We start from the raw sequence: 144,179 nt of genomic DNA on the forward strand, positions 1-144,179 counted from the left end.
CTTTCGCCCAGCTTCTCCTAGCCGCGTGCCCCTTGCCTTAGCTTCTGTCCGGCTTCCTCAGCCATTTCACTTCCTCATCAGCCGCTGACATCAGCTCTACTCAGCTACTGTCTCTCTGTTGACATCATTACAGCCACAGTGTTGACATCAGCCCTACCTGTCCTTAAGGTTTTCCAGCCTTCTGATTCTATTGGTGACCTCCGTTTTTAAAATTATGGATCGTACTGAGAACATCCAATCTGTTTCTGTTATCCTTGATGGGTCCAATTATGTTAGTTGGACCCAAGCTCTCTCTAGCTTCATCAAAGGCAAACGCCTTTGGCGGATCATTACCGGTGCTGTTCTTAGACCCAACCAGAAGGAGGATGAGCCTGACTCTGCATTTGATGACCGTCTTGACGAATGGGAAAGTAAGAATTATCAAATTATCATATGGTTCCGGGCTACCTTAGTTCCTTCCATCCACCTTCAGTTTGGACGCTTTTAGGAAGATGATTCCCTTGCCTCTCCTGCCAAAGCAATTTAGGATTTCTTGAAGGAACGTTATCAGACCACTGGACATGCTCATCAGTATCAACTGTTGCAGACTTTTCATCACATGCGCCAGGCACCCGGTCAATCTCTCAATGACTTCTTATCCCAGATGTCATCTATTTGGGACCAGCTCGCTCTTTCTAAACCTCCATGGGCTCATTTTGATGATGCACAATTATTTATTACTTATTGGAATCATCAGTGACTATTGCAGTTTCTTATGGCTTTTCATAGCACTTTTGAGCCCGTGCGTGTTTCTTTGCTCCATCGTTTGCCCTTGCCCACTTTAGAGCAAGCCATTACTGAGCTACTATCAGAGAAGACTCGTTTTGGGGTTCTCAAATCTCCAACCATGGATTCTGTTCTTGCGACGCCATTATCTCAGCGTTCTTCATCTCCTCAGCCATCTAGTCTATGCAGCTATTGTCACAACCGCGGCTTGCCAGCCACTCATTCTCTTGTTCAGTGCCAGGTTCGCGAATGCTTGACGTGTCACAAGACTACTGCAGGTCATCTCCAAAGCAGTTGTCCTCGAGCTCCTTCTACTGCTTCATCTAAGACCAGGTCTTCTCGTTCTCGGTATCAGTCCAATTCTGGCCAAGGTTCTCGCTCTGCTGCTGTTGCCTCTGAGGGTTCTTCTACTCACCACTCCATTGATTCCACTACTCCTTCCTTCTCTATTGATGATGTTGAGTCCATTATCAACCAGGTGCTCGCCAAATCTGGTACTCCCCCATCTACTGCTCTTTCAGTGACCTCAGGTAACTTTTCATAGTATTTTGATTTCGCATGCTGTAATCATATGACTTCTGACTCCACTATTGTAATGACCCTCATCTTCATCTTAGTCATGTTCATGTGCATCTACATGATTTTGTTTTGTTAAGCTTGCATTTGTAGATTTTGACTTGTTTTGCCTAAAGTAAAGGTCCCTGTCTTGTTTTGTGTTTATGTGATTTGCTTGAGTATTGCTTGTATGCTTTGTTCCTTGCTTGGTGTGCATAGCCTAGGTCACACCCTTGAACCTCTTATACCTAGGACCATCTTGGAACCACCTTGGTTGACCTCTACCTTCACTCTGGCATATTGGCCGAGATGTCATCATCTAGGCCGAGGTGTGCATCACCTAGGCCGAGCTGTGTATCATCTAGGCCAAGATGTTATCATCTAGGCATCCAACATCCTTAATCCTTGCACCTAGTGATCTTGTTTCTGGACTGGTATGACCTAGATCGAGGTGTGGCACATCTAGGCCGAGGTGTGGCGCAGCTAGGTCAAGTGTCATTCTTCCTAACCGAGATCATTGAGACCTTACTTGCCAAAGCCTATGTCTTGATCCGAGGTCATTGCCTTGTTAGAGTGCCCTTGTCACCTTGCTTATTATACACACTTTGTCATAACTCTTGTCTTGTCATTCTGTCACCTTTTTGAGGAGATTCAATCCGGCGTTGCCACGTGTCCTAGCAGAGGGTTAAGTCAGGTACTAGCTGAGAACCCATATCATTTGTGTCATACCTTTTGCATTGTAGAGAGAGAAGCTTTAGGAGGAGGAAGAGAAGTTTAGAGTGAGAGAGCTAGATCCCAAGCTTGATCTTTAGAGTTTGAGCCGTTAGATCCGTGTTTTGAGGTAAGATTTTTGATTTACTCTTGTTGTTCTTTTTGTTTATTTGATCACATTGCATGATTTGGCATGATTCATGAGCCATGCATTGATTTAAAGTTTGGTTTTAGAAAGAGAAAATGATGTTCTTGTGTTCTTGAAGGAAAACCATGTTTTGATCCGAAAGTTTATAACAAGTTTCGTGTTTTTATGTTTGTTTTCAAGAAGATCTTCAACTACGGGTACCCAGGTCCATGTTTTTGAACTCATCTCATGAAATCTCAGATTTTGGAATAAAAGTTATGATTTTAGCATTCATGTTCTTCATGTTCATGTGTCTTTATGTTTTTCAAGAGGAAACCCAGATTTTCCAGACTTCATTTCCCTAAGTGTGGTCACCGAGACCCACTCTTGCTTAGATCTCACACCTAGGCCAAGCATCATATTTCATCTTGGCCTACCTTGCCTGATCGCCTGCACTTTAGTCTATCTTGCATGCGCACCTAGGCCTAGGAGACCATACCTCGGCCAAGAGGTATGGGACCTCACCCAAAACCTGGTTAGTACCCAGCATGTTTTCCCGAGATGAGAAACAATGTTTTAACTCCCCAGCACATGTTTTGCTTTATCTTGACTTAGTTTTGAAAGAAATGTCGAGATCATTTACACTCATGTAAGGCTTGTTTTAAGGATGCATTGCATAGCCATCTTTTGAGCATTCCTTCTTGTCTTCTTGAAATACATTCGGTGGACCTTGCTATGTTTTTGTAGGTCTTGGATTCTTGCCTTAATCCCTGCACCCGAAGAGCTATGTGAGTGGTATTTTTAATAAAGCTATGTTATAATGTTTTGATAAAAGCTTTGCTTTGCTTTGTTTTGGAAAAGTGTTGTTCAAGTATGAATGATTATTCCTAGTTTTGTATCAAGTACTATCTTGTTTTGATGACATTCTTGGAAAGTCCTTAGTGCTAGGGGACTATAATGCAACTAGTACCTTTGTTTGAGATATCTCCCTTGCCACCGACGGTCTTGTACGGGTGGGTTTGTCTAATCGATTCCGGGTCGATTATTCCCTTGTTTTGTCAAGAATGTCATCCCTTGTATTATATTGATACTAGTAAGCATCCCTTGAAGCTTTGAAAGACTTGATAGATGAACTTGGTTCATCCTTTGATTTGTACAAGATATGTTATGTAATGTTTTGATAAAGATCTCGAATATCATTCATTCAAACCTTTATTACTAATATCATTCACTGAGTATCCAAGCTCACCCTCTCCTTATATATATGTAGGTGACGAGCAAGAGGGCGGTGACGCCTAGATGTCATGTGCAAGTTGTTTTGGATTCATGTTTTGCTAGCATCTTGAAGATTATGCTTCTTAGTTTGTAATTCATGTCTTTTGTATATTTCGGCTTGAGAAGCCTTTTGATCAAGATGTAATATGTACTTTATTTCATTTGTATCCAAGTTGTAAACCATGTCATAATGTATATCATTTCATTTGATTTATGCACAGCTCTTATGGACTATTTAAATTTAAATTTATTGCTTCCGCACATGTATGCCCCATATATATATACTCTGATTATGTGAATCTTTGTAAGTTGGCCTTTGGTAATCTCGGATTACTGGCCATCATGGCACCATTCTACTAGGGGCGGAATGGGGTCATGACAGCTATGTTTTCTTCTTTCTCATTATCATCTTCTGTTCCCCTCATACACACTACTGATGGTTCTCATATGTCTGTTAGTCACATTGGCCCAATCGTTACTTCCACTGTGTCTCTTTCTGATACTTATCACATTCCTGCTCTTCAATTGAACCTTATCTCTATTGGTCAGTTATTTGAACTTGGTCTAATTGTTACATTTTCTGCTAATGGTTGTTTGGTGCAGGACCCTCAGACTATACAGATCATTGGGATAGGCCGTAAGCATGGACGTCTGTCGAGCTTCTGCATCTTCGCATTCCACACAAAGCATCTACTGTTGCTTCCATTGCTTCCTCTGCTGCTGCATCTACTATGTCTTCTTTTCATCTCTGGCATTGTCGCTTAGGACATGTCTCTTTTAGTCGTTTGAAACCTTTGGTTTCTAGTGGCCAGTTAGGTCGTGTCCGTCTTGAAGATGTCGATTGTTTATCTTGTCAAATTGCTAAACAACCTGCTTTACCTTTTAATCAAAGTACTTCTATTTCTACTGCTCTTTTTGATCTTGTACATTCTGATATTTGGGGACCTTCCCCCACACTAACCATGGGGGGGTCAAGATACTTTGTGATTTTTGTTGATGATTTTTCTCGCTATACTTGGCTTTTTTTTCTCAAAAATCGCTCCAAATTTAAGCAGATTTATTATGATTTCTTTGCCATGGTCCACACTCAGTTTTCTCGTACTATTAAGATTTTTCGTTCTGATAATGCTAAGGAGTACTTGGATTCTAATTTTCTTTCTTTTCTTCGAGCTCATGGTACACTATCTCATCGATCTTGTGCAGGCACATCCCAACAAAATGGCCGAGCTGAACGGAAGCACCGTCATATTCTCGACACTACTCGGGCTCTTCTCATCTCCTCTTCTTGTTCTGAAAAATTTTGAGGGGAAGCTGCCCTCACTGCCATTCACACCATAAATCGTGTCCCTACACCTGTCATTGCTAACACTTCTCCTTACGAGCGCTTATATGGTTCTCCTCCTGACTATACCACTCTTAAAGTTTTTGGTTCTGCTTGTTTTGTTCTACTCCAGCCTCATGAACACACTAAACTAGAACCTCGTTCTCATCTTTGCTGTTTTCTGGGATATGGTATAGAACATAAAGGGTATCATTGTTGGGATCCTATCTCCAAGCGCCTTCGTATTTCCCGTCATGTGGTCTTCTGGGAACACAAAATGTTCTTCAATCTTTCCAAGTTTCAATTATCACAGTCCACTCACTCACCAGCCTTTACCGACATTTCCCTAAACTTGTTTTCTACTGAATTTGATGCAGATTCTAGCTCCATGCTTCCACAGTCGCCTACGCCTATCGTCCATCTTGAGGATCCTGTGTCTGCTGACGGTCCTACGCCTTTTCCAGCTCTTGTGGAGGTTTCTCCATCTCCACCTCCCATTGAGGTTCCTCCTCCACCAGAGCGTCACCCTACACGGGTAAGGCAACGTTCTGTTCTTCTCCGTGATTATATTGTTGGTTTCACTGCCTTTTCCTCCCATGAACCTACTTCATCATATCGAGAAGCTTGTTCTAACCCTCTTTGGCAACAAGCTATGACTGATGAACTGCAAGCTTTTGATAAAACTCATAGCTAGGATGTGGTTGATCTTCCTCTTGGAAAGAGTACTGTTAGTTGCAAATGGGTTTACAAGCTCAAAACTCATTCTGATGGTTCCATTGAGCGTTACAAAGCTCGCCTTGTAGCCCGGGGATTTACTCAAGAATATGGGATTGACTATGAGGAAACATTTGCTCTTGTTGCTCATCTTACTTCAATTCGTAGCTTACTTGCAGTTGCTGCTGCTCGCCACTAGAGTCTTTTTCAGATGGATGTCAAGAACATTTCTCAATGGTGACCTCACTGAGGAAGTTTATATGCACCATCCTCCTGCTTCTTCTGTTCCATCAAACAAAGTTTGCAAACTTCACCGTGCTTTGTATGGTTTGAAACAAGCTCCGCGTGCCTGGTTTGCCAAGTTCAGCTCCACTATTCGTGACTTTGGTTTTTCCTCCAGTGACCATGATTCTGCCTTGTTTATACGTAAGACGGAGCGTGGTACTATTCTCCTTCTAATCTATGTGGATGATATGATTATCACTGGAGATGACACAGTGGGTCTTTCTAGTCTCAAACAGTTTCTCAATCGCCAATTTGAGATGAAAGATTTGGGTTTGCTTAGTTACTTCCTTGGCTTGGAAATTTCCTAAGATTCCTCTGGTTATTTTCTTACCCAGACCAAGTATACTTATGATCTCTTGGCTCGGGCTGGTCTTACCGATTGCAAGACTGCCACTACTCCGGTTGATCCTCAGACTCATTTTACCCCCTTGACGATTCCCTACTGACTAATGCCACTTTATATCGTCAACTAGTTGGCAGTCTTGTCTATCTCATGGTTACTCGTCTAGATATTGCTTATGTTATTCACATTGTCAGTCAGTTCATGGCTGCTCCTCGTTCTCCACACTATGATGCTCTGGTTCGCATTTTACGCTATCTCAAAGGAACTCTGTTTCATGGTCTTCACTATTCCTCCCACTCTTCTCTACAACTACATGCATTTTCTGATGCCGATTGGGCCGGGGATTCTACTGACCGTCATTCCACTACTGGGTTCTGTTTTTTTTAGGCAACTCTCTTATTTCCTGGCGTAGCAAGAAGCAAACTCTCATTGCTGGTTCTAGGATCGAGGTTGAGTATTGTGCTCTTGCTGACACTACTCAAGAGCTTGTATGGCTTCGTTGGCTTCTTTCTGACATGGAAGTTTCTCATTCTACTGCCACCAATCTTTATTGTGACAATCAGAATGCTATTCAGATTGCACATAATGATGTCTTCCATGATCGCACCAAGCATATTGAGATTGATTGCTATTTCATATGCCAGCATATTACTAGTGGCCTTGTTCGCCTTCTCTTTGTTACCTCTGTTGATCAGATTGCCGACCTCTTCACCAAAACTCATCTTCTAAGCCGCTTCTCTGATCTCCTCTCCACGCTCAAGTTGATATCTGCCTTACCACCTTGAGCTTGAGGGAGGTGTTAGCTGTATATTATTATACTTATCTATTGTATTGTAAATATATCTCTATCTATACTTATCTCAATCTCATTGTTTCTCTATCTTCTTATGTACATATCTAAGTTTCTTACCAACCTATATATACAGACTTCTACTATTATATTATTTATTCAATTCAATATATTAGAATTACTCTTATGACACTCACTAAGTCAACCATATTGGTATTGAGAGAAACAAAATTAAGAGAATGGAATATCATTTTCAAAAAATAAAAAATGAAAAATGAAAGGAGATGGGGATGAGTACGTGGCAATTCCAGCTTCAGTCTAGGTTGTTTCGTTCGAGACCGCAAGTTCTACTGTTGCCATCTGGTTTGGTAGAATAGACGATATCGTGAGGGAAGAAATTATTCAATGCTGCTGGAATAATTTCTGTCGTGAGGGACGGATCCACATTCTTCGAAAAAAACAAAAAAAAGCAGTTGGTTTTGGTTTGGTTGTATGGCTGGCTGTCTGTTTAAAGTGGAGGTAGAAAACTGATGGTCATTAGCTAAAACATGACTAGTGCCGCTGCCCGGACTCCTACACCTACTACTGCCGCATTCAACAGTACTTGTAAATGGCGACCAAACTCCTCCGCCGAATATTTCTTCGCTACTATCTCTCTCCGGAATCCTCCCACCACCACCGCTGTAAGTGCCCGTTGCCGGAGGGCTACTGATCGTGGTCACAGACGTTTCGCTCTATCCGTTGTTCCAAGGGCTACTTCTCCATCATCATCATCTTCTTCTTCTGCCCCCAAGACCCGCAAGGATCATAATCAGAATCGCAAGGATGATGATGATGATGATGATGATGACATTGACACTACCAAACAACAACAGCAATCGCAGCCGTCAGTGTCGATGATAAGACTGGACGACGTGAACCCGGTAGGACTGGGCCGGCGTTCAAGGCAAATATTCGATGAGGTGTGGCGCAAGTTCTCTGGATTGGGACAGATCTCCAGGACCACTCGCACCGACGATGAGACTAGCCTTCTCATCAACGAGGGCGGTCCCATGTGTGAATTCGCCATCCCTGGTGCTCAGAACACCACCGTCCTCGTCGTCGGTGCCACCAGCCGTGTAGGCCGCATCGTTGTCCGCAAGCTCATGCTCAGGGGTTACACCGTCAAGGTTTCAATTTCTCTCTCTCTCTCTCTCTCTCTCTCTCTCTCTCTCTGTGTGCTTTCTTCTCTAGTAAATGATGGATATCCCCATACCTGGCACTGTATGGAGGATGGCTTGCCTTTCCTCAATCCAGACCAGAGATATTGGTTTTTATTTTTTATTTTTATATTTTTGTAAGAGAAAAATACTTGGATATAATATGCACAAGATAATTAATTTGTCTCGATTTTATTTTATTTAAAAATAAATAATAAAATAAAATCCATTTCCTTTTCAGGCTCTAGTTAGGAAGGCAGATGAACAAGCGGTGGACATGCTTCCAACCTCTGTGGAGATAGTAATTGGGGATGTTGGTGACCCCTCCAGTCTCAGGTCTGCTGTCAAAGGTTGCAACAAAATCATCTATTGTGCCACAGCTCGTTCGTCTATCACTGGAGATCTCAATAGAGTTGACCATCAGGGAGTTTACAACCTTACGAAAGCATTTCAGGTTTCTGATCTTCCTGAATGTAGTGTCTTGCATTAGTTAGTCTTAAAAGGGCCGCATCTATCAATCGTGTGTTTGCCTGCTCAAACATGCTTCAAAAGTTGACTTCTTTTTAGCAGATATGACTTCCATTAATAGGTTTTGAACCTGGTCTTTCTAACATTGCTGCATAGCATAGGTTTTGAATGTGCCAGACATGGTTTATATAGGATGGAGTTCATTTGGTGCTTCTCAGTTTTGTTTGTTAAAAAAAAAATTAAAAGAACTCGTTTCTTTAGCATCTTAGCTTGTTGTGGTGTTGTCTTTGCATTACATGACTATGTTGTTACATTGATTCTTCATATTTCCGAGGTGTGTCCAAATGCCCACTTCGGAGTTTTCTTGGGTGAATCTGAGGTCCAGCACAATTGCAGGACTACAACAATAAACTGGCACAATTACGAGCAGGAAAAAGCAGCAAAAGTAAGCTTTTACTTGCAAAGTTCAAGTCTGCAGATTCGTTGAACGGGTGGGATGTTCGTCAAGGAACTTATTTCCAGGATGTTGTTGCTGCTAAGTACGATGGAGGAATGGATGCTACATTTGAATTCGCTGAGAGTGGAAATGCAATTTTCTCAGGTAAAGTGGTGGACCCTGGGTGAATTGAACCGCATTCCAGTTTGCACATTAGATTTACAGATGGCATATACAGGTGAAGATTCTAAAGTTTTAAAATATTGTCTCACCCATCTAGTGATGACTCCTTGATTTGTACTGTGATGGATGAATTTAAACATATTTTAGAAGGGGGAGGCAACTGAGAGTTTAGGCCATTTATGGCATATTAGAGACTCTGATGCTGTCTGACGCCTCTTTATATTTAGCTTTGATGTATGGAATGCCTCTAATATGCCAAATATGTCTTGTCTGCTCCTGTCTTGGATGGCTCACATCTTTTCAAGATGATCTCCATCCTTCATGGCCTAGTGAATGCCCCTTGTATATTGTTTTATTATCTATATCTTTATAATATTTCTCTTACCCCAAAAAAAAAAAAAAAACCTGGAAGTTTAGGCTTCTTCTTCGGACTTATAGTTATTAGGATTTTATTTTTTAAATTTTAGATTTTAATTTTCTATTTAGTTCCTTTCTTGGAACAGCCTATAAATGCAGCCACTTTGTGCAAATTCTGCCAAGTTTAGTTTTGTACCCAATCTATCCATCCAAATCCATATCTAATCGGGACTAAACTGAGCATAATTTTTTTCTTGGAACAGCCTATAAATATTAGGGCTGAATAGAATTGGATTGATTCTCTTCCTCTTAATTTGGTTGAACAGTATTTTTTCTTACCTATCTCTATTGGCAGTCTCTTCTCCTCCCTCTATTTCTCGCCCCTTATACCCTTTCTTTCTTTTTATTTCTTTCCCCTTAACTTCCTTTTCTCCTTCTCTCCCATGTCTTCCTACGGTGCTACACCACTTCCTTCATGGATGAAATTGAGAAAATAATCTATGAATAAATTGTGGCCTAAAAAAATGGAGGGTTTGTGAACTGCAGACAAGCCCAATGATTTTTGCTGAAGAAGATGCAACTACGACAAAGCTGTAGAAAGATTTTCATGTTTTCTTCTTTGTTGAACTCAATTTTATTTTTTTGGCAGGTTATGTTTTCACCAGAGGAGGGTATGTGGAACTGTCAAAAAAGCTTTCACTTCCTTTGGGTTCCACTCTTGACAGGCATGTAATTTAATACACATATTACCCATTGGGTACTGAGAGATTCTGTTTGAGTGCTTACTTTCTCTAATTCAATTTTTCATGCTCAGGTATGAAGGTCTAGTACTCTCTGTTGGTGGGAATGGAAGATCTTATGTGTTAATTCTTGAAGCTGGTCCTTCTGCGGATACAACTCAAATCAAAATGTATTTTGCTCGATTCAGCACAAAAGTAGGATTTTGCAGGGTAAACTCTCTCTTTCCAATAAGCAAAGGACCAGTGGCTCAGTTTGGTGCAACCAATCTGATCTCAATTAGTTTCTCTTACCTGCATTTTACTAGTGTAAATCTTTACAACTTTTTCTATTTGTTTTAATAGGTGAGAATACCATTTTCATCCTTTCGACCAGTGAAACCAGATGATCCTTCATTAGATCCATTCCTTGTACACACCCTGACCATACGTTTTGAGCCAAGAAGACAGGTCTTTCTTCTACATAAAACATTTTCCATTTCCTCTTGTTTTTGTATTTGTTTCAAATGAATTTCCTATTGCTGGAGAGTTTTGGGTCTTCATACATGTTCCCTAGCTCTCTCATTTTTTTTCTTGGTTTTACCATTGCTTCTTGAAAATCAAAATAATATATTTACCTTAAATTTTTTTTTTCTTACTAGCTGCCCAGCTGGTGATATTAGTGGTAAAGTCCAAAGCTGGACTTAATAAACATGAACCCTAAGTTGGTTCAAACATATAACGTAATGATAACGCTATTGGATGTTAGTTTTTATGTGGTAGTGCAGATGTATGACATGCTGAGAGGATGCTAACAGGGAGCAGAACCCCAATTACATCCAATATATTCAAAATTGAAGAAAGTCTATACAGGACCTGGAGCATTAAAGAGGGAAGATTTTAAAAGAGATTGGTGGGGTGGAAGAGGGGGGTGTCTTTCTGAAACAGGAACACTTATTTGAGAGCACTTTTTTTAGCATACATGCATACAAAAAAGTTACAAAGAGATTTTGTGGGGCAAAATTGGTGAGGAGTTAAATTGAATTCATCAAATTTGATCAATCCTTAACGAGTAATCCTAATGTGGCGGATTTCGTCAAGGAGATGCAGAAATAGTACTTCAAGATCCATTACGTATTCAAGGCCTTTTGTGCTTCTTAGCATATGTTGTTTTTGCACAAATGTTTTTGGTTCTTAGAAAGAAACAGTTCGAGAAGGTTCAATTGTCCAAAATGAATTTCAAGACTCGTGGGTTTATCAATATCAAGTTTGTAAAAATCATTTAATTGATTGGGTTTCAGTCTGCACTCCTATTAGGGAAAGGTGGATTGGGCTTTAGAAAGTTGGAAATCTATAACCTTGGTTTGCGTGGCAGAGAGGCTGGAGGTGGATTTTGCTCCAATTTCTCATTTTGCAGAGAATAATCATGCTGCAGTGGCTGATTGTTTGCATAGTAGGTCATCTAGTTTTTTGGGATATATTGTTGTGTTGGGATTTACAGGACTGGGATACATCAACTATTGGGTTATAGGAAGACACTACGAGATAGAGTTTATCTAGATTAGGTTGCTTTAAGGTAAAATCTTTCTATAAATCTCTGATTGGATATTACACTTCGTCTTTTCCTTTGAAAGAAATTTGAGGTCCTGATGCTCCTTCCAAGGTGGCATTTTTTGTGTGATCTGAAACTAATGGAACTCACCATTGATAATTTCACATGCAGAAAATGTGTGATTTTGAATTGGTGTTGTTTGCGTAAAACAGGCAATGAATCGTCTTCTTATCCACTACCAAGTGGTAAGATAGTTTTGAGCTATGGTTCTTTGTTTACACATTTGTGGTGGATTGGATGTTCCCTTTTGATGTAGAAAATTTGCTCCACAGTTGGTGAGAGATAAAGGAGGAAGAATTTGGCTACCTATGTTTCAGAAGAGAGCAGGAATGTAAATCTTTTGACAGTCGAGGGGTTACAGGGGGTAATTTGATAGAGATTAAAGACCGTTTTGAGTCAATATATAGTTGGTGGCTGAGGGTTTGTGTACCCAACTCTTAACCAGTTTTTGGATGTTGTAGAGCTTTTTTATACAACTGAATGTGTGTAGGTGGTCTCTTGTATTTTATTTACTTTCATTTTGTATCTAGCTGGCATCATCTCTGGTGATGCATTTATGATAAATTATTACTTAATTAAAAAAAGAAGTTGTCATATTGAAAGGAGCATTGGTGAACAAATCCCTTTTCCTAGATAAAGACGAAACAAAGCCACTCGTGAACTCTTTGTAGGAAGATTTGATGTTGAACTTTATAGATTTGAAAGGCAACCATTGTGTGACATCCTTACATTACCCATTCAACCTCACCATACAAGGTCCTAAAAAACTCCATCACCTTCTCCAAATCCATTTTCATCAATGCTTGGTTATAAGTTTCAAGTCTTCTAATCTCAAAACCTCTTGTAACAACAGAGTGCAAACCATATACCAAACAACCGAATGATACTTGAAATCTTCTTTTACATGCCTCCCTAAATAGAACTCATTCATCTATCTGATTTTTTGCCACTGCTGGTGGAATGGTGAAGGTTAATAAGAAATAGGATGACTAGACAACGTGTTCATAATTAATGTCACTTGTCTGTCCTTGGACAAACAATGCCATTTCTACCTTGCCAAATCTCTCCATCACTTGATCTGAGACCAACCAACTAGGGTTTCAAGGATGACCGAAAGAGTAGGCCCAAATACATCGAAGGAAAGGATGCTAATGTAGAGTCCAAAATAGATGCTAAAGCATCAACCTCTGCTATCTTATATGCTAGAATAAACTCTTCTCCAAATTCACTCTCACCTCGAAAACTACCTCAAAAGATAAAAAGCAGACACAGTAAGCACACAAGATGCTGACTTCGTACAACAAGTGGGACACCAAGCCTGTACCCTGCCTTTCTGAGCAGCTTCAAAGCCAAGCACACAAGCTGCTAACGTTGTACAACAAATGGGAAACCAGTAGCTTTATTAAATCCTTTATAAGCTCAAGCACTCCATAGCCTATTAATTGCCATACAACCTAACCTTTCAATATGAAACCTGTAGAATTATTGGAAGATTTAATTAGTTTGATGATCTGTCAGCATTATTAGTGGCTAAGATTGAGGAAATCTATAGCTAATAGATCATTATTTGGTCCCACGATTTTAGGGGATTCTAGTAGTCTGTTATCAAATTTGTAGATAAGAGTTTCCTGTTTTATTGCTTTCTGTTTTAGATAAGTTTGATTCCATTCTAGGTAAGTTGTAAATATCCCTATAAATTAGATGAGTATTATCATCTATAAAAGGGTGAATGTAATCCTTTATTTGATACAGTGGAATATGTAGAAATATAATGTAAAGAGAAATAGAGAATTGTATTATTGATTGATTATATGTTGATCTCTATTACAATGATTCATGATTCCTATATATAGAAGAGGGTGAGTGTGTAGTAGGTAAGGAGTAGGTGAAATGGAGGTGGTAGTGGTGTAGTGGGTTAGGTTTAGTGGAGTAGGTGAGGTGGTAGTGGTGTAGTGGGTTAGGTTTAGTGGAGTAGGTTTAAGTGGGTGAAGTAGGTGGAGAGTAGGTGGATTTTAACAGCCCCCCGCAAACTCAAGGGGGATAGGAACTAACCAACTTGAGTTTGGAGAGAGTAACAAAACAAGAAAATACATAAAAATAAAAGAGGATAAGAGACACTGTATGGTCGTGTCAGACCATTGGTGAAGACACTGGATGGTGGTGTCATAACGTTGTAGAGGACACTGTATGGGGGTGTCATAACCATGTAGAGGACACTGTATGGTGGTGTCATAACGGTGTAGAGGACACTGGATGGCGGTGTCAGACCGATGTAGAAGACAGTTTATGGGGTCATGTCGGACCGTTGTAGCAGACAATGTTGTGATAGTTGTGGTGACAGTTTACGGAGTCTTGCTGGACCCTTGTAGAAACTAACCGGAATCAATGTCGGGACAGTTTACAGAGTCTTGTCGGACCCATGAAGGAGCTAACCGGAATCAATGTCGGGACAGTTTACAGAGTCTTGTCGGACCCATGAAGGAGCTAACCGGAATCAATGTCGGGACAGTTTACAGAGTCTTGTCGGACCCTTAAAAAGTCGCACCCTCAAAAGGTGTGCCCAATCTTTCAAAAGGCGTGCCATCAAAAGGCGTGCCCAATCCATAAAAAGGCGTGCCAGATATGATGGCGAGGCACATGAGTGCCTTGGCTGGCGCGCCCGTTTGTCGTCTGGCGTCAAGTGGCGCGCGATACGCGTGACTGCCTCTTCGTCAGGGTCTTTATAAACTGAGGCGGAGGCTGTGCTTGAGGCAGAAGCGAAGACAAAAAACCTGGGAAAAAACTTCTGAAAAACTCTTCATTTTCTGAGAGAGATATTCGTTTTCTGAGAGATTGCCTCTAAGAGCTGCAAATCTTGAAACACTCTGTAACCAACCCTTCCGAACATTATCAGTCTGAAATTGCTATTTCGCTGAAACACTCAGCAACCCAAAAAACATGGCCTCTTCTTCTCGTTCAGCTACCCAGAATATGGCCTCTTCATCCCGTGGTCTACTCACTCTCTTTCCCGACCTCAACGAGTTAACAAGAGAGATAACTGGTGCGGTGGCCCGTGAACCTCAACAAAACACCTCTGGTTTTGCTCCGTTGAACTTTCCGATGCGGTCGGTGGAGCAAAAAATGGCGGTGCAAACTGATATTGAGGCCAATCAGTATACTTTGAAGTCATGTGTGGAAACCATGACTGCGGTCACAAACTTGTCGCACCGGCTGCAGAGCAGGACAAATGAGGTGCAGCAGTTAAATGCCCAACTGGCTCTGCTCCAGCGCATGTATAAGGATGCGCGAGCAGAGATAAGTGTGCTAAAGGCGGAAAACAAGGAGCTGAAGCGGAAGGCCACCGTGATGTTCCGATTTGGAGATACGCCATATGCTGCAGTGGAGGAGTATGGGGGAGTGAACGTGCTCGGCGGCGTAGGAAACACGGAGGCAGCACCGGCAAGGGCCGCCCAGGACGGAGGCAAGAAGAAGAGACCAGCGGCAGAGTAGAGAAGAAAAATCCCACTGTTCCGATTTGTGTTGGTTTGGTTTTTTTTTTTTTTTTTTTTTTTTTGTTGTGTGGTGTAAAATGGGGATCGGGGTGAGCCCCGATATGAATAAAATGAGTTTGGTGTGCAGTTCGTCTTCTTCCTCTTTTTTTTTTTTTTTTTTTTTTAATGAAAAAATAAATAAATAAATAAATAAATAAAATAAAATAAAATAAAATAAAGAAAGTGGAGCAACGTGGGTGAGGTGCAAAAGGTGAAGATTGATTGTGCAAAAGTGGACATGGTGAGAGCTTGAGGTAATATATTATAATAAACATATATATATTAAAAGAAAAGAAAGTTGAGTGGGATTGGTGTTGGTGAAAGCAAGATCAAGATTTGTGAGTGGGGTATTAAAAAAAGATTAAAGGTGAGTGTCCTGTAAAGTGATTAAAAACAATGTATTTATCTGAGAAAGTTGTGTTTGGAACCTGCGAGGTCCACCGCCAACATCAGTACAACAGCTGCGAGCATCTTGAACACCTTTAAGCCATTGAACAATAAACAAATGCCATAAAGAAAATGACAGGTCCACCTCCCTTCAGAAAACGAGGAGGTGAGATAGGTGTGCATAAAGACAATTTGAAAGAGGAGCATGCTGCACTGCAAATTCACGAATATCCAAAAGCACTGCACTACTTTCCCAAGGAGGAACGGTCTCAGAAACGCAAAGATTAATAGCCATCTGACTATCACTCTCAATCTCAACATATGAAAGACTGTAAAAGTGCCACAACACAAGCTATACGAATTGATTTCGAACCACAGCTTTATGTGATGGAGAGAAAACTGCTGGAGGTGCAATCTGATCGGAAAATCGAGGAGATGAGACCTCTGTGGAAACTTTCTGAGATGTGTCGGCGAGAAGCACGACATGTCATTTAGGAGCTGCTGTTGCTGAACTTCAAAATCTAGCAGCATATTGAGCTCCTCGGTGGGAATGCCCCTGGCATTAAAAGATGATCTCAGACGACTTGGCTGGAGATTGCTTCCAGGAAGATGTAAAGTAGGGATGTTTGGTTGTGGCCAAGCAACAGACGGGTGCGAAATAGCATTTCCAGAAGGAGATATGGGTGCTGAGGGAGAACCAGGCAAAAAGGCTCAATGCCACAGCCATATCCATGACAGTAGCAGCAGAAGTGGACTAGGTTGAGGTCCGGCGGGCGGCTAAGGTGAGGTTGCCGCCCGCCGGGGAAGCGAAAATACTAGGTTCTAAACCTGCTCTGATACCATGTAGAAATATAATGTAAAGAGAAATAGAGAATTGTATTATTGATTGATTGTATGTTGATCTCTATTACAATGATTCATGATTCCTATATATAGAAGAGGGTGAGTGTGTAGTAGGTAAGGAGTAGGTGAAGTGGAGGTGGTAATGGTGTAGTGGGTTAGGTTTAGTGGAGTAGGTGAGGGGGTAGTGGTGTAGTGGGTTAGGTTTAGTGGAGTAGGTTTAAGTGGGTGAAGTAGGTGGAGAGTAGGTGGATTTTAACAGAATATTAAGTTTTTCTTCCACAGCAACATGGTATCAGAGCATTCTCTGAACCCTAATTCCCTCATATGACCAAATACGGCAGAAGTGACTCTTCCGTTTCCCAAATCACCTCCAATCAAGAAGCCATGGCTTCCAGCAACAGTAGTGCAGATAGTAACCTCATGCCCATTACAGGACACAAACTGAATGGGAACAACTATCTCCAATGGTCCCATTCCGTAATGATGTTCATATGCGGAAAGGGAAAAGACGATTATCTCAATGGAGTTGTTGCCAAACCAAACAAGGATGATGAGAAGTTCAATATCTGGAATTCTGAAAATAACATGGTCATGTCATGGCTCATTAATTCCATGACAAATGACATTGGAGAAAATTTTCTTCTCTACGGAACAGCAAAGGAGATTTGGGAAGCTGCTAAGGAAACGTATTCTAACAATGAGAATACATCTGAATTGTTCGAGGTGGAAAGTGTTCTCCATGACTTCCGCCAAGGATATTTAATGGTGACTCAGTACTTCAACACCATGATCCAAACACAATTCCAAGCAAAAATCCAGATTTTGAAAACTGACGATGCCAAAGAATATTTCAAATCCATCCTTAATGATTATCTCTTGAGTCACGGTATAGTTCACCAAAGTTCCTGTGTGAACACTCCTCAACAAAATGGAATTGCCGAAAGAAAAAACAGGCATCTTCTAGATGTTGCATGCTCCCTTATGTTCTCTACCCATGTACCAAAATTTTTCTGGGGTGAAGACATTCTCATTGCAGCATATCTCATAAATAGGATGCCATCTCGTATTCTCAACTTCCAAACTCCCTGTCAACTCCTACTTCAGTCCTTTCCCAATACTCGTCTCATCTCCACTATCCCCTTCAAAGTTTTCGGGTGCTCAACTTTTGTTCATGTCCATCAACAACACAGGGATAAACTTGATCCTAGAGCCCTTAAGTGTATTTTTCTTGGGTACTCTCCAACTCAAAAGGGATATAAGTGCTACTCTCCAGTCACTAAACAGTACTATTACTCCATGGATGTCACCTTTTTTGAGTACCAGCCTTATTATCCCAAATCTGATATTCAGGGGGAGCCTAATTTTGTCCAGGAATACCAGCTTTGGGATATTGAAGAATCATCTCACCTTTCTCCTAATTCTGACCAATTTTGCCCATCACTGAATCCTAAATCCATTCCTCTTCAACATCTCTTCCTAGAAACTCCTTCTCAAGCTCAAACCAACAATCTGCCTGTTCCTATTAATCCACCTCAAAATCTGGACACTATTCAATTAACAAAGAATGATGAGTTGATTACCTACTCACGGAGGAGAAGGAACCAAAAGGAGATGGAACTACAAAGCATCCCAACCCTTTTCAATGATTCACAGTGATGTATGAGGTCCATCTAGAATCAAGAATGTTACTGGTTCTAGCTGGTTTATTTCCTTTATTGATGATCACACTAGACTTACATGGGTCTTCCTCATGAAAGAAAAATCAGAGGCAGGTCAGATTTTCAAAAACTTCAATCAATCCTGAGCAAGCCCAAGAATCTGATCCAAGTCCTAGATCAAGTGAAGATCCATCAGGTAACTCTAATCCCGAGACTTCACATAGTGAGTTAACTAATGATGATAGTGATATTCCTATTGCTGTGAGAAAAGGTGTAAGATCATGCACAAAACACCCTATATACACATTTGTGTCACATGAAAGACTGTCACCAAAGTTCAAATTATTTGTTGCCAACCTCAACAACATCCAGGTTTCCAATAACATACAAGAAGCCCTTGGCTCACCTGAGTGGAAATCAGCCGTGTATGAAGAAATACATGCGCTTGAAAAGAATGGAACCTAGGAAATCTCAGAATTACCAACTGGAAAACGTCCAGTAGGCTGCAAATGGATATTCACAGTCAAATATAATGAAGATGGGAGTATTAATCGATTCAAGGCACGGCTGGTTGCAAAGGGATTCACCCAATCATATGGAATCGACTATGAGGAGACATTTGCCCCTGTAGCCAAGTTAAACACAGTTCGGGTTCTACTATCTTTGGCTACAAATCTTGATTGGCCTCTTTATCAACTAGACGTCAAGAATGCCTTCCTAAATGGAGACCTAGCTGAAGAAGTTTACATGGAAATTCCTCCAGGATTTGAGACACAAACTACATGCAACAAAGTTTGTAAACTTAGAAGATCTCTATATGGGCTCAAGCAATCTCCAAGAGCCTGGTTTGAGAGATTCACAAAGGTAGTTAAGAGGCATGGCTATTCTCAATGTCAGACGGATCATACTCTATTTGTTAAACACTCTCCTGTAGGAAAACTTGCTGTCCTCATTGTATACGTGGGTGACATAATTCTAACAGGAGATTATGAGGAGGAAATCTGCACTATCCAAAGTCTTCTAGCTACAGAATTTGAAATCAAGGACCTTGGAAATCTCAAATACTTCCTAGGCATGGAAATCGCAAGGTCAAGAAAGGGAATCTCTGTCTCCCAAAGAAAATATGTCCTAGATCTCTTAAAAGAGACTGGAATGCTCAGATGCAAGCCGGCTGATACTCCTATGGATTCAACAACCAAACTAGGAACTAAGGAAAATTGTGCACCAGTGGATAAAGGCAGATATCAAAGACTAGTTGGTAAACTTATATACCTGTCTCACACCCGACCAGATATCGGTTTTTCTGTTAGCATGGTAAGTCAATTCATGAATAATCCAAATGAAGAACACATGGAGGCAGTGTATAGAATCCTAAGATACCTGAAACTAACACCAGGTAAAGGATTATTTTTTGAGAAGAATCAAAGAAGAGATATTGAAGTATTCAGTGATGCAGATTGGGCAGGATCAGTACGAGACCGAAGATCTACTTCAGGGTATTGCACATATGTGTGGGGTAACCTTGTTACATGGCGAAGTAAGAAGCAATCGATGGTGTCAAGGAGCAGTGCAGAAGCTGAATTCAGGGCAATGGCGCATGGCATTTGTGAGGGAATATGGTTACGAAGGTTGCTAAAGGAATTAAAAATTTCAGATGAAGAAACTATGAAAATTTTTTGTGATAATCAGTCAGCAATCAGCATTGTCAAGAACCCAGTACAGCATGATAGAACAAAACACGTGGAGATTGATCGACATTTCATAAAGGAGAAGATAGAGGAAGGGACAATCAAGATGATGTACGTGACCACATGTCTGCAAACAGCTGACATTCTTACTAAGGCCCTACCGAGAAAGACGTTTGATGATCTGAGTTCCAAGCTGGGGTTAATAAATATTTACCGTCCAGCTTGAGGGGGAGTGTAGAATTATTGGAAGATTTAATTAGTTTGATGATCTGTCAGCATTATTAGTGGCTAAGATTGAGAAAATCTATAGCTAATAGATCATTATTTGGTCCCACGATTTTAGGGGATTCTAGTAGTCTGTTATCAAATTTGTAGATAAGAGTTTCCTGTTTTATTGCTTTCTGTTTTAGATAAGTTTGATTCCATTCTAGGTAAGTTGTAAATATCCTTATAAATTAGATGAGTATTATCATCTATAAAAGGGTGAATGTAATCCTTTATTTGATACAGTGGAATATTAAGTTTTTCTTCCACAGCAACACCAAACCACGTAAATCTACCCGTAATACACCTCACGTGCTCGGGATGACAGGCTCGATACTTTAGCTCAACTAGCAACCTTATACCAGACTCTATCCCTTGTATGCCTCGGTCCCTTATTTCCACAGTTATCTCCAAAAGGCTCATTGATGCTCTCACACCAACACAAGCTGGAAGCAGGGCCTAGGAACGCTGTCGGGATTGGGTGCTTGAGCAATACCGACCTAGTGGGCAAAACTTGGGGCTTGAGAGAGGTGTGCTCCCTCTAGGTCTCAAGTTCAATACCCACTAGCAACATTAAGCTCCTTGGAGCCATGTCCATAAGGGGCATTTGGCTTTAAATGGAGCCGCCACAAGTGGAAGGTGAGATTGGTCTCCCGGGATTAGTCGATGTTAAAATCCACCTACTCTCCACCTACTTCACCCACTTAAACCTACTCCACTAAACCTAACCCACTACACCACTACCACCTCACCTACTCCACTAAACCTAACCCACTACACCACTACCACCTCCACTTCACCTACTCCTTACCTACTACACACTCACCCTCTTCTATATATAGGAATCATGAATCATTGTAATTGAGATCAATACAACAATCAATAATACAATCATTTCTCTTTATACATTAAATTTCTACATGGTATTAGAGCAAGGTTAAGAAGCTAGTAATTCTGCTTCACCGGCGGGCGGCAGCCTCGCCTTGGCCGCCCGCCGGACCTCCACACATTCCTTCACTCCGCTGCCACAAATTCCACATCTCTCTCTCAATTTCTTTTACACTCTCCTGGCATCAAACCAAGGAGACCCACGGCTCTCTCTCCCTCTCTCTAGATTTAGTATATACAGAGAGCTATGGAGTCTAAGCCAAGCTTACTGAGGAACATTCTGGTTCGACTCTTTGTCTTCGGTGTTCTCATCATCACCGTCCGATTCGCCTACGTCGCCACCATCAGAGGCGAATCCTGCGATCTCGGAAGCTTCTGCTTCTTTTCCTCGCCGGAAAATCTCAACCTCGTGATCGGCGTCCAAAATCGCAGGTCATCGGCGATCATTTCAAACGACGCTGCCCTGATTGCATCGTCAGCGACATGTTCCATCCCTGGACTGCCGACCTTGGTGCTCGCCTCGGCATTCCCAGGTTCTTGTTCTATGTTACAGAGACATTTGCTTTGCCGGGTCTCCCCGATGATAACATCATATTTACCAAGAGAAAAATCCCATACTGGTTTAAGGAGAAAGGAACTAGTTATGGACAAATAATTGACGAGGTCATGTTACTTTCTAACCCATGTGCACTTTTGTTTTTATTCTACTTTTTGACATACTAACTCATGTGCACCTTTTTTTTTTTTTTTCTTTTATTCTACTTTTTGACCCATCATTCCACCACCTTCCTCTTTTTTTCTAAATCATATTTTTATCACCGCCCACTCCATGATACCTATTTATTATTATTATTATTATTATTATTCTTATTAAAACAAAAAAAAAAAAAAAATACCAAACACCATTGCAAACCATTTACAAATTTGCACAACCAATCATATTTTATTTATCTCAGGGAACAACCCCGATCACACTTTTACACACACACAAAAAAAAAAAAAAAAAAAAAAAAAAACCAAACAAACAAAACAACCACATCCACCAGCGGGATTTTTTTTTCTTCTCTACTCTGCCGCTGGTCTCTTTTTCTTGCCTCCGTCCTGGACGGCCCTTGACGGTGTTGCCTCCGTGTTTCCCACTCCACTGGGCACGATCACTACTCCTTGCTCCTCCACTGCAGCATATGGCGGACCTCCAAATCGAAACATCACGGTGGCCTTCCGCTTCAGTTCCTTGTTTTCTGCCTTTAGCACACTTATCTCTGTTCGCGCATCCTTATACATGCGTTGGAGCAGAGCCAGCTGGGAATTTAACTGCTGCACCTCATTTGTCCTACTCTGCAGCCGGTGCGACAAGTTTGTGACCGCCGTCATGCTTTCCACACATGACTTCAAAGTATACTGATTGGCCTCCACATCCGACTGCACTGCCATTCTTTGCTCCACAGACCGCATCGGAAAGTTCAACGGAGTAAACTCCGGGGCGCTTGGTTGAGGTTCCAGTGCCACCGCACCAGTTGTCTCTCTTGTTGACTCGTTGAGGTCGGGAAAGAGAGTGAGCAGCCCACGGGACGACGAAGCCATTTTCTGGGCAAGTGTTACAGAGTCTCTCTCTCTCAGAAACGGAAGAGTTTTTTCAAAGGATTTTCGCAGTTTTTTTGTCTCAGCCTTTTGCCTCGGCCTCAGCCTCCGTCTTGGTTAAATAGCCGAGGCAGCCACGCGCATCGCGCGCCTCTTGCCACCAGACGACAAAACGGGCACGCAAGCCAAGGCGCCCACGTGCCTCGTCATCATGTCCGGCACACCTTTTTATGACTTGGGCTCGCCTTTTGATGGCACGCCTTTTTATGGATTGGGCACGCCTTTTGATGGCACGCCTTTTGATAGATTGGGCACACCTTTTGAGGGTGCGACTTTTTAAGGATCCGACAAGACTCTGTAAACTGTCCCGACATTGATTCCGGTTAGCTCCTTCAAGGGTCCGACAAGACTTTGTAAACTGTCCCGACATTGATTCCGGTTAGTTTCTACAAGGGTCCAGCAAGACTCCGTAAACTGTCACAACAACTGTCACAACAGTGTCTGTTACAACGGTCCGACATGACCCCGTAAACTGTCTTCTACATCGGTCCGACATGACCCCATAAACTGTCTTCTACATCGGTCTGACACGACCACACAGTGTCTGCTACAACGGTCCGACATGACCCCATAAACTGTCTTCTACATCGGTCTGACACCGCCATCCAGTGTCCTCTACACCGTTATGACACCACCATACAGTGTCCTCTACATGGTTATGACACCCCCATACAGTGTCCTCTACAACGTTATGACACCACCATCCAGTGTGTTCACCAATGGTCTGACACGACCATACAGTGTCTCTTATCCTCTTTTATTTTTATGTATTTTCTTGTTTTGTTACTCTCTCCAAACTCAAGTTGGTTAGTTCCTATCCCCCTTGAGTTTGCGGGGGGCTGTTAAAATCCACCTACTCTCCACCTACTTCACCCACTTAAACCTACTCCACTAAACCTAACCCACTACACCACTACCACCTCACCTACTCCACTAAACCTAACCCACTACACCACTACTACCTCCACTTCACCTACTCCTTACCTACTACACACTCACCCTCTTCTATATATAGGAATCATGAATCATTGTAATTGAGATCAATACAACAATCAATAATACAATCATTTCTCTTTATACATTAAATTTCTACAGTCGAGGTATGCATAAATTAGCCTAACACGTAGTTAGAGTGAAGAGATGCGATATAGTGACAGTTGAAGGAAGTATTAGGAGAAGGGGAACGCCTAGATTGACATGTGCTAGTATAGTAAATAGAGATATGAATCTCCTTAATTTGACTAACCAAATGGCCTTTGATAGAGCCTAGTGGAAAAGAAGGATTCATGTAGCCGACCCCATTTAATGACACTTAAGGCTTGGTTTGGTTTGGTTTATACCCCTCACATGGAACTTCCGGAGATATGTAGCTAGGTAACTAGAGTTGAGGATGTGTCAAGGCACTTCTACCACTCTCTCAAGGGATTTGCATCTTAACTGGCCATTCAGAGAGACATCCCCAAAAGACACTCACCAAATGAGGACAAAACGCATGGCATGCTCTGCACCTCATAAGGCACCTGGGTATTTTGGTTTGTAGTAGTAGTGGTGTTTACCTCCATATTGTCAGGCCATGAAGATGAAGCCACTAGTCTTCTTTTCTCCACTTGAGGAAAAAGTAGATTTTAGAGATAAAGTGTTTTTAGCAGCTGGAAAAGTGGTAAAATATGGCCCTTCGTAGTGTTTCCAAGGTGCAGCATATTTGAGAATGATAAGACAAGATTTTAGGGGTTGTTCTAAGTGCTCTGAGCAGTACCCAAGAACAATACCTGGGCTGATTTTTGTAGTTTTTTATGTTAGGTTTGAATGTTTAAGGGTGGAATGGGCTTATAATGTTAAAAAAGTGTTTTACCAATTTGGAAGGTCTAAGTATGACTTCTAGATTTCCATTGGCATCATACCTGTGGTTATAATTGCGTCACACAATTCCTGAAGAGTTTCAAAACTTTTAGCAAGTTCTCTAAACATGTTCTCTACTAAATTAGATTTTTACTCCTAATTCTATTAGGGTTTGGTCTCCCCGAACAGAAGTTTTGTCTGTTGACTTATACGACCTATTTGAACCAACTAAAATAAGTTTGTAAAGGCCCAATAAACAACTTGGCCCATGCTACAACCGCTGGGCCATCCATACAAGCCATGCCTAGTAAAATTTTAAATTACCGAAACACCTTGTTGAATAGTTAACCACCAACTCATTTAAAAGCTTAAGCTGTTAGTGAGGGGGCAATTTTATTATTTATTGTCTTCAACACATTTCTTCATGTGTGACTTATAAGTGGGCCAAACACGTGTACAATATTATATTTCTTGTAGGTGGTGAGGTTTTGAACACAAGATCTATTGTCTGATACCATGTTGAAAACTCATCAAAAAGCTTAAGGTGTTAGTGAGAGGGACAACTTTATTATTTATTATCTTCAACACACCCAACCCATAAAACTTTAAATGTACATTGAAAACTGACAAAACATAATATTTGACCAAGAAATGGATATATAGTTAGACTCTATAGAACTAAAAACTTGATAATGTAAAACTCCAACTGGTCCTGCGGTGAAATAATGCAAAATTTTAAGTTTGTTTTCTATTTGATTTTCACATTATTTAATGATTCTTCTGGAAACCATATACTACAGTGTCTATGTCAAGATGAAGAATAAGGAGCAACAGGAAGTTAGGGAGGCAGCTGCATTTGATACTAGGGAAATTAATGAAAATGTGCTTCAATACAGCTGCATCATGACTGGTTCTGGCCTCTCTTAATTCCAAACAAGAAGAATGGACATGATGAAGACACTAGGACTAGCTATTAAGTTCGCATGCCGACTTCCCTTTCTGCTTGCCTTATGTACTATGTAATTATCTAATTGCAACATCAGTAGAAGTAGGTTAACTTCACTCTCAATTAATTGTAGGAAATGCAATTCTAACGAGATTTGTAGTGGATCACCTTTCTAATATATGTGGTGTGGCCTCATTACACAACATTGGCACATACAGTTTAGCATATGCATTCAACTACTTCTGACATTGTTGTGTTCTATTTCCTACAACTATAAACATATCTGGTGTTTAGGTTTTAAGAACATGTTGTTTACAATGGCATTTTAAATTAGTCTACTATGTCACAAGAGGATAATTATTAGGATTTTCAAGAAATAACGTTAATTAAATTTTGAGTGCCATTTTGGTGTTTAATCCGAATTTCATAGTGGATCTATGAGCTTTTATCCTTTTTGTAAGGATTAAGAACAAAGAACCAATTTATGTTTTCCCTTTTTTTCTGTTTTCTTTTTTGTTTTTTGATTTCTTTTTCTTTTTTTCAATGTTGGTAACTTGATTTCATTATCTTGTGATGCCTCGATGCCCCTTTAATCAACCTATTATTTAGAATCTAGCCTCCAGCTTATGTAAGAGATGCTGGCTGTAGCTGCAACTTAAGTTACACAACTCAGGTTGATATCTTATCATCATATGAAGAACGTTGAAAGCTAATACTTGATCTCTGCTGATTCTGTGCATCATTTTTTTTTTTTTTTGTGCTGCAGAAGCCTATTGAAGGACCTGCTGGAACTAAACAAGACTTGAGAAGTTTTAAACTCATAATGGAATATATAAAGGCATTGCCTGTAAGTTATTATATTTTTTCATCGTAGTTCATTGCATAAATTAACCATAGGTTGTTCTACAAATAGATACTTAGAAAATATGAAGAAGAAGAACTCCGAAAATATGAGGAAGAAGGAATATATTTCTGTTATATTCAAAACTTCTTATCTTACAAGACCAAATGACACTCCTTATATAGGAGATATTACAAACATCATCATAACCCATTATATGCCACTTACATATTATATATTACCACTATCTACCACTATCATATTATATACATGCCACTATCTACCACCAACACCACTATCATATTCTATACATGCCACTATCTACCACCAACACCACTATCATATTCTATACATACCACTATCTACCACCAACACCACTATCATATTCTATACATGCCACTATCTACCACCAACACCACTATCATATTATATACATGAACACAATTTTCAGCACTCCCCCTCAAGCTGGTTTGAAGATATCTTCCATAGCCAGCTTGCTAGTCAGCTTATCAAATTGCTTCTTGTGTAGTCCCTTCGTTAGCACATCAGCTAATTGTTCACCTGTTGGAAGGTAGGTCATACAGATTATGTCAGCATTGATTTTCTCCTTGATGAAATGTTTATCCACTTCTATATGTTTTGTGCGATCATGTAGAACTGGATTATGAGCTATAGATATAGCTGCTTTGTTGTCACAATAGACCTTCGTAGGTGTCGGGTGAGAAAGCTTTAATTCTTCAAGAATTCTTTTAATCCACATTACTTCACAGATTCCATGGGCAACAGCTCTGAACTCTGCTTCTGCACTACTTCTAGCTACCACATTCTGTTTTTTACTCCGCCATGTAACTAGGTTCTCACCTACAAAGGAGCAGTATCCGGATGTTGATCTCCTGTCTGTAACACTTCCTGCCCAGTCTGCATCTGTGTATACTTCAACTTGAAGATGTCCATGTTTCTTGAACAGTAAGCCTCTCCCTGGAGTTCCTTTCAAATATCTTAAGATTTTATAAACGGCCTCAAAGTGCTCTGCCCCTGGTGAGTGCATGAACTGACTTACCATGCTGACTGCAAAGGCAATATCAGGCCGCATATGAGACAAGTAAATCAATTTCCCTACAAGTCGCTGATATTGTTCTCTCTCTTTGACTTCTTCAGCCTTAGCAGCTTGTAACTTCAAGTTAGGCTCGATCGGAGTCTCCGCCATCTTACAACCAAGCATACCTGTTTCTCCAAGGAGATCAAGAACATATTTTCTCTGATTAACGAATATACCTTCCTTGGATCTTGCAAATTCCATTCCGAGGAAATACTTGAGGGCTCCCAGATCCTTAATGTGAAATTCTTTTGCGAGTTTCTCTTTGAGGGCTGCTAACTCTGCTTCATCATTACCAGTTAAAATGATGTCATCAACATAAACAATCAAAATTGCAATTTTACTGTTTTTTGAATGTTTATAAAATATTGTGTGATCTGCTTGACTCTGCGAGAAGTCACAACTGATAATTGCCTTCCCAAAGCGTTCAAACCACGCTCTTGGTGATTGTTTGAGTCCGTATAATGACTTGTTCAATCTGCATACTCTGTCACTTCCAAATCTCTGCTCAAATCCCGGCGGTAGGCTCATAAACACCTCCTCTTCAAGATCACCATTGAGAAATGCATTTTTAATGTCAAGTTAATGTAGAGGCCAATCTGAATTTACTGCAAGAGATAACAGTACTCTGATGGAATTTATTTTAGCAACAGGAGCAAACGTCTCCTGATAGTCGATCACATAAATTTGAGTGAAGCCTTTAGCCACCAGTCTCGCCTTGTATCTCTCAACGCTTCCATCTGCGTTACATTTTATCGTAAACACCCATTTACACCCAACTGTTTTCTTGTCTTTGGGTAGATCAACTATCTCCCAAGTACCACTTCTCCTTAAAGCATTCATCTCCTCCATGACTGCTAATTTCCAATTCGGATCATCCAATGCTTCCTGTATATTCCTTGGAACAAACAAGTGTGAAATCCTAGATGTGAAAGCTCTATGGTTTTTAGACAGTCTTTGATAGGAGAGGTAATTTGCAATAGGATGTTTAATGCAATTTCGGACACCTTTCCTAATTGCTATAGGTACATCAAGGTCGGAAATAGAAGGAATAGGATTACCTAAAATTTCGATGCCAGAACTCGGGTGGACATTCGGGTCATTAGGATGGACATTCGGGTCATTATTCCTCAGATGAAATCGCTTCCTAGTATAAACCTGAAGCTCAGGATTTAGATCATTTTGTAGTACTTCTCCCCCTAAACAAGAATCTTCTTGACTAGGCACCATAGAACTTGGTTCTCCTAAGTGATCATTATCAGACAGATGTGGTTTTTGTGTAGGATAAATGACATTGGGGAGCGGGATAGAAATATCCCAAAAACGGTCTTCTACTCCACTTGTCTCCCCCTGAAGAGAAGTGTTGGGGAAATAGGATTTTGTTTCCACAAATGACACATCCATACTCACATGAAATTTCTTGTTTTGAGGATCGAAGCACTTATACCCCTTTTTGTTTGAGGAATAACCCAAAAAAACACATTTTATAGCACGGGGGTCAAGTTTTGAACGAAATTGACTGGGAACATGAACATAGGCAGTACATCCAAAAACTTTGGCGGGTAAATCAGAAAACAACCTCGTGTCAGGAAAAAAAGTTTTGAGACAATCAAAAGGTGTTTTGTATGTTAACACCTTTGTAGGCATCTTGTTTATCAAATAAGAGGCTGTTAAAATTGCTTCACCCCATAAATATTTAGGAACATGCATGTAAAACATTATAGCACGTGCTACTTCAAGTAGATGTTTATTTTTTCGTTCTGCAATGCCATTTTGTTGAGGGGTATCCCGACATGTAGATTGATGAAAAATTCCCTTTTTTTCCAAAAACTCACCCAACTGCTCATTGAAATATTCTGTTCCATTATCAGAATGTAAAATACCAATTTTGGTTTGAAATTGGTTTTCAATCATATTGTAAAAATTTGTGAATAAATTTTTCACGTCAGATTTTTTATTCATCAAATAAATCCAACATAAGCGGGTATGGTCATCAATAAATGTAACAAACCATCTTTTACCAGAAAGAGTAGTGATTTTAGAAGGGCCCCAAACATCACTATGAATCAAATAAAAAGGTTTTGAAGCCTGGTAAGGTTTTGGCAAATAAGTAGAGCGATAAAATTTTGCAAAAATGCAACTTTCACAATGAAAAGAAGAACAATCAATCCCTTTAAATAATTCTGGAAATAAATGTTTCAGATAAAGAAAACTAGGATGTCCTAGCCTATAGTGCCATAGCATTATTTTTTCTCGAACAGAGTTTGAACTAGTACTATTAAAGCTCTGAGCTTTTTTATTACTAACAGGTACTTCATCAAAGTAGTAAAGACCTTCAAGCATCCTAGCACGCCCAATCATCATCCCCGAGTTCTGGTCCTGAAATTCACAATGGGATTCAAAAAATGTAACACGACAATTAGAATCCTTAGATAGTTTACTGACAGACAAAAGGTTACAGGCTAAGTTGGGGACGTGAAGAACAACATTGAGATTAATTTTCTCAGTTAGTTTAATAAATCATTTTCCTGCAATAGGTGAAAAACTACCATCGGCTATTCTGATTTTGTCATGACCAGAACAAGGGAAATAGGTACTAAATAAATGGGAAAAACTAGTCATGTGATCGGAGGCACCGGAATCTATGATCCACGGAGAGAAGTTTAGGCAAGAGAAGGCTTTTGGATTTCTACCTGTTTGTGCCAACAAAACACTAGGAGTACTGGTTGAGGAGTTGGATTTTATCAGCTTTAAGAGTTGATCAATCTGCTCTTAATCTGCTCTTTGTTGAAGGGACCTGAATCGGCTTCATTAGCGGTAGGAAAGCCACGATTCTTCTCTCCTTGTTTGCTGCTTTTCCAGTTGACAGGTTTGCCATGGATCTTCCAACACGTTTCGCGTGTATGGCGAGGCTTGTTGCAAAAATCACACCAGACCCGTGGCTTATCATCAAACCTGCGCTGGTAATTTGCAGCCTTGTTGGCCGCAGCATCGCTAATTAAAGCAGAAATTTCAATTGATTCACCATTACCTTTTTTCTTAAGCATGACGCTCCTTCGGCTCTCTTCCCTTCTGACTTCGGCAAATACTTCGCCAATGGATGGGAGAGGAGGTCTGCCAATAATTCTTCCTCGCACTTCATCGAACTCAATGTTGAGGCCGGCAAGAAACTTGTAAATACGGCTGTCTTCCACAGTTTTCTTGTGGTGGTTGCAGTCGTCAACCGATTTCCATTCGTATGTGTTGAAGATGCCAAGATCCTGCCACAACCTTTTCAACGAATTGAAATATTTGGTGACGGAATCATCTCCTTGACGAATCTCTCCCAACTTCAAAGTTAATTCGAAAACTTGAGATTGATTTCCTAGGTCAGAACACATCTGACTAACATTATCCCACAATTCTTGTGCAGTAGTATAGCACATGTAATTAGAGCTTATATCCTCCTCCATGGAATTGACCAACCATGTTATAACCATGGAGTTTTCAGCGTCCCAACTGTCGAACAGCGGATCATTAACAGCAGGAGCCTTCTTGTCACCAGTGATGTAACCGATCTTTCCTTGCCCACGGATATACATCCGGACAGATTGTGACCAGCGGAGAAAATTATCACCATTTAGGCGGATGGTGGTGATTTGGACAGAGTGAGAGTTGGATGTTTTCACCGGAATGGCAGCGGCAGGGGTTGAAGTGGTTTCGGACGTGACTTCCGACATGGCTATGACGGTTTTAGGGCTGCTGTGTTTTTTGTTGCTCTGATACCAACTTAGAAAATATGAAGAAGAACTCCGAAAATATGAGGAAGAAGGAATATATTTCTGTTATATTCAAAACTTCTTATCTTACAAGACCAAATGACACTCCTTATATAGGAGATATTACAAACATCATCATAACCCATTATATGCCACTTACATATTATATATTACCACTATCTACCACTATCATATTATATACATGCCACTATCTACCACCAACACCACTATCATATTCTATACATGCCACTATCTACCACCAACACCACTATCATATTCTATACATACCACTATCTACCACCAACACCACTATCATATTCTATACATGCCACTATCTACCACCAACACCACTATCATATTATATACATGAACACAATTTCCAGCATAGATCATGCTCATCATATGTAATACTGTGTTCTGTACATATTGCCTGTTTGTCAGTACAAAAGAGCCTCCAATACTAAAGCATGAAATAGAGTAGTACTTCTATATTTTTCCTTTTAAGGTCTAAAGCAGTACTCTGTCATGGTGAGCTAAATACATCTTGTCATTGTAGCTCTAGGGCTTTTCATTGTAGACTTGTAGTTGATGTGAAAAAGGTAATTGCATGTGTCGATCATATTTCTGGCCTATTGTTATTTTGTTTCTTATCTGTTTAATTTTCTATTGTTTGTCTTTCTGAGCAGGCATGTCACAATCTAAACTTTTATGGGTCTCAGCTTCATTGGTTCTAGGAAGATCCTACTACACTTTAATAATCTAGTGATTATCCAAATCCAACTAGTTACGATCATATACGTTCTGTTTTATCTAGTATATGGGTTCCTGTAACCTTCATAAACTGCCTTCCATTTGATTTGCCATGGCAGTTCAACATTTCCTGCACTGTTCAGTTTTTTTTTTTTTTGGAACCATGTATATCTGTTCGTGTTGGTGATGTATCCACCTTATCCAGGCATCATTGCTTTCTAACTGAATTCAATCAGGATTGTTTATTTAAGTCTTCTATCTACCTATGCTTGTTCACAATAGTACCTTAATGGGGAATGCAAAGGAGTTTGGATAAGGAGGTAAAAAAAGTTTTTTTATTTTTATTTTTTAGGAGTTTTAATTTAATTTATAATTTTCTTTTATGTAGGAATTTTAGTTATTTACGGAATTATATTTACATTAGGATTTTGTTTTTCTTATGGGATTGCTCTGTAATTTCGTTGCCTGCCTATAAGTACATTGATACGTAATCATTATTTGAGACTAGAGTATGATTATGGATATTGATTTGGGATCGTGATTCCCAGTTTTTTTCTTCTTCTTCTTCTATTCTTTTGGTGCTGCATCAATTTTGGTATTAGAGCCAAAATAGCCCCACTATTTCTGTTTGAAACGTGGTTTCCTTCTTGATAGAGCCATAATCAGTTCAACATCGGCAATTCTGAAATTACGTGTTGATATATTTATGCTCATCCTTAAATGAAATTTGATAATCAATGGTTTGCAGACTGGACAAGAAACGGACTTCATCTTAGTTTCATGCACAGGATTAGGAATAGAACCTACCCGAAGGGATCAGGTTTTGAGGGCCAAGAAGGTTAGCCATTTCTTGCTTTTATTCCCCTTTTCCATGGACTTTCTCGCATCAGTACTGACTCAGTTGTTGAGATTTCTTTAGGCTGGGGAAGATTCGTTAAGAAGATCAGGCCTTGGGTACACAATCATTCGCCCCGGTCCCCTAAAGGTAAATCTATTAGACAACGTGTTGATTGATCTCAGAAGTAACTCAAATTGAGAAATTGAATTATCAAGTTTCTGTTGTGTTTATCTTGTGACAATTGTTCAATTCAATGAAAGATTTGACTGCCGCATTTGTCCAATCATTATCAGTGATGATCTTTGCAAGTCTTGATTTACGAGGGGTATGTTGGTATGGTATTATAACCAAATGATTTGTCTTTGTTATGAATTAGTGGTTGTGTAGCATGTGAGGTTGCAGGGTCAACTTCAACTCCAATGGAGAGGAGTTTGAATTCTTTGTATTGTTTATTTCTCCTCTATTACGGGGTTGTATGTAACTAGTAGTGATTGGTTGAGCTTGGGCTTGGTGATTAGTTGTTAGGCTTTCTTGACTTTCTAGTTATTGTTGGGATAGTGGTCTGTTTGATGTAACATTTCTCATAGTTGTAATTACTCCTATCGATTAACAAAAAATAAATAAGTAAATATTTATTGCTTTGATCCCTAAGGTGGGAGGGGCTGAGGATATTCGACAGTTTCGGCTGATTAGTTTATTGGGAAGTGTGTACAAGGTTTTAGTGAAAGTTTTGGCCGATAGGCTTCGGTTGCAAGTGGGGGATGTGGTGTCAGAATCACAGAACGCTTTTGGGGTGGCCGTCAGATTCTGGATGCAGTGTTAGTGGCTAATGAGTGTGTTAATTCTCGTTTGCGAGGAGGGCAGTCAGGCGTGATTTGTAAGTTGGATATTGAGAAGACCTATGATAATGTCAGTTGGGATTTTTTGATGTTTGTCATGGAGTGGATGGGTTTTAGGGAAAAGTGGCAGAGGTGGATTTGGTTTTGCAGTTCAACGGCACGAATGTCTGTTTTGGTGAATGGGTCACCGGCGGATTACTTCCAGACGTTTCGGGGTTTGCGGTAAGGAGATCCATTGCCCCCTTTGTTGCTCATTCTTGTCATGGAGGCAGTGAGTCAGTTGTTGTCTCAGGCGGTACAAGGCGGTTTGTTAGCAGGTTTTTCAATGGGAGATGGGGTTCGTGTTTCTCATCTTTTGTATGCTGATGATGCTTTGATTTTCTATGGGGCTAATTCAGAGCAAATAGGGCATTGACGCTGTGTTTTGCTATGTTTTTAGGCGTTCTCGGGTTTGAAGGTGAATTGGGCCAAGTTGGAATTAATTCCGGTAGGGGAGGTCAGCCATCTTTCAATTTTGGTGGAAGAGGCAATATTTGTCTAAAGGTGGAAAGCTAACTTTAGTGAAAAGTGTATTGAATAGTATTACGACTTATTTTATATCAGTCCATCTCATTCCTGTGTCAGTGGCTCGCCGCTTGGAGAAGTTGCAGCAGGATTTTCTGTGGGGAAGTGATGGTAGGGATCGGTATCATCTCCTTAATTGGGAGCAGATTTGTTGTCCTAAGAAGGATGGGGGATTGGGGGTGAGGAGGTTGTGTAAGTTTAATTTGGCTTTGTTGGGGAAGTGGTTGTGGAGGTTTTCCAATGAACGAGATCACTTATGGCGGAGGGTGGTGGCATCTAAGTATGGGTTAGGGAGAGGTGAATGGTGTACCAAGGAGGTGGGTGTGCGGTTTTGGAAGGATCAGTGATATGGGGAATTGTCTGGTTTCTCAGGGGAGTGCTTAGTCTATTGTTTAGTTAGAGTCTCGGATTTGTGGTGTTTTGTACAGTTGGGTGTCGGGAAGAGTGGATCCTAATTTATTTGATGTTTTAGACTTTGTTGATGATTTAGTTGGTTAGGTCCCTGTTTGAGGGGTTGGTTTTGTATTCTTTTGGCATCTCCTTGATGCTTTCTTAATAAATCTTTATTTATAAAAAGAAAAAAATTAAACCTGTAATCACATTTAGTTATCACTAATACCAATTAAGTTTTCAAATTATACATTATGAGAATGTCAAGTGAATTAGATTAAGGCTATTAAGCACCTTGATTAGAAAGATATAAACATGTATAAACATATCATATGGAAAGGAACATCTTTCAAATTCATATATCTAAATTTCCTTCCAAAGAGACATAAGAAATCAAGGCTGTAAAATTTTATGTATTATTGATTGATATATTGATACAAGATTGATTATATTCTGTATATTACAATTCCTATATATAGAGGAGAAGATGGTAGTGGAGTGTGTGATAGTGGAGGTGGATGGTAGTGGAGTGTGTGATAGTGGAGGTGGATGGTAGTGGAGTGTGTGATAGTGGAGGTGGTAGGTGTGGAGAAAGATAGTGGAGGTAGTAGGTGAGTGGTAAATTCTAACAGCCCCCCGCAAACTCAAGGAGGATAGAAACTAACCAACTTGAGTTTGAAGAGAGTAACAAAACAAGAAAATACATAAAAATAAAAAAGGATAGGAGACACTGTATGGTCGTGTCAGACTGTTGGTGAAGACACTGAATGGTGGTGCCATAACGTTGGAGAGGACACGGTATGGTGGTGTCATAATGGTGTAGAGGACACTGGATGGCGGTGTCAGACCGCTGTAGAAGACAGGTTATGGAGTCATGTCGGACCGTTGTAGAAGACAGTTTATGGGGTCATGTCGGACCGTTGTAGAAAAACAGTTTATGGGGTCATGTCGGACCGTTTGTAGAAGACAGTTTATGGGGTCATGTCGGACCGTTGTAGAAGACAGTTTATGGGGTCATGTCGGACCGTTGTAGAAACTAACCGGAATCAATGTCGGGACAGTTTACAGAGTCTTGTCGGACCCATAAAGGAGCTAACCGGAATCAATGTCGGGACAGTTTACAGAGTCGTGTCGGACCCATGAAAAAGCTAACCGGTATCAAATGCCGGGACAGGTTATAGAGTCTTGTCGGACCCTTGGAAAAGTGGCACCCTCAAAAGGTGTGCCCAATTTTGTCAAAAGGCGTGCCATCAAAAGGCGTGCCCAATTCATCAAAAGATGTGCCATGAAAAGGCGTGCCAGTTTGTCGGGCGGCAAGAGGCGCGCGATGCGCGTGGCTGGCCCTGGCTATTTAAAACAAGGTTGAGGCGAAGGCTGTGCATACGAGTCTGAAACCTCTGAACGCTCGGAGAGCTTGTCTCTGCAAATCTTGAAACACCCGGAAACCAACCCGTCTCTGAAACACTGAGTAACTCAAAAACATGGCCTCTTCTTCCCGTCCAGTTACCCAGAACCTGCTCACGCTCTTTCCAGAACTGAACGAGCCCACAAGAGAAATAACTGGTGCGGTGGCCAGTGAACCGCAACCAAACACCTCTGGTTTTGCTCCATTAAACTTTCCGATGCGGTCGGTGGAGCAAAAAATGGCGATGCAAACTGATATTGAGGCTAATCAGTATACTCTGAAGTCATGCGTGGAAACCATGACGGCGGTCACAAATTTGTCGAACCGGCTGCAGAGTAGGACAAATGAGGTGCAGCATTTAAACTCCCAGCTGGCTCTGCTCCAACGCATGTATAAGGATGCGCGAGCAGAGATAAGCGTGCTAAGGGCAGAAAACAAGGAGCTGAAGCGGAAGGCCACCGTGATGTTCCGATTTGGAGGGCCGCCATATGCTGCAGTGGAGGAGCAGGGAGGAGTGAACGTGCTCGGCGGCGTGGGAAGTATGGAGGCAGCGCCGGTAAGGGACACCCAAGAGAAAAACAAGAAGAAGAGACCTGCAGTAGAGTAGAGAAGAAAAAAAACCCGCTGTGGGTGTGGTTGATGGGTTTGTGTTTTAATTTTTTTTTTTTTTTTTTTTTTATTTTTTATTTTTTTTTTGGTGTAAAATGGTGAGCGGGTTTTAATAAATAAAAAAAATGGGAGATTCAAATGTGGTGGGGTGGGCCGACCACTAATGGAAAAGGAAAATGATGGGTTTGCTTTGTGGGGCTTGGGCTTGTCAAAAGATGGAGTAAAGTAAATATATAAAAAAAAAAAAAAAAAAAAGGAAGGAAATAGGAAAGTATATATATATATATATATATAGATAAAAGAAAATTGATGAGAATGTAGGAACTCGGAGTAATAAGAATAATAATAAAAAAATTGAAATCATAGAGTGGGCGGTGATAAAAAAATATTGATTAGAAAAAAGAAGGAGGTGGAGAACAAGCACTGTCAGGGCCCCAATAATGTAGAAAAAAAAGGAGGTGGAGAACAAGCACTGTCAGGGAATAATTTAGAAAAAAAGAGGGAGGTGGAGAACAAGGGTCTGTGTTTGTCAGTGTGTTTATTCCAGTGCCTCACCGCCAACCTGCTTATTTTATTCACTCATTTACCCTTTCATACTCTCCATCAAACCTAGCAGCCCAAAACTTTTCCTCATGTGTGTCGTGCGTCTCTCGTGAACGCCAACCCAACTCCATGTGAGACGAAAAGCTTTTTGACAGCAGCAATATCCATGGCGAGAGAAGTTGGTGAAGTACAAGGATGAGCTCTCTAAGGGTGTTTGGGGTTATTGGGAGCTTGGGGCATGGAAGTCGCTTGGCATTAGCGCCCGCCACCGAGCTCGTCTCCGCAAAGAAGTTCTTCTTGCTGGTGAAGATTGGCCCTATGACCCGGCAAGGAAAGAGATGAGGACTAAGAGGAACGGGCATAAATGTGATAGGATATCAGCGGAAAAGCGGGCCAATACTGCTGAATTAATGCAGAAAATGCCTCAAATGTTGGCAGATTACAGGAAGAGAAGGTGAGCGATGAACCGACGATCGGAGGAGAGAGGATAGCAGCCTCCTTGACGTCATGGTTTTCTAGAGAGAGAAAGAAGAGAGAGAGAGACTGCTTCCGGCCTCCGAGATGCTATGCAGTGAAGGTATGTGTTGAAAAACTCCAGCGGGCAGCGAAGGCAAGGTTGCCGGCCGGCTGCCCGCCGGAAAGAAAGGAGTATAGGCCTAAATCTTATAGCTCTGATACCATGTAAAATTTTATGTATTATTGATTGATATATTGATACAAGATTGATTATATTCTGTATATTACAATTCCTATATATAGAGGAGAAGATGGTAGTGGAGTGTGTGATAGTGGAGGTGGATGGTAGTGGAGTGTGTGATAGTGGAGGTGGTAGGTGTGGAGAAAGATAGTGGAGGTAGTAGGTGAGTGGTAAATTCTAACAAAGGCTATAAATATAACTTAGCAAAGCATACAAGTGTATTTTATTCAAATAACAGATACCTTTAAGCCATGCATTCAAGTGTTTCATATATCAAAGAAAGCAAATTTAACTCTAGGCATTCCAAGTATTAAAATGAGAGATATGACACCTAAGGTGTTACAGAGAGAAAGATATTGATTTGAGGTTTGTATTAATTTGGGATTTTGCAGAGAAAGAGAAAAGGAGATGGTATATTCAGAGTAAATGGACATTTTATCAAAAAATAAAATTGCTGACATCAGCCAAATCAGTTAGTTGACCTAATGGTTGACCAACGCAGGGGGATAAAATATCAGGGTGCGTGATGCATTTTTCAAACTTGAGCAAGTCAAATGTATTTTCATAAACCTCATGGGTATTTATATAATTTGCCCTATTAAAAAAGGGTTAGTTAAGAACCGTAGCTGAACACAAAAAATAGACCTGATTTGAAACTATGTTACTAGAAAACCCTAATACCCCAACGAATTATGTTTTGGTACACATGTTTCGAAACATGGTACACTTTCGTTCCAAAACGGTAAATTTAGTGATCCGAAATGATTCCAAAAGTTTTTTCAAATATATTTCTTTAAATCTTACCTTAGGAGGAGGGGGGGGGGGGGGAATCAAATATATGAACTAAAATCTAAGGTAAATTAAGTTTTGACAAGACATAAACATCAAAAATGGGTCATAGTTTTCATAAAAATAATTTGCTACATGAAAAAAAATATATAATAAAAAAATTATTGGATACCTAATAGTTAAAAGGAAATTAATCTAGAAGTGCCTTAAATTCTTAAATGTAAAATATATAAATCTACTCCTATTGTTCCACATTTTAGAGCATGTGGTGTATCCCGTTCCCGTTCCATGTACCGGAACGATCCATGCTCCAAGTAACATAGATTTCTCATGAGTGCTTTGTGGTGGTTTTCCACAGCAAAACTGATACAATGACGATGGTTTCTTTCAGGAAGAACCTGGTGGGCAACGTGCCCTCATTTTTGATCAAGGAAACAGGATTTCTCAGGTGAGAATTATAAGATATTCCCATTGGATGAATAGGGCATTACTGAACTAACCACTGAGCCCACAACCATCGATCAATACAGGGCATCAGCTGTGCCGATGTGGCTGATATATGTGTGAAGGCATTGCACGATTCAACTGCAAGGAACAAGAGCTTCGATGTGGGTAACATTATATATTTGGTAGAAGGTCAATTTTAATTGCATGGAGCTAAGGTATACTGGTTTCTGAGCAGGTATGTTACGAATACGTGGCAGAGCCAGGGAAGGAGCTATATGAGCTGGTAAGGGACATCAATTATTACCTTTTGTATGTAGAGAAACTCTAATCTTTGGTTGAGAATTTTCTCTGGGCTTGTTGAGTCTTGCGTTTAAACTCTATCTATCTTCTGTATCATCCATGCAGGTAGCACACTTACCTGACAAAGCAAATAACTATTTGACACCAGCCCTGTCGGTTTTAGAGAAGAACACTTGATATTTCCTCAGTCTATCAACCCTGTTGTCTTCCAGGATATGTAAATGATGTGGGAGGATCGCACAATGCGGTCCTCCCTGTTGTCTTCAAGGATATGTAAATGATGTGGGGGGGATCAATTTATTTAATTTTATTTCATTCTCTTCAGGTCTAATAAAATTTTACTGCTTCATTGCTGCTTATAGTGCTCACCTTGGGAAAATCAATGTTAAAAAAAAAATCACATACAAGTTATCCCAGATTACGAGGGACTAACCAAATGGTTGCAATACTTATCCACTCCTTGCATCCTGTTAGTACAGATGTTCTGTAATGGAGAAATAAGATGACATATTACTACCCTGTTAAAGATATTCTGTATGGAAGAGGACGACAGATTATTTCAAGATGCGTTACAACATTGCTTTTTCTAAGATAATATTTGTCTCCGTCAGTCTGTAAATCTTGTGTGCACCAGGTTAATCTTATCGCTTTGCTATATAATATTATTCGTTAGGTTATAGTGCACTCCTCTCCTCTTACATGTATATAGGTGACGAAGAACAAAATTAAAAAAGGCTTTGTTTTGTATAAGATTTATCCATATGTAATATAGTTTGGAAGTTGTGTTTTGAAGGAGTTTTGGAAATATACAACTTTTTAAAATAAAATAGATTCTGTATTTATGTTTTGTACTCTTTGTAAGGTCATGTACACTTTGCAATACTATGTACTTTTTCAGATATTTTGATAAGTTAAAAGAAGAAAATGCACGATTCATCTTATGTTCTTATACACCTGTTTTGAATGGATCTATAAGTGAATAATTGTATTGCTTTCGATAATTCTACTCCAATTATCACTAGTGTACACTTTTGGCAATGAAGGACTATTAGCCAGTCACAACACTATTTCAATTGGGGCGGAAGAGAATCGTGACACCAAAGGTGAAAGGTAGGGGTGGTGATGGGTGATTGTGGGCAACCAATGGAAAAGGGATGAAGGTGGTCAAAAAAAAGTGAGAAGTGGCCAGTGATAGTGGGGAAAGGGTGTAGATTGGAAGAAAATGATAAGAAGTAGCAAGAGAGGGTGGTCGATGGAGATGGGTTTAAACATTGAAAAAATTGAGAACTTAAAAAGATAAGAAAATTAAGTTTTTACAAATTGATCAAAAGAATAGTAGGTTGACTGTTGTAAATAAAAAATTGAGACCTAAATTGAGATTTCATGTAAAGTGCAAAATGTTAAGTATAATTTAGCTTCAATTATTGTCAGCAAATTCAACACCCGACTAACGGAATGAACAAATTGAAATTTGATTTAAAATGTAAAGAATTAATTGTTACAATTGAAAAATGACAGACTAAAGTAGAATTTAATAAAATAATGGGTGTAAAGTATAATTTACTCACAATCTCATCTAAAACTTACATCATCTTGCCAAACAAAGGTTAAGGAGAAAAAAAAAAAATGACGGCCATAATATCTACAATCGCATTATAAAATGCGTAATATTGGATTAAAAAATTGATTGGCCTCAAGTAATTTGAAGAAGAGTAAACTACTTGCATAAATGACAAAATTAATATAAATACATATCAAACTAACGATATTAAATATAAGAAACATGTATTTATTTGTAGTCTTATAGAGATAATTACATTTTGATAGAGTTACTGGTAGGGTGCGATTTGGACGGGCTCAATCAGAGTAACTTGAATTCATCCTGAATTTTTTTAGGATTGGGACAAGATATTTTCTAATTCGGTATGGGTTTAGACAAAAATTCAAAAGTTCGAATTACATTTGGATGGGCTTAAGCAAAGACATCAAATAACCCGATCAACCCGAAACCCGAATTATACATATAAAAATATTAAATATACATATAAATTATTAGTCATTACATGATATTAAAGTAATTTAGATTATTAAATCATGTTGAATATATATTATATATATAAATAACATAAAATCTTACTTTTTTTTATTCACTCATAAATTGTAAAGACTATTATAGCGGCATTTCTCTTACATTATATAAATTATTTGTTTTGATAGTATTAATGAATTTTTATATAAAAAATAATTTTAAAAAATTGTAAATAGAGTCTAATTTTAATAATTTAATAATGTAACAGTAAAAAAATAAACATAAATAAATAAATAAAACTGAAATTCATTTACAATTCAGACAATTCAAACAATTCGGATTTAACTCGGGTTTGGCTTGAGCAAGCAACTTCGGGTTATAATTCGAGCCTAGCACAACTTGAACTGGATTTGGACAACCTCCTAAGCCGACCAAACCTGCCCAAGTATCATAAGTGAACTCTTGGGTCTTACCATTATGATATTTTTTCGGATAAGAGATGAGTGAAATCTGATCTCAGGTGTTTCCTGGTAGCATCTAAGACCGGATGTCCACCTCCACCTCCAATACGATTTAAATTTTGATAATAATAATAGTAGTTGTAGTAGTAACAAACGCTTCGTGACTGACATTGCACCAGATCGGGAGGAGAGAATGTTAGTTTACCGGGCAACTTCAAATCTTTGCAAGTATGGATGCTCAGTAGTATACCCACAACAAAATCAAAATCAAAATCAAGTAGGAGTAGGAGCAAGAATAAGAGTAGGAGGAGTAAACGGCAGCGGCATGAACAACAACAGCAACATAATTATGGGTAGTGGCGGAGGCGGAAGAATAAGGCCCAGGTGCTTTACGAGAGCCGTCAGCAGCAGCGGCAGCAGCCGGGTTAAAATTGGTTTGGTAACAACAGCAACAGGTGCAGCTGCAGCAGTAGCAATAATGTTTTGGGTGGTGGTGGGCGGTACAAATACAAATGCAGTTGAACAAATACAAGCAGCGGAGACTCTATCAGACATACCGCAGATGCTATCAGGGGATTGCTCTTCTTCTCCGCAGGACTGCAAGAAGGCTAAGATTCAACGACCCAAGTCAAGGAAAGCAGAGTCCTGCACCATCAAGTGCGTCACCACTTGCATCCGAGGGGGGGTTGGCTCCCCTGGTGAAGGCCCTCTTAACGTCAGAAGGTACCGATGCATACATACATAAATACATACATACATACATACAAATTCTCCATCATCGCTAACACATGCCTGCCTGCGTGCCTGCCTTCCAACACTAATTGAGATGAGGCAGTGTGTTTCTGGTAAAAAAAACACTCACACACACACATCTGGACCATTTCTTAAATAATTACAAGAAGAATTGATGGCACATATTCTATATATTTTGTGTAAACTCTGTCCAATTTGGTATTAAATTAAGACATAATCTAATACTAGTCTTATAAGAAATCTTTACAAGACAGAATTCTCTATATTGTTAAGCCATATTAAGTCTCTCCCTATTGGTCTGCATTTTCATAATTCAATATATTTTATGGTGTGTGAATTTAAACATATTTGGACCTGGCTAGTATTTTGCTAACTCCTCGATCAATGTCAATTTACGTATATGTGCATCACAGTAGCCACTATTCTATTGTGTCTCATGATATATGGCATGTTAAGAATGTTTCTTTTGGTGTCAAACAGATAAACATGTGTATATGGCACATAGAAGATAAGGAAAGAAAAGAAAGAGGAGGACTAGATCTTCTTTAACTTTTTTTCTGTCAAGCAAGTAATCTGATTATTTTATCTTCTCGTATCTGCAGACCTCTAGTGGTTTTCAAGCAGGGGTTCCGAAGTCGTCAATACTGGTATATAGTTTTTCCAACGTAATTATTACTAGCATCATCATCACCACTAACATTTTTTTTCTAAAAATGTTTTATTCACTTCAAGGCTATCTTATCATTTCTTTTCTATTGCGAATAACATATGAATAATTTAAATATCACCATTACAGTCTTCTCACTGACCCAAAAAACAAAAACAAAAAACCTGGTCGCCACTTTAAGCTCTCTCTTTAATATCCTTCTTAACATTATTTTTTTTTTTAAAGCTAGATATGAGACTATATTAACATGAATAGTGGTGAAAATGGAGAAATATAGGATACTGTGGGCAGAGCATTCAAATCAATTGAGAGTTTTACTTGAACACTTTAAGCATACACTTCAGCACATAAATGTTGTTGTACTTAATAGCTTCAGTGTCTTTGGGATACCTTCAACTAGGAATTTTTTTTGATCGTGTTAATCAAAAGTCAGCTAGTGAGCTGCATATAGTACTCGACTAATCCACACTAATAATGCTTAGCTATAAGAGGTGAAGGAATTAATAGTTCTGACGTAGGACGATGTCTATAGGAAACATGTCCTGATGCTGCCGACAATTAGATCTGTGGTGGTTTTTGGCTATGAAAAGCTTCTAGGGTTTGGAAATGTATGTGTGAGATTTGGCTTGATTTCCAAGAGGGCAAGTTTGCAGGATTTTTAGGGAGGTTTGGATTGCCTGCAATTTTGGATTTAAATGGTTAAATTCAAGGCTTTAGAAGTGATTCTTTATGATATAAACCTCTGGAGTTTGAAAAGGTTCATTTTTGGATAAATTATACTTGTCACTCTTATAATTTGACTCAAATTTCACTTTGATTCTTATTATTTCAATTTTAACAATTAAGCTCAATTTCAATTTGGTCCTTTGGTCCAAATTACCGTCAATTTTTTTCATGTGTATACTTGAAGAGACTAAGGCCTAGTTTGGCATACTAGAAAAAATTCAAAAAGCCAAAAAGTTACTAAAAAAGTTAAAAAATTATCATTTTTCACAAATTAAAAATATAAAAAAATTAATTTACACTATATTTTAATACAAACCAGCAAGTTGACAGTGTTGGTACTGAATTGATTGTTCGTAAGTACGTATTGGTCTGTCAAAGGAACAAAAAAGAAAATTAGATATATATATTCATTAAATTAGAGGGTAATGTTGGGCCCGTGGGGGTCCACCACAGGTTCCGTTTTGATAATCCAAACCGTTCAATGTGTAGAACTCGTCGAGTACTATATGCCTATAAAAAATCACGTTGATCGAATATGGATAGCTATGTGATCAAATCAGATTTTTTTAACCGTTTATTTTTCACTGTCCATTAATTTCATACAAAACTGTTTTGATCACATAGCTATCGACATCCGATTAAATGATTTTTCATAAGCATATAGTACTCAACGAGTTCTACACATTCAACATTTGGATTATCGAAACGGGACTCATGGTGAGCCCCCACGGCCCAACAGTACCCGTGAAGCCTCATGGACCATTTCAACCAAGCCGTACTACCCTCATGCCGCCTGTCACTGATGAGTCTACAATGTAGGGGTAAAAATGTAATTTTGTCATTTTATCCAATATTTTAATACACATTTTTTTGTAAAAAGACAAAAAGTTATCCTAAACAACTATATTTGTTTCCTCAACTTTTTAGTCCAAAAAGTCAAAAAGTACACTTATTTATGACACCCCAAACAACCCCTAACATTTATCACAAAATTACTACTTTTAACGTCCAATTTGAATGTAAAGACTAAATTGAAACTGAATTTAAAGTGCAGGGATCAAATTTTTCAAATTAAAATAATAGATATCAAAGTGAAATTTGAATCAACCTATAGGAGTAAAAAGTGTAATTGCCTTGATTTAATCTAGGGTTGTGAGCAGTAATTCAATAAATAGTGTTGGGTAAATTAAACTGACACCCATTGAGATTTCTGTTTAATACAGATCCTCTACTCATATTTGAAAAATTACACTTGCCCCCTTATCAGATTAGAATGACATATTTACCCTTTAGCCTTTTTACATATAAAATAATAAAATAATAAAGATATTTTGTTCATGTTATTTCAAGGGAAATAACAATCATCTTCTTTAGTTTGGTTTGGTTTACTGAATTTTTTAATATTTTAAGCAATTTTTATTTTTTAGATATACCAAATCTAGATATACTTAAGGAGCATAATATTTTGTGATTTTTTTTTAAATTCACCAAATACAAAAAAATACAAAGATTCAATACATTATCTTATTTTGTTGTATTCAATGAATTTTTGTAAAATTTTTTATACAAATTTTATACTTTTTAAATATATCTAGATTAAATTGATCTAATCTAGATATAATTGTGGAAATAAAAATGAAAAATTTTATTCATGTATAAAAATTTATACAAAAAATGTCATAAAATTGTTATGATAGTGATATTGTTGTAAATATAAATTATATTTATGTGTGTTTTGTTTTAAAGTGAAAGATCACCATTAAGCTATATTATTGTGTTAGATAATTCTATAAAAAATTTATATATGTATATCATCACTCAATAAGAATATGTTTAGGTAGAATTTAATGATAGAAAGTTATAGAATATAGTCATGATAATATAAAGAAAAAAATGGTAGGAAAAAGGGTAAGATTGTCATTTAGAAAATTTTAGAATATGACATCAACAATTTAGAAGGTAATTTATAATGAGATTACAAATTTCAGAGAGGAAATGTAATTTTTTAAATATGAAGGGGACATCTATATTAAACAAAAATTTCGGAAGTGTCAGTGTAATTTACCTAATAGTATTTTTGAGTTGATATGAAAGAGAATAAGCAAAAAAGAAAGAACTCTAACCTAAACTTCCTTAGGAATTACCTTGGCATTGTTTTGATTAAACAGCAAAGAACTGGTCTTCCATAGGCATGGTTTTGATTAGGGTACTAATGCATAAGTTTTAATAAGTGAACTTATTATTCACTAGATTTTATGATAATTAATGGTATTATTAAATACTATTAAAAATCGTCACTAACTATTAATTTTCAACGATAGTTTGTAAATTTTGTTATAAAAAATGTCGTTAATTATAAATTTTAGTGACAGTTTAAAAAAATCATTACAAAAAAAGTCGCTAATTTTCAATTTTCAATGATTGAAAAATTCGTCTCAAAAAAACGTCACTAACTGTAAGTTTCAATGACAATTTATAAAAACCGTGATAAAAAAGTCACTAATTGTCAACTTTTAGTGACATATGCAAAAAAGTCACAAAAAATTATTTTTAACGACGATTTTATTCAGATTTATTTTCAATAGAACTTGATAAGAATTAAACCTAATTATTAAGATCCGTTTGTAGTTTACCTTTTTTAATAATTCTAGATGTTTCATCTATTAGCATTTAGGCGATCCTTGCTCTTCTTGGGGATTCAAATTTTCGTTTTCCTTTTTTTCTGGTGTAATGGCTTTTAGTGCATGTATCAGCCTAGTTGGATATGCTTTGCAAGAATGATGCTAGTTTTGCCTTGCCTTCTTGTTTGATGTTATCTATCTACACGTCTTATACTTTGTTTTACTTTAATAAACCTTATTCTGTCCAATCAAATAATAATAATAATAATAAAGGTTGCACAAAACATTACACTGTGGCGGAACCACATGGTGACACTGGGGGTCATTTACTCTCGTGGATTTTATTTTTTTTTACATATATATATATATAAATAAAAATAATAATTAGAATAAAATGTCAAGGATATTTTTAAATTTATGAAAATAATATTGATTGTTTTATTAAAAATGAAGTGACTGCAACAAATTATATTTTTATGTAAAAAAATTTTGTGAAAAAATCTCAATATAAAAGTAATATCCATCATTATTGATATCTAAATATAATTAATCTCATTATATATATGTAAAAATTACTAAAGTGTTAGTTATATTTACATGTGGAGTTCACCCTTCATATGTTGCTTTATTATTGGTTGGTGATATCATATGTTAATAATGACGCAATATCACTATTATATGAAATTTTTATTCAAATTTTGTAAAAAATTGATTTATTTTACCATTATATAATTTATTTTACGACTTAAATATATGACTTTTTTACATTGTCCATAATACACTAGTTACATGAAATACTTTATTTTCGATTTTACTCGAAATTAATTGTAAAATTTTATGTGAAATACTTTTGTAATAATTTATTTAAGTTTTTGTTCTTAATATTAATTCAAAAATTATTATTATCTTCTTATTATTAGTTATAGAAAAAAAATTATAATTATAATTAATAAGTGTCCCTTCTAATTTAATTTCCTGATTCCGCCGCTGATTACACATATTATAAAAGTTTCTCACAAGTTCTCTGAACTCATTTCCTAGATCATATAAATATTTGTAGCATGTTGGACTCTTCTAATTCGACATCACATAAATATTCATAGAAATTCTCCCAATTTTTATTTTTTATTTTTAGAAATTCCATAAGTGGCAGAACCAGAGCCCATGTGTAAATCAATTTGCCAAACATCATGATCCCTTTAATAAATATTGTTTGAGTTGAACTTAATTTTGATGATGGAAATTTTGTTTTATGCAGTCTGGTAGAGTGTTCTGATATTTGTAATTTGATCGGCGATGGTGATGATGGACCTTAACTCCTATTTTAATTTGTTATCTAAATTTTAGCATCTTCGTTAGTGTTTATTGTATTCTACATTTGGGAAAGGATGTGAGGGTGAAGTCATGAGAATTTGAAGGAGAAGTAATGATCAAATTTTCACTTACAAATATGTACATATAAAACTTGTCATTCTTTTTCTTTTTTTCTTCTTTTTTTGGGAGGTGGGTAAAAGAAAAAAATTATAAAAACGTTAAATCGTTCTCATGTGGGGAGTCAAAATATGATTAAATTATATCATGCACCAGTGACAAAAGAGATTTAAAATAATCACTTTACTGCCATATAAGTTTTTAAAGTTTCGTGTTTGACTTTCTCTAAATATAAAAATATTGAAACTTCAAATGGTATGCATAAAAGCGACTTGTGCATGATTGTATATATCCCAAGTTTATTCATAATGACTTGTATAATAAGGTGGTGGACTGGTTGGAGTTATTTTGTTATTAAAAAATTTAAAAAAAAAATCACGCAATCATTCCTAAATGACAAGACATTTAAAAAAATATATCCTAATGCGATATAACAGGATCATAAATATTCCTTTTAATTTTGAAGGGAACTGTTAAAACAGATGAAAGCCTTTTAGATGGCTTTGTGTTTTTCGAAATGTAGTTCAAATTATTCTTTTGCGTGTAGAAACTGGACATCCTTCTTGGTGGGAGCTTACTTGTGTCCGCAGACTACTTTAGGAAGGTTTAGCAGTTTTCTATCTTGTCTGATTCACAAAGGAAACTTCTTTCACAAATCCACATGCTCAATCCAACTAAGAAATAACTTCGTTGGGTATGCAAACGCTAGAATTTTGAGAAGGTGATTAACCGTTTGATCAATCAAGACAAACTAGATGCTATTGATAGATGAAAGTCAAAATGAAATGAATTTACAACAAATGTGGGTCTTGCCAAAATTGTGGTTCAATCCATTTTTCTGCCAAGTTTAACCTCAAGATTCCTTCGTTTGAAATCAAGTGAATCATATTTTTCAAGAAAGATTTATTGTTGGGCACACAAGCACGCCACCTTAGTTCTGTAGTTTGATCCAGATAGATAGATGTAACTTGGGTTTGAATCCCATCAAATTCCTATTCATGAGGAACAAACAAGTGAAATAGAGAGCAAAGATAAGACAGACCCCAAACATAATCCCCTTTATTAAGGTTCCTCCAGGCACGTTAATTATATTGCTCCTCGGTGCATCAACCGCTCACAATAGCTTCTTCCCCAACTGCAGTTCAAACCTTGCTGGAGGACAAGGCAGCTAAGCAAAGCAGTGGAAGAAATTAAACTGATGCATATTTATCATCAGCTAGAATATTATTTGCTTCTCAGTCCAATATACATACAGAGCCAAACAACAAAAAATTCTAATTTTACCAAAACTGCCAGCTCCTTGTTAATATTCATCCACTAGAAGTAGAGGCAGAAGCAGCTCAAAACCATTCCCTAATCTTTTGACATGATGAGATGAGTTGCCCAACAATGGCGTAAGCAGGCAGGCAGGCAGGCTATCATGGTTAAATCTCTTCTGGTAGAAACAGATAACGAAAGTGGGAATCGAAGGGAAGAATACCACAATTGCGAGAACTAAGGAGGCTTTGCCGCCTCTTTGATATGCATTGTTCAACAAAGGCAGCCTGATGAGGTGGAAGGTAATGCGATATCCATACAGCCAAGCTTGCATCATCTATAAAGCCTTTGGCAAAGCAGTGTAGCATTTTGGGTACCAATAGCCTTCCTTTGCTGCTTACCCCAACTGAAGCTCGAACAAAATCACGCTGAGCTTCTTGCAGCTCTTCCCTCACATTATTAGCTGTATAAATCCGTATCTGCAATTAACCATTTACTACTTCACTTACATACACATTACTCACAAAAGAAAAGACAACCAACCTCGTACATTTATATATTGCTGAGAAGAAAAATTAAAATTTACCGCAGGTGATGAGTACATTCCACAGCTGAGAGCAAAAGCCACAAGTGGTTCAAATGAATCAACAGCAGACTTCCGTTGCTCTTCCGATACCTTTAGCTTGTGAAGAGCAAGAAGTAAAGCCTAATAATACGCCAGAGTCGGAATTTTTAATTAGCTGATAAAATTAATGAAATTGAACTAGCAAATAAATAAATAAATTTATTCAGCAGCAGAATCCAAGTTCATACAATTTGTGGCCTATGTGCTGGTGGTTTCATCTTCAACATAACATACTCAATAGCAGCTGCACTGAAAGAATGCCCCCCAACAGTGTATGCTGCCTGTAAGACAATCACTAATTAAAGATTTAATATACATACATATTTAGTAATTGTGTATACCAATTCTTGTGATGTTTTTTAGAGAAAAAAAAAACACCATGGTTAATATCAGTGCAAAATCTAGAGTATTCTCATACAAATAAAAAATATCTTCATTGATCTCTTAAAAAGATTGACTCAAGAATTTGAAACATGTTCCTCACAAGTCTTCACCAACTTGACAGGAAGAGATGGCAGATTCGTATTAACACCAACAGATAATGACCCTAAATCTAGGGCTTCATAACCTAATGCTCTAAATACCACCCTGTCATATCTCCAACCCCACACTTTTGGGAGTTGTACATATGACCAGCCACAAGGCCTCTTATGGAACCAAATGAGTTGAATACTTGCTTAATAGTGACAATTTGTTTAGTGGAAGCGTAACTAATTAACTTGTAAGCGATCAATATTGTGTAACCATAATCAGATCACAGCTTGAATCAAAATTCACATCTCAACCCAAAACGACACAAGTATATTATAAACTTATTACATTGCTTCTCCTCATGTCCCAACTAGGGACAAAGAAAGTAAATATTTTACACTTATCGCCTATACTAAACTCGTATAAATAGGACATAGAATAAACACAAATTATACACTACAAGTTCACATACCTAAGAATCTACCCAGAATTCTAAGGTCATCATTTCACCTAAGGCTTAACCATACCACAAGTACATCTAAATTATAACAGACGTAACCACTCCACCCAAAATGACCCTAAACCAAGGGTTTCATAACATATTTCTCTCATACCATTGTAAGGTTTGTGATATGTCAACACATATAAATCCTCAATTATGCCTAATCACCACACTTAGATTTAATTAATCCCAACTCAGGCTCAATTTAACTTATTTTAATGCATCCTTATACCTTGTTTGTCTATCCTCAACAATAGACAAACAACATGTGACCCTGTTTTCCTTGAGTAATCTTTCCTAAATACAAATTGGTTAACCATAATTAGGGTTTAGACCAATAACCAAGGGTTAAGACGAGATCAAATCACTTAATCATCATAATTAGGATAGTTAAGATTAACTTAATCTAATCAATATGCACTAGGGTTTCCGACTAGATTAGATTAACTTGTATATAAGGATTCCAACTACCTTTTCACCAAACCCATAACATAACCAATCACAACATAGGTTAGGTTAATTAACCACACTATAATCACACTTAACTGAAAACAAGTTTTAAGTTAATTAAAGACATTAATTATAAATTTTTATCAAAGCTCATTAAGCAATTTATTTAGCTTCCAAAATCTACATATTAAGGTTTCAAGGATTTCCTTGCTTACCAATAAAAGTAACCTTATACACTACTAATCTCAGAAACACAATTAAAGCAGGAATGACACATAATTAATCATTTTTTATATAAGAGATTATAAGATATAACATATAATAAAAGATAGTAGAGCTGGGATGTTGCAATAACCCTAAAATCACAAAATCTTCAATTGAGCTTAATAGAGGCCAGTGGGCTTCCTGTAGCAAAAATATCCGCCTTAAAATTTAAATCCTAGGGTGGTAAGAAAGTTGTCAAGGTTTCAAAGTTTCCTTGCTTAATCTGTGTAAAACTATGTTCTAACACAGCAACGCAATTTCAATCAGTATAGAAAAGAAGTGAGACAACATTTCTTTCATTTTGCCAATAGTTCTCTATTTTTTGTTGATTAGTTGACACTTACAAATATTATCTTAATCCATCTATAATGGAGTGAGAAATATTTGAAGTTAACAATTGTACGACCATGTCTGCAAGGGCCAAAGATGCCACTTTGTCATGGTACTCCAACCTATTAAAATGTTTTAGGCAAACCTTTATGAGCGGCAACCACTTCTGCCTTCACAGAATCTCCAAAACCCACTGGTTTAAAGGAGACCACAGAAGCCACAACACGATTCATAAAAGTTCCACATGTCATAGGCATAACTTCTCCATGGCTTTAAAAGAACAGAGCAGTAATCCTCACAGGCACATCAACAAAGTCTTTGTTGACAGCCAAGCAGTGTGAAGTGACACAAACTGTTTGGCAAATATTTCGCTAACTGAGCACTTTATAGTCTTAAATCTTAATGAAAACCTTTTTGTAATAAATCATCAAAGTAAAGGGAGCATTCAATGCCAGAAATCAAACCTTTTGCATCAAAGAAAAGAGCTTCAAGTCACTTCTTGGGACTCCATATGCCAGGTAAGCCTGTTCAAAGTTAAGAAAATAAAGGTCAACCAAACAAATTGCCACCGTCATTTTTACTTTCACTTTCAAAAGGCAGAGCCATTGGCACTCCACTATTCTTGGAATGGCTGTGCTGACTTCATGAGAATCACAGATGCAACATCTTCTCCAGCTTCAATTTCTTATTAGCAAGCATTTTGTCCCAGTTCTCTTTCTATAGAAAATCAAGTTGTAACTGGCTCTGATTTTAAATTGTTCATTAGGGTTTGCTCACCAGAGGGTCACCAGCCGACATCCCACCATTTTTTTAAGCTAAAAAATAAAGATTTTCCCTATCTTTTCATGTTGCCTTCTCTATCTCCACAGTTCTCTCTCTTCTTTTTTTCTGTCAAACTCCACACTGGGTATGAATATATATTTAATACACAAGCCATTCTGTTGAACTTCTTGCTCCTCACTGTTGACTGAACAGATATCTAAAAGTAGTTTGTCCCAAAAAACATAGAGTGCTAATAGGGCTACTGATAGATAAAATCCCACTTTTTTAGTTTATGCATTTAAAATGGATTAGCACTAGTAGCACTCCACTTTTAGCTTCATGCACTGCACATTTTGAGTGTAAGAAAATTCAAAAATTAGCAAGTCCAATATGTAGTGCCAATGGCGCTATCCTTGATGGGTAAAATACAGTAAGTTGATCCAAGCTGCACAGTCAAAAAAATTAATTTCACCAAAAGATCGAGAATAAGAGTTTGAAATACACACATGCATTATAAGTGCATTGTATAAGTTGATCCAGAAAGCCAGCTTCTCATTGCAGCTCAAATGGATGGGATTTACTTTTGCCAGTTGTTCAACTAGTGTTCTGTCCTCCAAACAATACCACCAAAACAGCATTTTATCAACTCTCAGTCAGCAGAACTATTAATCCTCTCCAATGAACGTAGCTGTACTGTCTTACAGGATGCTTAGATACTCTAAATGTTTGATATGACAAAATTCGACCAAAAAGGGATATTGAGACAGGAGCTAACAACTTCTAGTTGTTCTCTTAACAACATTCACGGGTTAGCATGTCCAAAAATAAATATCCATTATCAGGGAAAGTTGGAATTCTTTAACCAGATAATTAGTAATATACAAAAATCAAATGCACCCCTTTCATCCAATTTGGCAAATTGCTTATCCGTTAAAAACATGCATAAAATAACATACTAATCAATTGGAGGCTATGAATGACAGAAGCAAAACTAGCTACAGAAAGTGGATTTAAAGAACCTCAACATAAGTTTTCAATCGAGGTCAGTCAAGATGTTTCTTCAGATTACAAATAATAATTTTTTTATTAAATTTAAAGCTCATATATAGCCATATTGTTTGCCCAAAAAATACACGAAATGACTGAATGAAAACTTACCTGAACCTACGTAGTGCCCCTGCAGCATATTCCAGCTGCTTCCTCCCAACTGACATCCAAGAAACTTCAGTTGCTAATCCGTAGCTTCCAATATCTGCCCAGCTCAACTTGCCACGAACTCTGTAGGGATCACAGGTGTTCTCTGTAGCCAACACCTCTGGGTCATACTGTAAATCAAGTTGTGGGCTCTGCACCCATGATGACATCACTGAGCGTTCAGATAATGACCACATAGATGAATTGGAAAGATGTCCACATGGAGACAGAGATGAGTATTGGGTCTCTGATGTGGATGACTTCAATGGTGTCGTAGAATCAGCCAGGGAGATGAATATATTTTTCATGCATCGAACCATTTCTTCCGATAGTTGATTAGGATTATCCCAGAGGCCCTTAGGTTGCACCTCTCCAGTAAGCTTTTCAACATCCACAGGCTCACAACAATTGGTCTCCATTTCCATAACCGTCTGCTACAGTTATCGTTGTTAATTTAAATTTCCAGCTAGCTTTGTAAAGGACAATAATGATGGCCAATATGATCATGAAGCTACTTAATGTGAAAGTGTGAGAAAAAATATACCGGTGCGTTCACAATATCAGAGCAAACAAATAATGACTGGGAAGAATGCCTCCAATGATATTCTGCAAGCCTCCGTTCATTTCTTTCTTGACTAACTTGGAAATGCAAAGATATAAACTCTTGTTCAAGTTTTGAAACTGCAGACTCCAATATTGCAATATTTGACAAGAGCTCCTGAGCCTGTAGAATGAGAACCAATTTAATGTTTTTTTGTAACTGAATTTCCAATTAACAAAAAGCAGTATCATCAAAAAAATCCTGAAGGAAAAAGCGTAAAGTCCAATGGTTTCTCAAATACCCAATGTCACCTAGTGGACCATTAGGGAATCCACAGCACAGACAAAAATGCCGCATGGAAGCATGTAGAGAATGTCTGCAATTTTGTTGATTTTAAGAACACCCAGAAATAGGACACGTAACAATCAAGAGGCTCAAAGGGGCTTACAACCTTACTTTATAACAGAGAAGTCCTAATTCTAATAGAAAACAACAGACTGGCTAATTCCTTGCTAATCACGAAATTAATATGTACAAACCAAAGACATATTGTAACCTTACAAGAGATTATTACCACCCAATACATTGCATTGTGCTTAATAACTTGGACTACATCAACAATTTCAAATGAAGCAAATTCAAATCAAGCAATTAAATAATTAAAAATAGTTAAGCAATTATCCAATAAAGCAATTAAGTAACTAAAAAATTAAGCAATGTTAGGAAAAATTAATAATATAATGTGCCCCATACTCATTTTTGTGTTGACAATTTCATTCCAATATTGAGTCTATAATTTTTTATTTTTTGGCTTAGTTGAGTCTTAAGGATGTTCTGTAGTGAAGCACATCGAAGAAGACTTCAACATCAAGCCTTTGATCAGACACACTCTACATCATGAGAAAATATCACATTTATATAGAGGGTTTTATCTTTGTTAGTCCTTTTGGCTTGTTTATATTGAATACTTTACCATAGTTAGTTTAGTTTTGGACTATAGGCTACATTAGCTATTGGGAATTGATTTTTATAACCCATAGACTTGGTTAGTGGCCATGAAATCCATATCAGATGCTGATACTGCTCAAATACTTACGGATACGTATCCGATACTTTCTAAACATATTTGATGCTTTATATTAATTTTCTTTAATTTTGATAAGTATCAAATACTTTTGGGGTGACCATTGGTTCAATGGTACGATCTTGGCCTAATAACCTTGAGGTTATGGGTTCAAGTCTCAGGGCAGCCACTTTGTGCACTATGCCAAAGGTTAGGTGTGTACCCAATCTTTCCCCTCCCAAACACACATTAATGTGTACTATTTGGGCGTTGTTTTTTTATCAAATACTTTTGGGATACTCTAGGCCACGTATCCGACTTATTTTGAAGGGCAAATTACACTAACGGTCTCTAGAGTTTGCAGATTGCGTCACTTTAATCCCTGACTTTTTAATTATGACACATTTGACCCTGAATTTTGAATCTTGTTTCAAATAAGGACAATTGAAAATACCATTGCTTAATTTCAAGGACAAAGTCGTCAATTTGATAAAATATAAATTAATTTGACAAAAATAAATGTCAAAAAAATATTTTTGAATTTTTAAAAATTATTTCTAACCACCAAAGATAAAATGTAAAATTGATAAATCTTTTACACATTTATTTATTTTACCAAATTAATTTTTATTATGTGTTTGGATGATGATCATGTAATGGGTGGTTGCTTTTATTTTCATTAAATTAGTTTCTATTTTTCAAAAGTCAAATATGGCGACACTTTGATATCAATATTAAACCAATCCATTAAATCAAAAAAATCCAAAATTAAAAACATTTCATATATTAAATATATCGGTTACACATTAAAAGCTTAACAATAACCCATTACATGATCATTATCCAAATACATAATAAAAATTAATTTGGTAAAATAAATAAATAAATAAATGCGTAAAAGATATATCAGTTTTACATAATTTTATCTTTGGTGGATAGAAATAATTTTTTAAAATTCAAAAATATTTTTTTGACATTTATTTTTATCAAATTAGTTTATATTTTATCAAATTAACGACTTTGCTCTTAAAATTGAGCAATGATATCTTCAATTGCTCTTATTTGGAACAACATTCAAAATTGAGGATCAAATGTGTCACAATTGAAAAGTCAAGAACTAAAGTGACACGAACCTCAAACTATAGGGACTGTTAGTGTAATTTGCTCTATTTTGAAAGTGACATTGTAATAATTTTTACATAACATTAGAGGAGAAGAAAATAGTGAAATTAAAGTAGTACCCTACTTTTTCAAAATTTATCGAATTGGCGTATCCTTATAAATGTGACATATATGTATTTCATATCCACATCTATAACCTTCTAGAAAGTAAAAATAAATTAGACAATATGATTGATTAAACAGCCAAGTAAACTTGCATAAAACACTTTTGCATATAACACATTTAAGTATAAAAGGGATAAGTATAAGGGACATAAAAACAATTTAGACTTGATATTAAAATGAAATTTTCGTAGGACTTACTAAAAAAAATAATGGTTGGCCTTGGTTTTTAACTAATACTTAATTCTTAATTTCTAAAGATTGATAAACTAAAAAAAATAGTCAACATATCCTAACCATGCATGTATTCTATTTTTTTTAGGTTTTGTCATATTGTCTTATCCGTATCTCATATCCCATATCCGTGCTTCATAGGTTAGTGGGCTTAGTACATCCAAATAGTCATGTACTGTTTGCATTGCTACAAAGATGTGCACGTTCGAATGCAAGTTGGTCCAGTTGAACAAGAACATTGTTCATTTTCATAAGTAGCTTTCGAAAGAGTACTCACCATTCAAAAGTAGTGTTGGTTTGTTCAAATGCAGGACCTACTGTTTGGACAAACTAAACACTTGGTTCACGCTAGTGTGCTTACCGTTGTTAAAACCTATCACCTACTTCACCCACTAAACCTAACCCACTACACCACTACCACCTCACCTACTCCACCTACTTCACCCACTACACCACTACCACCTCACCTACTCCACTAAACCTAACCCACTACACCACTACCACCTCCACTTTACCTACTCCATCTACCACCTACTACCACCTACTCTTCTATATATAGGAATCATTGTAACATTCAATATATCAATAAATAATACAATCAATATCTATACAATTCTCTATTTCTCTTTATACATTAAATTTTTCTACATGGTATCAAAGCAGATTTAGAACCTAGTATTTTCGCTTCCCCGGCGGGCGGCAACCTCACCTTAGCCGCCCGCCGGACCTCAACCTATTCCGCTGTCATCTCTATCAATACATATAGCTTCCAGTTCGCCGCCACCAGAGGCGACTTCTCTACATACAAAGATCAACCATTCTCATCTCTCTCTGAGATGAAGAGGCCAACCTCTCTCTCTCTCGGCAACTCTCTCTTCGGTTTCTCTCTACACCACCTTCTCAACCTTTTAGTTCTACTACTGTGACCCTCTCTATGATGGTTTTGGTGTCTCTGCAATGTGGGCTGTTCTTACTATTGTTGTTGTCTTTGACTTCTCTGTGGGTGCAACACTTGGAAGGGGTGTAAATAGGGGTTTTGCAACACTGCTTGCTGGTACTCTTGGCGTTGGAGCTCATCGAATTGCTAGTTTTTCTGGAGAAATATGTGAGCCCATACTACTTGGGCTTTTCGTCTTCATACTAGCTGCAGTAGTGACATTCATAAGATTTTTTCCAAGAATGAAAGCAAGATACGATTATGGGCTGCTGATATTTATATTAACATTCTGTTTAATATCAGTATCTGGTTATAGAGATGATGAGGTGTTAGAGATGGCCCACAGGAGGCTATCCACCATACTCATCGGTGGTACCAGCGCTGTGATTGTGTGTGTATGCATTTGTCCATATGTGGTGCTGGTGTTGTCAAGGGCTTCCAGCCATCTATCTATCAGGCAAATAATGGTGGGGCCAATTTTGTGGCACATGGTTAGAACCTTTTCAGAGGACTACAATGATTTGAATGTTGAGCCTTCGTTTGGAGAGACCAATCTCGACTTTGAAGGCAGAGAGAGGAGCACTAAGGAAAGCACACCCATTCTTCTTTTATTTATTTAATCACTCACCAAGTTTGTTTCACTCTCATTATCACATCCATACACACCGGTATCATGTTGTCTTCAACTTTCTTTTATTTATCATTTTAAAATACACCCTTATCATGTTGTTCCCCACCTTCTTTACTTTATATATATATATATATATATCTCTTTTTATTATATTCTATTACTCAAACTCTCCTCCATTTGATTTTAAAATCACTTATTTTTTATTTATTTTTTCCAAATCACTTTTCCTCCTTTTTACATACCCCCACTTTATTTTTGAAACAATCACCCTGATATTTTTCATATAATCCATCTATACATATTTTTTTATCTATTTTCTTTCTCCCTTGTTTTCTTTCATTTTATTTTTATTTTTTCAACACAACACTCCCAAAAAAAAAAAAAAAAAAAAAAAAAAAAAAAAAATATTTTACAAACTTGTCATTTCTTCATGCCGGGGATCAACCCCGATCAGCATTTTACACCAAAAAAAAAAAAAAACAAAACAAAACAAAACAAAAAAAAAAACAAAAAAACAAAAAAAAAAAAAACACACACAAAACAACCACATCCACAGGCGGGATTTTGCTTCTCTACTCTGCTGCGGGTCGCTTTTTTTTGCCTCCGTCCTGGGCGGCCCTTGCCGGTGCTGCCTCTGTGTTTCCCGCAACCACTCCACTGGGCACGATCACTACTCCCTGCTCCTCCACTGCAGCATATGGCGGACCTCCAAATCGGAACATAACGGTGGCCTTCCGCTTCAGTTCCTTATTTTCCGCCTTTAGCACACTTATCTCTGCTCGCGCATCCTTATACATGCGTTGGAGCAGAGCCAGTTGGGCGTTTAACTGCTGCACCTCATTTGTCCTACTCTGCAGCCGGTGCGACAAGTTTGTGACCGCAGTCATGGTTTCCACACATGACTTCAAAGTATACTGATTCGCCTCAATATCTGATTGCGCTGCCATTCTTTGCTCCACAGACCGCATAGGAAAGGTCAACGGAGCAAACTCAGGGGCGTTTGGTTGAGGTTCAAGGGCAACCGCACCGGTTATCTCTCTTGTGGACTCGTTGAGGTCGGGAAAGAGAGTAAGCAGACCACGAGAAGAAGAGGCCATGTTCTGGGTAGCTGGACGGGAAGAAGAGGCCATGTTTTTGGGTTGCTAAGTGTTTCAGAGAAGCAGCGATTACCGATTGGTACTGTCAGACAGGGTTGGTTACAGAGTGTTTCAAGATTTGCAGCTCTTCGAGACAAGCTCTCTGAGAATGCAGAGGTTTCAACTGGTTTGTTATGCTTCCAAGCCTCAGCCTCCGCTTCGGTTTATAAAGACCCTGACGAAGAGGCCGACACGCGTTCTGTCGGTCACGTGCATCGCCGCGTGTCTGGCGCGCCTTTTGATGGCTCGCCGCTCGATGATTTCTGTCGGGCACATCTTTTGATAAAGTGGGCGCGCCTTTTGAGGGCGCGACTTTTGCGGGCTCGATATATATATCTACATGTATATCTTTTGGGCAGCCTATATACACACTCATACAGTGTCTTCTACACCGGTCCGACATGACCCCATAAACTGTCTTCTACATCGGTCCGACATGACCCCGTAAACAGTCTTCTACAGCGGTCCGACATGACCCCATAAACTGTCTTCTACATGGGTCCGACAAGACTCTGTAAACTGTCCCGACATTGATTCCGGTTAGCTCCTTCATGGGTCCGACAAGACTCTGTAAACTGTCCCGACATTGATTCCGGTTAGCTCCTTTATGGGTCCGACAAGACTCTATAAACTGTCCCGACATTGATTCCGATTAGTTTCTACAAGGGTCCAGCAAGACTCCGTAAACTGTCACAACAACTGTCACAACATTGTCTGCTACAACGGTCCGACATGACCCCATAAACTGTCTTCTACATCGGTCTGACACCGCCATCCAGTGTCCTCTACACCGTTATGACACCACCATACAGTGTCCTCTGCAACGTTATGACACCCCCATACAGTGTCCTCTACAACGTTATGACACCACCATCCAGTATCTTCACCAATGGTCTGACACGACCATACAGTGTCTCCTATCCTCTTTTATTTTTATGTATTTTTCTTGTTTTGTTACTCTCTCCAAACTCAAGTTGGTTAGTTCCTGTCCCCCTTGAGTTTGCGGGGGGCTGTTAAAACCTATCACCTACTTCACCCACTAAACCTAACCCACTACACCACTACCACCTCACCTACTCCACCTACTTCACCCACTACACCACTACCACCTCACCTACTCCACTAAACCTAACCCACTACACCACTACCACCTCCACTTTACCTACTCCATCTACCACCTACTGCCACCTACTCTTCTATATATAGGAATCATTGTAACATTCAATATATCAATAAATAATACAATCAATATCTATACAATTCTCTATTTCTCTTTATACATTAAATTTTTCTACAAAATGCATCTCCTTTTTGACGCATGAATTTGTTCTATGTATAGAATAGAATTGTGAGATTTTGTTTCGTTATTCACTTCTATGTTGGGTGCTGCTTATAGAATTCTTCAAAGAACTTCATAGTCCACAATTTTCTTCTATATTTTTTTGAGAGTTGCCAGGTCTACATATAGACTTCGTGGTTACGTGTTCATTTATCAAGCTTGGAAGCTTGAAGGGTCACATTTGTATGGGAGTACAACTGAGAGATAGGACAAGCATGGATAACAGATTGAACTGCAAAATTGCTCGATGTCATAGTAGGTAGGATTTGTGCATCTGAATCTTGGTAAGTTGTGTACTTTTGATCTTGAATTACTAGAGTGTCTTGTTTGTATCCGGTGGCTTTTTCCCGTGAGGGTTTCCACATAAAATCTGGCTCTGCATATTTTTATTGCTTAAATTAATTGTAAAAAATCAGGTAAATCTGACGAATCAAAAGATTTCCACCAGTATTGATTTTTGAACTGAAAAACAACAAAGGTTATTTTGAGCAACTAATTTTAACAACTTTAGTAAATAAAACAAACAATTAAGCAATTAATAACATTAAATCATTGAACAATAAAGACTTAGACTTCAAATTACTATTTGATGTCCAGAGAGCAAAGTGTAAAACAAAAAAAAAAGGTATGTAAACCAAACTATAAAAGCTATAGTAGGCATGTTCAATGTGTTGACCAGGGTTCAGGTTCTCTATTTATTTGGGGGGCTTGATAGGATGTGCTAAAATATGAAATTATAATGGGCTTCCTTAGATCGAAGGACCAATATCGCCTCTTTAACAAATCAGGCACAATTAAAAGAGGTGCATGCCTCGCACTCCTTGGTTGTGCCCTAGGAAGCACGGATACGGATACGGGATACGGATATGATACGATACGGATACGGCGATACGACAAAATTTGAAAAACTAGGATACGGGTATGGCAGGGATACGTTCGTAAAAAATATTATTTTAACAATTTTTAGTAATGCAGTATGCATAAAAATAAAACCTAAAGCAAAAGACAACTTGATAAAGAAGAAAGATTCCTATAAAACTAAGAGTCTTCAAGGTCAATAGCTTCAACTCGTTCCCCTTCATCATTGAATATCACAAGACCTTAGCTAAAGCCAAAAAACCATTTTTAAATAAAAATTTCAGCAAATATACTTTTTTAAGTCATCAATGATAGCCTAGGAAGTACGGATACGAATATGGTGATATGGGGATGTGGATATGGCGATATGTCAAAATTTGAAAAAGTACGATACAGGTACAGCGGGGATACATTCATAATTTTTTTTTTTATATATAATTTTAATAATGTAATATGCATGAAAATAAAACTTAAAGTAAATTAATAAATAAGGAGAGGGATTCCTATTAACCTAAAAGTGCTCAAACATTCATAAAACATCCAAAACTAAAAGCAAAAGCAAAAGCAAAAGCAAATGCAAATGCAAATGCAAATTAAACATCATCCTTACATGCCAACACCAAAAAAAGAATGAGAGCAGAGAGAAGAAACGTGAGAGAGTGAAAAAGTGAGAGAGACAACAAGGATACATCAATTTGACAAATTCTATTACTTTAACCCTCACTATATTCCTCTTATCAAAGAACTAAACAAAATATTATAAGTAATATATAACTTCGAGTATCTGATACTTCAAAATTAAGTATCCGATACTTCAAAATTAATAAAAAATTAATTAAGAAGTATCTGATACTTTTAAGAAGTATCCGATACGTATCCGCGAGTATCCAAGGAGTATCGGTATCCGATAAGTATCCGATACGGATACGTCACCCTTTTTGAAGTATCCGTGCTTCATAGGTTGTGCCTCATAAGAGTCGCATTGCCTCAGGTGTTGAGGTGCCTTGTTGTGCAATTTTGATATCATTGCACAATATAACATGATGGAAAGAAGCAGCAAATCAATGCATCATTATAGTATTGAAGAAGGTCAAACTGATCATACCAGATAGTGTATGATTGACCAAGGACCAGTAATATTCATCCACCAAATTCTTAGTGAACAATTGTTGCAAGAGGAATAAAATGCCAAAAAACAAATACATAACTTCTTTTATAGAATGTTTGACTCGAATCACCAGACAAGGTACTGACATCTAACTTCCCCTCCCTCCCTTCCTCCCTCCCTCCCTCCCTCTCTCTTTCTCAAAGTGGAAAAATCATTAACTTAACATGTACCAGCAAGAAGTACACATTTTCACTGAATTGCATCATAACCAGGAATAATTCCTCTGTAGTTGGCCACCCACTTTAACCAGGAAAAGTAGGGCTGAAATTTTTTAACCGACATACACAAAGTACACCCTCTGGAATCGGTAAAAAGAAGTAAAGTTATCTGGGAAACTACTAAGAAAAGGAAAAATATGATTTTAATACAAATCAACTATATCAGTAGTGCCCATTCATCTGATCGCCTAAAAGGATTATCTAATAATTAACTCCGAGAGCAAATAATATATGAACTTACATGATGAGTAAGGTATGATGCACAGGATAGTTTTACAGCATTTTTTTCAATTGCATTTTCCAGAATGGCATGCAGTTCCATTTCTTCTTGCAGCTCCTGCTGTAATCTTTGTACCTATACAAAGGACTTCTATTAGGAAGCATGTAATGTCGTAATAATGTCAAGCTGATAAATTACGTCTTAAACCAGCATGCTATCCAACTTAACCTATTCTCTTCCAACAACACATGCACAGACTATAAGCTCCACATCCAAAAAGCAATCGTACATTTCTTCCCAACACTCTAATTATACACAAGAACAAGACAATAAAAATAAGCTGGTCAAAGCTAAACAATTGCATCCATGTCGTACTACTTAAATAGATATACCCATATTGTCTATTTCTACCTCTACAGATTCAATAAAATAAAGTTTCTTAAATCCCTGTGTTTCAGTGGAGCACACCCAGGTAAGAGAAAAAATCAAAACCATAATCCTCATAATAATCGATGAAGACATCATAAAATAACTTCAAGGGAACTACACATACAACCATAACGTTTGCTGTCTTTAATGCTGGTAAAGTTACTAGTGACATGTTAGAAGTGGAGGGATATTTTTTTACTCATATACACAATTCACCCCAGCTTAAAAGCAGACTCTCATTTTGTCATTCTTTCTCCATCAAAATGCTTACAACTATTAGGAGTGTAAGCATTTTGTCATTTGTTCCTAATAGTTGCAAGAATTTTCCAATTGCCACTTGAAGACCTTCCCAATCTTTTCCAGTCACCATAAACTGATGAATTTGACAGAGACAAGGATTCCAATGCATGTTAAAGAAACAAGGGGCATGTTTGGTTTGTTTTTGGGAGAGTTGTTTTTGAAAAAAATTTGGGAGAGTTGTTTTAGAAATTTTTTTGGTTTGTTTGGTTGTATATTTTGAAAGTAGTTTTGGAGTTTGGAAGTTTGGGATGATTTGATATTTTGTTGTAATTGAGTAGATGTGTGTGAGAGAAAAAGTGATTGAGAAGGAGAGAGGAGAGAGAAAAAGTGATTGATTGATGTGTAAGAGAGAGAAAGTGATTTTGGAAATTTTTTGAGAAAAATCTCAAACCAAACAATTTTTTGGAAATTTTTTGAGAAAAATCTCAAACCAAACAATTTTTTGGAAATTTTTTGAGAAAAATCTCAAACCAAACAATTTTTTGAAATTTTTTTTCTAAAACTCATCTCTAAAACTCAAACCAAACATACCCAAGATCTCCTGAGATCTACCTCAATTTTGAAATTCCATTAGGCTATTAGCAATTAGATACAGCCAGTATCTGCTACAATAAGTTGGCCACAAACCCTTGCAGCAAGAATTGAGTGACAGAAAGTTTTCTACATGTTTACAACTCCAGCTCAATCAGACCCCTCATGCAGTAACATTCTTGATGCATACAACAAGAAAAGGAAAAGGAACTGGATCCCAGTGCTTTGACCAATTAGTTGACAGGTCAACATAACCTGGAGCCTCATAACCGCGTGTACCAACAAAACAAACTGATTCCGAGGATAAAAACGAAAAAACAACCTAAGATCTAGCAGAAAGAAGACTCTACTCTGAAGTTTGAACTCAAAATGTGAAAACACAAGAAGAACCAATATTCATAATGTTAAGTGACAAGCAGACTTCTACGAAAGAGAGATACTTACATCCTTCTCAAGTTGTAATCTATACATATATGCACCACTGGTTTTTGCGGATAATTCGAGACTTGCAGCATCTCCAAAATAATTTTTCACCTGAAATAAAGTAATCAAAATATCTGCTGTCACCAGGAATGAAATTTCATACGAATCACGAAAAGAGGTGATAGTGCGACGTAGCTCATATTGTAATATTATATGCTAGCATCTTGGGTTGTGAGAGGATTGTTTGTGTGTTCTTGTGGTTTTAACTCTCTGAGACCAAAACTCTCAGATTGTGAGGGCTTTATTTTGGATGAATTACACTTTGCATCCTTGCAGTTCATATTAAATCTCATTTTGGTCCCTCATTTTTCAATTATAACAATCAACCCCTTGCACAAGTTATAATATGACCCTATGGTTAGCTTGGTGTTAAATTGCTTAATGGAAATTGTCATGTCTCCCTCACATGAAGCATTTTATAGGTAAAAATGTAATTTTCATTTCTTTCCTTTTCTTCTCTATTGTATTTTCTAAACCCTTTCACCACCACCATCCCTTCCCCGCTGCTTCTCTACCATTTTCCTGCAACCCCTACCCTTTCCCCACTATCCACGACCACTGCCCATCCCTTCCCTACCATCCCCATGCTTTGTTCAATAACCCCATCCCATCTCACCACCCAACACCACCCCATCCCTTCCCCCCATCAAACACTATGTCAGATATATATATATATATATTCAAAAGTAATAAAAATAAAAAATAAAAAACCATGACGATGACGATGACGATGACATAACACTAATTAAAATTAAAAAGTCGTATATTACATAACTTAAATATTAAGATATCATTCACATAACACTATTGCATTCTAAAAAAAATACAAAACAATTATAGAACATTGAAATTACACTTAATATACTTATCTTATAAATGTTTCAAAACATACTTAGAGTGCACAAGTAGCACTCTGACGAATGCAAAACCTTGTTATTATAAAGAGATTCATCACATAGGTCAAGTTCGGAAGGTTCAAGAAGTATCATCGAAGTGTCCAAAAAGTATCTGTAAAGTGTCTAATATTATGAATTTAAATTTTTAATTAAGACATGTTGAAGAAGTGTCGGAAACACTTTTAGAAAAGTCCGCAAAGTATAGTATCCGACAAGAGTCTCTGAGACAACTCGCTTCCTCCATAGAAGTGTTTGTACTTCTTAGAATTTCATTTACTAATTTAACACAAGACTAATGGAAAGACCACTTACAACTTGACCAAAAGTGAAAGGGGTTGACCGTTATGACTGGAAAATGAGAGACCAAGGTGAAATTTGGTGTACAGTGCAAGGTGCAAAGTGAGAGACCAACGGGGTTGTGTTTTGACTTGTGGTGTATTTTTTTTTTTTTTTTTTTTTTTTGATAATAAAATTTTTACTTGTCAAAAAGGAAAAATTGCAGCAAAATGGGAACTTCAAAAATTCATTGCATTTCAATGAGATGCTTTTTCAAATTGCAATAGACATGCAATTTATTAGAGACATGAAATCTTTAATAAAAAAACTAAAATACCCTTTTCTTGTCTCTTTCTTTCCTTTTCCTCATCTTCTTCCTCTCCTCCCATCCACTGCAACTCCAGCAGCCACCCTCACTGCCGACCACCCCTCTGCCTACCCTCCATCACTCGCTATCGGCCAGTCCTCCTCCTCCTCGCCACCCATAGCTTTCTTCCACCACCACAACCTCTCCGCCTCCCTTCCCCGTCGTTACCACGCCACCCCTCCTCCACCCTACCTAACCGCCGACGACCCCTACCCTACCCTCTGCCGCCCTACCCAAACCTCCTCCACCTCAACTCTCTCAAATTTGGACCCCTAAAATAAAGAGATGGATAGATGGGGGAAAAGGGAGAGGCGAAGTCAGCGATCCCTAACCCATAGTGAGCGATCTTTGTTAATGACGATCGAGTCTTGATGAAGCCAACAAAGTGAGAAGCGGAGACTGGGGTAATGACAATGGCGAGTGGGGGGGGGGAATCTGGTAGGACGAGGGCTTGAAGAGGGTGTGAAGCTGTGACAAGTGGTCAGAGGAGCGTGGAGGAGAAATTGGTAATGGTAGAAATGGTAGAGAAAGGGGTGTCGCTACCGTCGAAAATGGGATGGCTAGCGACAAGGGTTGGGGGGAGGGGATGGGTTGCAGAGGGGTAGGGGTTACGGGGATAGGCTGGGAAGCCGAGGGAAGAGCTGCGGTAGTTGAAGGAGATTGGGGTAAGGTGTCGCCACCACCGCCAAAGAGGGTTTGTTGGCAGGGATGTGGGTTTGCAGAAAGGGGAGAAAAGAGAAAAGAGAATGGGGAGACGAGAGAGAAATGGGAAGGAGAGGTGTGTAATTTTATCAAAGATCTTCATGTATTTGCGATTTTTTGCAACTTTCCATGGTGTAATTTGTTTAGTTCTTTCCATGAAATTGCAATTAATCTATGTTTCTCCCATTTTTTGTAAGGCCTTCTTTGGCATGATCTAAAAAAGCCAAAAAGTCAAAAAGTCACTATCTTATTTAAGTCACATCATCTTATTTAAGTCACATCACTTCTCTAACACATCACTTCAAACCCAACCCATATTTCATAAAAAGTCAAAAAGTGTACTTATTTAGATCATCCCAAACCACCCCTAATTTTCTCAAAAACAAAGAAAATCAATGGGAATGCACACTTAATAGAATGTTTAAAAAGATTGTTCTGCAATGGCTTGATTGGAAACTAACGATGAAACTATGGTAGCGTTTGGTAGAGTTTGGTAGAGTTTTCTAAATATAATTTGAGAATAGAGTTGTATTTTGAGGTTGTGAGTTTTGGAATTATGATTTGAGTATGGAAAATTTGTTTGGTGAATGAGTTTTAAAAAGAGTTTTGAATTGAGTGGAAAATTTTTGATGTGACATAAAATATTTGATACAAAACTTACAACTCATAACCAAGAACACAACTCAAAATTCTATTCAAAGCTTATAAAAAAATTTAAAAAATTTTGAATTTTTTTTTATTTAAAATATGAAAATAATAGGTTCCAATTGTAAAATAAAAAATAAATAAATAAACAAATAAAAAATTAAATTAAATTAGCACTGTTCTGGTCAACCGGGGGACGACCGGTTAGCCCAAATTTTCCCGCCTTGGAAAGAGTTTTCAAAAGTGGGTGTGAAATTAATTTTTGAAAACTCAAAACAAAAAACACTCAAAATAGAAGGTGGAAATATGTTTGGAGAATAGAACCAAACACCGCCTTTATTTTTTTTTTTTTTTGGCTCCAATTCAAGCTCCACCCTTTGAAATAGGGATGAAAGAAGAATTCTAGATTGAAATATACCCACACCACCCCAACACCAACCCCCCCCCCCCCCCCCAACACACACACACACACACACACAAAAATCCCTTTTCAAATCTCCTAACAAAAAAGAATGATTGAAATCAGAAGGCCTGCTGACAGGGATGGATGAAGAGAGGAAAGAAAAAATTTGGGACAGAATCTATTATGTTTGATTATTTCTTTCTTTTCTTTTATTCTTTTTTCTTCTCTTTTTATTGTATCGAATCCATTTTCTACTTGAGACTTGGCTTAATTTATATACTTGTCTCGATCTAAACCTAAATAATAGAAATGTATGTGAAGATTTACGAATTTATGGAACAAATTTGAGACATGGCACTCAAAACATATGCAGTATACAAAAAGGGTAATCCATAAGGAAGACACGTGAAACTGGGTACTTACTTCCAATGAGTAATCATTTGAAATTTCGGTTGCAGCAGCAGCAGCAGGACCGGCACATTTGCAAAGAGAGTCGGCCGTGGTGGTGGTGTTACCCTTATCCCCCCTGCACAATATACAAAAAGGCAACAAACGGCTCAGTCAAATCAAAAGGATCAAAGAAGAAATAAGAGAAGCTAGAAAGGGCAAATACAAGGATGGACCCCCAAAAACAAAAAACTAAAAAACTCACAAGCTCAATGCAGAGCATACAACAGTTGAGTCACACATCGAGTGAACAAGTCATGAAGTTGAGAACTCAGATGCTTAAGAAACAAGAGAGAGCGCACCAAAAAATTTCCCCCAACTCCTGGGCTCCGATACATACAATACAATACAAACCTAACCCTCCTGGGCTTGGCTTGGGACTTGCTCTCTCTCTGGGGTACAAAGTTGAGTTATAGAACTAGAAAGAAAGAAAAGAAAATCAGGTGTGGGTTGTATCTCATCTCATCTCAGGCTTCCATTTCCATTTCCACGGAATACTTGAAATTTCGGACCGACGCAAACTACTGCAGTTTCTATGGGAGAAGAAAATGATACTTGAACATAATTTTAAATTTTTAATGACAACCTACCAACACCTGCAATTTTCACCTCCCATTATTAAAATTAATAAGCCCAAAGAGTAAGGATATATCAAATCATACACAATTTTTTATTCAATTCTCACTAATGCTACATCCCTGAAACTGGGTCTATAAATTTAATTATCAATTTTGTTTAGTCAAAAATCCAGGTCGTAAATTTTTTTTGTCTAAAATGACAAGTTTAGATAACATGACCAAAATACTCAATTATTTATATACGACAAAACCCCTTTCTCTCTCTCATTTCTAAAATCTCTCTCTTCCTTTTCAAACCCTAACTCTTTCTCTCTCTCATCTGTCATTATCTCTCATCTTCTTTCTCCTCTACCTCCGCATCGTAGTCGTCCTCACCGACTTCCTCTCCAACCTCGTCGCCCACCACCTTGCCTCGCCTCCGACTCTGCCTACCTCTACCCAATCCGTGGTAGTCCACTACCTCCGTTCCAAATCATTTCTCTTCACCGCCGATCGCCACCAATCTCCATCTCGCCTCTTGTACTCTACCGCCACAACAAGAGTTGGCTTCGCCTCTACCTTCTCAAAGTCGCAACCGCTCAGTGAAAATTACCCCTCAATGCAATAGATACTAGCTCTTTCAGTAATTTCAAGGACAATGTGGTCTCAAATCTTGGTATTAGAAAGACTCAAAACACAAACAAAAAAGGCCCTGAAAAATCCTAATCCACGGCCATCACCAGATCTTTTAGCCACTGTGATGATTACAGGTAACAATTTTAATTTAACTTTGGATCTGATGATTAATGAATGAAGAATTAACTATTGTGTTGTTGTGATCTGCAAAAGAGATTCGATATTGACGACGATCCTTGCGTTCTCGGCTATACCATTCTTATTTTGAATTTGATTGATGATTGTTGTTATTCTTTTTCTTCTTCTTCTTCACGAGAGTTCATCAAGTGTTTGAATATTTGAATTGATGGATGCATAGATTAATTGCTACATGAATAATATTTGCCTTAGATGTTGATGATGATGTTTGGTTTGGAAAAGAATGAAGAACATATAGGTTGAAATCTTCTTCTTTGGCTGGACATTCAAAGAACTAAAACAGAAAAGGAAAATGAGACGAGAGAGAAACCAAATCTAGAGAGTAAAAATTGAACAGATAGAGGATTATATCTGTTCAATTTTATGAATGTAATGTGAAATTTTATTATTTACAGATTCAATTTGGGTTCATTTTCAATAGATAGAAAAAAGATTATAAAATTTCAACAAATGATTTGAACATGCAAAATTTTTGAACATATAATAAAATATGTTCTTTTTTTGGGGAGTTAGTTGTTGTTGCAGTTATTGTTGTTGACGATGATTGTAACAGATAAAAAAAAATATGTGGTGCAACAAATAAAAAAAAATTGTTCAAATTTGAACAAATAATGGCTTGATGTATTTTAATAACAAAGATTTTAGTAGATAAAAAAATAAAAAATAGAATTTAGGAAAAAAATTGAACAGATAAATAGAATTTAGGGAAAAAATTTAACAGACAAATATAATTTAGAGGGTAAAATTGAACAAATAAGAAAAAAAAAATTGAACAGGTAGATATAATTTAGAGGGGAAATTGAACAAATAGACACAAAATTTGAACAGATAGATATAAATTTGAACATATAGGCAAAAAAAAAAATTGAATAGATAGAAAATAATTTGAATAGATAAAAAAATTTAAACAGATAGATATAAATTTGAACAGATAGTCAACAAAAAGTCAAACAAATAAAAAAAAAGTCAATGAGTAAAATTAAAAACAAAATATTCTTCAGGACTTCCCACCAAACTATTAAAAAAAAGTAACCGGAGTGCTTGATATAATTTATGTAATAATCTAAATAAGTTAAAAATCATTAATTATCCAAAAATTAAAGAATAAGTTATTTTATTTATTTATTTATTTTTAATTATTAAATTTCAACTTTTAAAAAAAATAATCATGTAAATATTCAGGTTGCCGCTTAGACATCAAAAATAAATAATAAATAAAAAAAACTTTAGGAGCTAGGCAAAAGCATAAGGATTATTTGGTTTAATTTATTTGAAATGCTTATAACATATTTTAGTTTGGGAGTTCATATCATGCAATTTGATGCAATTTATACTTAAAATTTATTAGGCAAAAAATAGTTTAAATTATATAACTATGTAGAAGATGAGAGAAATGTGCTTTTAACGTCTACTTTCTTATTATTAACTATTTATTATAAATTGTACCAAACAAGTCTCCATAGTGTAGTACTCAAATGTTCAATTTTAATTTTTAATATGATTTTTTTATTAGAAAAATCATAGTTTAACTAAATAAAGTTCTAAATGAAACAATTAGTGGTGTTAGATATTTGAGTTAAGATTTATATATGTATAAGATAAGATTTGAGTCTCTTCTCAGTTAGGCCAAGTTTGACATATTTCAAATAATTTATTATTTTATCTTTTTTCTATCACATCACCTCTCTACTTTTCTGCACATATTTTCGTAAAAAGACAAAAAGTACACTTATTTAGGTTATCCCAAACAACCCTTAAAGTTAAATAAAATATATAATTTAATTTTATATGAATTTGAGTTTAAAAAAATAATGAGTCATTTTAAGTATTTTTTATTTAAATTAAATTTGAATAATAGAATGAGAAATATTTTAAATCACCAATTTTGAATCCCCATAACAACTCTTGTATCATAAATCACATTATATATATATATTTTTTGGAACTACTAAGTCATATCACCTAAAAATCTCAATAAAATATAACATAAAACTATCTAATTAATAATACTTATCCTGTCATTAAAAATTATTTTGAACGTCAAAAATTTATGGGACATAACATTGCTCTAATAAAATAGCCTTGATAAAATGACATGTGGAGTTAGGAGAGGAATTGTTACGCCTGTGAGTGAACAGATAAGGACAAAGAAACTCATCAATACACAGTTACCAGTCACTTTCAGCATAGACATGTCAAAAGGTTTTGGATTGCTTCATTCCCAAATTTGAATTGAAGATTGTGTTTGGATCTGTGAGGTTAATTATAGATTTTGGTTTTATAATTTGATGGGTTTATTATATAAGATTTTTTTTTATATATTTTATTTATATAAAAATTAAATTAATTTGATCATCATAACACATTTAATTTGTTATATTTGTCGCAAAAATAAATAAATAAGTAAATTATCTATTTTTAAAAATACACTTCCTTTCTTATTTTTAGAGGTAAATACGATAAATTGAATAAATTAGAATTATTTGATCGATTTAATTTTTTTATAGATAATATATACGAATAACCTTGCAAAATGAACGATTCAAATTAACGAAAAGAACTCATAGTAAGCTTCATGAATTCGGACAACACCCTCCAAATCTTTAACGGAAGAAAAGCTCAACTCATTTTAAAATGTTTGTCTCTTTCACATGAGTAAGGATCCTTTACCGCATTTTTTCTTAAAGTATTTTTTGTATAAATACTATACGTTCAACATTTGACTATTATGTTTTTAATTTTTATAGGATTAAATTTTAATCATCTAAAAAATTATTTTATAATTACTCTAAAAAAAATTATTCCAAATAATCATTCCTCCTTTTAGACAACTTGACAATCTTTTATTTATTTATTTTTTTTTGTCATACGATTAGATGTTGGAGAGTTAGTAAGTTAAATTACAATGAAAAGGATCACCCTATCGATTCAAACCCTAAACTTCTGACATTTTCACTACCCTGTCCAACTTGTCAACTTAAGAAACTTTACTTTTATATAATCAAAATGTTTAATTACATTGAGGCTATCGAATTATTTTTGACAAGATTCATTTAATTATAATTTTTGTAATTATTAATTACAAATTTATAATAAATTGTAAATATGTTTGGTAGAGATTTTTAAAAATTTATAATAAAAAAAATAATCATATGTTTGATTAAATAAGTTGTCACGTTTTTATTTTTTTGGTTATACAATTATCTAAAATGCCGCCAAAAGTTATAATTATAACCAAAAAAATATAAGGCTCTGTTTGGTTGTGTTTTCAAATTAAATTTTAACACTATCACTCCCGCTTCACGTTTGGATAGCACGTTCAAAATACAATTCCGTGATATAATTCAAACTACAGTTTGAAAACCCGTTTGGCAGCTTGTACTTCAGTTCTCCACTTTCAACGTTTCTGCCTTCTTCTTCTTTTGATCTGAAAAGCTTCCATGTCCATCTCCATCGTCTCTGAAAATTTCACATGAACCTCATCTTTCTTTCTTTGAATCAAAAATCAGTACCGAAGATTCGTCACGGGTAGGCTTCACAGAGAAGTCAGACTCATTTTATAAATAATGAATCCTGTGAACCCACTCCCTACTCGTGTCATCTTTTAGAAATCGACTAACTTACAATTTGTGCGTTGTGGAAGATTCCTTCTACGGGCAACCAAACAACGACGAGTACGAGGCGAAATAACTCACAAATTTATTTAGATATTTTGTTATAGGTTAATGATTTGAAAAATCCATCCCTAATTTTATTCAAATTTTTTTTCCCAGGTCAAATTTATCAAATCTATTGTTGTGATAACCCTGTCCCCTATTATGCTAATTGGCCCTTAATACGAATATGATTATGTGTTTGATATGATTTTGCGTGCCATTATGTGAAAATAAGTGGTTTTGAATTTCTATCTGTTCATCGTAGGAATATTTGTTCGATTATCTGCTTTGGAAATTAAATTGAAGGCCTTATCGGCCACATAACTCGAAATTGATTACGCCATTGTGATTAGCGTAATTTTTAGAGCCTATGGTGAAATTTAGTTGGAAATTGATTCGGGTCAGATTAATCGGATTAAATTAATGACTTAATGCTCAATTATCTACATTAAAATAATGTGCTTGAGTGGGGTTGTAAAAGGGGCCATGATATGTTCAATTCCCTCTTTTATTTTATCTTTGGCTGAAATCAACTCCCTAGAGAGAGAGAGACCCGAAATTAGAGGGAGAGAGGGGAGATAATTCAAGTTTGGTCTTGAAGCTTGAAAATCTTGAAGCCATACTCAAGAACTTGCTATTGATTGGAAAATTTGAGCCCCTAGACAGGTAATCGATCTTGAATTCATAAGTTTGAATTTGTAATTTTGTAAGTTAAAGGTTTATTTGTGATCAAGGGCATAATTTGAGTTGAATTTATTGAATTAGGAGTTTATATGAGCATGCATGTGCATGATTGCTATAGTTTTGCATATTCATGCATAAGCCATGTTGAACAAGAGGAATTGGGCATCAAATCTCACATGCATGCATGGTTTTCATAAGCTCCATGATTATAAGCCTTATTTGTACCATTTGAATTCGAATTTGAAGCCAAAACTTACATGCATGTTTGATTCTTGAAGAAATGAAGCTTATGTGAAGTTTGAAGACATGGGTTTTGTTCATACTAAAGAAATGAGAGTTGTTTGAGAATTAGATGTTGACTTTGAACAATTTGATGTAATATTCTTACACTCTCATACAATATAATGTGTTTATATGCTTTTGGGACTGAAATCATGCATTTGGAACCCTTGAACATCAAATTGAAGCTCAAGAACACTGCTGGGAAAAACCCAGAAAATTTGATGTCCGCTCGAGCGAGAGAACCGCTGCTCGAGCGTGGAATTCGTGCTATCAGCATATTTTTGCAGACCTAGTGTCCGCTCGAGCGGGGAAGTTGACGCTCGAGCGTGGAGCTATGTAGATAGACCTTCCGCTCGAGCGCCCGAGTTCACGCTCGAGTGTGAATTTGTTACATCCAGCACTTTTGCAGACCTCATGGGTCCGCTCGAACGAGGAAGTCCACGCTTGAGCGAGGACCCTGTTTCCTGAAATTTTGAAAATGCATAATGTGTTCCGTTTTTCGTTCCCTTTCACTTCTAAATACTCTTAGGCATACATTGAGCATTGTAAATGAGTTAGAAGAATAAGAATTAAGCCTAAAGAGGAATATGTGAATTAAGAACAGATTGAATCGGTTGTGACCCATATGTGTTATGTGATGTGTAGGGTCAAGCTCCAGGGCAAATCAATCAGCTGATCACTGTGAGTAATATCTAACAAAGATATCTGAAATGTGTTATTGTCCAATTGCTTACGTCCATGTAAGTTGTATAAATGATTGGTATTCGATTGGTGGACAATGTTTGCTATACCAAATGAATGGGCCAGAGGCCGTTTTAACAATAATGAATGATTGGGTCGAAGGCCGATTGGCATAAATGATTGGGCCAAAGGCCGATTGACATAAATGATTGGGCCGAAGGCCGATTGACATAAATGATTGGGCCAAAGGCCGTTTTGACACAAATGAAAGTTTGACATACATGAATGGACCAGAGGCCAGTTTGACATGAATGAATGGGCTAGAGGCCAGTTTGACATGCATGAATGGACTAGAGGCCAGTTTGACATGAATGAATGGGCCATAGGCCAATTTGACATGCATGAATGGGCTAGAGGCCAGTTTGACATGCATGAATGGGCCAGAGGCCAGTTTGACATGCATGAATGGACCAGAGGCCAGTTTGACATGAATGAAAGTTGAATGGACCAAAGGGTAGTTTGACAAATGGAAGATAAATGAGCCAAATGCCAGTATGTTTGAAACCACAGTCACTTGACTTAAATTGTGTATATATATATATGTTAAATAGAAATATGAATTGGGCCCAAGGCCGTTTGAAGCATGTTGTTCTACATACCATTTGTATAATCTTTTATTTGATATTATTTACTGGGCTATCGCTCACGCTCATTCATGTGTTTGTAGGTGAGCCAAGAGAAGTCCAAACCCAGCCCCAGTGAAGTCTGTATGGAACAACAAAAGTTTTGAAGAGTCATCCCTTGCGTCTCACGCACGAGACACGTCTTCGCCCTTCTGCCATTCTATGTTATTTTGTCATGTTGGCGAGGACTTTGGTGCATACCTGTATATAGCTTTCTTTTGGCTGACTTAGATTTGAATGATCATGTTTGTATAGAACCTTATGCTACTATACTTTCTGTTGTGAGTTATTAACATATGTATGTATGGAATGTTATGATGTGCATATAAGCACGGCTCTATGGACGAAGTTTTAAAATTGCTTCCATTTAGCCCCCGTTAACTCTATTAAAATACGTATGGTTTGGTTTGAGGCCGTAGGTAATCTCATGATTACTGGCCGGTTATGTCCTTAACCCACAGGGGGCAGGTTCGGGTCATGACAGAGTGGTATCAGAGCACGAGTTAATAACTCACACACTTGTCCAAAAGAGCAATAAGCGTCTAGAAAAGATCTAGGATGCATTCTTGTGATAAGTATGAAATTGGAAGCATCAAGAACATGCTTAAATATTTTGATATGAATAGTTATGTGTTATAAGCTGTGATCTGCTTGCATTGTAAATTATTTGAATATGTATGCTCTTTAGTATATGCATACCTGTGAATCTTCTGTATAAACCGTAATTCAAGTTTAATCAAATGTTGAGAACATGTGATTATATGAGATATGAATTGTTGCACTAGTGTGTACAACAAGTTCGTTTTGTCATAATGCACATACATGTGAATCATGAAACGTTGCCTCTGTGCATTCGATTCTGCCAATGGGTGTCTATGTGAAATATGAACATGATTTGAGTATATAATTACTTAGTAAATGTTCAGCATGCGATATCTGATAAGTGTGCAATCATCTGTTACGTATGTGATTAAATGTGTCTTGACGATACATAAAATGAGGATATAACAATGTGCCTATGTGCGAATGTACGCATGTGTATCTATGTTTATTTTTATTTTATTTTTTTTGTATTGGGCATCCCAGTGTTTGGCAAGGCTTAATTAATAAGAGTTTGTGTAGAACATGGATAAAGTAAGGGCATACGAGTTGGCAGACCCTTTCACAGCCTGACTTGATAGTCTAGAAGGAATAATACAAGAAATGGCAGAGATCTTAAGACAACAACGTCAGTTGCCGCTACGACAAGAACCTTGCCACCACCAGTGTAAGAAACACTGAGGAGTTTGTTATCAGATCTCTAGGGCTCGTTATAGGTGCGGTAAAGTGGACCATATGGTAAGAAACTGTCCCCGAACTGAACAAAATGTGAATGAGTCTTCTGCCTCAGCTAGATTCGTACCAATGGTAGGAATTGCTAGTCAAGATAGAGCAATTGCACTCGTCTCAGAAAGTACTCAGAATGCTGCAACCGTTATTCTAGGTATCTATACTATTTATAAATGAATGCCTATATGTGATTGATTCTGAATTAATGCATGTGTACACCTTTTCTTGGGGTATTGTTTGATTCAGATCAGCATGTCCTTTCATATTTGTTGCCTGTGTGTTTGGATTGGTCAGACCCACAAGATCGAGACTGTATTTATTGAATATTTATATGCTCCATTTGGGAAATTGTGAAATACGTATTGGGATATTGATTGACTCTGTATATGCACATATACATCCAAACCTATGCTCAGGGTGATTTGTTATATTACTGTCTTCAATGACTAAACCACTAGAATTATGACTCTGTGATTGTGTGACCGAATTGAGCACCCTAAATGACGAACTTTGTAATTGTAAGACCATATATTTTGATTGGTCGAGAATTGACTGGATTATGTGACTATACTGGGCCCGACTCATAAACCTACGTTTTGTGACTAATTTAGAACTTTTGTGTAACAAACCCTATCTTATGTACAACCAAGGAACTTTGTTTAATGTGTTACTATGCACCATGTTCTTGCATGTAAGACTTATTTGGGAACTGCCGTATTGGTTATGATACCTACCTTCTGATATGAATAATTGCACACATATGTAACTACACCGGAACTTATGTGGACAATGCCATATTGTACATGACTTGAATACTTTGATATGAACAATTGTGATGAATGACTCTGATATGACTTTGAGAACTGATGAACTTAGGACAATTGTGAAGCTATTAACCATGTACCTAAGCAAACAGAGTATGCCGTACAGAACCGAATGTACCCTATTTGAGAAAACTTTTATCTGATTCGATCCGATAGAACCTTTGTCTGATATTGCCTTGTTAGAACCCTCATTGGATATGATTTGATGGGACCTTTGTTTGATTTAATTTGATAAGACCTTTGCCTAGATCGATTTGGTAAAACCCTCTATCTAATTTGATTTTGTAGAGGGGGATTAAGGATTGCTTGTAAATAAATAGCCAGATTATTCTTGACAGAAAAACTGATAGACCCAAAACTTGAATCCGTTTGGAATACTTGACTTATTTGAAAGACCTTTTGTGGGCTATCAACAGATTGATCTAACCATGAACACCATTGAGAACCAACCTTCCACTATTGAGACATATGTGTTATAAATGAATAGAATTGTACAAATCCCGTGATTGGGTGTCTTAAGGAGCGATGCTTTAGAATTACCATATTCTTGCTTATTTGACGCTACAGAAGCCAATGACAACAGATTGATTTGATTGTAAACAATACTGAATATTTATCGTCGACTAATCAGAATATGTTTCGTATGTTTGCTTCAATGTTATTGGATTTTGGGAAATCAGGTTATGGTGAGTGGTATTGTGTTTGTTTTGATGACATTCTTGAGACGTCCTTTCGTGCTAGGGGACATTAAGTCTATGTAGCACCTTCATTGAGATATCTCTTTTGCCACTGACGGTCTCGTATGGGTGGGTTTGCCTAATCGATCTCGGGCCGGCCACCGACGGCCGTAAACGGGTGTGCTTTGGTTCCGAGACGATTATTCCTTTGTTTTGTCCGGAATGTCATCCTTTTGTATTATGTAGATGTTATTAACATCCAAGAAGCTTTGAAAAACCCTGATTATCCGAAAATATGTGAATTCAGTGCGCCTTGTGTAAATAAATGTTTAGTGCCATTATATTCTGCAATTGGGGCTCTAAGGATGTGTAAATTGTGTTTAACATGGGATTGACTGTTTTGATATTACCTCTGACGCCATGGAGATTAGTATATGAATTGCCTTATGCTTTTGACGACTATCAGATAATGTGGGGAGACTCGATGGAATAGAGAATTGAACATTGAACTGAAGTGTAAACTGTTGAATGAATTGATAGCACGTGTATGATTTAGAAATTGACTGTTTGGATATTACTGTACCTTATGATCGATACTATAGGGATAAGTGAGTTACTTATGTCGTGTGGTTGATTGTTTCGTTGTTGTCCTTGTTGACGCGGGAATCAATGTCTGGATCCACTTTAAATTCCTGAAGACTTTTGGTTGACCTTGGATAATTGTGATGAGTCACTGGACTAAACATCGAATTGGATTGTGAATTACAGAATTATTGAAGAATGAATTGAACTTTTGTGACAAAGGAATAGACCGAACTCCTATGGTAAAGTTAGTTGGCATTTGAAATAAAAATGTTGACGACCGACTGTAAAGAAGGAAATTGTTGAATTGTGTCTAAATATTTTTCGGTGCCAACAGGTCGAAGTCGAATATCAGACAGTGGCAGAACTACTTCAACCTTTCTCTATTTTGGAATGGAAATAAGAATGTGTGCCTACGAATTTCATTGTGGGGCTACCTTGAGCACCCAAGGTATAAGTCCCGTTTGGGTTACTGTATGTAGAATTACTATGTTTGTTCATATGCATCCTGTAAAATCTTCGTGTGATGCTTATAGACCAGCCACTGGTTACATCGATAAAATTGCTTGTTTGCATGGGGTCCCAGTATCTATTGTTTTAGACAGGAATCCTAAATGTGCCCTAATTCTGATAAGCCTTCAAGAGGTAATGGGGATTGAATTGTGATTCGACGCTGCTTGCCGTCCGAAAATCGATGTATAATTAGAAAGAACTTTTAGGAGAAATGCTCCAAATACATTCAGTAGATCTTTCAGGGAATTTGGAAAGTCTATTCGTTGTTGGAAGACTCTGCTTACAACAACAGCTTGCACTCTGGTATCGGTGTGTGTAACAACCCTCACCATTGTTCACCGATAAACTACCGATTACTGCTAAACTGAGACTGATTATGATAAGTAATTGAACTGATTGAAATACTGAACTGACTGACTGAAATCTGAAACTGATTGGTTGAATATATCTGTTTGAATTACATTTCTATCTATTTGACTGTTTGATTATCTGTTTATGTTTTTATGTTTAAATTGCAAATTGAAGGCCTTATCGACGGCCGAACCAGAAATTGATTAGTTTTCATGATCAGTAGAATTTATATGATTTTATGGTGTATTTATCTGAAATTTGATTTGGTATGGTTTAATTAGATTAAAATGAGCTTAATCTCATAAGTTGCATTATCTACCACTTTGCCATGCCTAGTGACCCACTAACTAACACTTTATGCTTCATACACACTTGACCAAAACATCTTCTTCAGCCATTTTTGAGAGACATAGCCGACTAGAGTGAGAGAGTGAGAGGATAGGAGTGTTTTCAACTCAATTTTGTGGATTGGCTTGAAGAATTGAAGTATAGATTGCAAATTGAGCTCCCTTATCTTGAATTGGAGACTTAAGGTAGTATAATTACCCTCTTGTTTATGATTTGAGCTTGTTCTTGCATGATTCATGTCTAAATTAAGGGAGTGAGTCTAGAACTAGCTTAAGTTGTTGAATTGAAGCTTAATCGTTGCATGCATGGCATACTCTTGCATTTTGAAGTTGTTCTTCATAAATTTGGTACATGCATGTTCATGTTTTTGCAAATGGACCATGAATTCACCATGATTTTAGAAGGATTGGCTCAATTGAGCTAGCATTTGAAGCTTTGAAGTTGTTTAATTCATGCATGTTACACATTCATCATGTTCTTGAAATGTTGTTTGAAATTGGGTTTATTTGAACTACCTTTGGGCTTTGATTTTTACAATTGAGTTTTGAATCATGTTAAACTATTAGTTTTGAAGTGTTTTCCAGGAAATGGGCCCAAAGGAATCGAATTTGATACATTTGTAGTTGAATTTGAGCTTGAGGTTCAAATCTGAGAATTCCAGATTTTGAACTCACGCTCTAGCGGGGTGACTGGTGCTCAAGCGTGGAAATCGTGCTCTCAGCATTTTGTTCTGTTTTTAGGTCAGCTCGGGCAGGGTAATTTACGCTCGAGCGGGACCTTGTGTTTTACGCTCGAGCAGGTGTCGAGTGCCCAATCGAGCGTGAATTTCACCTATCCGGCATTTTTGATTGTTTTGAAGTACGCTCGAGCGGTTGAGTCTGCGCTCTAGCGGAAACCTTTGTCTGCATGTCCGCTCGAGCGGATTAACCTATACTCGAGCAGGACCCCTGTTTTCTGAAAATACTTTTAAAGTGCATCTTTGCATCCTCATTTCATTCTAGGCATTCTTAGGCCTAGTTTAAGGCATCTTAATGAGAATATAGATGTAGAACCACACCGAGTCAAGATAGGGAGTAAGTTATTATCTTTCCCAACTGTGTAGCTTAGTGTGTGTTCAATTTGTAAACTGTGTAGGGTTGGCGACTGGGGACACGCTCTAGCCTAACTATAGCCCAGAACTCTGTGAGTAACAACTGTGTAAAGATATGTTCAAAAATGATTATCTTCTGAACAATTGAACTGTACTGTTTCTGAATTGATACTGATAATAGAATGAATGTATGTCCTTTATTCTGAACTGTATTATGGCATCCTTAGCAACTACTGTTACTGACTGTTACTGTTACAGAGGTCTCTGTCGGTTCCCTTGTTGGAACCACTACTGTTTACTGATTGATGGCCATCATTGACTGTTCGGTCTTTCAAGACCTACTGTTTATTGTACTGTATGCTAATGGATGTACCACATATGACTGTACCAACTGAATGACTGAAATACTGATTTAATGAACTGTTTTCATTACTGTAAGGGCATTCATTCTAAACCTCTTTACACATTATGTTATTCACTGGGCTTTAGCTCATTGCTCATATATATATGTAGGTGTACAGGCACCAGACCACGGCTAAAAGCGTCAGGCTAAGCTCCAGTTTTGTCAAGCCAACCACTGTGCCTCACTGCGAGGTTCCGAGCCTGTCAAGCTATGGCTTAGGGGTGTTTTAATTTCCCCCATCTGTCTCCGTAACTGTTTTGTAGACTGTATAGACTGTTACTGTACTGTTTAATACGGATTAGGTCCCTGATCTGGATGATTATAAATGTTGTACATACTGTTCTGCACTGTGTATTTGTATATATGAAAAGTCTTTTTGGCATACAGACTGTCACAGCTCATTGGACATTGTTTATTTACTGTATTGGCTTCCGCCAGGCCCCTGTACTCTGTTTCACTGTATTACTGTTAAGCAGGCCTTCGGTAATCTCGGATTACTGGCCGGTTACGGTGCTAAACCCATAGGGGCGGGTTTAGGTCGTGACAGTGTGGCACTGTGCAAAACCTTGTATGGCGGAAAAGGTAAGCCTCTAATTGATTAAGAACAGAATGTTGCTTGATTTTGAAACTAAGTAAATGACTATCAAAAAGGATTGGAACCGTTGAATGAAAAGTGTTCTGAATTGTGTTCGACGAAAGGTAAAATAAATTTGGAGGACCAAACATCCTAAAGGGGGGAAGACGGTGATAACCCTGTCCCCTATTATGCTAATTGGCCCTTAATACGAATATGATTATGTGTTTGATATGATTTTGTGTGCCATTATGTGAAAATATGTGGTTTTGAATTTCTATCTATTCACCGTAGGAATATTTGTTCGATTATCTGCTTTGGAAATTAAATTGAAGGCCTTATCAGCCACAAAACTCGAAATTGATTACGCCATTGTGATTAGCGTAATTTTTAGAGCCTACGGTGAAATTTAGTTGGAAATTGATTCGGGTCAGATTAATCAGATTAAATTAATGACTTAATGCTCAATTATCTTACATTAAAATAATGTGCTTGAGTGGGGTTGTATAAGGGGCCATGATATGTTCAATTCCCTCTTTTATTTTATCTTTGGCTGAAATCAACTCTCTAGAGAGAGAGAGAGAGAGAGAGACCCGAAATTAGAGGGAGAGAGGGGAGATAATTCAAGTTTGGTCTTAAAGCTTGAAAATCTTGAAGCCATACTCAAGAACTTGCTATTGATTAGAAAATTCATCCCCTAGACAGGTAATCGATCTTGAATTCATAAGTTTGAATTTGTAATTTTGTAAGTTCAAGGTTTATTTGTGATCAAGGGCATAATTTGAGTTGAATTTATTGAATTAGGAGTTTATATGAGCATGCATGTGCATGATTGCTATAGTTTTGCATATTCATGCATGAGCCATGTTGAACAAGAGAAATTGGGCATCAAATCTCAAATGCATGCATGGTTTTCATAAGTTCCATGATCATAAGCCTTATTTGTACCATTTGAACTCGAATTGGAAGCCAAAACTTACATGCATATTTGATTCTTGAAGAAATGAAGCTTATGTGAAGTTTGAAGACATGAGTTTTGTTCATACTAAAGAAATTAGAGTTGTTTGAGAATTAGATGTTGACTTTGAACAATTTGATGTAATATCCTTACACTCTCATACGATATAATGTGTTTATATGTTTTTGGGACTGAAATCATGCATTTGGAACCCTTGAACATCAAATTGAAGCTCAAGAACACTGCTAGGAAAAACCCAGAAAATTTGATGTCCGCTCGAGCGGGAGAACTGCCGCTCGATCGTGGAATTCGTGCTCCCAGCATATTTTTGCAGACATAGTGTCCGCTCGAGCGGGGAAGTTGATGCTCGAGCGTGGAGCTATGTAGACAGACCTTCTGCTCGAGAGCCCAAGTTCACGCTCGAGTGTGAATTTGTTGCATCCAGCACTTTTGCAGACATCATGGATCCGCTCGAGCGGGGAAGTCCACGCTCGAGGGGAGACCTTGTTTCCTGAAATTTTGAAAATGCATTCTGTGTTCCGTTTTCCGTTCCCTTTCACTTCTAAATACTCTTAGGCATACATTGAGCATTGTAAATGAGTTAGAAGAATAAGAATTAAGCCTTGTATGGGGAGCAAATATTCAGGCAAGCCCGCACTTCTTTCTTCCAAGCTCCTGCCTGTCTGATCGACCTACGAGCACAGCGGCGGTGAGCTACCCGGCGGTGTGTGGCCGGAAAACCCCTCCGACGATCAAGTTAGACACACACACTGGGATAGAGAGAGAGAGAGGACTAAGTTTTGTTTAGTGTTTTTCTCACAAAATTGTGTCATGTCCAGCATGGGGGGCGCAGACATGCTTATATACCTTCTGCGCCCCAAATCTACTCACAGTGATCTCTCGACACGTGGTGCTACTATCCCATCTGTCAGCACAAATCTTGCTAAACATCACCTAACCCAACTACCAGCCCACTCTACTGGGAGCACGGCAGCCGAGCTGCAGCATCTCGGCTGTAATCGGTCATGCTGCGTTTCATGCCCAAGTGCTCCATTAACCGAGTTCCCTTCCAACCGCGCTCAACTGCATTCCGGCGAAGCCAAGCTTGAGATTGGTCATACTGGTCAACCAATGGCCTTCCTGTCGAGCTTCAGGCATGAACCTCCATGCCGAGCTATGGATGCGCGCTTTCCAACCGCACAACGCATAAATCGTGGAACCCTTACTTGACCGGCCTCCGTGCCGACAAGGTCAAGTAGCTCGGTTCCACACACCCTTCCCATAACCGAGCAAAAATCACTTCTGGGTGGACTCAGGATACCACGGCCCAAATGTGTTCGGCCCACAATTTGTCCGGTATTACCATGGCCCAATCCAGATCATATTTCTCTCTCTCAATTGCCCCTTAATTCTGTCCGCGCTAGCGTGACCGGGATTACCTGTTCCGACCGGGATGAACTCTTCCTCGGTACACAATTTGCAAGAGGCAAACCGGGCTAATTTTCGCGCTCGGTCCCTTGCCTTGCTCGGTTGACGCCTCGCCTAACCTTCCCGTCTCTTGACTTGCTCTGTCGACGCCTCACCTGACCTTCTTGTCCCCTCAACTCTGTCGCTGCCATTAATGGGGGCACGTGTCATGCGCTGATTGGTCCTCGAGCGGCCAACCAACGCATCCGTCAGCATTCAAATTTTTGGCGGTTTTTCCACCTTAAAAGCATGCCTAGCTTCCTTCATCCTACTCTTCTTGCCTCTCCATTCTCTTCGACGACCCAAAGCTCGTGTCATTCTTCTCTTGCCATTTTTGAGCTTGTGTTTGAAGGAGGAGCTACTGTCTTCAACTAGTAAGTCCTTCAAGCCCTCATTTTTACTATTTCACTTGGTATTGCATATATTAGGGCATAAATCTGTAGATTTTAGGACGTACCCTACCCCAAATCCTCACCTGGCCCTTATTCGCGTCGCTGTTCTTGCTGTTCTTCATTTTCCCTGATGAACACTGAAAATCTGGGGCGGACTAGGCTGCAGGTCTTCTTTTGATCCAAAAAATCATTCAGACTGAGCAAATAACCAGTCTGCCAAAACCTTAGGAGAAACCGGGTAGGCAGAGAACTTGGTCGCTAAACCGGGCTAAAATCTGCTCCGCTATAGCGACCAAACTCCTTGACACCCTAACGACCAAGATGGTTGGCATCCTCTATGACCGAGCTAAAGTCAAGCTCGTTTTGCGCGACCGCGCTCACACGTACAATTGCCATCCTTTTCCTGCAAAGTCCAAGGGGACCACTGACCAAATAGAGGCTCTCAAAGACCGAGCAGCCATCTAGACACCAGTCTTTGCCAAACCACCTCAGCTGAGCTAAACCAACTGGCTACACATGGGGCACTTTCGCTTCCTCGTTGACACCGCGGCGGCCTTGGCCATATTCCGGGAAGACTACGGCATCCCAGCCAATGTTCACCTAGAGCTCGCCGAGATCGAGACAACCCCTTGGGACAGATTAGACCAGTGCCCCTTCACCGTTCCTTCCATCATTGAGGGAGGCCTCCGTTTCTCGGTCAACCCTCTACTGACCGAATTCCTACACCGTACCGAGCTAGCACCCACACAAGTATCAACCAACACCTACCGAATAATCAACGGCATTCACGAGCTAAATAACCGGCTAGGGACCAACTTAGGTTTAGCCGAGATACTGCGACAGTACACACTTGGGCACACGGGCAACGGCCTCGCCTATTACTTAAAAATTCGACCGGGCAAAGAAAAAATAGCGACCGGCACCCCAAACAAGGACTTACACAATGACGACTTTTTCTGGGTGTCTGGCAACTATGAGATGGCCGATGTACCGGGCTGGTTCATCAGTAAGAATTTCGGATCCACATGTAAGCCGTGCCAACTTGCTCGGTCAATTACCTTTGTTCCATATTCTGTGTTTTAACACTTTTCTTTCCTTTGCAGCAATCCAAGCCTTACAAGCCAACTACCACTATCCCAACGAAGAAGCCATCAGGGCCGTGCTCCGTTATAGCAATCGGGATTGCAACGAGCTACTCGGCTACACCCCAACCTACTGGTACTCTGCCCCACGTCGGAGTAAAGTCACAGACTTTCTCTGTGCTCCGTCACCTCCTCCAAACCCAACACTACCGGATGTGCCCCTAATTCGGTTAACCGAGGAAGAAGAGATGGCAAAACGAAGCCGTATCAAAAACCTCCTCACTGCAACATCCGCCGAGATACCGAGCGTCGTCACCCGCGCTCAAGCTGCCGGTCAATCAAGTGGCGCCGTGGTGGCATTGGCGTCCCCAGCCAGCCAAGAAGCTCGCCGGGCTGGGAAAAAGCCTCGCGCAGATCCCTCTGCCGAGCTGGTTGAAGAGCTAACTACCGAGCAACCCACCATCACCATAGACCCAACACCGGCATGGCGACCACAGCTCAAGCACTGGGGTAAGGAGATCCCGACAACGGCCTTCGTGAAGGGCGACAAAGAACATCTGCTCGCCTTTGACCTCTCCAAGGCCCTTCTCCTGCCAAGCGACGTGGTCGGAAGCGACCATGTCCTAGACACCCGGCTGGTGAAATCGGTCGTGAAGTCCATGACCAGGGTAAGAGTCTCAAACTTCTACTCAAATTTTCACAAGTGTTTGCACGGTTTCCACTCTGATCAAATTGTCTTTTTGCAGGTCATCCAGAAGCAACACTTGGTCATGGAGCGCATCCATCGACTGCGGCAAAAGGCAAACGACACTGCCAGCCAAGTCCAAAGCCTTCAAACCGAGCTCGGCCGAGCAAAGTCCTCACTGCAGATTGCCAACGCTGACAACACCAAGTTGCTCGGCCAGCTTGGCGACGCTGAGAAAAAGCGGGATGAGCTCTAGGCCGAGCTAAACGCCCTCAAAGAGTCAAGGGAGAAGGTGTGCGAAGACGTCAACAACACCGGCTTTAAAGAGGCCGAGGATAGCTATAAGAAGCAGGTCTTTGCCACCCAAGACATCTATTTCAAAGCGGGTTGGAAGTCTGCCTGCGAATAGCTCGGTCAAGGTCCTGATACCAACGTGTTTGCCTCTCTGCCAGTTATCTTCCTACCGACCTATCTCGTGCCATATGCCAACGACGTCTTCAACGCGTTGGAGGCTGAGGCTGAGGAAGGACTTGAAGGAGCAGCCGACGCAGATGCTGAGGAAGAGGACTGCCAAGAACAGGAGCAGCCTGGCTAAACTGCGACCGGCGTCCGAGGTCAAAGCCCACCGATCAACCTGGAGGAAGCTGGCGACGAATTCACTAACCTTTCCCCCTAGTGTAGTTTTCTTAGTTTTTCTTTCTTTTTGCTCTGCATATGTAACCGGGCTGTCTGCCCCACCTCTTGTACATATTTTTATCATCAATGAAAAAGCTCAATTTTCTTAAAGTGTTGGCACGGTCAGCTGAGTAACCTCAACTGGACAAAATACTTCGGAAACATTAACCATCTTGCTTAACTTAACTAACTGGCAAAGGCATCTCGGTAGTAGATACAGCTGAGCACGTCAACTCTTTCAACCGGGGTAAATCATCTCGGTTAAGAATACCTAGGTTGAGCAAAACATCAACTCTTTCAACCGGAGTAAATCATCTCGGTTGAAAATACCCAAGTTGAGCAAAACATCAACTCTTTCAACCAGAGTGAATCATCTCGGTTGAGAATACCCAAGTTGAGCAAAACTCTTTCAACTGGAGTGAATCATCTTGGTTGAGAATACCCAAGTTGAGCAAAACATCAACTCTTTCAACTGGGGTGAATCATCTCGGTTGAGAATACCCAAGTTGAGCAAAACATCAACTCTTTCAACCGAAGTGAATCATCTCGGTTGAGAATACCCAAAACTCAAAGCAACATTAAAAATGCTGAGGCAAAGATGAGTCGCTTCTATATATTGACAAAAATGAATATGACATGAAATGTAAGGCAAAAAATTCCTTTGCACAAAATGAAAGCTAAAGCTAGAAATAATACAGCTTGAGATTGGCTGCATTCCATGGCCGGGGTATGCCTCTACCATCCAAGTCCTCTAGGTGATATGCCCCTTGCCCGCCAGACCAGTTATCTTGTAGGGTCCTTCCCAATTTGCCCCTAGTTTACCTTCACCTGGCACCAGGGTATTTGCCCATGACTTTCCTCAAGACCCAGTCACCTACTTTGAATGGTCTGGGGTGCACCGTTTTGTTGTATTTTCTTGAGAGCTCTTGTTGGTAGGCAGCGACATGGATGAGAGCCTTTTCCCGATGCTCTTCCACTAGATCTAGTTCAAGGGCAATGGCTTCGGCGTTCAGCTCGGGTTCAAAACTTTCACGTCTGAGAGTGGGCATGCTGACTTCCAAAGGTATGACTGCCTCCATGCCATAAGCCAATGCAAATGGAGTTTCCCCGGTAAACCGCCGCAGGGTTGTTCGGTATGCCCAAAGGACGCTGGGGAGTTCCTCAGCCCACTTTTTCTTGGCCTTTTCCAGTCATTTCTTCAACCCATCAAGTATGATCTTGTCCGATGCCTCGGCTTGGCCATTGGACTGTGGGTATGCCGGGGTAGAGTTGTAGAATTCAATCTTTAAATCTTCACAAAACCCTCTGAATAGGCGACTGTCAAACTGGGTGCCGTTATCAGAGATCAGAATTTTGGGGACGCCAAACCGCGTGACCACGTTCTGCCAGACAAACCGCTTCACGTCTTTCTCCTTGATTGTTTCCAAAGGCTCCACTTCAACCCATTTGGTGAAGTAGTCTGTGGCCGCGATGAAGAACTTCCGGTTGCCTGGTGCTGTTAGGAGCGACCTCATTATATCTAGCCCCCACATCGCAAAGGGCCAAGGGCTGGTGAGGGGAAGAAGTTCCCTGGCGGGCTGGTGGATCTGGTGGGCAAACTTCTGGCATTTCTCACATTTGCGAACATATTTATAGGCATCGGCTTGCATGCACGGCCACCAGTAGCCTTGCGAAATAGCTTGGTAGGCCAAGGACCTGCCCCCTATATGACTGCCACAGATGCCTTCGTGAATTTCCTAAAAGAAGGCGTCAACGCTGCTCGGGTGTACACACTTCAGGTAGGGACCGGTGAAAGACTTCTTATATAAAGCGCCTGATAGAGAGAGCCAAAACCGCTCGGACTTCACTCGCACTTTATGTGCTTCCTTCTTGTCGGCTAGAAGGGTCCGTTCTCTGAGAAAGAGGATGATAGGGTCCATCCAAGAAGGACCTAGCTCGGTGCAGAGTACTTCGGTCTGCCCGGTTTCCTCAATGCTGGGCCTCGAAAGAATTCAATCAAAAGAGGGTTGGGAGATATGCTGTCGACCATAGAAGCAAGGCCGGTCAACTCATCTGCTCGGCCGTTTTCTTCTCGGCCAATCTGTTGGACCCTGATCACCTAAAATTGCTTGATGTGGTCTCTGACCAGAGCTTGGTACTTCATCATTCTGTCATCCTTTTGCCTCGTAAACCCCAGAAACTTGGTTAACCACAAGCTGTGAATCACTGTAAACCATTAGCTCGAATGCTTGCATCTGAAGCGCGCTCTTGAGACCGGCCAATAGCGCCTCGTACTCGGCCTCATTGTTGGATGCTGGGAAGCCAAGGGTGATAGAATGTTCAATAGTCAGTCCGTCTGGCGAAATCAGAACTATACCCAGCCCGGTACCGTGACGGTTCAAGGCTCCATCAACAAAAAGTTTCCACATTTTGCCGACAAAGAGCTTCCAACACTCTGAGGGGTCCTGAGAAGCCTGAAGGTTGAAGGGATCACGGTTGCTCGGCTGTTCGGCTTCCGGTCCCGTGCTGAGCGGTTCCACTTTAGCCCTCCTTGGTGATTTGGCGCCGGACTCAGCAAGTTGTTCCATAATGCCTGAGTCCGTAGGCGGATCGCCAGGTTACGGTATTATGCCGGCCGCAGGCTCTGTGCTGAGCGGTTCCATTTCTTCCCTCCTCGGTGATGTGGTGTCGGACAAAGCGGGTTGGTCTGTGATACCCAACTCCGTCATCACATCACCAAGCTGTAGTATCGTATTAACTGAAGGTGCTTCGGCGGGGCGCACAAGTTCTGCGTTGCCAATGCCGTCGAGATGTGGTATTTCGGTCGAGCTTGTATTCACCTCTTCATCTGCCACGGCAATATCGATCGGGCATGCCGAATGAGTTCCAGGTGAGAATTTAGCAACGAAGTCGGCCAAAGTCTGGGCTTTAATGGCAGTGCACGGCTGGAACTTCACATCGAACTGTCCCAATTCAACTGCCCACTTAAGAATCTGACCGGAGAAGTCTGTCCGTTCGAACAAAGCTTTGAGAGGGAACTCGGTCAAGACGATGATGGTATGGGCATGGAAATAATGTGCCAACTTCCTTGAAGCCATCATCAAAGCTAACGCAAGTTTTTCTAGTGGCAAGTACCTCGACTCTGCCGGTAGCAAGGCTTTGCTGACGTAGAAGATGGGTAGATGTTTGATTCCTTCCGACCGGACAAGCACCGCACTAACTGCGTGCTGCGATACGGCCAGATAAAGGTAGAGTTCTTCTCCAGGCTCCGGTGTGACCAACAACGGCGCTGAAGACAAATACTCCTTGAGCTCAGCCAAATCCCGGTCACACTCTTCATCCCATGAGAACTTGGATTTCAAGGCTTGAAAGAAAAGGGCGGCAGCGATCTGATGACCGGCTTATAAATCGGGTAAACGCGGCGGCCATTCGGGCCAGATGCTGCACATCCTTAGCCGAGCTGGGCTGTTTTAACTCTTGCACGGCTCGGATTTGTGTAGGGTCTGCTTCGATACCTCGGTTCGTGACTAGGAAACCCAAAAAATTTCCGGATCCTATACCGAAGGCACACTTAGACGCATTCAGGCATAGCTTGTGCTTTTTGAGAATGGCGAACATCTCGGCCAAATCAGACAAATGGTCTGCTTGATGCCTACTCTTAACCACCATATCATCAATATAAGCCTCCATTGTCCGGCCTAGCAGAGGAGCGAACATCTTGGTCACCATCCTTTGAAAAGTTGCCCCGGCGTTCTTTAAATCAAAAGGCATGACTCGGTAGCAGAAGAGTCCCCTTGGTGTTGTAAACGAGGTGATCTCTCGGTTGGGCCCATGCATGGCAATCTAATGGTAGCCGCGGTAGGCGTCCAAGAAACTGAGCCTGTTATGTCTAGCCGTTAAGTCCACAAGCTGGTCTATTCTAGGCAGAGGGAAGCTGTCTTTCGGACAAGCGCGGTTGACTGTCTTGTAGTCAACGCAAACTCGCCACTTCCCATTCTTCTTGGGCACCACGACCGTGTTTGAAATCCACCGAGGGTAGTGCACTTCCTGAATTGCTCGTGCCTCAAGCAAGTTCTTCACTTCCTCCGCAACTACCTCGGCGTGATGCAACGCGGATCTCCTTGTTCGCTGAATGACCGGCTTGGCTCCGGGGAAGACATTGAGATGATGGCATATAAAACTCAGATCAAGACCGGTCATGTCATAAGGTGACCATGCGAAGACTTCGACGTTGGCCATCAAAAACTTAACCATGTCGGTCCTCTCTTGGGCTGTAAGGCTTGAGCCGAGCAAAAAGAACTTGTCCGGACGCTCTATATCAATGCGCATTTCCACCAATTCCTCGACAGCTTTGTCCTCGGCCTTGGTGCCCACGTCGTCAAGGACTCCCCGGTCTTCCGGTCCCTCAATCATTTGAACGAAGCCTTTGGCGGCTTGGCTCCTGTTAACCGCCACGAAGCGTTGCTTCGACATGACTTGATCACCCCAAATCTCCTCGATTTCCCCCATAACCGAGGGGAATCTCATTACCTGATGATAGGTCGACGCTACGGCTTGCATAGCGTGAAGCCATCCCCTTCCAAGGATTAAATTGTAAGTGGATGGCACCTACAACACCCAGAACTCCACTTGTTTGACCACGGATCCCGCTTTGACCGGCAGGATAATCTTTCCTAAAGGCCACTCCGGTTGTGAGTTGAAACCAACCAGTGGCGAAGTTGCCGGGGCCAAATCTGTATCATGGAGTTTGAGCTGTTTAAACGCGTCGTAATACATGATCTCGATCGAGCTTCCCTGATCGATCAAGATCCGTTTGACATCAAACTCTTTGACGCGGAGTGTAACCACTAGGGCATCGTTGTGCGGCGTCTGAATGCGCTCTAGGTCTCTTGAGGAGAAACTGATCACATCTTTCTCTTCGGTCTTCCCCCTCTTGATCGCAGGCTGAACCAACAAAACTTCCCTCATGTGCTCTGCCTTCTTGATCATACCTCGGAGCTCGCATACACGCGCCGGTTCCACTATGCCGTGGATGACATTAATAACCCCTTGGGGAGGCGCATCTCGGTCATCCGGTCCCCGCTGGTCAACCGGAGCTTGATTGGCCTTCACGCCGCCATCAATGTAAAGGTCCAAGTGTCCGGCTGCGACTAGCTCTTCCAAGTGTTGCCTCAAAGGCAAACAATCCTCTGTCCGATGGCCTCGCTCCCGATGAAACGTGCAACGGTACCGCGGATTGAAGCCCTTCTGTTCATCGCCTAACTTAGCAGGAAACCGGACATACTCTTCGTTACGGATTTCACTAAGTATACGATAGATTGGAATCTTAAAGACCGTGGTGATGTCCGTCCTTGCTTTCAACCTTCTGTTTGCATTGGCTACGTCATCCCAGGAGTAGTCATCCCGGTCATTCCGACGTCCCCTACCCCGGTTTTTGAGATTCGAGCCACGGTCCGATTCCTCAGCGCAGTCACTTGATCGGCTGGACTCATGGCCGACCGCGTGCACTTTTCCAGCTGACCTCTTGTCCGCTACTACCGAAGTCGTTTTCGCAGTAAATGCCGACGCATCATTCTCCACACGGATGTGCTCATTGATGCGCTGCATTAGCTGGCCCATGGATGTCGGCTGGTTCATGGTAAGTAAGTCCTGCAGTCTATGTCTGACCGGGAGACCACGCTTGTATTGTGTGATTGTAAGGTTGACCGGGCAATCCAAGATCTCGTTGAAGGTCTTCCAATATCTGGAGTTGTATGCCTTCAATGTGTCGCTCGGCTCCATCTTGATACTCAGTAGGTAGTCAACTTCTTTCGGTGTTTTGGTGTTTGTTTTGAAGCGCGCCACAAAGGCTTCGGCCAACTGATGCCACCTTTCTATGCTTGCCTCCGGCAACCTCTCAAACCATTTTAAGCCCAGCTCGCCCAAGCTTGACGGGAAGATTAGGCACATAAGGGCGTCATTTTGCCTGTGTCCGGCCATGACCTGTCGGAAGTGACTTACATGCATATAAGGATCGGTTTTACCGTCATAGAGCGTGAACTTTGGCTGGTGGAACCCTGCCGGAAACGGTGTTATTTCTATCTCCAGGGAGAAAGGAGTGGCGCTCAGCCTAGCCAAGTCTGTGTCTAAAGGAAGAGGTGCAACTAGACGGGGTGAAGGCATTCCGACCTCTTCACTGGCGTGACCCCCATAGGATAGCAGTTGGAATGCCAGCACCCTCTGAGTCTCCCGCCGGCAAGCCCGTTCCTTCAAGATTGCCCGCAAATCCTCTGAATGAGCGGAATATGAATACCTCGATGTCGTCACCGGACGTGAGGGTCGGTAGGTACTATCTTGCGCGCTGGACTTCTCTTCGTGCGTGTCAGAATCCCCAACCTTGTAACTTCTGGTGATCGAGATGGACGGAGTACGCCGTTGGCTCTAACTGCTTGAACGGCGTGGTTGGGTGCGCTCACTGTGGTCACCCACTCCAGCCACACCTTTTCCTTTGACATGCCGCTTAAGATCCTCTATCTCCGCCGCCATTCGTCGGATGACGGCATCTTGGTCCCTTAGCTTGTGTTCCAGTCGTCTGGTGTGCGATTCTCTCCGCTGCCGATGACCGTCTGGACTCCGCGAATGACCAAAGCTTCTGCCGCGCTTATCCCGCGCATCTTTTGAATGTCCTCCCAGAGAAGTCTCCAAGTCCGCCATCGGTGGAATGATGGTGGGATGTCCTTCTCTCCGTCTGCCTGACTTCGGGGTAACTCCATCGATGGCAGACAACGGAATCTCGTCGTTGTTCACCATGGATGGCGATCAGATGAGCCTGGAAGACAAGGTTTTGTCTTGTGAATTCCCACAGACGGCGCCAATTGTGCGGGGAGCAAATATTCAGGCAAGCCCGCACTCCTTTCTTCCAAGCCCCTGCCTGTCCGATCGACTTGCGAGCACAACAACGGTGAGCTACCTGGCGGTGTGTGGCCAGAAAATCCCTCCGACGATCAAGTTAGACACACACACTGGGATAGAGAGAGAAAGAGGACTAAGGCCCTATTTGGTAGAGCTGTGGGAAAGTGCTTATAGCTTATGCCTTAACAGCTTATAGCTTATAACTATGAACATAAGCTGATTTCTGACTTATAAATTAAGCTTCTCCTGGCCCACTTAAAGAATAAGCTGATTTCTGACTTACAAAAAGCTATAAGCTGCATTGTTAAGCTAAACCAAACACATCAAAATAGCTTAAATTAAGCTGAAAGCTGAAATAAGATGAAAAAAAGCTGTACCAAACAGGGCCTAAGTTGTGTTTAGTGTTTTTCTCACAAAATTATGTCATGTCCAACATGGGGGGCGCAGACATGCTTATATACCTTCTACGTCCCAAATCTACTCCCAGTGATCTCTCGACACGTGATGCTGCTATCCCATCTGTCAGCACAAATCTTGCTAAACATCACCTAACCCAACTGCCAGCCCACTCTACTGGGAGCACGGCAGCCGAGCTGCAGTATCTCAGCTGTAATCGGTCATGCTACGCTTCATACCCAAGTGCTCCATTAACCGAGTTCCCTTCCAGCCGCGCTCGATTGCATTCCGGGGAAGCCAAGCTTGAGATTGGTCATATCGGTCAACCAAAGGCCTTTCTGCCGAGCTTCAGGCATAAACCTTCATACCGAGCTATGGATGTGCGCTTTCCAATCGCGCAACCCATAAACCGTGGAACCCTTACTTGACCGGCCTCCGTGCTGACAAGGTCAAGTAGCTCGGTTTCACACGCCCTTGCCATAACCGAGCAAAAATCACTTCTGGGTGGACCCAAGATACCACGGCCCAAATGTGTTCGGCCCATAATTTGTCTGGTATTACCATGGCCGAATCCAGATCATATTTCTCCCTCTCAATTGCCCCTTAATTCCATCCGCGCTAGCGTGACTGGGATTACCTGTTCCGATCGGGATGAACTCTTCCTCAGTACACAATTTGCAAGAGACAAACCGGGCTAATTTCCTCGCTCGGTCCCTTGCCTTGCTCGGTCGACGCCTCACCTGACCTTCCTGTTCCCTCAACTCTGTCGCCGCCATTAATGGGGGCATGTGTCATGCGCTGATTGGTCCTCGAGCGGCCAACCAACGCGTCCGTCAGCATTCAAATTTTTGGCGGTTTTTCCACCTTAAAAGCATGCCCAGGTTTCTTCATCCTACTCTTCTTGCCTCTCCATTCTCTTCGACGACCCAGAGCTCGTGTCATTCTTCCCTTGTCATTTCTGAGCTTGTGTTTGAAGGAGGAGCCACTGTCTTCAACTGGTAAGTCCTTCAAGCCCTCCTTTTTACTATTTCACTTGGTATTGCACATATTAGGGCATAAATCTGTTGATTTTAGGACGTACCCTACCCCATTCGCGTTGCTGTTCTTGCTGTTCTTCATTTTCCCTGATGAACACTGAAGATCTGGGGCGGACCGGGCTCCAGGTCTTCTTTTGATCCAAAAAATCATTCAGACCGAGCAAATAACCAGTCTGCCAAAACCTTAGGAGAAACCGGGTAGGCAGAGAACTCGGTCGCTAAACCGGGCTAAAATCTGGTACGCTAGAGCGACCGAGCTCCTTGACACCCTAACGACCGAGGTGGTTGGCATCCCTAATCTTTGGGATACGTCCCTAATCCTTGGGATACGTCCCTAACCTTTGGGATACGTCCGTAACCCTTGGGATACATCCCTAACCTTTGGGATACATCCCTAACCTTTGGGATACGTCCCTATGTTTCTCCCTCTTCGGTTAAAAGCGTTCGGAATACGTTTCAATGCTCACACCATTTCGAAACACCGGGATACATCCCTATGTTTCTCCCTCTTCGGTTAAAATTCTTCGGAATACGTTCCAATGCTCACACCATTCCGAAACACCGGGATATGTCCCTATGTTTCTCCCTGTCCCCTTTCCCCACACGATTTCAGTGTGTTTGGAATTCATCTTAGGTTGCATTGTCATGCACACCTCTTCACTTGCGTTGTCACGCACATTCCACTTGCATTGTTTTGAATTATCAAACCGGCTTCGTAAAAGCGTATAAGTCCAATTACAAACCGGCTTCGCGAAAGCGTATAAGTCCAATTACAAACCGGCTTTGCGTAGCATATAAGTCCAATGTTCAAACCGGCTTCGCGTAGCGTATAAGTCCAATTATCAAAGTCTTCCTGCATATCATTTGCATCCTGCCCCTGAAGTACGCTGGTTTGATTCCTTGCAAAGTCCAATTATCAAAGTCTTCCTGCATATCATTTGCATCCTACCCCTGAACTACGCTGGTTTGATTTCTTGCAAAGGGATACGTAGGCAGCCTGCGGGCACAACCATTTATTCATTTGTATTTTGTTTGTTTGTCCAAGTCTTCGGCCTTGTCAAAAATAGGTCGTCTCTAGGCTTTGACATTCACTCCCGTCATTCTTATGACTTCCGAGTTCTGTCAAAGAGGGGCAACTGTAGACACCCCATTTTTGACAGCCCATAAGACTTGGGCATTACTGATGGTTTACTTGGTGATAAAAGGTGTGCAGGGCAAAGATCCAATTTCTTCGGCAAGGAGAGAGACAAATCTCAAATTCACACCCCGTTTTGGACCAAAGCTATTTTGGATGGTTTTTAGACCTTAAAACCCTCTCTTTCAAAACTTTTTTGAAATAAAGTTTCTGCGATGTTCCGAGGCTCGCATTTTGTCAAACGTTGCGTTTTTCGGTAAACCGAGCAGGGACAAAGTGGAAATAAATAAAAGAGAGATGAAATCTTTGAAAAATCTTTCAAAACACCTTGCTTAGGGGTTTGAAGTTGAAGAAAATAGGGGAAGAGAGAAGAAACCAAGTTGGAGGAGAAGACAGGCATGAATCCGGGTAGAAGGGAGTCGAGCAGTCCTCGCTGAATTGGGCTTATTAATCTGCATACTTGGATTTTAGCTATGGGGCCACCACCATCGGAAAGCTCACTTCCGGGGCTTCATTTTGCACTCAAGAATCTCTTAAAGCCAAGTCCGGGTGGGGGAGATATGATCAGTTGAAGTTGGGCATCATCCCGGTTGGATCGAATCTGCGCGGCTTCACCAAAAAGGGCATAACTTTTTTCACAGGAGGAATTTTAATGCAAGGTTTACGCCATTGGAAAGCTAACTTCCGAGGCTTCAATCTAGACACCCACCGGCCACTTTTTGGCCTTGGAAGCCACCACCGGCCATCAATTTATCCGACCGGCCAAATAGATGGCTGACCGACCATTTAAAATAGCCGACCGACCACTTTTGCTGGCCGACGACCTTCCAGAGTATTCTACAGATTGAGTGGATGCCAGCTGTGCCAGTTGGAGGGCACAGATTGGATCCTCCATACACGTATATGGAGGATCTTTGCTCTTAGTTTGAAGCTTCTAAGAGAAGCTTTAGTCCATTGAATCTATAAAGGAAGCTCTCCTCTTCCTTATACCAGGTTGAGAAAAACCAGCTGGAGCTATATGCATACAACCCTCCCTATCTCTCTCATCCAAGCCTCCAAACACCCTTGACCTTGCACCATTTACCCTACACCTCATAGCACAAGGCCTCCATGCTTCATTCCAGCACTTTGGGATTGTTTTGGAGAGGTTAAAGACTCAGAAATTTGGTCCAAGAGCTGCTGGTTCATTGGTCTTCAAGGGTAAGTCCTCTTCTCCTCTTTCCTTGCCTTATTTTGCTTTGTATCTAAGCCATACTTGCTAGTTTTTTTGGGCTCCGACCTAAACTGTAAATAGTCATATTTTGAGCCCCTTTTCATGTTTGATCAAGGACCTCCTGCTGTTTGAGGTCTTCTACTACCACTTGCCTCTTTATCTCTCTTTTAGGCCAATTTTTGCATAGTATTTTAGGCTTACTTGTGAGCTGTTTTGGACTTTTCTATAAACTGTGAAATATTTTTTTTTGAGCCCCTCTTCAACATTATTGAAGGGCTCTCCTCTGTTTGAGAACAGTAGCTACCACTTGTCTCTTTACCCCTATTTTAGGCCTTTTCTTGCATGATAGTTTAGCCTCACTTGTGCTAATTTTCGTGGCTTGATGTAAACTGTAAAAGGTCATATTTTGAGCCCCTATTCAACTTTGTTGAGGGGCTCATCACTGTTTGGGGCCAGCTGCTGTCCCTTGCCTCTCTATCTCTCTTTTAGGGCCATTTTTTGCATGATAGATTAGCCCTACTTGTGTTTGTTTTGGGGACTTGTCATCAACTGGAAATATGCACGTTTTGGGACTGTCTTTCCTCTGTCTTCATGCTTCATGATCAAACAATGCATGCTTTGTATAGCTATAAGTCATTCCATGTGCCTAATTTTGAGTTTCGGCTCATTTCATGTATCGGGTGCCATGTTTGCATGTTTCGGGGCTGTTTAGCATCATATTTCAGTGATGGAAATTACATGCTTGTATGCCATCTTACATCTCTTGCCATGCCTTGGTAGAGTGGCATTTGATGCCTTAGGTTCGGTCCTCGGTTTGCGTGCATGCGTGCACGCATTTCGATTGTCTCATTTCCATCTAATGGCCACTGATGTGAGTGTGGCTGAGGTCCACTCACATTGGTATAAGTCCATCTTGCATTGTGTATGCCATGTTTCAATGCGTTGTGCATGTTATGTTGTTAGCATTGTGTGTGCCATGTAGTTGCATTGCATGTTTGTATGTTTGCTTGTATGCTTAGGTCGCATGTGCATTGTTGTGCATTGCCTCGCTTCTTGATCAACCATGATTGAGGTTGGGTCCCTTTGATGTGTTTTGTGATTGCATTTCATTTGATATCGAAGTTGCATACTTGGCTTTTGGGCCATCATGCATTGAAATACGTGATTGATGGCGCGAGGGTCGAGGGCCATGCTCCCTTGAGTCCATTACATGATAGAGAGTGTGTCCATGCATACATTTGCCTAAAAATTCCATGCCATACACTGCTTGCCCTCTGCTGCTGTCAATTGCAGGTTCTGCAGGAAGTTTTGGCCGGTCGGCTACATACAGTGCCGACCGGCCAGGAATTTGTGGCCGATAGATCAAAAGGCAGCCGGTGATCATCTCCTCTGGCCGGTGACCATTTCTCCTAGCCGGTGGTGCTCCAAAGTGTGCAGAGAACCTATCCCAAGACTTTGGCAGTCCCCAGAGGAGCAGGGCAGTGTTAACGGAAGCAACAGTGCTATGGCAACGAGTTTCCGGGCGAGACGAGTCAAACATGCATCATTCGCGCATCCCGAGGCGGGGCTGTGGCCATTTTAATTCTGTATTTAATTTGTTAATTAAATAGGAATTCTGTAATAATTAATTAAGTAGTTAGTTATTTATTCGAACTGTAATATTTATTCGGACCCTCCGAGCGAGGGCAATTGTGTAATAAGTGTGCGTGAGTGTGTGTATGTCTTCCAACCCCACGTCTTTCTTCCCTTTTATTTACCCGCTTATGATGGTAGATTAGGGCATATTTAAATTAGCATACCTTATGCTATGCATGCGTGCATTCATACATTTGTCTTGCATGCACCGGGCTCGGCGTCTCATTCTAACTACATTTGTATTTCAATTCCAAATCGAATACGTGTTAGTTGTAGCATTTCACATGTCATTGTATATTAGCCGAGCCTATCTTAATTACATTTTGCATGTGTTGCATTAGCCATCCTAACATGAACTAGGATCATGCATATGATTACTAACTAGTTTTTGTTTTGGCTTGAAGTACTCTGTAAGTCCTTTTGCTTTAGCATACCGCATGCGTGTGAGTGTTGCCATAATTGCATGATTACCATGAGGCTAGCTGCTTATGTGATATAACTGCTTGAATGCCTGTGGATGGAGGTTGAATTACCTAAATTGGAATAATGCATTAAAACAGTGAGTTTTAAGCCCAATAGATAGTGGCAAAACCATCTTTTCTAAAAGCCCACTCGAGGGTGGCAAAACCTGCATTTTAGCCTACTTGCGAGTAGCAAACCATCTTCAAAACGAACATGCAATGTTTTGTTCCAATTTAGGCGATTTGGTCTATACTTGTTTGTTGTGCGCATAACATAGTAATTCTAGGCTAATAAATGGAATAAGAACACATAACGTTTTCAAAACTGGATATCATGGTTAGTAGAGGCCGATCTTCGGATCGGGCGAGAGGGGGTGGGCCTTCCCCAATCGTACCCAAGCTCCCGAGCCGAGGCAACTTTGGTGATGACGGACACGTGGCCTTTGGCACCGAGTCAGGGTTTCCTAAATTCCCCCATAAAAAATATTTAGGTGGCGACTCTGTATCTGGCAAAGCAGTCCATGTTTGGCACTTCTTTTCTAAAAATCTGTTTTTTTCTCAAAACGATTTGCCGGATTTGGACTCTTTGGTTCAGATTAAGAGCCGTGACAATTTGAGAGTCCTGAACTGTAGTGACCCACAATATGAACAGAACGGGGGGACTCGTCCTCCCGAGGCGTTCGGGGACGTCTACATGTATATGTTAAATAGAAATATGAATTGGGCCCAAGACCGTTTGAAGCATGTTGTTCTACATACCGTTTGTATAACTCTTTTATTTGATATTATTCACTGGGCTATCGCTCACACTCATTCATATGTTTGTAGGTGAGCCAAGAGAAGTCCAAACCCAGCCCCAGTGAAGTCTGTATGGAACAACTAAAGTTTTGAAGAGTCAGCCCTTGCGTCTCACGCACGAGACACGTCTTCGCCCTTCTGTCATTCTATGTTATTTTGTCATGTTGGCGAGGACTTTGGTGTACATCTGTATATAGCTTTGTTTTGGCTGACTTAGATTTGAATGATCATGTCTGTATAGAACCTTATGTTACTATACTTTCTGTTGTGAGTTATTAACATATGTATGTATGGAATGTTATGATGTGCATATAAGCACGGCTCTATGGATGAAGTTTTAAAATTGCTTCCGTTTGGCCCCTGTTAACTCTGTTAAAATACGTCTGGTTTGGTTTGAGGCCGTAGGTAATCTCATGATTACTGGTCGGTTATGTCCTTAACCCACGGGGGCGGGTTCGGGTCATGATAATTGTCGAATCAGATGAGCAAAGAGTGGCACATTCAGTCAGTATACACATTCCATCACCGGCGATAATTATTCAACTCCCATTAATCTGGTAAATAAATCCTTCATCTGTTATGTGCAAATGATTTCTGAGAAGTGTAGCCGAGTATTTTTTAGTTTCAGATCTTTTGTGATTTGTCTAAACTGTTTGAACTTTTTACCAAGAAGAATAGCCACTAATCTGGTAAATAAATCCTTCATCTGTTATGTGCAAATGATTTTAGAGAAGTGAAAATCAGTTCTCAAATGATTTCTGAGAAGTGTAGACGAGTATTTTTTAGTTTTCAGATCTTTTGTGATTTGTCTGAACTGTTTGAACCCTTTGCCAAGAAGAATAGTTAAGCCGGGAGTACCTGGGATATCCGGCCGGTCGTCCCTCGGGTCATCCGGCCGGTCGACCTATCTGTCCTCCTCCTCCTCGTCCGCTGCTTCTTCTGCTTATTTCTTCCTTTATTTCTTCCTTCTGTTTTCGTGGGCTTCTTCTTCTACTGGTTTTTTTTTTACTATTTAAAGACAATGTTAGCTGATTTTTTTTATTATTTGTGGTTATATTTCTACCATTTAAATTCAAATAATCTGTTACGTATTTTTTTCCTTGAAATAAAATCATCTACTTTTTATTTTTTATCTGTGTTCTCCTTCAAACCATTTTGCTCTGTTATTCTTGTGTATCCACCCCAGACTAGTTTAAATATAATTTGTATCTTTATAGATGGATGAAAATAATTCTGATGACAATCAAAATACAAAAATGTGGACGCCCAGAATTGAAACGAAATTAATAAATATGTTGAGAGATGAGGTTAGAAAAAATCAAACAACGGGCCGTACTACTTCATGGACAATTAGGCATTGGAATCATTATGCAAATCAGTTGCACAACATGTATGGATTTCGGTATACAACAAAGCAGGTGCGACAAAAATATCAGCGATTGAAAGCTGATTACCAGACATTTAAGCGACTCCAGGCACAGACTAGTCTGGGATGGGATCTCATTGTAGGCACTGTTGTTGCACCCGATGAATTTTGGGATAAGATTTTTCATTAATCTGTACTATTTTCAAATTTTATTTTAAACATTTCATGATACATGCAGTGCTTAATTCTATATTTTTAATTGTTGTAGGTTAATAGAAATGTGAAGAAGTTTATGACAAAAGGATTTGAATATTTCCAAGAAATTGCAGAAATTGTTGAAAATTGTTGTGCCACAGGGGCCTTATCTCGTGCATCCACACAAGGAGCCCTTGACTCAAATGAAGAAGATGAAATGCTAAATAGATTTTGGAACCCTGATGTTGGTGGGAGTAATGCTGCTGAGGCCATTCCTATTGACTTATTCGGCGATAAGTACATGGATCCAGTAAAGGGCAAAAGTCACAAGAGGGGCCCTATAACCAGCCAAACTGACAGTGGTCGTTCCAAAAAGTCATGGTCAAGTGGGTTCGATGATGTGTACGCAGCTTTCACATCCTACGTACAAACAAAAACAGGACATTCACGTGCACGAGAAAATGAGACAGAGGCTGTAAGTGCAGGTGGTGATGAATATTCCCTTGATGCAGGTGAAGATACATTGCTAGAGCTTGGGGACATACCACCGGTGCAGTACGTTAGGGCACTGACACTGTTCAAGGATAAGGAATGGCGAAGGTTTTTTATGCGCACTCCTACCCATATGCGCCTAGCCATGGTCCTCGTTTTGCAGTGAAATGAGAAGTTCTGTTTTGATTGTGTTAGCGAATCTCCTTGTCGGTCTACAAGATGATTTTATGATTCCTGATTTGTTTTTTATTCTTTTTTTTTATTCCATGATATCCTCTTTCCTTTTCTATCTTTGTATGTTTTTTTTTGTTGAACTTTTAAGTAGTTTCTATTTTATTAAAAATATGTTGTGTTATTACAATATGACTACGTATTAAACAAATTTTGTACTCGTATGAATTTTACTGCACGCTAGTAAATGACTACAGGGGACTATTCATGTACTCACTTTTTAATTCTGTTTCACCAATAATGGTAAGTGTTACAATTTGTCAAACATTATTTTATAATTATGCTTTTACTGTGATGTAGACAAAACCATATGTCATTCGACACAGAAAACAATACAATGGAGATCTCATCAGATGAGGATGAGGTTATTCAAGATTTCATGAATTTTTTGATGATTGCTTTCATGCATGACTATATCAACGCGTCAAGTAGTCGTCGACTGCAGCGAACGTGTCCATTCAAAGGTGATGATTACATCTTCAACCTATTAAATGGCCATCCAGAAACAATGATGGACATTATGCGAATGGATGCACAAACATTCATTTTATTAAAAGACACTTTACTCCAAAATGGCTTTATCGATACTGAACATATGCATATTAGTGTGGAGGAATTGCTTGGAATTTTTTTATACACTTTTGCACAAAATGATCGCCATCGACTACTGGCAGATAGATTTTAACACTCCACGGAAACAATTTGTCAGCACATAAAAATTGTTATGCGGGCATTGTGCAAGTTTGCATCAACGGTTATCAAACCACGTAACCAAGACGAGATACCGGCAAAAATTTTAAATGACAGGAGGCTCTTTCCCTGGTTCAAGGTACGAATTTAATGACTGTCATGTAAGTTGTATATATAAATAAGGGACGATATATTATTATTTTTTTAATTATAAAAGTAATATCCAAGTTTGTTTCGCTTTTAATGTCAAACAAATATCTGTCAATTAGGATTGTGTCGGTGCTATCGATGGCACATTGGTGGATGCATGGGTCCTTGCTTCAAGACAAAATATATTCCGCGGTCGAAAATTAACGGTATCGCAAAACGTACTCGCAGTTTGCGACTTTGATACGTTGTTCACATTTATTAATTCTGGATGGGAAAGTAGCGCTCACGACAACGTTGTTTTGGTTGACTCTATTACACGAGCTGATCTACAGTTCCCACACTCACCCAATGGTGACTGTCCCCAAAGAACATACGGTACACTTTTTGGATTGCTTTTTTTGTACATATTAATTGACAGAACAGTGTATTCATTATTTACATGTAGGCAAGTATTATTTAGTTGATGCTGATTTCACGAACATGCTTGGATTTCTTGCCTCATTTCGGTCTCAACGATATCACTTGCAAGAGTTTCATGGCCGTCATTATTCAGGACCTAAGGAATTGTTTAACCATCGACATTCGTCGTTACGCAATGTCATAGAAAGAACATTTGGTGTTTTGAAAAAGCGCTTCCCAATATTGCAGTCCATGCCAAATTACAAGTCTACAAAACAAGGGCCTCTCGTGATTGCATGTTGTGTAGTGCACAATTGGATCCGTTTGCATGCAGATATGGACCCATTCTTTATGGAAGCTGATAATGAAATGGCCGCAGAAACAGAAACAGACGGGCTTGTTGGAGACCAAGCTGACTATGTTGACATGTCACAACATGGGTTAACGTACCAATCGAACGTTAGGGATGCAATTGCTACTGCTATGTGGCAAAATCATGTTGGCCATGGATAGAAAAGGGATGTCAACAAGGCAAGTGAATATCGTACTGACTAATGGTTTTAAATGTGTAATTATTTTACTAATTTCAATCATTATGACACATTTATTACATAACTTCGCCCACTTTATGTAACTGTGATTTACTGACTTCTTTTATCTTTTTGTAGGATAACTAATACAGAGGACAACGATTGGGCTAAATGCCAATGAAACGAAAGAAAACACAAAGATCATCACATGGTCAATCAAGATAATGGTTTTGTTAGTAACGAAGACAATTAAATATGTTGTTCATGTAATGTGTAATATGCAATTTTATGTATTTTATTCAATTTGATGGTTCAATGATGCATGCAAAACTTGTTAGTTTATGATATTCATTCAGTTTATGATGTTCATTAACTTTGTATTAAAAAAAAATTGTTCGGCATGGATACATGTGTTATTAATTTTAATAATTTTATTGCACCTAAATTGTATTTGACATTTTTTTATAACTTTATTTTTTTTCATTTTATTTCAATTTTGGCTTTGTTATTAACTTAAATGTCTTCATATTGGGAATTTAATTTAATTTTTTTTACTAATAACATAATCGTTTTGTTACTATTCGGCCCATGCGGACCCACCATGGGTACCGTTTTGGTAAGCCAAACCGTTCAATGTGTGCAACTGGTCGAGTACTATCTTCTTCTAAAAAAGCACATTGATCGGATATGGATAACTATCTGATCGGATTAGTTTGTTTTCAATTGTATGCACTATAACACTATCCATTTTTATAAATTTTAACTTATTTGATAATATAATTACCGATATACGATCAACATGATTTTTTGACAAAATATAGTACTGGACGATTTGTACACATTCAATGGTTCAGATTATTGAAACGTGACCCGTGATTACTCCTCATGGGCCGAATAACACTATCCTATTATTGCACCTAAACAGAAGCTCGTTTGAAAAACTCACCAATTTGCCTTTGTTGAAAAACTCACCAATGATTGAGAATTTGTTTTGTGTAACATTATTTTAAAAATATTTATTTTTGGTGAATGTCATAATTTTTTTAATTTTTGAGTAACTTGTTTAACTTTTTGGCTTCTTTGTAAGATCTCAAACCATGCCAAATTGTTTTTTCCTTCTCATTAAACAAAATGTGTAATTATTATTTTTGGTTTTAAATTTTATTTAATGTTAGCTTGGAATTTTTTTCTCATTTTAACTGGTTTTTTTCCATTTTATTAAAATAATGGTTTCGTTATTAATTTAAATTTTGTATAATTGATTTGTACATGACGTATCCGTCTTTTTGACTTTTTGTTAAATTTTAAACAATTTGAAGGTTTTGTTATTAATTCGGTTTATGAATTTAAAATTCTTTGTTCTTTTTAACTTTCTGTAGGTAAGTTTATATTAACTTTTTTTTTTCTTTTCATTAAAAAAAAAGTATAATTATTAATTTTTAAATTGTTTTATTTCATTTCATAACATTATTTTTGTTAATTTGTTTTTTTTTTGACTTTGTTAACTTTTTGGTTTTGTTATTAATTTAATTTTTTTATCAATTGATACACACCAATTATTTTTTAATTGTTTAATTTTCTCATTTTATTGAAATGAAGGATTTGTTAGACATTTATTAAGTTCTTTTTATTAATTTTTGTACAAATTTTTTTTCCAATGCATAATCTAACTCACAGATTGTTATAACATTGTGACTGGTTAATTTTACAATGCAGAAAAAAAAAACTTTGTTATTCATTACGTGAATACAAAAGATTATAACAAAATAACAAGATAAAACAATCACAACAAAATGAGAAAACAAATAACCAAAATAAAAAAAGAAAAAAAATATAACCACTACATCCGTGAACCATTTAAACTGATTTTTGAACAAGTTAAACATCATTGTTAGGTGGTGTTGGCGATGGAGGGAAACAGTGATGGTACAACTGAGTGACTCGATGGTCAATCTGATCAATGCGGTTCCTTGTCACTTCATCACGTCTCTCTGAGTCTACACAAAACTCACCAAATTATTGAATTAGTGAGTTCTGAACAGCGGCAAATTCATCGAACCGAGTACCTAATGTATTGAGCTGATTAGCCATTTGTTGTTCCCATTGTAGGCACTGATTGTACCGTTTTTGTTCCAAGGCCAAATAATCAGTCCAATAATAGGGTTGTTCATTTGGTGGCATGACATTGTCATTGGGTTCTTTTTCATCAAGTATTGGTTCATTTTCAAAATTAATAGAGCCCATCAAGGTGTCAACACCACCAGCTCGGGTCAGTGTGTACTTAGAAATTGATGAAGTGATTCTGATATCTACTTCACCTTCAAGGTTGACATCATGTGCTTTGAAAATTATGGTTAACAAAGCTCCAAAAGGTAGTGACTAGCCACTCAGAGTATCAAGTTTTGCAACCATTATTTCTTTCAGTAATATGAAACATAAATCTAATTTTTGCCCAATTTCAAAACAATATAACAAATAAACATTAAAACATGAAACAGTATTATAATGTCCTTTTTTGGGAGTGACATTTTCAACTATCCATCGATGAAGAATACGAATGTGAGGTTTTAAATATCTGGCTTGTAAATTACTGTCGGTGAATCGGTTGTCACAAATTATGGTATAAACCTCAGTGACATCATCAACAATTTTTTCTAAGGCAGCCTCATTTTGAAAATAGCATTGTAAATCTCCTGTTTCAACTCCAATAATTTGTGCGAAAGCACGGAGATTGAGTGTGATTGTTTTCCCCTTCACATATGAGGTCAGACTGAACGGTTCCTTTTGTTGGTCACCAGGTGTCAAGTGAACATAAAATAATTGTACAAGGATATACCTTATTTGGTAAATTAGTTAAAGGTAACCATCCCATTGTATCTAATTTGCCAAGCAAGAGTGGATCATATTGAGAAGGTAGTTTTACCTTTCTCCCCATAACAATTGGTCGATTAATGAAATGTGAATAGGCTTGTTCATGATGATATGTGAAAAAATCATTAGTTGTATAGTCATGATGTTGTTGTTGTGGTTCACGTTGTACAAGGTTTGAGGATTCACCACGTTCGAGTCTGGCTCGTTTTGTTCTTAGCATGATGACTGCAAAAGTGAAAGAAAAATATATGAAAAATGTATATTAAAACATATGAGTTAAGAAAAATGTATGAAAAATATATCAAACAATATGATGTTGGTGTGAAAAAATGGAACAGATATGAAAAAAAGGAACAAATCGGCAACATATAGGGAAACTAAGTGCGAAGGGCGAATTGGTGCTTAGGATGGGATGATCGGCGGGATGACCGACCGGTTGTCCTGGTGTTGCTCTTCCACTGCACTTCCCCTTCCTACACTCTAAAGCTAATATGAAATGTGAAGCTAATATGAACTGGAATGAAAACTAACCTGTAATTGAATTCTTCCTTTACACGGATATACTGAATTTAATTAATGTTGTTCTCTGATGGAATTGCTGAAGGTGTTGCAATGAGATGGTGAAGATGGTGTGGTTAAAGGAATGCGGATTCAGATTTTATAGAAAGGCTGAGGTTCAGAAGGTTCAAAAGGTTGTTTTTTTATTTACTTTTCATTTCTTATCTATTTTTGTTTTCCAATTTAATTTTTTAATTTAATTACATCCGTATACTGATAAATTTGCAGGTTTCTGGCATCATTTGCATCGTCTTCCTTCTTCTTTAGCCCACAGTGTTGAACACACAGCTACAATAGAATAGGTGGTAGGTGTTGGATAAGTGAAATTACTATATTACCCTTTTCATTTTGTTCTTATGTAACAACTTCTCCTTTAAATCAACAGGGGCAAAATAGTCATTTTGCACACCAATATCACCCCCAATTATATGAGCTTCACAGGTGGTGATTTGCGAAGTACAATAATACATGTCTAAATTGTTACGTTTCTTTTACTAAATTAATAAAATGTAATAAATGGAAAAAAAAAAATTGATAATGTTTTGTAAGGTTTACGTTATGATTTGTATTTTAAAATATTAAACATACTTATTTATGTTAATTTTTATTAATATGTATTCTCAATAGTTATTGACTTTAACAAAATTTTAGAAAAAAATAAAAAAACGTATTGTACAAGATGTTTGTATAGGCCTAAAAAATGAATTGATAGAAAAATTAATTGACACAAAATAATTGACATGGAAGTAAGTTAAAATGAAAAAATTATTCAAAAAAATTACTGAAAAACAATTAATTGAAAAAAAAATCAATTTTTAATTTCAGTATTTTAAAATAGTTTGGTTATTACTGTTGATAAAAAATACGAATATCGATATATGAGTTGTGTGTTTGATTATAAATTATTGATTGAATTAAGTTTTGAAAACTATTTTCAAAACTCATCACCAAACAAATTTTCTTATTTCACATATCACATCAAACTTTCAAAATTTAATTCAACATACATCTTCAAAACACAATTCAACACTCTATTTAAAAACTATAACCAAACAAATTTTCTACACTCAAATCATAATTCCATAACTCACAAACTCAAAATACAACTCATATTCTCAAATTACATTTACAAAATTTTTCTTAAAGTATTTTTTGTATAAATATTATACGTTCAACATTTGACTATTATGTTTTTAATTTTTATAGAATTAAATTTTAATCATCTAAAAAATTATTTTATAATTACTCTAAAAAAAATTATTCCAAATAATCATTCCTCCTTTTACACAACTTGACAATTTTTTATTTTTATTTTTTTTTGTCATACAATTAGATGTTAGAGAGTTAGTAAGTTAAATTACAATAAAAGGAATCACTCTATCGATTCAAACCCTAAACTTCAGGCATTTTCACTACCCTGTCCAACTTGTCAACTAAAGAAACTTTACTTTTATATAATGAAATTGTTTAATTACATTGAGACTATCGAATTATTTTTGACAAGATTCATTTAATTATAATTTTTGTAATTATTAATTACAAATTTATAATAAATTGTAAATATGTTTGGTAAAGATTTTTAAAAATTTATAAAAAAAAATAATCATATGTTTGATTAAATAAGTTGTCACGTATTTATTTTTTTTTTGGTTATACAAAAATCTAAAATGCCGTCCAAAGTTATAATTATAACCAAAAAAATATAAGATTCTCTTGTTCGTACTTATATTTAAGAATTTCAAATAAAACTAAAAAAAAGAAAAAGAAAAGAAAGAAAAGGCCCAATTTATAGTTTAAGAAAATCTCATTTTTTTTATCTAAATAAATTAGTCATTATTTGTAAGCAACTGAGGTCACGTTTGTTTGGCAGATTAAATTAAATGAAATTACTAGTAAGAGGATAATTAGTGAAGATATTGTTAATATGTGAGATTGTTGGTTTGTTTAGCGTATTAAGTTGGATAGGATTGTTAGTGAATGAATGGTTAGTGAAGAGATTGTTAATGTGAGAATTGTTAGCAAGGGGAGAAATAAAAGTGTATTTATTTTGATAATAATGAGAGAGATGATTAGTGATGGAATTTTTAAATTATTTTTATATAAAAAAATTCTAAAACAAATATAAAAAAATTTACAAATAACAGGTTGCACTTGGGTTGAAAAAAAGAAAAGAAAAAGTGCAGCCTAATCCCCTCACTATTTTTTCAATCTCAGCTCATCTAGGTCATGATTGATTGGGAGTTTGGGAGGGTGAATTAGATTATTGATTCATGGGACCCACCAAACCCTTTTTTTTTTTTTTTCTTTTTGATCCCAGCACCAAACCCTTATTTTGATGCTACAAAATGTCATAAGATTAGTAGTATAGGGGGTTTAGTAATCCCCCTCTGTAGGATGATTAACTTGGGTGAATTTTAAGTGAAATTAGGAAAATAGTGAGAGGGTTGAGTCTATTTTATATAATAAAAAAAATATTTTTTTTATCAAGTGTAACTATTTGTTTTAGTTTTTTTAATATATAAATAATTTATTTATTTATTTTATATAAAAATAATTAACAATCCCATCACTAATCATCTCCCACACTACCATCAAAACAAACACACTTTTACTTAATCACTTCACTAACAATTCACACATTAACAATCTCTTCACTAATAATCCTCTCACTAATAATCTCATTCAACTTAATCCGCCAAACAAACGTGGCCCTGAGGAAAACTTAATCCAGTTTGGGTATGGGAGTGATACTTCAGGTGGAGTAGCATTGGGGCTGAGTAAGGAATCCGTAAAATCTGTAATCCGATCCGATCCAGTCCAATCCGGTAGGTTTGGATTGATTTTTTGAATCTGTGATTCGGTTCCGGATTGAAAAATTAAAAATTCGTAGTCCACGGATCAGTTCCGGATTGAACCCCATGGTTCCGGATTGGAACCGATTCGGACTGTATACAAATATCCTATATTTATATTATATACCCTCATGCATAGTATCTTCTCTTATTCTATATAAAACCTAAATCTGCATAGTATCTTCTTTTATTATTTTTGTTTGTTGGTTTTTAATTTTAATTTGCAATAATCTAAATACTTATGGTGGAACTAGTTTTCTTATGATTGTTTAAATTCTAGAATAGTATATCGTTATTGTAAAAAGACATGTTGTTATTGTGGAACTAATATGATACTATGTTTATATTTTTATAAAATTAAAATGTTATATATATATATATTTTTGTTATTTAATTATGTGAATCCGTGGTTTTAAACTGATCCAATCCGTGTTTAAATAGATTGGTTCGGATTCGTTCCACGATTTAAACGGATTGGATTGATTTTAATTTTTCAAGAACCGTACATAACGGATTGGTCCTGATTTTACCCAAATCCGGATCAATCCGGACCATGCTCACCCTTAAGTAGCACAACAAGGAAGCTACCAAACAAACTATAATGAGACTCACCTCATTACTACTTCAATCCTACCCCCTAATCTGCAAAACAAACAATCCTACCCCCTAATCTGCAAAACAAACATGACCAAAGTTTAAAAAATTAGACTTATAAATACTACAAAATAAGGCCTAGATATCATGCAATCTAAATGTAAATTTTCTTGTATCTTATATCCAACAATTTATTCTATCTAATCGTATGGTATAATTAATCCTTAACAATCCTATCAATAATCCATGGATATAGATAAAAATTTGAAAGAAAAAGTGACAAAAAAAGAAAAAAGAAAAAAAAAAGATGAGAATAATCTAAATAAAATATAAGCTTATTTTCTCATTTCACAGCCTTAAAGGAAAAATATGAAAAAGCGAAAGACAACATATCTTTGCCTTCATCTTCTTTTGAAAATAAATTTATTCACACATTTTTTTAATAAATGAATAATATATAAAATATGATTGGTCCAATTATATGAATAATGGAAAACGGGGGAAACCCCAGCACTCCCAGTGGGTGGTGATTGGTTGAATTTTTATTTTATTTTATTTTATTTCCTTCTCTTTACTCCCCACGTGTATGTGGGATTGATGAGGGTCGTTCCGTACAAGGGGGTCCGAAGTAGGGCTCATGAATAATATATAAAGATTTGAGGAAAGGATTTGGGATGATTTTTGAGCATTTGTTCATTAAATTTAAAAAATAAAAAATAAAAATAAAAAATGAAGATGCTCTAACGTGACTCTCCCTCCAAACACGCAAATCTTTATCGTCTCTGATTCACTTCACCATCACTACCCTTCTCAAGTCGAGCACAGACGCCAATTGATGTTTTCATCAAAAGAGTTCCTCAGAAACCATGCAGACAAAAAGACCAGCCCAATGGCTTCCTCTCTACAGAGAAAACCTCGTCCACCAAAACCCTAAATTCCTCACAAAAAAAGCTTCTTCAAATTCAATTAATGTATAGTAATCTCCCTCCACAAATTGCTAGAACCCCTTTCTGAAGTCCCTGAAGCGGACAAAGATCCAACAAGCACCAGTTGTTGTTGTTGACCTCAAATTCGTAGATAGTTTTCCAATTTTCCCAATAATGAAAAGTAGGAAATTTTAAAGTAAAATACACAAAAAAAAAAAAAAGCAATTGCCACGTCATGCAGTAAATAACACACTTATTTTACAATTTTTTTTCGTCTACACGGGTCTTCTGTAAGCTCAACTGCAAATAATTATCCTTAAAATTCCACAAAGAAGAGAATAGCACAACATACAAGACAAAAGTTCATGCTTCCTATATATAAAATGATTGCCATATCCTACTCTTTTCTTTTCTCCGCTTCCTTTCTCTAAGATCTTAACTTAGCTGGGCTCTTCCTTTGGATGAAAACTTGGAGATCCTTCCCTAATATTGACTCCTCTTGTGGTCGTGGTTGAAGTGATTTTATCAACACAATCCAATTCGATCCATGTTGGCTCGCAATTTTGCAGAACTACCTCTTGTGCTTCATCCACTATCCAATCATTCATTGGATCAATCTCTTCAACTAAACTGTCACTGCTTACACGTGACTCAAAATTTCGCAGCTGCAGATTATAATGCACAAACGTCAAATCATTCAACCGTTTTTGCTCTATATGATTCCTTCCCTTTGTGAGAAGCTTCTCAGCCACACTCTTCTTGAGTTGATATTTTGACGCGCCATCACATGTCTGACTTAGAATTCGAATTGCGAGTCTCTGCAACTCAGGACATTGTCCTCCATAATAGGACCACCAAAGGGCTGCAGAAAAAATTTCAGGGCACAAGTATTTCAAATTCTAGTTCAGATGAAATGAAATAGCTGAAGATAAGCAATGCAAATAATAATAGAGCATAACATAGATTTCTCTAACCTGGAGAATTACTTGATTGTCGATCAGCACTTCCTTGACCAAAAGAACCCTTAGCTGCTCGATATTCATCAACCTGTAATGAGACCAAATCTTGAAGGTGCTTACCTTCTACCATGCGAACAATACAGCACAATAGACCACTGGCAACCTCTGCATCAGTGAAGAAATCACTTGAATAAAAGAGACTCGGGTTCAGAAAATAACCAGCAGAATGGAGAGGACTATGAAGATGATTGTTCCAAATCTCATCAATAGCTCTCCAAAAAGGCATGTACTGGGCCTTCTTGTTCTTAAATTCCTCCTTAATTGTTTCCTTAGCCTGATCAATAGTTTCGTATATATAACCAAGTTGTGGTTTATCACTCTCACTAATCAAACACAAGACACGGACCAGCGGAATAGTTGCCTTCAAAACTACTGTAGCCTCCATCCAGAAAGAGCAATCACACACCAAATCAGCTATTCTTAACCCCTCCCTGCTAGAAGCCCAGATTGAAGTGCTCCACTCAGATGAAAAAAACATTCTCTTTAAGTTCTCCTCTTCTGACACAATATTCTCTAAAGTCAAGAAAGGCATGGCTGACCTAATCTTGGAGGGCTTAACTAGGTCACAGCCATTAGTATATTTTCTCATAAGCTTCAGAACTGTGGCACGACTGTAAATGAATTTTGTAATAGATTTGGCCTTCTCCAGTATCCCTTTAATGAGATCCATCATACCTATTTTCTCTAACATGAGTTCTAAGCAATGAGATGCACTGACTGTCCAAAAAAATGTCCTGTGCTTCTCCATTAATTGCTTGCCCACAGCTTCCATACAGGCTGATGTAGAATATGTGACAATTTGAACCAAATTTTCAGCCCCAATCTCATCAATAACTTCATCAAACAACAACTGCAAAGCATTGATGTTTCCAAGAGCAGCTGAAATATCCAATGACCTGAGATAAATTGGTCCTTGTGGGCAATGCACTAGAATGTTTATCAGGTTCCGTCCGTTTCCATCAATCCATCCATCCAACAACATGCTGCACCCTGTGCTTGCCCATGAATTTCTAATTTCCTTGATATACTGTTGCATCTCTTTCACCTCATCCCAAAGGATCCACCCTTTCAACTCCTGACAATTGGGGATCCTAACCCCAATCTGACCAGAACCAATGGTGGCACTTATCATTCTCTGGAAGCTAGGAGATTTTGCAGCACTGAAATCAATGCCCGTTTCATAAAAGAATCTACCAATGCATCTCTCAGCTTGCTGTGATGATAAATCTTCCAAGGCACTGGGAGCTGCTTGTGAACATTTGGGAAAAGAACACACTTCCGTCACGCTGTTTTCTGATATAGAGTTCACTTTCACACGCTTTTTGCTTCCAGATCCAGCAGCTTGATTCATGTCCAGCTTACCATCCTTGACGGCATTGGAGTCAGGGCACCAATTTCTCTTCCAAGGAAGATTTGGATGGTACAGCTCCCCAACTTCCTTGCTCAAATTTCCCTTTTTCTTTTCAAGCAACTTGTCTCTCATTAGGTCCTTCACGTTTGTGGGAACTTTTTCACAAGGAACTACATCTCCCCTTATGCCTCCTAAGTGGCATTTAAGGCGGCTGAATCCACTTACTACTTTACCACAATAATTGCATTCGATTCTCCTCTTATGGTCATCAAGAGCTGTACCATGATCATGAATATTTATAGCAACTTCATTTACAGCCATTTTCTTGATTAACCGGATATAACAGCCCTCAAATTGATGATAATAATAATCAAGAGAGAAAATATGTTACACCACTGACTGTTCAACTTCTTTTCACTCCCTTGTTTTAATGTTGCTGCAACTATTGACTACTACATGAGTAATATCACAATACATCCTCTTGCTTATCAATCCACATCGCATAAATTGCAGTAAGGCCTGCAAGCACAGCTGCGAAGTTTGCTTGGAAAATTAAAATGCTACAATTAAGCAATTGCCTCCACCATGGTAATGGAGATAGAAAGTGAATTTCAATAATGCAGGTTGGTCCAAATAAAAATGCCCTCTGACCCAAGTATACTACCATAGCAAAGATTATTATGGATTTTCTGTTTAAATTTGCACAACACTAATCAACGACACAAATCGCAATCAGATGTGTTGTGTTTTTATCAAAGTAAACAGCTTTGATTAGTTTATCCAAAATCCTGTACTTGTAGCCCATAGCAAAAGAATTTTGTAAGCAAATCATTATTGGTTTAATTATAGAAGGCTGGACAAAATGAGGGAATTTAAAAATGTTAAAATGAACTTATCAATTAAGAGAACATTATAAAAGCAAAGGGAAAAAAAATAGAAGAAAAAAAAGACAGCATATTAAGGCAAAACTGGCCCGTGATTCTACCATAGGAATTAAAAATCAGTTCAAACAAATATTTGTATGTGGTGTCTTATTTCCTTACGAAATATCTTTATAACTATACACTGACAACGTCTCTTTGTTTCTCATGATCTTTCAAGAAACTGCTGTCTGATACTGTCTGATATTGAATGATATACGACCATATCACTGATACCGATACATATTCCAATACCGTTATTTAAAATCATGGTAGAAAGCCACATGGGGTGGGTGTGTGGAAAGTTACTAGGCATGGTTGTTGGAGTTCTCAAAGCATGTGCATTTTGAGGTGGGGGATGGCCGCAAAATTCTTTTTTGGAATGATCTCCAGTGTAGGGATATTCCCCCTTTCATTGCTTTCCTGGATAAATACAATATTGCTGTCAACAACACTGCTTTGGTTGCGAATTATCTAACAGCTAATGATGCTGAATTAATGTGGGAATGGCTTTCCATTAGAGCTCTCAAAGATTGGGAGATGGGTGCCTTTATGGAACTGGTGTTTCTCTTAATAGGTCCAAGAGCATGAAGCGGAGGTATGTTAAGGGGACTTTCACTGTTAAGTCATATTTTTCCTTATTCTCAATTGAAAGGGAGAGCTATTTTCCTTTGGAGGTATAGTAACGGGACTTTCACTGTTGACTCCTATTTTCTCTGAGGCTGTGTTCGGTTAGGGGGTTTAGGGAGGGATTTGGAAAGGGAAAGGGAAAAGGTGTGTGAAACTAGATGAAATGTAAGTATATTTTATTCACATTTTACTTACCTTTTTCCTTTTCCTTTTCAAATCCCTTCCCAAATCTCCCCAGCAAACACAGCCTTATTCTCAAGGGAAAAGGAGAACTATTTTCCTTCAAAGACTATTTGGAAGTTGAGCATTCCTACCAAAGTGGCATTTTTTTTTGGACTGCGGCTCTTGATTCCATTTTGACCACTAATAACTTGGTGAAGAGAGGTTTCAAATTAACAAACAAATGTTGCATATCTTGTAAAGCGGACGAGACAGTGGATCATCATCTCTTGATACATTTTTGTGGCTGGGGTGCTTTGGAATTTATTATTTTCAGTGCTTGGGATGTAATGGGAGATGCCATTGCTCGCTATGGTCTAAAGCTTTTGGAATCTTGGGGCAATAGTTGTAGGTTGAAAAAGAAGGGGGGAAATTAGCCAAGACTGCCAGGTTGACATGATTGCAAAGGGTGAGTCTGGCAGGGCCATGTGGCGTGGCATGATTGGTCAACACCCCAGTTGGTGGACAGATAATGGTCAAAGAATTAAGCTAGTATATTTTATAAGGAAATGAACTCCTAAATCGATTAGGGAAGAAGAACCAATTAACTATTGCCAAGTTAATCCCATTCTTAGAAGATAAGAAACCTTACATTATAAATATACGTTTTGCCTAATTGGCCAAGGTACGCGACATGATTCACAAAGAAGACTCCACTCTCTCTATGATAAGATTGTGTTGACTTTAGTATCGAAGGGCCTTCTAACCAACCATCTCCAGTCAAGCAAGCTCACAATGCCTTGTTTTACAAAAACACGGCTACGTGGCGATTTGTTCATCTTTTTGTTTAAGGTTGCCTCACTATATAGAGGTGAGAATTTCCCCCCTCTACAATTGGCGTTGTCTGTGGGAAAGAATGGAGTTCAACAGAAAAGACGGCAACAACAAAAATTCATTTACGAGACATGGAGGATGACTATAATTTCATTCATGTATACTGGTGGAACAAAGATAAGAGTTGTTCTTTATTTTTGCCATGGTCAGTCCACACCATGAATTCCACATGCTATGAAGTACACCCCAGATTAAAGCTAACTTCTAAGAGATTAGCTTTCATGCGAATTGGCACACCAATAGCTCTCACCAAGGGTCCACGTTTTCTCATCAATGTGTAAGAAAGCACATTGGTTATAAAAATGAAAAATGGAAAGAAAAAAAATAAATAAAAATAATAGAGGACAAAAAGTTTTTAAAAAAAGAGAGCAGAAAAAGGAAGATACACAACACTAAGATTGACATACGTGGTAGCAACCATTAATAGAGTTGGGTACCTTGTTTTGATGCTCTATGACTATGTCAAAAGAGTCCTATCCCATTTATCACACAGAAGGAACAAGCAAAACAGATTGCTTGAAACTTGTTATTATCTGAAGACAAGAAAAATATATTTCTATCTTTGTTGTTTGATCCAAAAAAACTTTCAAGAGGTAATGGCAAAAATGAATCAAGACGTGGAAGACAAACAGCACCAAATCAGTTGGCAAGATGTCCAACATTGATGGTTGACAACATGCTTGGGAAATGTCGGGCCTCATGTGCAACCACATCCAATGGCACCTCTATTATAGAATTTGTCAATAGGAATTACGTGGGGAGTCTTTGTTACCTCGACCAAGGCAACACTACAATTTGTGTTGGTTCCATTGAGTTCACTAGTTGACCATTTTTTTTTTGATAATCGAATATCCGGGCCAGTTTACGCACACCTCGGCTAATCCCGAGGGACCAATCCTACTGCCCACTTGCGGGAGCCCCATTTAAAACCAAGGCGAACGCCCTGTATGGATATGGCCCCAAGGAGCTTATTGCTGCTAATGGGTATTAAACTTGAGACCTAGAGAGAGCACACCCCCAGGCCCCAAGTTTTGCCCAATAGGTCAACCCCTTGAGGTTCACTAAGCTTTTGTTTCATGGTCAATCTCTTTGGCAAGACAATGCTACGACCAATGGAGGAGGGGTTTTGGTCTCTGCTCATATGGTTCTTTTCTTGCTGAGCATTCTTATAGAGAGATAAACCAACTTTCAAGAGAGAGATTTGGGTTTTTGCCATGAGATAATAGAGATGACCAACCATTGAAGCGCGTTTCAGGTGCAACCAAAGAGACGGGCATATCTTGCCACACTTGTGCTTTTCTAGTTGAAGGATTTCGGTCATGATGTGGTAAGTATTTCGTTAATGATTGGATCAAAGAAAGAAGAAAAAGAAAAGGAACGAAGAGAAATAGAGGACATGTGACATATGCAACAATGACCAAGACAATGCCCTATTGTCACCAATGTCAATCTCGCCACCAAAGGAGGTAGTTCAGTAAAAATCACTGGCTTCGCAATTGACGTGTATAAACAGACTTAGCTTTGATGGCAATATGAAGGAGCGCCACAATGCACTGTATCAAACCCATGACATGAGAAATTAAGACAATTTCATTGAACTCAATTATTGCAACTATTTTTCCTCCAATCAAGATTCATGCAGTATGTGCGTGGTCATCACAAAGGAGAAGTTCAATTATGAATTTACAAAGTGTCAAACAAGAAGAAAAAAAATGTTAAGAAAATCACTCTTAAGAAATAAAGTGTTCGGAGTAGCACTCCCTAGACACAAAAGTGTTCACGTATTAGATTGGTTTGATTTTAGAGAAAATTAAGCACTAAATAGGTCCCTGCGTTTTAGAAAAAATTGGAACCATAATTGAACCGTTGAACCTATGTGATCGGACCAAAACTGAACCATAGAAACCGATTTGGTTCTACGATTCTAGAAATTTTATATAATAGGAGATATGGTATATATTTAATAGTAGTAAACAAACTAACAACAATTAGCATAGTTACTTGGTGCTTATCAATTTTATAATAAAAACTATTGTTCAAATCTTGCTAGAAACTTCTATACTTTTGTTTTTATATACAAAAATATTAAAAATTAATAAACAAATATATCACAGTTTGGTTCGGTTCAAAACCATAACCGAAAGCTTAGAACCGCGAACTAAACCAATTCGAACGATTCAACTATTTTCAAAATTGGAACTAGAATCGAAGCTAACAAAAATCAAACTAAGCCAGCAGTTTGGATTGGATCAAATCAGATCAGATTGGTTTCACTAGATTTTTTGAAATTACAAGAACAAGCCATATTAACACCCCCGAGTTCAAGCATGAAAAATGTTGAATATGACAAGAACTTCCACTCCCTTTTCACTTCGATCAAGAAAGTGGAAGTTGGGGAACAAATGAAGGGGAAAATTAGTCAAGACTGCCAGGTTGGCATGATTGCATAGGGAGATTTTGATCAGGACACTTGATGTGGCAAAGTTGGACAATGCCCTGGTCCGCAAGCAAAGAATGGTCAAAGAATTAAGTCAGCATTATGTAAGGAAATGAACTCCTAAATTGATTAGGAAAGAAGAATCAATTACCTAATGTTAAGCTAATCCCATAGAAGGATTAGGATTCTTGGAAAACAAAACCGTACACTACAAATATACATTTTACCTCATTGGCCAAGGTATGTAATACGTGATTCACAAAAATTCAGCTCACTCTACAATGAGATTGTGCTGACTTTAGCATCAGAGGACCTTCCAACCAACCATCACCAACCAGGCAGCCTCATGGTGCCTTGTTTTGCAGAAACGCAAGAACATGGAGGAAGACGGCTACATGGTGGTTTGTTCATCTTTTGGTTGAAAGGTTATCTCACTGTATAGAGGTGAGAATTTTTTCCCACTACAAAATAGGAAGAATAAAGCATGGATGGTAGCTCTTTTTTGCATCATGTGGTGCCTTTGCAAGGACAGAAACATGAGGACTTTTGAAGATAAGGAAATCAATGTGCAGAAGCTTAAGTCCTGTCTATTACATTGCTTTGATTTTTTGAGTATATATATTTTGTGAATCCTCATCCTCTTTGTAGACTTGATAAGAGAGCTCAATTTCTGTTGAGCTTTTTGACATAATACTTTTGGTATAACGGGCACGCCTTATTTTGAAATGTTTAATATGTTCTTCTGTTTACTTATACTTTATTCAAATATAATGGAAAAAAATGCAACATAACACTAACTAAAACTGAAGAACCACATATACCATGTCTTAAATATCAATATATCATTCATATAACAGTTGTATTCCATCAAATACTCAAAAGTGATAAAAATAAAATTGTAAATCATACATCTTTTACGAACCCCCCCCCCCCCCCAAAAAAAAAAAAAATAGTATATTCAATTCATACATCACAAGAAATCACAATAGCATAAGCAATCGCAACAACAGTGGCATAAGCAATACAAAATAATAATAATTTTTTTGTTTTTAACTTCTTTTTTCCCGCTGCAACGGATGTTGAGAACAAGGGTGATAGCTATGGCTCAAATGTAGACAAATTACCACGTAAATGGAGTTTGAATTTTAATGGAGTTTGAATTTTAAGGAAGTATGGCGTTTTTCTTGAATTTTACACTGGGAGTGGGCTGAGAGAAGAAGACAGAGGAAGAAGAAGAAAGCCGAAGAAAATAAAGATTGAGAAGGAACCTTCAACTTAGTTTTCGGCGGAGCTTCCACCGACCTCTTCCTCTTCTCTCACTCTCGTGGCTAGGGCTTGATCGTTGGATATATGAGTATCGCCCTCGCAGCTGTCTATTTCTTTTTCTTTTCTTTTTCCCCATTTTTTTTTACCTCATTTTTCACTATATCATTTTTCTTATTTTACACTTTTACACCAATAAATTTTATAAAATTTCGTTTGACCCACTGGCCTGGCCTGGCGTGTCCCCAAGCATCCAAGCAGCAACAACTAACTAGGGTATTCATGATTCGTGGTTTGCCATTAAATTTGGAATTAACCAAATTACTGTTTCGTGCTATTCACGAATTGTGTTTATAATTATTTATATATATAAAGAAAATAATTTTTTTAAAAATAATAATTGTAGAAGTTTTAAATTCTTAAATTAATTTTGTTAATTTATTAATTTTTAAAGAAATAAAAAAAAAATATTGGTTAGTTCCTTAAGTCAAAAATTCAAAAACAAAAAAAATCTGATAAGTCACATTCACTCTTTCCAAAAATATTATTGATCAAAACAATTCAAATAAAAATAAATAAAGACACTAATTATCTATCATTTTGAATTTCAAAATTCAAAATAATATGTTAAGTCACCTTCATCTCACTCTCACCTTTTTCGAAAATAATATAAATCTAAAATTTTAAAAACCCAATCAAATTAAAAATTCAATACAATTCTCTTTTTAAAATATTCAATATTTGATCTTTCTTCAGCCCGGCCAACTCCTCCCCAAATATAATTATGCGATGGTTATTCTCTCTCTTTGTCAATAGTCCAAACTTATTTCAAATTTGTTTGTTTGTGATTTTTTTTTTATTTTATTTTTTTGTAAATCTATATTTTGGTGTGAGTATTTTTTTTCCCCTACGTGACTTTTTTCCAACTAATTGATAATATATATATATATATATATATTAACTATCTTTGTTTTGGAAGTTGATTTAAAGTTTTTTTTTTTTTTTTGTGTGTGGATGTTTGTGTATTTTTTGTATTGTTCTTATTATTTCTTTTGACATATATGAATTGATAATAAAGTTATGAGTTTTTTTTTTTAAAAATAAAATAAGGCGTCTTATATTATTCTTTATGATTTGGTCATTTTTAAAATTTCTTAAACAAAATTTTCAAATTTTTTATTTGTAAAAACTTAAAAACATTTTAATTGACTTGCCCATCAATAAATAAAATTTTAAATAATAAACACTATTCCATAATTTATGGATTTAAAAACAAAAATTAATACCAATATATGGAATAAGAAAACCTAAAATCATGCATTTTTTTTTTTCATTTTTAACTCTTTAAACAAAAATGATTTTTCCCCCGATTTTTGCCCCCTCGAACAACTCGAAACAGATAGAAGAGAAAGAGAAAGAGAAAGAGAGAGAGAGAAAGAGGAGAGGGAATAGAGAGAGAGAGAGAGGCCCCCTCATTCACCTCCGCCGCCGCTGATCGATCGCAGATCGATCGGTCGATCGTCGCAGCCCGTCGCAGCTAGGTCTGAGCAATGAATCCGTGAAATCCGTAGTCCGATCCAGTCCAGTCCAATCCGATAGGTTTGGATTGGTTTTTTGAATTCGTGGTTCGGTTCCGAATTGAAGAATTAAAAATCCGTAGTCCACGGATTGGTTCCGGATTGAACCCCACGGTTCTGGATTGGAACCGATCTGGGTCGTATACAAATAGTCTATATTTTTATTATACATCATCTCCCATAGTATCTTCTCTCATTCTATATAAAACCTAAACTCAAACCTAAATTCGTATAATATCTTCTTTCATTACTTTTGTTTGTTAGTTTTTAGTTTTAATTTGTAATGGTCTAAATACTTATGGTGAAACCAGTTTTTTTATGGTTGTTTAAATTCTAGAACAGTATGTCGTCATTATAGAAAAACATGTTGCTATTGTGGAACTAATATAGCGCTATGTTTATGTTTTTAAGAAATTAAAGTGTTAAATATATATTTTTTGTTATTTAATTATGTGAATCCGTGGTCCTAAACCGATCCAATCCGTGTTTGAATGGATTGGTTCGGATTGGTTCCATGATTTAAACGGATTGGATTGATTCCAATTTTTTAGGAACCGTAGATAACGGATTGGTCCTAGTTTTACCCCAATGCGGTCCAATCCAGACCATGCTCACCCCTAGTCGCAGCCTCGTCTCCGACCGCCGTCGCCTCCGTCTCTCTCTCTCTCTCTCTCTCTCTCTCTCTCTGCTACTCCTTATTCTTCTTCCTTCTTCTTATTCCTCTTCTTTCTTCTTTCTTCTTCTTCTTTTCTGATTGAAAAAAAATAAAAAATTTCAAAACACCGAAACGACGTCATTTTTGGATTCAGGGGGATTTGGGGGCCTCTCTTTCGAGCTACGTAGCACAACTCCTCTTTAAACTCTAACAATATCTTTTTTTTTTCCCAACAACATTGTCTTTTTATATTTATAGAGATAAAAAAACTAGACCGGAGTTGCATAATGGTTAGTGGAGATGGTGAGCATGGCAACAACAAGGGTAATGATGAGCTCGACGAGAGTATTGTTTGAGTAGATTTTGAAAAGGTGAATATTACAATAGTAATAGATAGTTTGGGTGATAAATTGATTTATAAAATTAATGTGTGGTTGAGATTAAGTGTGAATTTTACCATATAAAAATTGAATATGGATATATTATTTTTTATATATAATTTTGGGTACTTTTGTATAACTATAAAAAATTATTGTGATCATATATTACTTATCATTTGATATATTATTGCTCGTAATGAATTTTATTATTAATTTCTATTATCAATGTAGTAGTGAGACGTCACATGATAAATAAAAATATATTTTGTGATTATTATTATTGATAATATATTTCTTTATTTGCCTTTTTACGATGTTCAAAAATTTAATTTATGTTTATTGTTAATTTTTGTAGATGAGAAGTCAAAAATAAATTTTAATCAAATTCAAGTTATAACTAATTTGAGTTTGAAAAGAAGATTTCAAAAGAAAGTATAATTATATATAATTTTAAAATATTTTCAAAAAAATACAAGGAAAAATTGGAATTTTAAATTAAAATTATCAAACAACCTAATTCTATGAAAAAAATTTAAATGAAAAATTGATCAAATTTGAATTTATAATTATTAAATATTTTTAATAAACCATTAATTTTTTATTCAGGTTATAGCTTGATCTGGTCTTAAATAGTTTTTCAGATATAAATATATCTTAATATTGATACAATCAATATTAGACGACATGTTTTAAGAAAGGTAAATTATATCGATAGCCCCCGCATTTTGTCTCTTGCGTCAATTTGGCCTTTGTAATTTCAGTTAGTTTGATTTTTATCCATAATTTTAGATTTTGTATTAATTTGGTCCAATTGATAATGCCAGTTAAGATTTTTGAAAGAAAATAGTTATTGAATTGGTTGAGATTAACTTCTTGAGTTGAACAAATTTAAAATTTTGTTTATAAAAGTATAACAGATGCTACTTATATGTGTATTTTCAATAAAAAAAAAAACACTAGCAATTATAACAATTGAACCAAATTGAGAAAAAATTATAAATTTAAGTTCAAAATTGAGCAAATTAAAATTGCAAGGACAAAAACAACACAAGAGTTAAAATGTAGGGATTACCAATGTAATTTATCCTTTTAAGAATAAGTACATAATTTCTTAAATAATTTTGAAATTGTTAATAAATATACCAAACAAATATGTACATATTTCCTATTTTTGTTATAAAGTTTTTTTAAAAAATATATTTACTAATTAAAAATTAAATAAATAGGTAGGTCTATTAACTCATAGATTGAACGTGAATTAGACAATTCTCTAAAGACTAAGCTTAAATCAATAATTATTGGCAAAAAAAATCTACTTAAACTAAATTTTCTTGGCTATTTTTTAATGTTTAATCCAATATTAGAACTCTCAAATTAGCTCATATCAATCACGAACTGATAAACTATGATATAAATATAAAATTTAAATTTATTATGACTATAATATGACCTATAATTTAGGGTGGTTTTATCTTAAATAATTTTTTTATACATAAATATATATAACTAATCATTTAATTGTTTTAAACATAAATATATAGGCTGTGTTTGGTTGTGTTCTGGAAATGTAATTCCACCCCTCCATTTGCATTTCATGTTTGGATAGAATTTTCAAAATGTAATTCCATGACACCTTTAAAAATATAATTCTCATTCTCGTTTGGCAGATGTCTCTCTATTTTATCTTCTCCACTTTTTCCAACGCACATATTCTCTCTCTTTGTCTTCTCCATTTTCTGAAAAGTGTAATGAAATTTAAAGTTGAAGATGGTTCATAGTTGATATGTATATCCTTCAATTGATCTGGTGTAGAGTAGCTGAGAAGGTGGAATGGGTTCTCTGATTTGGGAAAGTGGTTGAGTTGGTTGTCTACCAGGATATCTGGCCGGTCATCCACCTGGACTTCCGGGCGGTCGACCGCCACTCTTTGACAATGGATTTGCTCGAAGGTAGAGAGCTAGGTGCAATGGAACTCTAGTTCAAACTATAGTTCAAACTTTTTAATAAGTATGCATAAAATAAGTTCATATTTCTTATTTTTATTATAAAAAAATATTTACAAATATTTATTTACTAATTTAATAAATAATTAGGTCAAATGATTTATATAAGTTAGGAACAGAACAAGACAATTTTTTTAATGATTAGGTGAAGGATAAATTGGTGTAAATCTAATATTAAGCCCAAATTTTAATATCACAAGTGAATCCTAATTCATTTTTACGTAAATCTGATAACATAAGACAAATTATATTTTTTAAATTTCACAATACATGAAAAAATTATTATATTGACAAATGTAATTTACTGCTATCATATGATAAATTAAATTTATGAAAATCATAAAATGAAATGTATTTATATTTTATCATAAATATAATTTTTTTGATTTATTTTTTAATTTTTACCACTTAAATTATGACATATATTTGTTATTAAGAATTTAGAGCGCACAATTAATGACATAATATTTTTTTTTAAAAAAAATTCTCTTATATGTAAATGTGATAAAAATGAATAAAATTTAATTAATTCTAAATCATTTTTACTAAATATTGTAGATAAAATTTTTAGATTATTATTTAAGTTAAAAAATTATTTTTTGATTATTTATTTATACTTGTGCATAGCACGGGTAATTATGCTAGTTTGTATATATGTGAATTATAATTTTTTTTTATTTTTATATTTTTTTTGCATACAGAAAAAGAATATAACAAATATAACATATCTTCAATCAATTATTTTGTGTTTGCTTTTATTCAAAATTTTTAAAAATGTACGGACAAAATTTATAACTAAATTAAGAAAAAATTTATTCCTAACGACATTTTTTTACTTCTATATAAATATTTTAAAAAATAAATGTGAAAAAGATAGTCAATATACACTACAAGAATTAACACTTTTAGCAACAACAAAATTGGTCGCTAAAAGTCAATTTTTGGTCAGCAAAAGTTATCTGCGACCAATTTTTTTGGTCGCTACTTTGGTCGCCAATTGAGGGTCGGCAAAAGTAATTCGCGACCAAAATTTTGGTTGGTCGGCAAAAGTTAGATTTGCCGACTAAATTTTTGGTCGCTAAATATATCATTATCGCGACTAATTCATTTAGTCGGTAAAACACTTTGGTCGCGAAAAGTGATATTTTCCCGACCAAATATCTTAGTCGCCAATTGACACATTTCGCGACCAAAAAGTTTGGTCGCCAATTATCACATTCAACGACCAAAAAGTTTGGTCGCCAATTGTGACATTCCACGACCAAAAAATTTGGTTGCCAATTGTGACATTCCGCGACCAAAAAATTTTGGTCGCCAATCGTGACATTCCGCGACCAAAAAATTTTGGTCGCCAATCGTGACATTCCACGACCAAAAAGTTTGGTCGCCAAAAGTCAAGGAATCGCCGACTAACAATTTAGTCGCCAAAAGGTAAGGAATTGCCGACCAATGATTTTAGTCGCAAAAGTGTAGAATTTGCCGACCAATTTTTTAGTCGCCAAATCTCTCTATTTTTTTTTTCCAGAGCATTCAATTTTTGTTTTTAAACATTCAATCCAATATCGAACAAAATTCATTCAACCCAACCACAGTTAAGGAACAATAACATTTAAAACATTAAAAATTGCTCACAGTTTTGGTACCACAATTAAGGAACAAAATTCATTCAACATAGCCAAAGAATTTAACTAAGAAGAAAACTTGAGAATTTAACATGTATACAAGAACAATAGTACGTACAATCTGTGATTTGGCAAAAACAATCACTAAAAATTCAATCTCAAACTACACTTTGCTCTCACCAAATATTAAAAGAACAAAAAAATCAAAGAAAATAACAAGGTATGAGGCTATTACAATCTACAACATACATTCCAAGGGGGCCACAGTGGAGCCAGACCAGCTTCCAACTTCCAACAGAACATACAGATCATTCCAATGGAGCAACGCTGGAGCCATATTACCTTCACAGATAGAACAGACCAGCTGCCTACCTCAGCGAGACTACCAATCTGCAAAGCCCAGCTTCCACCTTCCAAATATTGGTGACAGATTTACCTACATCTCAGTCCTAATACCAAGAATAGCCTAAACATATCTGAGCAATTATTACAACACAGCAGAAACCAAGACTGTATTTGAACATATCAGCAATCAGCAGCATAGCAACTCTGTTCAATAGGCAGCAGAGCAAACCTATGCAAACCATGGCTTCAGGGCACCAGATCAACCCAGAATCAACCTCCCTTTTCAGCTCAGATCAATCAGCATAGCAGATCTGCTCAACAGCCTCAGCATACCAGCAGAGACCTTAGGGCACCAGTTCAGCCCAGAAACAGCCCAAAATCTGGTCCAATAATCGCAAGAACTTCTACAATAAAGCATAATTTGCAAGACACCTATGCAATGTTCATAACTAGTTAATAGTCACATTTATGGAAAGTCCTGAACACATCATTTCATACATTACTTTAATAATCTTGCCAGCAACCCTTAGCAACGAAAAAATAAAAATCAAAGAGCATAATAAAGCACATGCATTTCAAACAGAAGCATGTGTTCACAAAAATACCTAGTATGGATAACAATTGTCCAAATCTGAGCCTATAAAACCAACAAATGACTAATTATCGGCATCCCTAAGGAAAATGTAGATTCCAAAAGAAATGACCACCAATTCAATTTTTAAATAACTCCATTACAGATCCAGGCAAGACAGAAGAGCCAAGACACTTCAAACAAGGACAATAATAGGGTCCACATCTCCCTTGCCACTGTACAGTGAAAAAGAAAATGATCCACCACATCGCCACTTCCTTGCACAGACAAACACTAATGAGGGAGGAATTTTCATTTTTTAATCAATTTTCAATGGTAAAAATCTTCACATGAACTACCAACCACCTAAAGTAACCTGCCTTGAACGGGCTTCAGTGTTCATAACGTGTTTCCAAGGGAAATTCCCCAATTCCCTATCAACTTCTTAGTATCTTTTCTTTTCCTTCTTTTAACTTGTCAAAAAAAATCTTTTTCTCTCACCTTTTTGGGGGAGTTGTACAGCATCGTAGACATATGGCAGATTATAGTAGAAGTATAGTTTTTGTTTTTGTTTTTTGTTTTGTTTGGTTTTGTTTTGTATGCGCCATGTGTACTGGAGTGTGCCACCACTTTTGGGGGTATTTAAGAAAATTATTTTACAAATAAAATAAAAAAAAAATTGTTCCCACCATAAACACTATATAGACACAAGACATGGTTCCCACCACAATTGATCCTGCTTGTCATTGATTACTCAAAAGAGGAACCCACTTATTGAGAGTCTCTGATCTTCAGTTTGCAATTCACATAGATAAAACTACAGAAAGTAAAATGCTTACATTGTTAGACCTTCAACTTGAAAAGCCAAGTCTGTAAGCATGTAACAATGACATGCAAAGAGGTCGACACACTGCCACTAAGTTTTTAGGTATTATTGCATTGATTACCATCAGAATTTACCAACACACACACCCAAAAAAAAACCAGTTATTTACACTGGCTTTCCTGGAAAGTAATGTCAACACAACTTTGAAAAGAGTTTAGAGACCCAAAAAAAAATACTAAAACTATTCACTTTTTTCATTTTTTCCATGTTTCGTGGAATAAGTCCATGTTTTCTTCAGTACTTGCACATTCTAATAAAGTTCAATGATGCTAAGCAGTGGGGATTTACTTATTGAGTGGGAACAACAAAATGTGAGTACAATTTCTGTTAATTGGTAAGATACTAGATGAAAATACTATCTAACAAAAAGAAAGGATCACAAAAAAGAATCAGTCATCTTTTAAAACCAAGAGAAAAGCGACCTAAAAAATATTTGTTTACCTTGTCAAAAGTTCCACTGCAGTTGAACCATATCCAAGCTGAAATTAAAAAAAAAAAAAATCACAAAAGAAATAGAGTTCAAAAGTCTTGATGAAAAATCTTGGTTAACAAGTCAACTTAATATGGATAATCTGCCCTTCAAGGCAGACCTGTAAATTTGATGGCAGAAAATATAGTTCAGGTACTATACAGATAATTACTTTGACTATTAACTAAGATACAAGTAGAATGCATTACACCTATGCTTGTATTCTAATTCCAGATAAATAGGTACACAACAGAGAAAAATTAAGTTCTAACAAATTAAGTTTTCCTTTCTTCTAAAGTTAGTTGAGTCTGGGATGAATAAGGAAGAGAGATTGAGACAGGGGAAGAGAAACATAAAGAAACAAAGATGCAGGCACATGTTCAAACAGTAGAATCACAGAATACCAATTTAATGCAAATAGGTAGCAAGTGTAGGTACCCCTCTCATAGGAATGCAATTTTCCCCACCCCTCCCCCATTCTACCCCACTCCAACTATTATTATATTTATTAAACATATTTTTATGTATATAATATATATTATATAATTTTAAATTTTAAATATAATAAGACTAAAACACTAAAATATTACACTTACCATTCATTTTAACTTCTTTATTTCTTATTTTACATCTTTAACTCTCATCTCATCATTTATAAAACATTATCCATAATATACCGTATCATCTCTCATATATATTAATATCATCATTCCTAACATTACAAAATTAACCTCTTCAGAGATACTGTATCATCTGCCATTATGGGACACATGTCGTACAAGCTTTTTCATGTGTTACAACAGTTTGCCTATAATTCCATCTTTATTTGACTTCACATCCAGAGATACTTCATTGCTGATATGGATTTACACAACAAACAACACCCAATAACTTATTCCTCAACCAACAGTTCGACACCATGCCAATGTCAAGAACTGCAGAAAACCATAGACTCTGCTTCCCTAAAGGCATGTAGAACATACATTACAAAAACTAAAACATGTATGGATCAGTTGCAAATTAACTTCTTAATTTAGAGCTAATTCCCTTGCAAGCAGGTGTCTTTCAATATGTTACAGCCTATTTCCTTCAAGAACATACTTATCAAAAGAGTACCTCGAGACTTATCTTGGCATCATCTAATGGATAGTATACTCAGTCATGAAGACACTTTGCTCTCACCATATATTTGTATCCAAGTTATACATCAGTTGTTAACCCAAAAAAAAAAAATTATCTTATTTAAATATTCATCAATTGGAGCATCATAATCGCAACTAGTAATATAGTTTGGGCCCCCTGCAGTACGGCCAAAATTTGTCCTACCGAAAAACTGCAAGCACAAATCAGGGAAACCATGCATTTGGTGGTCAATATGCAGCATATGCGTCATCACCCCTTCAAAAGATAGGTCTTTTTGGAGGTTGTGCTTGAATTGTGCCTTAGTGTCCTTAACTCTACTGTTTTGACTTTCTGCCTTTCCATCATATTAATACTTAGTGGGAAAAACAGTGGCCATGTCCCACGTTGTCGCTGATACAAGACTGCCATGAGTATATAAGATGCCATCATCCATTCAAAAGTTGTGCTCTTTCAAAGGTGGTGCTTGGATTTTTCCATAATGCTCTTGGCTGCACTGTGTCCACTATCCTCATTCCCCCATGTATAAAAGCTTAGCAGGGGTGACGAGAAATACATATATACATAAAAATATGTATATCATACATTGGTAACCCATGATTACCAAAATAAAATATGGTGCTCTCATAAATTTAGAAGGTTCACTCGCCCTTTAGGGTGTTTTGTATCTTCTGAGCAAACCATGGAAATCATGCAAGTTTTGATGGTAACTAATATAAAATATTCTAGCAAAGGAAATTTGTTTTAACCCTAACAAATGTTGAATATCACTTAGCCAAAAGATATATAATAATTCCGTATATCACTTGCCCTTTAATTGTATTGCATCTTAGAATGCACGCTATTGAAGCACTTGTCTGTCTAGTTAATTTACCATATAATAATTCTGAAAGCTCCCTCCACGTACAATGGTATTTCATTAAGAAGAGACTCGGCATTCAATAGACCCTCATGTAATATAAACAACTAGCACTGAAAAAGAGCATTGATTGCCAATAACATTCTTTTGGCTGTGACATTCTTTGGTCAAGTATATACTTTACCACCATGGTCAGTGAGTATATTACTAATATCCTAATCCAACTATAAATAAACATAAAATTATAAAAATGAATAAAACCACCATGCCAAACTTTGAGCTCACACGTCCCGCATCAAGACAATTCAATAGTGGTATAAATCTTGGAGCAAGGCTAGAGAAATGACCTTGTAGTGATTCTAGCAGCAACATGGTGCTTGGGTGAGAATAAAAAAATTGCAGCAAAATACCTTTGGATTTGCAGGATTGTTAAATGCATTCATGTTGTGTTCTACTTCAGGATTTGCAAGATTTGAGCCAAGATGAAGAATAACACCACTATGTGTTAAATGCATTCATGCTATGTTATACTTCAGATCATTTGTTTACGACAAAAGATATATTATTATTAGGGTTAAAGGTACATTACAGCTGTTGATTTAAGTGTTTATGTGCTGATGGTGCATAAAAAAATTAGTTTCATGGACTCCAATTTTTGTTAAGGCGGCCTATCTATGGAAGGGTTGCCTTAATATACAAGGGCTGCTATTGTCCAAATACAGCAAAAACAAAAGGCAAAGCACATCAAGATTGCACACATCCTTTATACAATACGAGGTAAGGGTTGTATTCATGGTTATGTTACCTTCCCTGGTGTTATAAGACTCCTCTGCTCAGCATCAGTTATCATACTGTGTCCAATCCTGAAACCAAAAAAGAATTGAATACTACAGCAGGGGAAACAGATCAGCAGAACAGAATAGTGGAAGATTGGACTGCCACAATAGTGGAAGAGTTTGGCAAGAAATATAAATAACACCAGTGGAATAGTTAATCAAGTGGACTAGCTTAGTGGACTGCCACAATATAAATAACACCAATATAAATAACACTAGCTTAGTGGACTGCCACAATAGTGGAAGAGTTTGGCAAGAGATTGGACTGCCACAATAGTGGAACAGTTAATCAAGTGGACTAGCTTAGTTGACAATTTTTACATACTTCTAATTACAAGGTTAGGGAGTCAATTTATGCCAAAGACAAAGATTGATTATTTTTGCTCTATTATTTATAAATTATGATTGTTCAATTTAATATAATTATCTACATAAATATAAATAATCACCTGCCAATTGAAAAAAAAAACAAAAAAATCACCATCAAAGTTGCTACCCTATATGGAAAAATGCACACATTAGTGTAAAAGGAGAGATTGTGAAATGATCAACTTCTCATGATAGAAAATTTTGTAAAATAATCAACTGCTACATGACAACTGAATGAATAAATAGTGTTGAAAAGAATTCAGATCTTTGATATCCATAAGACACTAAGTAAAAATTTAGAATTTTAGAACTTGCTAACATCCTTACAGATAAACACTATATATTTCAACTAAAAGCAAAATAAACAAACTAGATGATCCAAAGGATAAAGGAGCTACTCTACAATATTTGATTTATTGCCCAATAAATTTATTCCACAAGTCCATCCTTGTATTCGACCCAACTTCACATTAAAAGTACATAAATCTTTTCATTAAAACAAAACTCCTAATAAAAACAATAATAAAAAGAAGAGACCAATACCTGGCCACAAGCATCCATCCTGGGGCATTGAACCACCACCACTTCTCTCCCATTGTCTTTTCTGTTTCTCAAAATAAATAAAAGAGTTACCAAAAATAACTGTGACAACAATTACAACCAAATATTAGGGCTAAGGCATAGATAATTACAACTATGGACATCAAGGCCAAGTCAATGAAGGCCACCACCAAAGCCCAAGTAACTTAGACATTGGACTTGAAAGACAATAAATTTAAGATATAATCATACAAGGCTTGGAACCAAGGGTAAGTCTAAGGAAACCAAGGCCACCCCTAGGCCGAGGCAATCCAAGGCCATCACTAGGTCGAGGCAAGCTACGGCCACCCCAAGGTGAAGGCAACCAAGGCCAAAGCCAAAGGAAAGACAATGAGAAAAGGGTATCAATAGCTATTATTATGTTTTGAATGATATTTTATGATATCCACACACAAAGGGTCAGAATCCGTCTAAGTTTAGTAAAAAGGGAATTTCTCCCTTGATGTTATGTTAGAAATGGCACACCTTATTTCAAAATAAAGATAACACATGAGATGATTTTGCTCAACTATTTTAAAGTTGATCTTGCTTCTAATGTCCACTATCAAACCAAAAACTATCTTAAATATTTTGTTGAGTAAAGATATTTTCAAGAAAATTTTAATAAATGTTTTCTAGAATGGTGCATCAAAATTGGCTATCATGTCATTTGTTTTCCACTGTTTCACACAATAAAAATAATTACAAATTGTGTTACTTTATTTTTTATGCAATCCCAACCACCAAATAGATTTCATTGTCATCTTTCTTTCCTTAATTATGTATAACTTCAATTTAAACACACTATTAACCAAAGAAACATAAATTTTGATAGAGGGATGGAGAGTGAATTTGCAAAAATTTGACACAGAAGATATATACTTTTGTTTAAAAAGAAACATGCATGAAAAATATTCATGTAGTTCAATCATATTCTCTCTTTTTTGCTATAATAATGGTTACCTCATCCTCACATAAACACATGTGAAAGTTAAAGGGAACCTTGGAAGCTTGAGGAGTTGTTAAACAGATGAAGAAACCATAATTATTCATAAGAGTTCAAATCCAATGAAGGAAACACAAGGTAAAACCACCTAAAATTTCATTAAAAAAGCAAATTGAATTATCTTCTATGTACTTCTCTTCCTAACATGTTTTGAGGTTGGTTGGAATCCTCGTCTTTCTAGTTCTTTGCTAACTTGTTCTTTTCAAGGCCCAATACATACACATATACAACTATAATTATAGAACTGGTTCAATTAGCAATTTAGATAAACTAAATACAAACAAATAATCTTCTTTATATGGACTAGTCAGTTGGAGTTGAGCTTGAACACAACTGGGCAAACCTCAGAGTTCCAAAACAGAACCTAAAATAGGAATATCAATGTAAAATGTAAAGTTAACACACATTCATAGTGCAACGAACAATCACTAATTCATGCGAAAGGTTGACAATCACTAATTCATGTAAAGTTAACACACAATGAAAGGTTCGATCAATTCAATATGAAAACTAGAATGATTGAAGCAGAAATTGCATTCCTGATGCAAAATCCAAAAAATCAAAAGTAAAAAGACCAACATGTGGGAAACAGAGTATAGTGTTCAGGTTTCAGGTTTCTTTGGTCACCAAGTTTCCTAGTGTTCAAGCTAGATTCTAACATAATTGGCATTGTGTAACAGACATCTTGAATAAATTTCATGTTGAATGTCCTCAAGTATGATTTCCAAGGCACTTCCCTCTCAAGTATGAAAGTTTGCAGTTATTAGTTAAACTAAAAAATATGTGGCGTTTCTGCATTATTAGGAGATTTCGCTTCTTTTTACATATTACAACTATTTCCACAGCTATCCAAAAATGATACTAACCTTCACTAAAATAACCTAGCTCTTCCTTAGTTTCTGGTCTAATACTTGCACTTCTTTAATTATTCAGCTAAGCTGACTGCTTAGTTGCCCCATGCCTAATATTTTTGAGTCTTTGATGACTTTTCACTTCAAAGAGGCTCAAGACTTGATAATCAACGTTATGGGCTTTATTCTCTACAACTAGTCATGCACGTGTGTGCAATTATGATTTAAAGATGCTTCATTCAACAAGGAGGAAAGAAGAAGAAAAAGGGGAACAATAGAACTAGGGGACAGCCTTAGAAACAAAGGGTCACTACATATGATGTATCTAGTAGTGGGTTTTTAGCTATGGAAAGTTTCTAGGCTTAGAGTTCTAAAAGGTGGAGGGCAGGTTTGACTGTTTTAGATGGAAAAAGGGTGACAATTGGCTTGATTTTCAGAAGTATTTGGTTGTTGGGTCTTAAGAAGTGGTCCCAAAATGTTCTAGGAAAACATTTATTTTATGATATTTTGGTGTGACAATAAAAACTGAAAGGCAAGGACAATGGTTGGTGGCAATTTAGGCTTGATTAGGCAAGGTTCTTGTGCCTGAAATTTGCACTGTTTTGGGGCTGTGAATAGTAACCCAGGAATAAATGTTTTGTGAATAAAGAAGAGGAGGAATAACCCCCTAAGGTAAGGTTTCACAAAGCATCACTCAAAGTGACAAATGTTTTACATCAAATTTCAAGAGAACTCCATAGAACAGATATATACGTATTTATAGAGTGCTGGGTTCTCCTAATTTTATTAGGACCATGATTCCAAAATTAAGAAAAGTTAAGAAGCTTTGACTTGTTACAAATTTACAATATTCTATAACTAATAAAGACCCCATATGAGACTCAAATAACAATATTTGACCCACGGGTAAACTGTAAAATTTTTAAAATAACAACATACTCCAAGCAATTAACAACCAATAAAAACCAACAGCATTCTAACATACAAAATTAAGTATATGAAAAGGATGTATATAATGAAAAGGAGTACCTTTGAAATGTTGTGTGATTGACATTTATGTATCAAATTGAGTAGAAATTGTTGGACAACCACAACATAGCATGCCTCCAGAATTCGTAGTGCCAAGTGACCAAAAAGTAAACTTTTTTCATAAACTGAAGTTCAAAATATTACAGAGTGCTTAACGAGGGGTAAAATAAAAGACGGTTCAGTAAAATGAACTATAAATGTATTTTTTTGGAGGTCACCAGACTCTTCTCATTGGGAGAAGTAGTGGTGAAGTTGAAAGCAGTTTGGTCAGGATAAATTAAGGGTATTTGCTGGTTTTTGAGGAGTGACATGATTAAGGTCAAGGGACTTGTAAGGGTGAGGGGAAGCTGAGAAAGCATGTGGATTAAGGAAACAGGAAAAACACTGTTGATTAATGATCAATAGGAAATTAGATAGGTGGATTGGTCGTACAAGATTCAACACCAAGTATCTGGTATTGAGCCTTATTGAGCTGACTTAAGATTAGCATTAGGTGAGTCATACCTTCACATCATTAGACACGTAACCAAAGAAAATGGACTAAGGAAGAACCTTATCATCTTGGTTATATAAGGAATTTAAGATTAGTGCTCGATCATTGGCATGTCGCGCTTGCTTAAGAAAAACGTGAACAGAATCCACACTTGGCTCTCCATGAGCTGTGTCTAGCAGCAAAACTAGTTTATTTGTTAAAATAATTTGAATTATTTATTTTAACTGTAGTTATCTTATAAAAAGATTTCCAAAGACTTGAAATAGTAGAAATAAGAATCAAAATAAAAACTAGGAATATGAATCCATGAAGAAACAGTAAGATACCTGTTGGCATCCTCGGTCTTCTTTCCAGCTATTCTTCCTTTGGATGCCCGCTGATAACTATCAAGAGTGCAAGTTAAATTTAAAACCAATTTAATACATGAAAAATAGAATCAGCTAACAAGATAAATTCATAAAAATACTCCTATGAATACTAACTTGAGAGGCAACATCAACTCTAATTTCGTCTAGGACCTGTCAAGTAAATAAATAAACTACCAAGTATATTTCTAGTTTAACAAGTATATTTCTAGTTTTCCACAAACATTAGCAGAAAAATGCAACAGAAGGCCCAATAGAAATGAAGGCATTCTAAAAAAGCTCACCTAAACGTCTAATGAAATGTGTCTTATGTGAATAATAGCATTCAGTAGAACAGACAAAAAAAGTTCAAAACAAAAATTCATGAAATAAGAATAATAGAATCATACAATTGTAGAAAAATCAACCAATTCACAGACCTGGTGACCAGGAGGACTAATATGGAAAATGCAAAAGTTGTGGAGCAGCAAAGAAGCTGCTTCAAGAAAAAAGAACAATCCTTGGAAACAGGACATATCTACTCAAAAAGTTGCAAAACCAGGTACTATTACATCATTAAGAAAATGCAGCGCATAAAGTTTGTTACTGAAAATTCTCAGAATAAGCCATTGGAGATAATGCACTGAAATATAGAATTGTATTTCCAAGAAAAACACATAATGAGAGTGAAAACAAAAAATCAAAAGACTCAAACCCCATTATAGAATAAAACACAACCAGAAACAATCTACTATCACTAAGACCACAAGCTCTGCTTAAATTCTTGTTCTTTTGTTACCTAGAACCAACAAACTAATTAATAGGCACTAATCAAAACATGAATTGATTATATTCAAAACCCTAGAAAGTAATTTACTCTATGAGATAGATAGACATATGCCTCATTGATAGCGAGCATTTGACCATTGCTTTTCTTCACCTTCTTAAGCTTCCTCAGAAAATACCTTAGAAATTTAACCAAAACACAATTGGAATCGAAAATAATATACTCAAACCTCATACATACATATATATCTACATATACATACTAGAACTTGGACTTGGCCCAAACCTCGTTGGTGGCCCAGAGCTTCATGCGGTAGATCTTCGGATGCTGATCGGTCTCCATAGGAAGAGCTCTCCCTACAACCTGATACTGATGAATCGCGCAAATCGTTGCGAGAGATGTACACAGATACAGAGAGCGAGCAAGATCATACGAAAGAGAGATTGAGAGATCAAGAGAGGAAGAGAGATTGAGACATCGAGACAGAAACAAAGAGATTGAGCGATTGATGGAGAGATTCATACGGGTGGAGTTCTGATGGGCATGTGAGCGAGAGCAAGAGCGAGACAGAGAGCAAGAACGAGAGAGAGAGAGACATTAGTGAGCCTACTAGGGAAAAACTAAGAAAAGGGCGCAAATAAATGAAAGAAGAAAATGGGGACCTTTTACGACTTACTTGCTTTCATTATGCTGTAGTGTTTTTTCTCCATTATTATTTTTTATTTTTTTGCCACGGCTAATCAAACGGTCACAAAAAAATAGACACAAAAAGTCAATTTTTTAGTAATGCTAAAAAACATATTTATTGACGAAAATAAATTCTATCATCTATTATTTTTATTTTTTTATTATATGTGATAAAATTTTATAATTCATCACGAATTATTCTTATTTAGTGATAAAATTTATTTTCTTTGCTACTTTTCGTCACCATAGGTTACTTAGAGAGCTAATTAACTTGTGTTTTGTTTTGAGAGAGAGAGAGAGGGGGGAGGAAAACCGATAAACAAAAAAAAGAGGGGGAAGTTAGTACTCTATTTTTTTTATTACCGCCCAATATGTCAAAATTTTCCCTCTGTAATTAGTGACAAAATAATTTCCTCACTAAAAAATCTCAAAATATTAAAAATTATTAGTGACAAAAATATATTCTTCACCAAATGGTCTTAAAATATTTAAAATCAAATTTCTCAAAAAAAAAATATATATATATATATATATATAAAATTATTGGTGACGAAAATATATTCGTCACTAATAATTTTATAATTGGTGACAAATTTTTTTCTCACCAAAAGTCTCAAAATTTTGGCGCCACCCAAAAAAATTAGCAGAAAAACCTTCGGTGACAAAACTTAATTTTTCCTCACCTAAAAAGAAATATTTGTTGACGAAAATAAATTTTGTCACCTAATATTTTTATTTTTTTATTATATGTGACAAAATTTTATAATTCGTTACGAATTATTCTTATTTAGTGACAAAATTTATTTTCTTCACTACTTTTCGTCACCATAAGTTACTTTTGTTGTAGTGTACATTACTGAAGAAACCCATGTAGCAAAATACAAACCCACATAAATATGTATGTAAAATAAGCATAATGAGGGATTAATTACCTCTGGACGATCGGAAGTGGAAGGAAGGAGGCTGAGAGATCGGGCAGAGCGAACTGAGCTGAGAAGCTTCTCTCCGACCTTGGGGAAATCCATGCTGCCCCCTTGGAAGAAGAGCAACGAAGTGAAGAACAAAACCCTAGTTCCCTCGAAACCCCCGTCGTTTACCCTAAATCTAATTTGAAATTAGCTACACATATTTGTATGTATAGAGATATAGAGATATATATATATATATAGAGAGAGAGAGAGAGAGGTTACCATTGTTGCACTTTGATTTGTAATGATGCGTGACAGTGGAAGATCGATGGTGAACGACGGTGGAAGAACGACGGTGACTGTGAACGGCGAATCAACGATGGTGAGTCTGAGAGAGAGAGAGAGAGAGAGAGAGAGAGAGAGAGAGAAAGAGAGCAAGAGATTGAACTTGTTTGGGTCTATCTACATATTGATAGAAAATAAATTGAGCGGTAATGTAAAAGTGTATTCCCACCAAAAAAATGAATCTGTGTTTTTGAAATTGTTTAATTTTATTGCCGACAAAATGTTTTTTGGTCACTAAAAATAAGTATTTTGCCGACCACATTTTTGGTCGGCAAAGATCAAAAGTAAAAAAATTTCATTAATATTTGGCAACAAAAATATTAGTCGCAGAAAAGGTATCTTCGACGACAAATCTTTTTAGTCGCCAAATCTCAATCAACGGCGACTAAAATATTAGTCGCTAAATGTATTAATTTGGCGACTGATTTTTTTGTTTGCTGAAAATAAGTTTTTAGCAACCAAATTTTTGGTTTCCAAAGAAAAAAATAATTTTTGGGGACAAAAAGATCATATTAGTCGCAAAAAAAGCACCTTCGCCGACAAATATTTTTAGTCGCCAAATCTCAATCAACAACGACTAAAATATTAGTCACTAAAAGTACTAATTTGGCGACTAATTTTTTTTGGTTGTTGAAAGTAAGTTTTTGGCGACCAAATTTTTGGTCGCTAAAAAAAATGTGACCTTCCGTGACCAAATTTGTAGTTGGTCGGCAAAAGCATACCACTTTCTGCGACCAACTCATTTTTTGGTCACCAAAATATTACCTTCAACGACCAATAATATTTGGTCGCCAAAAATAAAGATCAATCGTGACTAATTAATATTTGGTCGCCAAATGTCATTTTTTTGCGACCAAAATTTTTGATCGGCAAAAGTGGTCGCAAAATGTGTAAATTCTTGTAGTGATAAATATTGTACATTAAGTACAAAAATATTGTTAGCAATTACGCTTACATAAATTTACTATAGTTTTAATTTCAAATTAAAAAAAAATTTATATTTTAAAAGTATTTTATTTAGCTAGTACCAAATCAATTTTTCTTAGCAAAAAGGAAAGTTATAAAATTTTGTTATAAATTTTCAAATATCTATTGTTAAACATTCTATTCTGCTTACTTATTTGTTTGCTTGCTTGCTTGCTTGATTTGAGAGTTTTGATTTTTGATCTTTACTCTATATTCATTGTGTTATTTTATTCATTTTTCTTATTCTTACTTGATTTTCGCAAGATACTTATTTCATAATGCATCTCCGAGTATATTAGTGAAAATATCATACACTTAAAATGTATAAAATTACAATATATATATATATATATATATAAGGTAAATAATTGCCAAAAACTAAAACTACTTTAAGAAAAAGTAAAAAATAAAAACAAAAATGGAATTGTTTGAAATAGAAAATAATTTATTTATTTATTTATTAATTAATTTTTAAAAATAAACTTTAAAGAAAACAAATAAAACTATATAATAAAAAAAAAGTACAGAAATCAAACATAGAATATAATACAAAAAATAAATGAATTATAAGATTTTCAAGAAGTGAGGCTCATAAGCAAATTTTGTAAAATATTGTCTACTCATATACTTTTGTGTATGTTTTTTTATACCTTTAATCCCAATAATGATATTGAAATAGTTCATACTTCTTGCATTACGTCCATCTAATAGTTTTAGCAAACACATATGTAATAAATTTCGTAACACAAAATATAAACAATTGTGAGATAAAGTATCTAAAAAAAATGAAAGCAATGTTCAATGATGATGTAAAAGTACACCTGACATTTTAATTGGAGGTATAACCAGATAAATTGTCATAAAAGAGGAATACAACATTTATTTTTTATCACAACAATTACATAACTCAATATATAATTTTAATGTCTCACACTCTTCCACACGTCCAATTCTTTATTAATATTATAATGAATGCATGAAAAAAAAAAAAAACATTTACAAAGACAATAAGACATGGTTTGAGACATTTCAATTGTTGAATTTTATTAATTAATAATTATTAGGTTTCAATGATCAAATTTTTAATATTTGTTAGCCATTAAAACTGAGTTTTTTGGTTTAATCCATATTCACTTGATAATTTGATAGTGGACACGTGTCAAACTTTTATACAAATACTTGGCACATTTTTTTAGCATTATTAAAGAAATGCACTGTATTTTTATTTTTTATTTTTTGCAATTGCAACCTATTATTTTTTGAATAATAATTTATATTTGTTTCAAATATTGTTTTAATATATAAAATATTTTTTACAGTGTAATTTTTTTCCTTTTTTTTGTAATTGTAACTTGTTATTTTTTAATAAAATTTTTTATTTGTTTTAGATATTTTTTTAATATAGGAATTAATTTTTTTAGATTTTAATGAAATGCACTGTGTATTTTTTTTTCGCAATTACAACTTGTTATTTTTTAATAAGAATTTATATTTATTTTAGATATTTTTTTAATATACAAATTATTTTTTACAGTGTAATTTTGTTTTTTTTTTTTTCGCAATTGCAACTTGTTATTTATAATAAGAATTTATATTTGTTTTAGATATTTTTTTAATATACAAATTATTTTTTTTATAGTTTTTTATAAAAATAATTTATCAATCCCATCACTAACCATAGTGTATAATAGAAGTTGAAAATGATGCGGTAGTAGTTGTGGTTATTTTTTTTTTAGATTTTAATAAAATGCACAATGTAATTTTGTTTCTTTTTTTTGTTTCTTTTTTTGTTTTTGCAATTGCAACCTGCTATTTTTTAATAAGAATTTGTTTTAGATATTTTTTAATATATAAATTATTATTTTTAAATTTTTCTATAAAAATAATTTAACAATTCTATCACTAATCATTAGGAGAAGTTGAAAATGGTGCGGTAGTAGATATGAAAAAAATTGAAAAGGTTTGTGGATTGAGAGAAGTCAATAAATGCTGAGATTTTTTTTTTTAAATCGAAA

General features: G+C 37.4%; 5 protein-coding genes and 1 long non-coding RNA gene across 20 annotated transcripts; 3 read left to right on the top strand and 3 right to left on the bottom strand.

Moving 5' to 3' along the window:
* The first annotated feature begins 7,089 nt into the window (after positions 1 to 7,089).
* On the top strand, positions 7,090 to 39,970 carry HCF173 (high chlorophyll fluorescence phenotype 173). 4 transcript variants are annotated; one of them, XM_082907665.1, is made up of 13 exons: positions 7,090 to 8,055; positions 8,327 to 8,539; positions 8,950 to 9,154; positions 10,179 to 10,254; positions 10,344 to 10,479; positions 10,612 to 10,716; positions 26,308 to 26,388; positions 32,735 to 32,824; positions 32,906 to 32,971; positions 39,052 to 39,108; positions 39,191 to 39,268; positions 39,343 to 39,390; positions 39,513 to 39,970. In XM_082907665.1, exons 1-13 carry the CDS (start codon positions 7,435 to 7,437, stop codon positions 39,582 to 39,584), a joined length of 1,848 nt encoding a protein of 615 aa, XP_082763791.1. In that variant the 5' UTR covers positions 7,090 to 7,434; the 3' UTR covers positions 39,585 to 39,970. The 4 variants fall into 4 exon arrangements, with proteins under 4 accessions (XP_082763791.1, XP_028123259.2, XP_082763792.1 ...); XM_028267458.2 differs by lacking the exon at positions 26,308 to 26,388 and having other exon boundaries at positions 7,125 to 8,055; XM_082907666.1 differs by lacking the exons at positions 32,735 to 32,824; positions 32,906 to 32,971 and having other exon boundaries at positions 7,125 to 8,055.
* On the top strand, positions 35,023 to 38,543 carry LOC145812681 (uncharacterized). 2 transcript variants are annotated; one of them, XR_014356123.1, is made up of 2 exons: positions 35,023 to 35,480; positions 35,516 to 38,543. It is a non-coding gene; the product is annotated as an uncharacterized LOC145812681 (long non-coding RNA). The 2 variants fall into 2 exon arrangements; XR_014356124.1 differs by having other exon boundaries at positions 35,623 to 38,543.
* A 1,972-nt stretch (positions 39,971 to 41,942) lies between the features above and the next one.
* On the top strand, positions 41,943 to 48,145 carry LOC114320303 (uncharacterized). Its single transcript, XM_028267455.2, has 3 exons — positions 41,943 to 42,620; positions 43,253 to 43,297; positions 47,923 to 48,145. Exons 1-3 carry the CDS (start codon positions 42,091 to 42,093, stop codon positions 47,978 to 47,980), a joined length of 633 nt encoding a protein of 210 aa, XP_028123256.1. The 5' UTR covers positions 41,943 to 42,090; the 3' UTR covers positions 47,981 to 48,145.
* A 989-nt stretch (positions 48,146 to 49,134) lies between these two features.
* On the bottom strand, positions 49,135 to 69,744 carry LOC114320302 (uncharacterized). Its single transcript, XM_082907668.1, has 11 exons — positions 69,264 to 69,744; positions 69,035 to 69,137; positions 65,284 to 65,373; positions 63,601 to 63,714; positions 54,495 to 54,674; positions 53,915 to 54,381; positions 53,263 to 53,362; positions 52,459 to 52,518; positions 50,166 to 50,258; positions 49,939 to 50,058; positions 49,135 to 49,831 (listed from the first exon to the last, which is right to left on the bottom strand). The coding sequence occupies exons 1-11, from the start codon at positions 69,299 to 69,301 to the stop codon at positions 49,520 to 49,522; spliced, it is 1,677 nt and encodes a 558-aa protein (XP_082763794.1). The 5' UTR covers positions 69,302 to 69,744; the 3' UTR covers positions 49,135 to 49,519.
* A 44,276-nt stretch (positions 69,745 to 114,020) lies between these two features.
* LOC114320301 (uncharacterized) lies at positions 114,021 to 122,629 on the bottom strand. 4 transcript variants are annotated; one of them, XM_028267453.2, is made up of 3 exons: positions 122,463 to 122,629; positions 114,759 to 116,673; positions 114,021 to 114,646 (listed from the first exon to the last, which is right to left on the bottom strand). In XM_028267453.2, exons 2-3 carry the CDS (start codon positions 116,473 to 116,475, stop codon positions 114,225 to 114,227), a joined length of 2,139 nt encoding a protein of 712 aa, XP_028123254.2. In that variant the 5' UTR covers positions 116,476 to 116,673; positions 122,463 to 122,629; the 3' UTR covers positions 114,021 to 114,224. The 4 variants fall into 4 exon arrangements, with proteins under 4 accessions (XP_028123254.2, XP_028123252.2, XP_028123253.2 ...); XM_028267451.2 differs by having other exon boundaries at positions 114,759 to 116,685; positions 122,463 to 122,615; XM_028267452.2 differs by having other exon boundaries at positions 114,759 to 116,685; positions 122,319 to 122,594.
* Positions 122,630 to 128,720: 6,091 nt separating this feature from the next.
* On the bottom strand, positions 128,721 to 140,179 carry LOC114319567 (uncharacterized). 8 transcript variants are annotated; one of them, XM_082907937.1, is made up of 8 exons: positions 139,544 to 140,162; positions 139,373 to 139,436; positions 138,454 to 138,510; positions 137,635 to 137,759; positions 134,713 to 134,773; positions 133,770 to 133,827; positions 130,938 to 130,975; positions 128,721 to 129,419 (listed from the first exon to the last, which is right to left on the bottom strand). In XM_082907937.1, the coding sequence occupies exons 4-8, from the start codon at positions 137,657 to 137,659 to the stop codon at positions 129,323 to 129,325; spliced, it is 279 nt and encodes a 92-aa protein (XP_082764063.1). In that variant the 5' UTR covers positions 137,660 to 137,759; positions 138,454 to 138,510; positions 139,373 to 139,436; positions 139,544 to 140,162; the 3' UTR covers positions 128,721 to 129,322. The 8 variants fall into 8 exon arrangements, 5 of the variants coding, with proteins under 5 accessions (XP_082764063.1, XP_082764064.1, XP_082764065.1 ...); XM_082907938.1 differs by having other exon boundaries at positions 139,521 to 140,162; XM_082907939.1 differs by lacking the exon at positions 137,635 to 137,759.
* Positions 140,180 to 144,179: the final 4,000 nt, after the last annotated feature.

Source organism: Camellia sinensis, chromosome 15 (assembly GCF_055761805.1).
Source record: "Camellia sinensis isolate YWXY chromosome 15, ASM5576180v1, whole genome shotgun sequence".
Taxonomy (NCBI): Eukaryota; Viridiplantae; Streptophyta; class Magnoliopsida; order Ericales; family Theaceae; genus Camellia; species Camellia sinensis.

What these genes read in the sequence shown, in the direction of transcription:
- HCF173 (XM_082907665.1), top strand. Translation starts at nt 7,435, where the DNA reads ATGACTAGTGCCGCTGCCCGGACTCCTACACCTACTACTGCCGCATTC. An exon ending in ACCTTACGAAAGCATTTCAG is followed by an intron (nt 8,540 to 8,949) that starts GTTTCTGATCTT and finishes GCACAATTGCAG; the next exon opens with GACTACAACAATAAACTGGC. An exon ending in TTCGCCCCGGTCCCCTAAAG is followed by an intron (nt 32,972 to 39,051) that starts GTAAATCTATTA and finishes GGTTTCTTTCAG; the next exon opens with GAAGAACCTGGTGGGCAACG.
- LOC114320303 (XM_028267455.2), top strand. Translation starts at nt 42,091, where the DNA reads ATGTTAGTTTACCGGGCAACTTCAAATCTTTGCAAGTATGGATGCTCA. An exon ending in GGCCCTCTTAACGTCAGAAG is followed by an intron (nt 42,621 to 43,252) that starts GTACCGATGCAT and finishes TCGTATCTGCAG; the next exon opens with ACCTCTAGTGGTTTTCAAGC. An exon ending in TTCCGAAGTCGTCAATACTG is followed by an intron (nt 43,298 to 47,922) that starts GTATATAGTTTT and finishes TGTTTTATGCAG; the next exon opens with TCTGGTAGAGTGTTCTGATA.
- LOC114320302 (XM_082907668.1), bottom strand. Translation starts at nt 69,301, where the DNA reads ATGTGTGACTCAACTGTTGTATGCTCTGCATTGAGCTT. An exon ending in GTATGCTCTGCATTGAGCTT is followed by an intron (nt 69,138 to 69,263) that starts GTGAGTTTTTTA and finishes TATATTGTGCAG; the next exon opens with GGGGGATAAGGGTAACACCA. An exon ending in CATCATACCTTACTCATCAT is followed by an intron (nt 54,675 to 63,600) that starts GTAAGTTCATAT and finishes CTCATTCTACAG; the next exon opens with GCTCAGGAGCTCTTGTCAAA.
- LOC114320301 (XM_028267453.2), bottom strand. Translation starts at nt 116,475, where the DNA reads ATGGCTGTAAATGAAGTTGCTATAAATATTCATGATCATGGTACAGCT. An exon ending in ACAATCAAGTAATTCTCCAG is followed by an intron (nt 114,647 to 114,758) that starts GTTAGAGAAATC and finishes TTTTTTCTGCAG; the next exon opens with CCCTTTGGTGGTCCTATTAT.
- LOC114319567 (XM_082907937.1), bottom strand. Translation starts at nt 137,659, where the DNA reads ATGTCAATCACACAACATTTCAAAG. An exon ending in GGATGGATGCTTGTGGCCAG is followed by an intron (nt 133,828 to 134,712) that starts GTATTGGTCTCT and finishes TTTTGGTTTCAG; the next exon opens with GATTGGACACAGTATGATAA. An exon ending in GTCTTATAACACCAGGGAAG is followed by an intron (nt 130,976 to 133,769) that starts GTAACATAACCA and finishes TTTTAATTTCAG; the next exon opens with CTTGGATATGGTTCAACTGC.